Source organism: Meriones unguiculatus, chromosome 1 (genome assembly GCF_030254825.1).
Source record: "Meriones unguiculatus strain TT.TT164.6M chromosome 1, Bangor_MerUng_6.1, whole genome shotgun sequence".
Classification (NCBI taxonomy): domain Eukaryota; kingdom Metazoa; phylum Chordata; class Mammalia; order Rodentia; family Muridae; genus Meriones; species Meriones unguiculatus.
The window spans coordinates 177,061,310-177,183,607 of record NC_083349.1 but is presented as its reverse complement, the minus strand read 5'-3'; the positions used below and the strand labels follow the sequence as shown (position 1 = coordinate 177,183,607).

The 122,298-nt window shown below is 42.5% G+C and overlaps 1 long non-coding RNA gene and 1 pseudogene across 1 annotated transcript; both read right to left on the bottom strand.

Annotated features, from left to right (window-relative positions):
• Nucleotides 1–13,720: 13,720 nt before the first annotated feature.
• LOC132652360 (uncharacterized) lies at nt 13,721–82,558 on the bottom strand. The gene is made up of 3 exons (XR_009589871.1): nt 82,452–82,558; nt 70,585–70,719; nt 13,721–13,797 (listed from the first exon to the last, which is right to left on the bottom strand). It is a non-coding gene; the product is annotated as an uncharacterized LOC132652360 (long non-coding RNA).
• Nucleotides 54,276–54,760, bottom strand: LOC110562390 (serine/arginine-rich splicing factor 3-like; annotated as a pseudogene).
• Nucleotides 82,559–122,298: the final 39,740 nt, after the last annotated feature.

Sequence of the window (122,298 nt, the reverse complement as noted above, 5' to 3'; positions counted from 1 at the left end):
GGACCTGCAGACTGTGCTTCATCTCTGGAAATGAGGAGAGAGAAGCTGAGTTCAGCCTCAGGGCAGGACAGTGAACTGCACCCTCAGCCACAGAAACTGGTTCTCTCATTCCTCAATGTGAGGACAGTGTGCTTAGCACAGTGCAGAGAGATACCCAGGCCTGATCCTGCAGGCAAGGATTCAATTCATCATTATGTCAAATAGGGAAGGGAACCAATAGGACCAGCAGGAAGCTCTTTATTTACCAGTAAACAGTTAGTGACGGGGGAAATGAATTTGGAGACCTTGAAGCATGATGACAGTGATTTGGTGTTGATGCTCAGTAACCACACGCTTTGGGATACAGTCTCATTTCACCATCAGACCAGTTGGGAGACCTTGACTGCGAGATTAGAAGAGCCCTATTTTACTGATAAAGAAACTGAGGTCGGAGTGGTTAATGGACCAGCCTGTGATCAAATCGAAATCTCTGAAAGCTTAGAGCCCATTTCACATGTCACACTGCCACCTGGGCTCTTCTAGCAATCCTGGGGAGGGTGGCTGTGGCAAGGAATCAAAATAAAACACTTCCTATTTGCTCAGCAAACCGAATCACAAGCCACAACTCACTCATCTCTATTCAGTTCCACTCACTATCTCTCTGAGGTTGGGAGCAGCACCGTACTGAACCCTGTGGGAGGCTTGAACTTGGTGTAAAATGGTAAAGTTATATTTCTTAGGAACCACAGCTACTTCATGGACACTACAGGAATTAGGTTGCAAATAGCAACAACAACCCACAAAATGAAGCTTACGGTATTAAGATGAGAGTGGTGATGATAATGAAGAAAAACAGTCAGTTAATGATATGGTTGTTGAGAATAGACTCAATCACTATTGCTCAGACCTGTTCTGGGTATGTGGGTTGAGCAAGAGTTAAATGATTCTGCCAATATTTATGTTCCCTTACAAACTCACGTCAAACAAAAAAGAGAGAGGCTTAAAGGCAGGCACTGTAATGCAAGCCTATAATTCTAGAACACAGGTGGTGAAGACAGGAGGATCAGGAGTTCAAGCCCATCCTCAGCGACATAGCAAGCTCAAGACCAGCCAGTGCTACTCTATATGACTCTCTATCCAAAATGGAAGAAAAACCAAAGAACTGTAAGGAATTTGCAAAAGTGTGAACACTGCCTTTCCTGCAAACATGTCTTCAGCGGAAAGGTTTAGCTGTACGCTGCTGTAGAGTTTGCATCCAAGTCTAGAAACTCCACTCCAGATGTAAGTGCCTGTATGCTGCGTCTGTAGGAAATGGTGGGTCAGTGACAGAGAGCTAAGGAGACAAATGAGGAAGAAGAATGGGGTCTTGTTTACTCAGAGCTGTTTGGAACATCCATTTCTGCTTTAAACTCCACCAGGCAAAGTGGGATGGACCAAGCATTCAGAAACCAGTGTCTCCAGGAGTTTTGAAAGCAACTCTACTTAGACAAGGACCCAACAATATCATTAATATTTTCAAATATCCAAGGGGCTCTCAAATGGAAAGGGGATGATATTTGCTCTGACAAGCTTTAGGGGATAGAATGAGGCCAGCTGGAAGAAAGTCCAAACAGAAAGCCTTTTGGCCTACTCAAAGAACTATGTTCTAAGAGGCATGGTGCATGTTTTATAATCTCTGCAACTTGGAAGGTAGAGAAATCAGGATTGCAAGAGATCTCATAACAAAAACCAGAACAAAACATAGGGAATACAAAAAATAAAAATTAAAAAATCCTTCTAGTTCAGTAGAAAGCAGAAATCACTTCTTGTCTAAAAAAGCTAGGACAGCTCTGTCTTTAGTCAAAGAGAACATCAATCATTGAGACCAGCCAGAATGAAGTGATACCTGAGAATCCTTCTAACTAAGAATCTTTGAGTTTATATGTAACTGAGGTCCACAGGAGAAGCTAAAACAACAACCATGCAACCTACCTACCCAGTATTCCCTCTTCTGCTATGGGATCTCATGGTCTAATCTGACAGCCGCCTAACTCCAAAGTGTGCTTCATTTCTTTTCCTGTCTTTCTCCAAAACACAGCAATTTACCTTCTCCTGTAATTCCACAAGACTCTAAGACCTCGTAAATGAAGCAATTGCCCTTTTGCATGCTGGAAGGTATCAAGAAAAGGGTCTACTTCTGCTTTCCTGAATAAACCACAAAAGGAACATCTTAGGCGTTAAAGCGATGCAAAGAAACCACTCTAATGGCAAGCTACCACCTCCACCACCACCACCCATGCCCGGAGTCCTGGACTCCTTCCAGGACTTCCTCAGCTGAGAGAGGCGGATCCTCTTGAAGTCCACCTCAGAGATCCATTTTGTGATCACATGCTACTGGATCTAAAGAATCATCACATGAAGGTAATACATGTCAGCAAGACATGGAAACAAGGAGGAGAAAATGGCACCCACAGAATGGTTCCACACTGGCATTTTTTTAAAAAAGATCAAGGTTGAATGATCCCACTGGTAACATTGTAAGTTGCCCCTGCTCTGCCCCCTTTTGCACTATTGATAAGCTTTCTAATGCAGGAAGGAAGGTAGAGAAATAGAAGCAACATAATAAATAAGAAAGGGGGAAGATCACTAGGCATGAGGAAGGCAGGAATTTTAGGAAGCATTAGAGCCCTTGTGGAATGTATGTAGAGATTTGGAGAAGTTCAAAGTTCATGAAGTGGGCAGACAAGCGAAAGAACGTTAAAGGGTTATCAACCTCCGATCAGAGAAAGGAGGGAGAAACTGGGATTGGAAGATGGAGGAAAAGAAAGTAGCTGTGGGGAGAAAGGCAAATTTAGAGAGATATTAACAGGAAATGAAGTCCTTTGAAAGATACCAGATAGGTAAGACTTTTCCAAGGTCATGTGAGGGTATCAAGGGATGATGGGTGGGTATTCGGATTCACATTGCAGGCAAAGGAGGAAGAGCAAGAAAAACCTGAGCAGAAAGATGGAAGTTAGACCCATCGTGTGACTCAGTTTCTCCCATCTCTGACTAGTTCATTTCTCAGAGAAACACACATAAGCGCATCCTCCTGTTGGGAAGAACTGTTAATACATCACAACAACGGGAATCCATCAGGTGTAGATAGAACACACCCTATGTGTTCAGATATACAGCAGTAATAGAGTAAAAATATTAGTAAAATGACCCACTAAGTGGGTCACACGATACTCAGAGGGGCACAGTAAGCTGCTGCTCACAGTACTAAGAGCTAAGGTCTTTGTACAAACGAGGGACCCAATGGGACCCATCAGGCCTATCCTCCCAGTAGTCACAGAAGACCAGGAAAAAAAGAGGAGGAAATAATAACCAAGTGTCATACTGGGATGCTTGTGACAGACCTGGGCATCACCATCTGTCAGTCCATAGACGTTGGCTTTTAGCCTGAGACTGGCTGAGAGGACCCCTAAGCTCAGGTGTCCAGAGAAAGGGGAATTATGCAGCCAGTGGATAGACACACTAGACGAGAAAATGGCTTAGTCCTCAGGGAAGCAGGAGCGAGCTACCCAAGATTGTCCTTTTGATAGATCTCCCTGCCTGGCCTGGCCCGGCCAGATCTACTGATGTGCCAAATGAGAAAACAGTCCATGTGCACCCTCTCTGCTCCCCGCTTTCCTGTCCACTTTGCTTGTCTGTTTGCCTACTTTGCAGAAGAGTCCGTTCTTCTCTTCTACTTTAAATGCCTCTGTTTCAGGGAAGTGCTTGCATTTTCCTTGGCCTAGGTACAGCTTGAAGAATTCCTTTAGGCTAGGCCAATTACAACAAGCTCGAAAATTGCTGAGCCAAGTGGTTTCTTCAGAGATCTGCTTACATTCCCCCAGTCCCTGCACAGATCACCCCACCCCCTTCGTGCTGGAGCTGCACACAGAAAATGCACATCTTACTTTTAAGGTGGAACTGGACTAAGATGCATTTCCCCTATTCCCCCAGGAGGGAATAAGGCACAACCAGTTTTCACATTGTTTGGTTGGGTTTCACTCTATATAGGGAGGTGGACAAGATGGCTCCAAAGTGGCTTGCTTGAAGACTGCCTTGTGAAAGGGCTAGAGAGGTTTTCAGATTAAGCCCCAAGGGATCTTGAGTTGGCAGGAAAATTTATATGTGTCAATTCCCTCTCTTGCGCCTAAACTTCCACTAGGTTTAGAGTTCACTTTTGCAATGATATTCTTGCAAATTCTGGCTTTGGAAAGAGGATGGAGTAGGTATATAGAGGATTTTGTATTTTTTGTTTTCATAGTCACAGAGAGATGTTTGAGCAGTAATGATGCAATTTCAAGCAGGATTACTCCAAAGTCATTCTTTCTGATTTATGAATTGCTACACCATGACGGCTCAGTAAATTTGCCTCTGCCTACTCCTTTCCAGGCTAACATTGGCATGCAAACTGTGCCTAACTTAAGGGAAGGTGCTGAGGGACAACCACACGGGAGCACGTCAAATGATAGCATAGCCAGATTAGAATTAAAGATTATCTATGGATGATTCACAGAGCATGTAATCCACCTGGGGATCACTGGGAACTGGCCACCCCTGTGAAGCATCTGCAAAAGAGGCCAAACTATGTTTTTCTAACAACAGAACAAGTAGTATAGACATTCACGGCTCATGCATTCACGGCCAACTAAGGCAACAACAGCATTGCAGGTCCACACTCCAAAGTCTGAAAGCATGCAATGTGGACACAGGATATTTTAGACAGAAAACTCTGAACTCAATCTCAAAGGCACGATGACCTACATGTGTCCAGGGACTCTAAGGGCAGTCAATTGGAGCCGAGCTTTCTTTCTCAGACCGAAACGACAGAGTTACCAGGTTCAGACAGCCGTGGTCAACTAAGAAGACAAAGAAATAAGGACACATCTCATTTCCAAGTGAGTAAATATCTCCTAGGGAGCCTATGTTGATCTCAACATGCTTGTCAGAAAGCTTACCATTGTGGATAAGAAGTGTATAGTGATAGTTCCCCTAGGAGTGGGTTCTGCCAATGACCCCCAGAAACACAGGGTTGTTTCATCCCACTGAAAACATGACACTTGGCATTCAGACATTACCATATATCTATGGGTTCTGAGGGAAATTTACAACTTAGTGTGAATACAAGGATGCTTCATTCTTGATGAACAATAGGTATTTGCATTTTCATACCAAGAAAGGAACAGGCACCACAGTCTAACAGTAGCCCTCAGCGTGGGAAAGTAATAGGGTTATGAAAAGAGTCTAATTTCGTCTTTGATACAAAAGATACAATTAGACTTTCAAGAGCTGCTCATCTTTAGAGGACTTCAAGGGTCCTTGGCCAGGGACCAGCCTGGGCCATAGAGATATAATATCCTCTGGGATTGGGTAGGTCTCTAAAGAAGAAACTTTAGTTACCTTGCTGTCATTTATCAAAGTAATGCTCTTTTTTCTTTCTCTCTTTCTTTTTTTATTCTGGAGTCAGCATAAAAGAACATTCCATTAGGTAATCTGAGAGATTCATTGGGAGGTGCCAGTGAGTTAAGCTCACGACTTCATAAACCTTTCATCTTGGAGCCAATGAGATGCAACATCCGTCAGAGTCCTAAAGCCCACTCTTGTTGGATGGCATGGCAGAAGACTAGTAGACAGACATTTTTTATCTCGTTGTGAAAGCTGAGGAAATTTGGTACCAAAGTCTTAGATTTATGAGTATAGAAATGCTGGTAAAAGAAAGAGGGTAGGGCTCAAAGTTAATCACAGAAAGTCACAGGGGGACTGAACGTTAGACATGATAGCACTGTGGCATTTAGATTTTCCTTCTCCTGATTCTTTGCAGAATTCTCCTTATGTCTGTGTAGAGAACCCCACTAACTAAAAGTAATCTTGGCACTTCACAGCACCAGCATGAAAAGAGGCATACAGTAGGACTGTGAAAATGGCATCTATGAAGGGGAATCATTCTTTGGGTCAATGTAAACCTCTATCTTCCACCCTATCTCTGACTTTGATTCATTTTACATTGGGGTTATGTGACTCCCATCATGGCAGGTTTAGAGGTAAGTGTGCACAGCTAACAGGTCTCAGCTATTTGTTTCTTGGCTATTTCCTGGAATCAAAGAGCAGAGAGTTCAGTTGCTTGCATTTGCCAGTGCACAGATGCCCAATTGCTCTCTTGGGAAATCTGACAGTGACTGTGTCATTGAATTCCTCCCTTACCCATCCCTTCATCACTGCTGTTTAGTTGCTCTGTCCATTCTTTCCTTCCACTGAGTTTCCTGACATGGCCCATTTCTTCTATTCCTGATGTAGTTACTCTTGGTGAAGCTTCTCACTCTCTCTCTCTCTCTCCCTCTCTCTCTCACTCTCTCTCTCTCCCTCTCTCCCTCCCTCCCTCCCTCTTCTCTTGCTCCCTCCTCCTTCCCTCCCTCCCACACACTGCTTTACTGTTAAACCACCTAGCTTGGCTTTCTGAGACTACTCACTATAATCCAGTTCACATATGACTTCTGGTTGGTCATTCTAATAGCTGCCTTTGATTGTATCTCTCTTTGAAAATCTGTTGCCTACTCATCGCCATCTTGACAGGTGATTCTGCAGTGCCTGCCAACTAAGGCTAAGAAATAAATTGACAGCTCTACTGACAAAGAATGAATTCTCCAATGACTCACATGTTGCCCTATGAATAAACTATTTAAATGCAGGAAGTTACTCAAACTTCGTGTAACTCATGCTTCAGAAGTAAATCTCACTCATCCAAATGGATTTCTTTCCTAAATATTCTCATTGACACACACACACACACACACACACACACAAAGCAAACAAAAACAAAAATACTTTTCTAGTATCTAGTGACTTTTCCCTTAATCTCTTGTTCTTGTTTGTTTTAATAGTGAAGTCTACTCTCCTTGAAATGTGACCTTATTGAAAGTTAGTCTAATAGATATTTCTAGTTCTGATTTGCCAAATATCCTTCACTCTCAGAACCTTAATAATATACAAACAACTTATCACAGCCTTCTTGATATTTCTCTGTTGTGCTTATGTTTCAGTGATACAAAACGTAAGTATTTATCATATATCATGACAGTCATACTGCAATCCTAATTCATAGTGATGATAATATAATCAAAAATATACTTAGGTAAAGACCTTTAGGGATCAGAGAGAAATATGAAGTAACAGGAAGCCCATTGGAAAATGATACATAGAATGATCCTTTTATCAGTCATGTCAACACTGCTATTTTTGGCGCTGTGTGCATTACTAGCTAGGGGTGCAATCTGGTTCTTCACATTTCAGGGCAGAGCACATTAAACCATATGCAACTGGGGATTTAGTTCTACTGAGTTTCTTTTGTTGTTGTTGATGATGTTGTGTATTAAAGGTTGATGTCAGTGGCTGCCCATGACTGAAAATGCACCGTGGTGGTAGAAAAGTTGCTTAGCATACAGAATACCACCAGCTCCATCTTAATTTTTAAAACTTGAATGCCCCTCTGATAAACAATGCCATTCCTCTTTTTCCAGAGAGTATAGCTATATAGCCAATAGTCAAAGAGGTAAGAAAGACAATTTTTGTATTATATAAAAAAAACACAAAAGTCAGGCATGGAGACTTGTACCAATTGTACAAATTACTTCGATGGGAAGATCCTGAGCACAGGATATCAAGACCAGCATCAGGAACATAAAAGGACTCTATGTCAAAGAAAAGAAAAGAGCAAGGAAGAGATAGGAAGGGAAAAGTGGGGAGTGGCGCAGAAAGGAAAAGAACTCAAGATGGCAGACAATACCTTACCAAAGCACACAGCTAGGAACTTCTGTTTTCACTATCATTTCTGATGCTGTTTTGGTTCCCCACGAGCTTTTCGAGCTTTTCGTGATCTCTTTGCAAAGAGATGCAGGCCTTCCCAGCTGGCCTTTTGGCTCAGCTGTAGTCAACTGTTTTGTCCTTCAAAGGGAAGTGCTTGGAGCTTTGTACCACTCCAGGATTGAGCCTGTCACATACAAGAGAAGACAGGCAGGGGAAAGTCTACATCAGCACCGACCACTACCTTTATCTACTAAAAGAAATGAGCAAAAGTAAGACCCCTGTCTGGACAAGAACACCTCAGATCCAGATGCCTGGAAGGAACCGTCACTGCCTACATGGCAGGAAAGGACACCAAACTGTGTAGGCAGTGACAGGGCTATGACCTCCAACATCAAGAATGAGGAAAGAGCCCTGTGCCATTTGGTGCCATTTGTGTATTTAAGCTGCCTGGTTTCTTGGATGTGGAAATAAGATTCTTCAGACAAGGTCTGAAGATAAAGTTGTCCATAACAACTTGTCTTTTACATCTGTAGCTCCTATCATCATGTACAGTAACATGTTATTCTCAAAACACGACAAAGCGTAAGGGGCAGCAGTTTAAGCACAATGGTACCCAAGCGAGCACAAGCCTGTCAGCATTTCTCACACTCAGCCTCTGCTTTTCCCAGCACCCAGGAGCACAGGGATCTCTCAGATAGCTGGGCCTACAGGTGGCCTACCGATCTCAGTGTCTGCGGAGAGATACCTTGAAACCTGTAAAAAGAGGGAGAAGCACATATCCAACTAATTTTGTTTTTATGTTCCTGCTCAGAATTCCCTGGATGTACTGTCTCTACACTTTGGCTTCTCCACCCACAGAGTGGAAACTGTAAAATGATGTATCTCGGAGCATGACTGAGAAAGTTGGATGGAATGGTACTGAGCTGTCAACACAGGGCCTGGTTTTTAAGGAATGGCCAAGAGCCCCTCTTGTTAATACTACCATGGCCATGTGTGGGGAGCCAGAAAGTGGAAAAGGAGGAGAGAGTAGAGAAGCATGAAGAGGAGAGAAAGGGGGACAGAGAGAGAGAGAGAGAGAGAGAAGATGAATTATCTGCTATCCCCCCAGCAGCCTGTCTATGATATCCCTTTTCAGGAGCGCAGAATATGTCTCCTGGTCAGGCTTGCTCTCAGAGTGAAAGCAAGGAACGGCACCAGAAAGGCCTGCCTTCACAAGATGGGCACCATGCCGGGCTGCGCCTGGTCCTGAGGAGACATCGCTAAAGCATTTCAACAGGACTCTTCTGAGCCAGCTCCTGGGGCACACACAAAGACCCATTCAGGGTGTCCGCAGCTCTGAAAGCCAGCAGATGCTCTGAGGGGCCTGGGAAGGGATGGAGAAGCCACACAGAGCCTGGCACCAACCCCCTGGGCCCCACCCTGGGCGAGTGGCCCTGGAGGGCTTGGGTCTGCAGCCACTCCACAACCTTTGTTTCTCCGTGGATTTCTTTTCCTGACCACAGTCCAGAGCAACAAGGACACCAGCTGCCATCGTATAGACTGAATAACCTCCTCTGGGGAGGCTGGAAGCACCACCCTTCTAAGGCAAATCCAATTGGCAGGGTATTCAATTGAAACAGGCCATTACTAACTGGCCTACTATTTCCAAGGGCCTCTTTAAAATTCTGTGTGTGTGTGTGTGTGTGTGTGTGTGTGTGTGTGTGTGTGTGTGTGTTCATGTGTATGTATGGGTACATGTGTATGTGAGAATGCAGGTGTATACAAAGATGAAAGCCATCCTTGAGAATGACCTCATAAGTCATCCCAAGGATGTAGATTTAGTAGATTCAGTCTACTCCCTTTGAGACAGGATCTCTCACAAGGCTAAACTGACCAGTGAACTTTGGGGATCCTCCTGTCTCTGCCTCCTGGGAGTTGGGATTGTAAGCATCTATCACCATGCCCAACATTGTTACATGGATCCTGGGGATCAAACTCAGATTCTTAAGCTGGCAAGACAAGCATTTTACCAACTGGGCCACTACTACCATCCTACCCAATCCCCGAGGTGCCTCTTTCCGGGAAATGTACCTCACAGGTTCCTAACCTGATCAGATACAGTCTAGAACATGGAAGCGAGTTATTCTTCAAGACTTCGAGGTGGCCCCATGACCTTTGGCCTTAGCTTTCCTAACTGTCAAATTATCCATTGAGGCTTAGAGTAGCTACCATATATTTCATTTGAGCCAGCAGTCTGACCTTTGCCCTCTCCTTCCTCTCCATGTCATGATGGCTTATACAGAGAATTCCTGGCCTAGGTCTCCAGCTATTTGAAATCTGGAGCATGAAGGCTATTTCACAGACCACACCCCCCCAAATACAGAGAAAAGGAGGATTCTCTTCCCTTCTAACACACACACACACACACACACATACACATAATGTGTCAAGGTCACAAGCCAACCAAGAAGCAGAAAAATGAGCCTCTTAAAGTCATCAAGGTTGACATTGTCTATGAGTCAACGTCCCATTCTTAAAAAGAACTGAAAGGACATCTCAAGATCTGAAGGTGTTTGAAGGTCAACCAGCCACTGAGATACCCTGGATGTGTGAACTCATCTGAACCTCACCCTCCTTAGCTGGACAGCACCCACAGCATGCCCTCTCTCAGCCATTAAAAATTACATTGAAATTGTCCATTTTTCTGTTTCTGAATTCCCACTGATCAAAGGCTAGACTTACCACCAGCACCTCCCAGGGCTAACACAGAGCATGGATTTAGTAGGTGCTTACTGAGCAAAACGAATGTGCTTCTTCTCTCTAGAGTTGTTGCCATAGACCCTCGCTTCTCTTTCTCGAGAGTATCGGGTAGCCTTTGCTTTCGGGAAGTTCTAACTTGTGTCTATCTCAGTTCTCTACCGTATGCATATATTTCTCAGTTGCTTCTAAGTTCATGTGCCTCACTCTTACAGAGTAACAGCAGAAGTCACCCTTTCTCCGAAGTCACCTCTGTTGAAGAAATTATTAAGTCAGCAAAAGCATTCAAGATCTCAATGCCAGCTTCCCCGTTTGATAGACAAGTAGGGAAGAATTTTTGAGATGGATTTTGTGACAGACACACTGTTGCACATCTGTAATCCAGCACTCTTCAGGCTGAGGTGGGAGGACCGTGAGTGGGAGGTCAGCCTGAGCTACATAGTGAGACTTGCCTTGAGAAAAGGACGCATAAAGGATTTTGATCAACTAGAGTCTCTGTGTTAGCATAAGGTTTTGAGAGAAGACTCCTATACAGGCTGCACATGTGTAAAAACATGTGTGAAAGACAAATGTGCAAGAAAGAACCTGCTGTCAAAAGCTTGTCGGTCTAGAACAGGGAACTATGGGAAGGCAACAAAAGCAGCCCTTCTCTCTCTGTGGTCCCATGGTTAAAATCACTAACTCATTGGTGAGCCAGCAGAAAAGTCCCAAGTGTTAAAACAAAACAACAAACCAAAAACCAAGCTTGGGAGAACTCAAGTGAGGCTCAATTGGGACAAGTTGAAGACAGGATGAAAGTCCATTAAAGGACAAATGCCATATGCCTGTTGCCATTTCAAAAGAAATATGTGTGCGTTTTCACTGCTAAAGAGATGACAGTTTCCACTGACCAAACATTCAGAGAGCTAGCAAGAACTGCCCTTCAGCAGCCCTCAAACTGGCAGACTCCTTCCTTCTGGCCAGTGAGCTCAGGGTCTGCGTGACTGTAGGCAAGTCATTTGGGGACACTGGAATTCTGAGCTAGGAGCCAGGCAAGGCAACACAGATAAGGTCTGGACAGAAACCTGGCAGCCCGAGCAACATCTGCTGGGACTCAGGGTTTGGCTATGGCTGCTGCTGCAAGCCTAGGGCTGGAAACAGGGAAGCCGGCCTGTTAGTGCTCCTTACAGCAGGTGGCGCAGGAGTGCAGTAAGCAACCCGCAGAGGACCCAAGAGGAAGCAGGAAGCACTGCCTGTTCTTCCGGCCTCTGCAAGTAAGCACCATTGTCAAGGGAGGCCAAGGAGACCATGCTGTCCTCTTAGCTCTCCACACATTTCCCCGGGTGGAGTACAGAGTCAGATATGGGTTTTTCTCAAGGAAAGAAAAAACAAGATGGATCCAGAGATAAAACTTTTAGGAAATCCACCAAGAAAATCAAAGGATCAACACAGAACATCGATTTTAGAAGCAGGATAGAAGCTGCCGGAGCTTAGAGGTGCAAACCAGCCTTTGTGACAGGGCATGGACAAAGTTCAGTTTCCCAAGTTCCATCCCCAGCTACAAACAGAACCAGAACAGTAAGAAGAAAAACACCCACCTAATATGACTGGCGATAGTCTAGAAGCCAGTGGTTTTGAACAGCAACAAAGAAAACACTGGTACATCTTAAAGTGACTAGGAGAAGCCACGCGGTGCCTCTCTCTTCTCCTAAGCTTGTCTCCAACTGCACCTTTAAAAAAGGCAGCGTACAGGCTCCCTTCCCACATAAATACCCAACTTCCTCATTTTCTGTGATCCACAGGGAAGAGAGAATCTTCCTTCATACTTGTTTACACAGCACCATAAATTTAAGAACCTTAAGCAGTGGAGGATTCTAAACGCTGGCGGCAGGGGCAACCCTGACATATGGGGCATAAAAGAGCCCCATTTCTCAAACACATAACACCCCAAACCACAAAGCAGTAGGGGGCTGAGCTGTGTTTCAGCTGTGTGGGTTGGTTTGGGGAAAAACTGTGGGGAAACGAAAAGAATTTTTCTTATTTTTCCATTTGGTTTCCTTTTGTGTTGGGATTTCTCTAACAGGCAAGCACCGCTGTTACATAAACCAGTGTTCAAAGTTTATATAAGCATGGAGAGTAAAACGCGCCTTGGCTCAGAAAAATTGTTGAAACATTTAATGATTTGCTTCCCATTGTCTGCAAAAAAGCATCTGGATTCTTTGCTCAACTAGTTATGTGTCCTTGGTCTATCCCATGACCTCTCTGCCACCTTGGTGGAGCCCCACACCACAGGTGTTTCAATGGCAAAAAGTGTGAGTCAACAAAAAGCAATGACGGTATGAAGAAAATAGAGGTCAGATCCTTGTGGGTGGATAAGAAAAGGTTCTGTGGAGGGTATATGGAAGTTATTTCATGCCCTGTGCTTGTTGTCTATGTTTGAAATGCCTTTCTGCTTGCATAATTTTCCCTCTGTGAATAATTTCTGCTCTTCCAGAATTGGTCCACACTGTAGCCCTCCCTAATCAGCACCCTGCCCCTTAGGAATCCCAAGTAAGTCTCCCACAGGAATGATACTCATATCTTTATCTCTCTGTTACACTATTCGCTCACCACCTGGGAGACTGTTTGGGTTGTTTCTCCTAACGATTTTCTGGAACCCTTTCCTACAACCCTCCCTTAAGCAGAGTTGTTAGATTAAAAACAGAATGAGCAAAGTTGCATTTCCAGTAGACAACATTTTTTTTTTTTAGAGTATCACCAATATTGCATGGTTTGCATTTTCTTTGGTTTTAATTGCAGCAGTCTTACTCCTGAGATCACAAAGGTCCTGCCTCAAGCCTCTCCATGCCCTGTGGTGGCCATCCAAAGCTCCAGGTTCATCTCTACACTGGATCTCCCGGTCCTAGCCAAAGGAAGGAAGTACTCCTTCCATCCATTCACAGCTCTCTGAAAGAGTAAGCCTAGGTCAGTTTGAAACCCATTCCATGTGGTTGTTTTCCCTCCTACACTGAATATTTTTATTCACTAGAAATGAGGTATGAGTGTTTCAATTTGACATGATAGCACTTGTTCGCTTAATTTCAAAATAAATAAGGTTATTGATTGCTTTTTATTTAAATGCAGTTTAATGAATTGCATGACTATGACACTTAGCACTCCATTAAATCCATGTTTGATTTCAAAGGTCAGTAATGCAGGATGTGGTGGCATTTACCTTTTGAAGATCTGCTGGCTTCTTCTACCCCGACTCTTCCGGAGGAAGCTGGGACATCCAGGGTGCAAGAAAGGACTCTGTAAGGCATTTGCAGTATCATCAGAATGTGCCCACTATTACACCCGCCTTTCCCTTTATTTTCCTAGGTAGCAAATGGAGACTTAATACATGGACCACAAATGGGCATGCAAAAATCAGTGGGCTGTGGAAGCCCTGCTGCAATGGATGTATCTGCAGCATACATTGCTCCTGCATCTACGGTTCAGGGAATGTCAAGGAAGATGAGGATGTAGATTGTAAGAGCCAGAATACTAGGAAGTCTGCTCTGAGATTGCATCTCTTAGAAGTGGCTACACAAACAAGACCAGAACAAAGACAGTATCAACAGACATGCTAACACTGAAGCGGAACATCTCCTGAGGGTCCCACCCCTGGACAAGGGACTGTAGGCAAACAATGACTGCTGGGAGAGGGAGAGTTAGCTCTCCCAGAAACGAGCCCCTGGTTACCCAGTATAAAAATGTTCAGCCGTGAAACGGTATACAAACAGCAAAAATAGACTCAGCAGGTCGTATTTATGTTTGTGCATGTATATATAATAAGAGTAATCCAAGGAAAAGAGATTGTCAACTTGAGGAGGGACATGAGAAGGCTTGGAGGGAGGGGACATGGGAGGATCTGGAGGAAGGAGAGGGAATGGGGAGGGATGTAATGATATTTCAAATGAAAATTAAAAACATTAAAAGTAACCATGTGAGAAAGCAATTTAATGTTTTAGGTAACTGTTAAGTCCCAGGCATTGGTTTTTGGTTCGGATGCAGCTGGCTTTGCTGTATAGATTAATGTGTGGTGATTTAAATGAGAAACGTCCCCCAAAGGCTCAGTATTAGAACCCTCGGCTCTCTGTGGGTGGTCCTGCTTGGGTGGCACTTATGGAATCTGTAAGAGGCAGAGCCTTGCTGGAGGAATTATGCTACTTGAAGCAGGCTTGGAAGTGCTATAGCCCATTTCATTTCCTGTTCTCCCTTTCCTTCTGCTTCCTGTGTGGGGATAATGTGTGATCAGCCTCTGTCTGCTCCTGCTCCTGTGCTTTCTCTGCCATGCTTTCTCTACCTCTGTCTGCTCCCACTGCCTCCTTTTCTCTGCTTGTCATCATGACTTCCCCTCTATGAAGGACTCGTTGCTGAAGTTACAAGCCAAAATAAACCCCTTTCTCCTCTAAAAATAATGAGAATAGTAGTGGCTTGGATTTCATTAAGCTATTTCCACTAAAATGAATACTCTTTCCACTGGTATCTATCTCCAGGGTTGAAGCTGCAAGAATAATCACAGCACTGTTTCTCCATTGCTTCACTTCAGGAGACAAGGGAAATTGTGATGATTTCATGATTGGAACAAACTGGCAAGGATTGGAAGGTTTTTAATTTGTTTATTTATTTATTATGTATATGTATGAATAAATGTGTGGATTTATATGTAATACATGGGTACAGTGCCCAAAAACGTCAAAGGCCATCAGAACCCCTAATACTAGAGTTACAAGTGACTGTGAGCTGACTGGTGTCTGTGTCGGAAACTGAGCCCAGGTCCTATGCAAGAGCAGTAGGTAGGTTTATCTGCTGGGCTGTCTCTCTCTAGTGTCCAAGGATTGGAGGCATTTTATATGAGGCTTCCAAACAATATTAATTACAATTAGTACAAAATATTTTGAATGAAAATGTTCTAAAAGATAGTAAATATGGCGTCTATATAAAGTCTCCCTAATAATTATTTCCTATTTAGCAATACCCACTACCTGACTACAGATAGTACAGAAAAGGTATATAAAATGTTAGGTAGTAGAAAATGAAAAATACAAGAACAAATAAAAAGCTTAAAAACAAATACTTTATACTACAAGTAAAGAGCTTCATTGTTGTTAAAGAAATCATGACTAAAACTAATTTAAGAAATTCTGAGATGTTGGAACAGGAAACATGACACAGTTCAGCTGTCCTAGAACAGACACAAACATTCGTCACAGGCACAGTCATACAATGAGCTGAAAATTTCTAAGTACTTCCCAAACTTATGTCATTTACCACTGCAAGAAACTTTCAGTCACCAAAGATCTCAACTCATAAGATCTGGAAACTGCTCCAGATATCCCAGGATTCCCCTGACACACACCCAACCACACTGGTACCTCTACCTTGTAGCAAGACATCCCAATATGCTTTCATCCTGGTTTGGGCCCTATGAGCACTTCAGAGATGAGTGGATAACAAAGAAGAGAAATACTTTACCATGGTAACATCCTCAACTGTGAAGAATATTAAGGTAAAACACTGAAGGAAAATGCTGGGTCCTTGTCACTGGCTACCTGGCCATGTACACAGAGCCAGGCAGTTATTGCATTATATCGTACGTACTGAGTTATGATGGCACTGGGAAAGCCCTGGAGAGAGAAGAGGTTCAAACCCTTGGTGATCTCTCGGAGAAGCCCACAGTTCACAGTGAGTTTGATGGAAAATTTTACCTATATCAAGCCCATCACAAAGTTCAACAATTCTTCATTCAGACAGGGTCTCAATTTGTAGCCCAGGATGGTCAGAATGAACTATGCAGCCCAGGCTCTATATGAACTCAGGCACTTCTCCTTGAGTCTCCCAAATGCCAGGGCTCCAGGCATAAGCCACCAGGCTCAGCAAGCTCAATGACTGTTCAGATCTAATAATTCTTCACCCGTCGCCATCTTACACTCCCGCCAGGCACACATCAATTAGTAGAACATCTTGTTGCCATTCTCCTAAGTATCTCCCTTTCCCGGAGAACCTCCTTTACACCTGACTTCAAAAGGTGTTTTTCTCCATAAGAAAGTAGGCTACTTATCTCCTCCTCACTTTCAGCTAGCCCAGATGGTTTCAAAGCTTGAAGGGAAGCGGGACACCACCACCAGTCCCCGTTCTCTGGCTACAGTTTATTCCCATCATACCTGGAGCACAGACCCAGGCAGCTGAAGGGAAGGGATGAAAATGAGCCCAACAGTCCACTTACTCTGCTTTTAGGTCTCAGAAGGGTTTTGTGATCAGGTATCCTTGAAATTGTCCTCTAGAATTATGCCTCTCATAATCCTGTCAGGAAGGATCACAATTACTTAGCCATATGTTTCTTGGCCATCGTGAATGGCACATCCATCAGGGGGTCCCATCTGAGTGCCCAGCAAACCAGCCTTGCTAATGCACATAAATTAGCACATCTAATCTGGAGGGATGCCCGAGCTCTCCATTCTTTCAAATTCTTGACCATCGCCCAGGTTTCCATCAGCCTGTTTCCAACAAGGACCCCTGAGCTTGTTTTGTATATAGTTGCAGATTACCAAATAAGCTTTATACCTGACCTCTGACATTTGGGAGTCAGACAGTCTAGAGGTTTTATTGCCATTTAGGTTGAGGAAGGAAGATAAGGTTCAGAGCTCAATGGGGAGCCCAAGCTGCACAGCTCAACCTTGAAGGGAAGATATCTTCTGATGCTGAGTTCAGGATCCTTTGCATTGAACCACTCACATTTGGCCAGGGCTGAGAGAACAGTTGGAGAAGATAGAAAAAAAAATTGAAAGGTCTGCCATATTCTTCCCTTATCTTTTTAAGCTACAACTCACAGTTCACTTGAAATGTCTGACAAATGTCCCTTAAGTGCCACCTTTGGTGTGTGATGATAATGAGAAAAGCTAAACCTTAATATAACAGTGGTGTACACACAATTATCTATGTACAAAATCTATTGTCCCACTATTGGGAACTCTTTACCATGTCCCATGGTGCTCTTTTTCGGGGGAATAGCGGATAGCTATATTAGTTCATCCATTCAACAGCGTCTGTTGGTTGAGTGAATAAGGGAATGGTATTCTTGCCCAAGTCTAACTCTTCCTCTGCACCCTGGAATTGCTCTTCTGTTTCAGTCCCACCTCACAGCTGACTTGAGCAGTCTCGCTAATGGAATGGGGTGACACACACAACTGAGTAGCTTAGACACAAAAAATAAATAAATCTGCAGGCTCTCATGCATGTCATAATGGAACAAAACTTGTAAGGTCCAACTTCAGAGTCACCTGAGCTCAGCAGATGTTTCCATCCTTTGGGACAGAGATCTTTTGAAACAGAGATGCAAACCCCATTTTATAGATGGAGGGACATGAAATGGCTGGTCAAACATCACGGGGCAGGCAGGCAATGAAGGCAGAGCTTGAGTCTATTACTCACTGCTCCACTTATTGCTATACACCTGGGTCTGCCATGATCACCGCCTCTCTGGTGATCCTTGAGCCTGTGCAGAACATTCTAGAAGGTTCCACTTTGTGCGCCTACATGCTCTTACTCGGCTGTACCCCAGGCATCTGCTAAATGATGCTTTCACTTACTACTCAAGGGCTCTTTGTTCTGAAGCCTGTCAGAAGCCCACCCTTTCCCCACCCCCTTAATTCCAGAGGCCTCCTATCTTACTTTGTACCTTTTCCATAGGACATGTCACTGTATGTAGTAGTCTATAAAATTAAATTATTTATTTTTGGAAATTATTGCCCAGATGCTTTTTTATGGCCTGCTTTTTATTGACTTTTGTTTTATGCAGGTGCTCATTGAGTATTTGCTGAATTGAGGGAATGACTCAGTGCCTATCAGGAAAAGAAAATGGAGCCAAGACTTAAGCATCCTCTGAATAGATTCCATTCATTAAGCACCTCCTATATGCAAGACACACTGCCATCAATGAGATGTCATTTGCTCAGCTTCCCAATGAGGCAGAGACTCATCCCATTAGCATAGGCAAAGAAACACAGGCTTGGAGAAATTAAATTAAACTAATCTAGATTCAGAACTCGAACTTAGTTCCCTCTTCACCCAAAGCTCAGGGTCTGCCTACCCTGTAACAGAACTTCTTAACCCAGGAAGGCACTGTCCCCTAAGGGAAACTTTGCCCCATGTGAGACGTGAGTTCTAGCCCTTTGTGGTGGATTCTCCTTGGATGGCAGGAAACTTGAGAGCTTCACAATCCCTGAGATGATGTCCTGGCCTCTTCATGATTCTGAACCAGGCAGCGGGGCCTGTTGCTGAGGCGCCTGACATTTTGCAATTCTAATCATTCCAAAGTATAATTGGTATCATGGCCTCCATCAGGTGTGTTGCAAATAAAGCTGATGTCAGAGCTTCCTTAATTAGCTGGAAGGAAAGAAAGGTTCTTTAAATTCTGAATCTGCCTCCACTGGTATAAAGGTGAAGGCCCTCAGGGCTCTTAGGAGAAGCAGAGAAACCAACTTAAAATCTGGAATCTGTGATTATTTTACATTACCTAGGACAGATTTATGAAATTAAAATATCACTGAAATAAGACTATGAAATTAACAAGTGGCAGCTTCCACCATGTTCCATAACTTTACCGAGCTGTAATTTACCTGGCATCACATGTGCCCAGTGTGGGAGTGCTAGTCAACTATTAGTAAGTTTATAGAGCTGAATGAATCACAAACTAGTTCTAGACCATGGCCTTCAACCCCCCAGGATTCCCCAAGCCTATTCGCTGTCACTTCCATCTTCTGCCCTACTTTTACCCACTTCCAAGCCCTAACAGCCACTGATTTGCTTCCCATGTCTCTAAATTTGTCTTTAGGAAATTTTTATTTAAATCTAACAGTATTGTGTGTGCCCATCTGCACCTGGCTTCTTTCGTTTAACATGCTTTTTTTCTAAGATTTACTGTGGTTTTAAGTATGCATATGTATGAGAGGGAGCATAGGTACAGACATGAACATGTGTAAGTGTTTGCATGGAGAGATTCCATTTTTTCTCAGGAGATGGATATTTGAGAGTCCCTGCTTTGGGGGCCATGATGAATCAAGCCACTGTGGACATTGGTCAACATACCTTTGTGAACTTCTGTTTTCATTTGTATTTAGTAGATACTTAGGAATGAAAGTAATAATGCTTATTCTATGTCTCCATTTAACTTTTTAAAAGAAGCTGCCAATCTTTTATCCCAAAGTGGCTCTTCCATTTCACGTTCATACGAGCAATCTACAGGGCAACCGTTAATTTGGAAACTGCTTTAGATAGTAGTGTTTTTCTATTCAGAAAGGAAACATGAGTGTGAAGTACCCAGATTATACTCAATGCCGTTAGCAGAAGTGATGGGAAATTAATTTAAATAAATGAGGTTTAGCTCAGAGAAGGAATTTGTAGCAAACAAGTGATCTTGAGATGGCACATTCAGTGTCCATTTGCTAGGAAATCAAATCAACCAATTAAGGAAGAGCACACTCAGTAAAGATCAGTTTGCTCATTTATCCATGTTCCGTCTGAGGCCAGAACAGCAACGACACTGGTTTGATTTCTTCCGTTCTCCCTTTTGTTATCTTAGCATCTTGGCATCAGGGAAGGGACAGATTTCATGGGCTTCCTCTCGTTTTAACATAGTTTAGTAAAGCTTGGTAGAACCTGCTCACATGTGGGAAGCTACAATTGATTCAGTGTGTCTGCTGTATTCATGTTCATTTTCTTTGTGTTTTCTCTCTGTGTGTGTGAGAGATGTGTATACTGTGTGTGTGTGGTATATGTGTCATATATGCATTTGTGTGGTATGTGTGTACTGTATGTATATGTGCTATGTATGCACTGTGTTTATGGATGAGTGTGGTGTGTGTGTGTGTGTGTGTGTGTGTGTGTGTGCCTTTGGAGGCCAGAAAAGGGCATCAGATCCACTACATCTAAAGTTAAAGGTGTTTGTCAGTCAGTCACCTGATGTGGGTTCTGGGAATTCAACTGAGATCCTCCAGAAGAGCAGTGAGTGTTAATAACCACTAAGCAAGCTCTCTAGCCCCTGTCTATGACCATCAGACAAAACTCCTGACAGATCTGCAGTATGAAAAGAATGGTGTTGCTTCCAGGTCTGAGGGTGAAAATCTATAGATGCATTTTAGCTCTCCATTACTTACAATGGGTACATTTCGTGCACTCAGTGGAGCATGATTATGTTCTTTGAGGACTAAGAGCAGAAATACATGGGCTGTGCCTTCAAGAGAGAAGAGGACTGCAGACAGATGTTGTAAGTTCTACCATCAAGGTAAAGGCACATCAGGGGGCTGGAGAGATATCTCAGTGGTTAAGAACACCAATTGCCTTTGTAAAAGAACTGGGTTCAGTTTCCAGTACCCACATAGCTGCTCACAACCACCTATGACTCCAATGCTAAGGGATCTGATGCCTTCTCCTGACTTGAACAGGCTCCTTCACGTGGATCAAGCTGACATACCATCAGGCATATACACATACAATAAAATAAATAAATTTTTAAGCAAATGCAGATCAGTCTGGAAAGAGTGGACACAACAAAGGAACTAGGTTAGGAAAGTCATTGCGGGTGAGGGAATTCTGAACCTGCAGTGTAAAGGGCTGGTAGATATTTGCCAGGGAACAAGAAGTGGTATAAAGATGAGGCAGACACTAGTGAGAGCTGTAGCAGGAGCCAAAGCTTAGGTCTCTGATAGAGCACTCCAAGACCGCAGTGGGATTCCACAAGGCCTTAGCATTCAAGGGACAGTCAGGTGACTGGAGTAGGACAGAGTAGGAGCAGGACAAGGCTTGGCGGGCCTTGTTGGTCTTAGTGAATAATCTAAGTTATCCTAACCTTCCCAAACACAAGCTTCAGCAGACATTTCATATCCAAGCCACTGAAATAGGCCAACAGGCCTGACCTGGGCCTGGAATTGTCACTTCAACAGCTATCTCAGGAGACTCTGGAGCATCTGGAAAAATGCAAAGACTCACAGCTCAGAAGAGCCCGCTGATTTCAGGGTGCCCAGGGGAACCAGCAAAGCAAGGGAGGCCTGGGGCTACGTAGACTGCCACACACCGAGTGAGCTCCACCACTGGACAAGACTAAACCGGCCCCTTAACTGCTACCCCAGCTACCCCTGAGAAGAGCGATGGTGCATCGAAGGAAAATAAAATCGATTAACACAGGCAATTAAATCCATGTGAAGTCTCTGCTCATGTATGAGGTTCCAAAGTTCCTATCTTTCAGTCATATGAAGTGAGTCAACATATCAGCACACAGGTCAGTAATTTCATTGTGCTGTGAACCAGCTTGGTACAAAAATGTTATGGCAGGGCCAGCAAGATGTCTCAGTGGGTAAAGACACTTGCCACCAGGACTGGTGACCTGAGTCTGATTCCCCCAGACACACATAGTGGAAGGAGAGAACCACAAATTGTCCTCCAAACTCCATACATATGCTGTAGTCATCTCTCTCTCTCTCTCTCTCTCTCTCTCTCTCTCTCTCTCTCTCACACACACACACACACACACACACACACACACACCACACAAATGTAAAAATAATTAAATGTTATGCTGTTTTCAAAATATGTTTCCCTATCTACCCGTGAGATTCCAATATTGTCCTTCTTAATGCTACAAAGTCCAGAAAGATAAGAACTATGCTTGTCAAAATTTGTTTTTCTCATAGTTAATAAGTGCAAAATAGATGATATATGGTAGTGACTCTGCAAATGTTGATGTTTTATTTGCATATCGCTTTCTATGCTGGATATATAATTTGCATTATGTCAATTTAAGAGAGTGGGGGTTGTGTTGTTTTGTTTTGCATAATGATTTTAAATGTAAAAATACCAGAGTAATAAATTATGCATTTTAATTAAGTGTCCTGGCACATATTAGCATATTTCACTTTTGCACTGTGTCATGGCTCAGATAACTGTGCATCAAATAATGTCCTTATTAAATATATACATTTATCACAAGACTGATAGAACACAGCTAGTTGTACATAATGGATTTTTTATAACATCCTGTATTAATCAGAGTTCTCTAGAGAAACAGAATTTAAAGAATGACTAGATTAGGTTAGGTAGACACGCAGACAGACAGATAGGGGATTTATTAGAATGGCTTATATTTTGTGGTATATCTAGTCCAACGATGGCTGGCTACCAATGGAAGGTCCAAGAATCCAGTAGCTGTTCAGTCCACAGTCTGGATGTCTCAGCTGGTCTTCGGTATATGACAGAATCTTGAAAGAGTAGGCTAATGCTGCTGAAGGGATGGATTTGCTATCAAGAGTGAGAGCAAGCAGGCAGAGAGTGAGCGAGCGCAAGCTTCCTTCTTTCACGTCCTTTTTATAGGCTGCAGGAAGAAGGTGTGATCCAGATCGAAGGTGGATCTTTCCCCTTCAAAGATCTAGATTAGACGCGTGTATAAGAAAGAGCCCCTCACAAGTGTCCCCAGCCATTCGGGTTTTAGTTAATTCCAGATGTCGTCAAGTTGACAACCAAAAATAGCCATCACGCATACCCTAGCCAGAATTTATAAACACTGACTAATTAAACGCCTGCATTTGCTGTGTAATTACTTCACACCTGGTACAATGTGCTTTACTTGGAAGATTCATCGGCTGTTCTGAGAGACCTTAAGCCACTGGTGTTATCATTGTTCCCACGCTACAGGTGAGAAAGTCAAGGCTTGGAGCAGCTGAGTAGACACAGCCAAAGCCATGTGAGAGGGCGTTCAAAACAGAGATTTTAACTTAAGCCAAGCTGGGTGGGTTCTTAAAAGGATCCTACATTGTCTCTCAAGTTCTACTCTACATAAGCAAAGTAGGAGAGGAAGAAGAGAATCTAGAGTCTGGAAAATTCTGTTTCACGGTGGTTATATGTACAGCCTGCCAGCTGGGAACTTTTCCCATCTTTCTTTCCGTGGTGCAATAGTCAATGTGCCCAAAGAAGAAGGGAGGAAAAAACTGATAGGTAGGCTAGGCATGTACAGGCTTCCCTGGTGACCATTCCCAGATTAGCTGCCATTTCTAAAGGTGCAGTTAGTAAAAAGTGACATCCACAGGTTTGCTGCTCAGAGCTGGCCCCAGGATACAAGTATAAACCCGTCCCTACCTCAAAGTTCAAGTTTCTCATAGTTTCTGGACAAGCCCCAGAGAGCCTTGACCTAAGAGAAGGTACCCTCTGTGGGGCAGGAAAGTGTCTATATGAAAAGCATGGTACGAACCCATCTACAACAGAGTGGTGCAGTGTGTGTATGTGTGTGTGTGTGTGTGTGTGTGTGTGTGTGTGACCAAGCTATTTTTAATTAAAAAGTGATGACAGCTGAATATATTCCCTGAGTCTGCAGCTAATAACTTCCTGACCTAGACCTCACTTGTGAGACCCACTCCTGAAGCCAGACTGTGTTACCCCCGTGGGGCTTCTATTATTGGCTAGCCAGCTGAACAGATGCAGGTCTACCCAAATCCATGTCTAATATAAGCATGCAAGTGGAAAGATGAAAGGGAAATTTTTATGTGCTAAATCACCGTCCAGAGACTGAGAAGTGAGCACAGGCAGCCGTCTGAAGAGAACACCAAAGGTCATTGTCACAGAGGTCCTAAAAGGGACCAGCACTAACTCTGTCCAGCCATCGTCTACAGCTGTATCTTTTTTCTACTCATTATTCATATTAAAAATATTTGACTGGCTGCCCTGCCTTGCAGGTTTCTCTCTCTCTCTCTCTCTCTCTCTCTCACTGTCTCTTGCTCTTTTTTGTTTTCTCTCTCTCCCCTCCTCTTGCTCTCTCTACCTCTCTTTCTCTGTCTTGTTCTCTCCCTCTCTCTCCTCTGTCTCTGTGTGTGTGCATTTGTGTGTGCATGAGTGTGTACATGTATCTCTGTGTGTGTGTTCATTAAGGAGTGGCGTTGTTTTTGTTGTTGTTCAGTTTTTTGAGACAGTCTCACTGAACCATGACTTTCAGCATTAGACTCATTTTTTCACCTTCCAATATCATTTAACAATGTGATTACCTATTTTACAGCTAAAGAAACTGAGTCAAAGAGATATAATCAGTAGTTCTGAATTGGAAGAAAGACACGGCTGATTCTGAGATTTTTACAATTTATTATGTAGGAAGTGACTCTTCCTAGTTAGCAGCTCTCCCCCCCCCTTCATTTCAACAGTCACACTCACACACTCACGCTTTGTAAATAGTTTCTCAGTGTTGCTAGCTGTCCCCTTCTTCCTGGTCCATTTCATGAACCTATCTAAGCTCTATGCACTCTTAAAGGGATAATCAAGTTTACACTCTGCAGCAATGTTTTGTTATTGTTGCTCCCAACCAAGGTAAATGTCCACCCACCTATTACGCCTCTCTTGAGTTTTCCTTGTTTCTTTTCCTTTTCTGTTTTCTTTATTTTTTTTCCTCCTCCTCCTCCTCCTCCTTCATTTTTGAGACAAAGTCTCATGTATCCCAAATTGGCTTTCCTTGATGGTCCTGAACTTCTGGTCTCCCGGCCTCTGTCTCCTACCATTATAGGTACAAACCACCAGGCCTCCTTTGTGTGGGGCTGGGAATGGATCCAAGGACTTCCTTCATGCTAGAAAAGCTCTCTCCAAACCTTGCAGCATCCTGGCCTCACAACTGTCCTTTACTTTTGCCTTGCTTTAGTTGCCCCCCCCCACGCTTTATAATTTTCTTGCCTTCTTTTCTTACCTAAAATACAAAGTATCATGTCTAGCTTTTGAAGATGTTCAGAATGTTTTCAATGAATTGCTATATCCATATGTCTAGCAAATGAATGAAGCTGGGAGAATTCTAGAATTGGAAGATTTAACAAGATTGTCACTTGACTGTCTCGGTTTCTTTCTTTCCTCCCTCCCTCCTCCCTTCATTCCTTTTTTTAAATAGGTTTCATGTGTGTAGACCAGGCTTACCTGGAACTCCTGATCCTGTAGTCTAAGTTCCCAAAGTGCTGGGCTTGCACCACAGGATTCAACTTTCATTTTTTTAAATGTACGCACACTAAGCCCTCAGCTGAGCATCTTACACGTGTAATGTTACATAAAGCCACATGGTATGCGACTTCCATTGTTCAGACATTCTCCAAAGGCCAAGGAAAACTAAGATTTTGTTAGCGCCATCTCACTAGATGGCTTAAATCTAGATCAGCGTGACTCCAGAATCCATATGATGCTGTCACAGTGTGCGCAAGCTCGTTGTCTATATCTTCACTGTGATGTTGGGTTTGAATTCAGGGCTTCATGCATGCTAGACAAGCTCTCCGTGACGGAGCTGCACACAGCCCTGCAGCATGTGCACTGCACTGCACCAACAGGAGCATGGTTTGTCAAGACCTTAGTGGGTAAATATCAGAGTTACTCCAAAAGGAAACCCCAAATGACCACCTGTAAAGGAATATAGGTTCTCTTTAACCCTGATTTTCAAAAAAAGCTAGCCTTCGTGTCTAGATGTCTTCCTTTCTGTTCCCATTCCACGCTGCTCCACTCTGCTTTGTAGTCAGGAAGATGGAAAACAGCTGGTACCGTTTCCTAGCAGATAATCCTTCTTGGACTGGAAAAAATGCCTATGACATCGTCTCAACTTCCTTCCCTCTGGCAGAAGACATGGCAGCTCGCCTCCTAGAGTGAAGGTTGTCCTTTCTGATAGGCTCTTCCACCCAGACAGAATCCCAGCTGTCAGCAGGGAGCACTGGCGAGAGCGCCAGCAGGACTGGATAATCCATGGGCAGATGCTCCTGGACCGAGGATGCACACAGAAACCAGGCATCAGGGCCGAGACACTAAGAGTACGGAGGAGCAAACAATGCTGGAAATAATGCGCCCTCCAGTCATCTGCCATCCCCACTGTCCTCCCGATAGCTCCTGAGACCTGGAGAGGGGTTGGTGGATTAAAATGCGGCAAGAAGGTCATGGCAGCTGCTAGTTGGGGGGAAAACCGGGAATTGGCAAGCAGCCTCCTTCTCCTGGCATCTGGGGAACAAGGGAGCTGCTGGGGGAAACATAAAAACACAGAGGCAGGGAGCCTTTCAAATGAGAATGTCAAAGGCTTGGAGCCTGGTAGCTGAGGAAGACCTTGCCAAATGTGGCAGAGAAAACAGGAAAGCTTTTGAGGCTCTGCATTCGGGGGTCACGGAACAATGAAAAAGGAAGTTTCTGAGGAAAATAACAAGCGCTCTGAAGCCTGCTCCAGTCCTACAAAAATCCTTCTGCCATTCTCACAGAAAGCAGAGGTAAACACACACACACACACACACACACACACACACACAACCTCCAGCCCGTGGGCTCAGCCCCACATCACAGCCCCTTCCCTGTGGCATGCTGGGCAGGAAGGGCAATGATGTGGCCTGCTCCCTGCAGACCAGAACAGTACATTTCCAGAACAAAGCCTGTGCAGTTACCTGCAGATCAAAGTTCATTCTTAATAAGGGGACTGTTGGGAGGGGGCTGAGAGAGTAATCAATGTTGCCCTGCATTCCATTAAAAAAGGATTATGAGCTGTCTGACCAGGTAGGCAGTGTGCTGTGCGAACTGAAATTTGTCCTTTGGAGGGGTGGGGGGGTGGCAAAAAAAAAAAAAAAGCCTGAGGAGACACAATCAGCCACTGTTCACAGCAGCAGGGCGGTGGCATGCTGTCTGTGCTTGTGCGTCTGTGCAGGGCGTGTGCAGCTATCTTCTGCTGTTGCTAAGATGGTTTCCCCCTTCACCGGCCTCTCGCCCAATCGGAAGGTAGCTGCTCCTTATTGGTTGTCTGGCTTTATCGAATGACCATGACGAGCTGGAGCCAAGCCCACCTCATTGGTTTATTCCGATGGCCCATTGTCAGGGGACAGCAAATCAGACACCTAATCAATATTTTGTGAAGTGGCACTAGACTCCTGATGAAATTTGCATTAAATTTCTCCCTGTCTTTGCTCTCAGATAAGCATCATATTAACTTCAGGGATAGAGAGAGACACAACCGATCAAGCCCCGTCATCCTTCAGCCATTTTGGATTTATTCCTGAGTCTAGGCAGGCATTGTGGAATGCTGAATATGAAACAGAGGAATCAGTTACAATCCAGATGCAAATCTCCTGAGCAGAAACATATTTAACCAGTCTAGAATGGTGATGACCTTTCTAGATAAAAAAAAAAAAAACATTTAGTCTCTTCTTTCTTCCTTTCTTCCCTCCATCCTTCTGTCCCTCCTTTCCTTCATTCCTTTCTGTCAAAAGTGAGCCAGGTTTTATAGTGACTCTAGATAGAACTCACTGTGCCAGGTGAGAAGAGAAAAATCTCCTTTCTGGGTGGTTCCATAGCAAAGTGGTGCCCCTGTGGGCCAGGGTTCTACACATTCTAAGTTACCTATCTCTGAACAAGCCCCTCAAATGAGACATAACTTCAGCTCCCCAACTGTGTGTCTTCCTATGAGAGAACCAGATTCTGAGGCAAGCTTTGGTCTAGTAATCAGTGTTCTCCAGAATGCTATATAAATTACAGTTAATACTGAGCAGGTAGAGCAGGTAGAAGTCTTGAGAAAGAACTAAGAAGAGAGTACGTGCAAATAGGAAAGAATCCCCATCCACCGACCACTGAGAAGGTAAAATATCTGCATCTCTGACCTCAACTCTCTGTCTCCTTCTGTTGCACCAGCATAGGCTATATACTCCTCAAACTTCTTCTTGTGGTATGTGGTCCCTCCTTCCCCATTTTCTCACTCTTGGAATATATATATTACTCTATGGCATGATTAAATTTTCAACTCCTGTTTTCTAATCATTTTCAACATTATTAAAATGCACCACAAATTTACCACAACACACACACACACACACACACACACACACACACACATCACAAAGTTTAAAAAAAAAAACAGACTGGTACCATTATGTTGATTATTAAAGCAGAAAGCATTCTGGATGTGTTACTCTGAGTTCCTTGCTCCGGTTTTCTCAACCTAGCTTTTCCCCTGGAATCACCTAGGTAGCCCCTAGTCAAGCAACACAAAGTTCAGTGTAGGATCACCATAATGCTTGACCAGGCTTATAACCTGCATGTCTCCTGTATCCCATCATTATTCTAATATCCATTTATGGGTTCCACATCATTTCTGAGCTTCTCTGCTCTCCAATGTTTCTCCCACCACAGAGAGTAAAAGTCTGGAAGAAGCTGTGCTCTGGAGTTATTTCAGGTGAAATGATAATTGAATGCCTTGGCCAAAGCAACATAAGGGAGGAAAGAGTTTTATTTCATCTTACATTTCCAAGTTTCAGCCCATAATTTTAGAGGAAATCATGGTAGAAACTCAAGCAACTAGTTATATTCATCCATAGTCAAGTGTGAAGAGAAAAGAAAGTACCCAAGGTAAATAGATTTCTTCCTTCCTCTCTACAACTCAGGGCTCCTTGCCTATGGAATGGTGTTGACCACAGTGAGCTAGATCAGTTCGCAATCAAGACAGTTCCCCCACAGACGTACCTACATGCCAAGTTGATCTAGATAACTCTTCAGTCGAGATTTGTCTGCTCCTGGGGGGTGGTTCTAGTCTTAAATTTAAAGCCAACAGCACAAGTTGTCTGCTCTTACCATCTCCATTCCTCATCTGATGCTCTTCTGAACTCATCCCAGTCTACTCAGCACCACAGCTTCTGTCAAAGCTGTCATCATTGGACCTCTGCTCTGGCCCAGGACAAGGCCCACCTTGTTTTCTTTGGTAGATTAGCAGCATTTGACAAACTTGGCAATTTCTTACTGTTTCGTCTCTGTAGCACCACTCTCCCACTCTGTCTGTCTGTCTGTCTTCTGTTTTCCTTTGCTGGCTCCAACCTGTCATCCTGACCTCTCCCACTGAAGAGGCTCCATCTCAAGACCTTGCCTTTTTTGTCTTCCTTTGTGTGCTCTACATCCCTTGACTTTAAATTCTAAGTATGTGGAAATTGCCAAATTTCTCTTCACTACTCTAATATTGCCCTTGAAATCTTGACTTCCATGCCCATCACACAGCTAACACACATCCAAAACTTAACTTTGCATGAATGTGAAGCTTTTTACCCCAGTCTTCCTCACCTCAACAGGTACCAACTTCAGTGTGTTTGTGGCTGAGATCCAAATATTCGGCATCAGCCTTGACGCCATTCTCTCCCTCACATCACACTGCAACACCAGCAAATGCATCCAAAATCTGAGCGTTTACTACTACCATCCACCACAGCCCAAAACACGCTTGCATTTCTCCATTGTTAGTATTGTAACAATCAGCCAAAGATCTCCCTACCTTTTTCCTGTCCCCTTACCCTTCACTTCTTCACATGGAAGCCGCATAGCCTTCAAATATTGTCACTTCATGACATTCTACCCATATGTTCAAACAGCTTCCATATCATCAAGAAGAAAACCAAATCTGTCTTCGGTGTTTACACAGTGATGCCACATGCTTTGCTTTTGTTCATTTTAGCTTCATAGTTGTAAAATAAAATATTACTGTCCACTGTTCCCAGTATAAAGTTGTCCCTCAGTATACACTGAGGCTCTTTCCAGAAACCCTGAAGACACCAAAACTCATCGAGTCTCAAGTACTTATGTGAACTGGTAGAGTAAATGTCTGATAACAGATGAACCTGGAACCTAACTATAAGCTCATTTCATTCGTGTGTGGTTGTTGCTCATCCTTCTCTGCACACTATGGATCCCGTATGATTCCTGATGTGATGTGCATACTATGCACACAGTTGTCACGCTGCATTATTTAGGAAACTGTGACCAACAGAAATCCATGCCACTTCACTTGTGATGCTTTTAGACCCCAAACCTTCAATCTATACTTGGTTGAATTCTCAGGTCTGCATCTGGAAGGTCATCTGTATTTGTAAGGTTGGATCCCTTGGAACTAGAGTTACAGACAGTTGTTAACTGCCATATGGGTCTTGGGAATTCCCTGCAAGAACAGCAAGTGCTCTTAAGCACTGAGCCATCTCTCCAGCTGGAGTTGTAGATCCAAAAAGTAGTCTGCATGGTCTCCATGCTAAGCTTCTGTCACAGAATATGATTGTGAACCATCATATATCTGAGACACTGGAAAAGTGTGAAGCTTTCATTGTTATCACAGAAACAAACACCAACAATCATTGAGAAGCAAGAGGATGGTACTTCTGTGGGTGGGCATGAAAACCCCAGATACCCGAGGCCAAGTCCTGGCTTCTTCTCCCCAACCACCTCATGAGACCTTACCTGTACTTTTCATAGCTAGATAGACAGGGCCTATTTACACTTTGACTCCAAAAAAGGCTTTTTAGAATCCATAGCCTCAGGTTTATATTCTAAGTTTGCAAAGCACTTTTTTTTCTTCTACTGTACTTCAAACTGTCAATTCCTTCATTTCCCAGAAGATATAAACGTATGCCACTTTTTGTAGATAATTTCAAGCCAATGGGGGACTGAATCCAATCTGATTATCTTTTAGCATATCAGTTGATATGTGTGTATGGTCAGAAGAAAAATTCAGCCGTCATTCCTTGCCTTCCATCCTGACTGGGGCATGGTCTCTTTGTTTTTGTTTTTGTTTTTGTTTTCTACTGCATGCCAGGGTAGCTAGCTAAATACCCAATGAGGGATTAGAGGTGCTTCTGCTATACATTCAGCTTTTTACATAGGTTCTTGGGATCTGAACTTAGTTTTCACCCTTGTGCAGTAAATACTTTTACACGCTAAGCTATTTCTCCAGCCCATCAATATTACTAATAGTGTATGTTAAGCTTCAATATTAGATTTACTTGTGACATAAAATACCTAACTGCCAGGCACTGGTGGTACATACCTTTAATCCTATAACTCAGGAGGCAGAGGCTAACCTGGTCTACAGAATGAGTTCTGGGACAGCCAAGGCTACACAGAAAAACCCTGTCTCAAAAAACAGTAAAAATAAAATACCTAATCAAGTTCAAACTGTGACTATGTATTTGATATTCTAATATACTTCAAAAATGAATAATAATTGGTATAGAAAAGTCCTCTATATTTCATGGTATCTTTGAGAAGCATACTCATATTCACTAATGAAGTTCATGTTTATTTTCAAAGAATGCACCTTTTATTGGTAGCCCCCAAGTTTTATAATTTTTCTATGGTAAGAAGTAAGTTCTGGACAGGAAAGAAATCAATAGGGTGATGAGAGTGGCCTCCTCCAAAAATTATAAAATTGATAGACCTCCTATGCCAGGTAATAATGCATCACTAAATTGCCAAATGAATCAAGACAAAAGCTATTAAGAAAATGCATAGTTTCATCTCAATTGTCTAAAGAAAAACCCAGTAATTCATGAGCTCTGAAATGAAGTCATCAAATGAATGAACAGATGCTACATCAGTTAGTCATTCAACAAGTATGCATGCCATTTCAATTCACTGATGTCGGTATGGCAAAGGCATATCCTTTGTGAAGCTCACCATTGCTTATGAAGGCATATGTGAATAGCCATTCAGTTGGACTTTGCTCTTAGGCATTTTAGCCCTTGCAAACCTGTTCATCCTGAAGACAGTCCTCCATAGGGCCATTGGAGGTGGGAGGGAACAGAACAGTGGTTTCTGTTAGGATGATTAAGCAGTGACTGTTCCACTAACAAAGTCCCCATAAAGAATTCCACTAAGTAGAAATACACAGTGATGACTAACAAAGCCAGGTGAGCTTACTTTCAATGAATTGCTAAGGTTGCAGGCTACTCAGAAATGTAGATAAGCCCCATAATTGCATAAGTTAAGTATCCCCAGGTCATAGGCAGGAAATCACACAAATGCGCCTTTTTTTAGGAAAATATATTAGGATTTGTTTAAATTACTAAAATTAATCCTGAGGTTGATTTTTAAGAAATCATTTTAATTTTTATTTTTCTGGAAAGTTATGTTTTCATGTGTGTGACTGAGTGTGGGTTTATACAGGGAGTGTAGTGACCACAGAGGCCTGAAGAGGGCATTTGATCCCATAAAGGTGAAGTTGCTTGTGAGCTACCCCACATGGATTCTGGGAGTCAAACTTGGGTCCTTTGTAACAGCAGTATGTGCTCTAGAACCATCTCTCTAACCCCAAGAAAGAATTGTAAGATGACGTAAAGACTAGAGACATGATAGCTGGATGCTACCAGGTTTTCATAATTTACAAACTTCCTTCTGTTTTTTGTTTTATATGTGCAAGCTGCAATCATATGGTTCCCAGAGATAATTTTGGGGTTACTTTTTTTGGTGGGCTCTTATCATTGAGCATTCTGAGACTCGATGAGAAAGCATAAAACTAGTAGGAATACTTGTCATTTCATGAAGGTGCGTGTCACTAAAGAAAACTATTTGAAGACAAGTGACACAGCTCATCTTTCCATTTCACAGGTTGAACCTGAGACCAAAAAAGACAACATAGCTTATCCAGAATCCATACAAGAATGTGTCACCAAGCTGGATCCAGTTTCTTGATTTCCAAGAGAGTGCTTTCCCTCCTGCCAGACTTCTCTCAGCAACAAAACCCTAAAGCAAACGTCCCCATCTATTTCAGGCACCAAAGCAGGCCAAACTGGGTCTGAGCCACCCAGGGCCATTTGTCAGTGCTACCCTCCCACCATGCAGTGCCAAGCTGGCATCTGGTCCTGGGCACTAGCACTTTTGCTCTTGTAATTAAAGAGTTGACATATCTAAACAACCATAACTTAAATGCTTCATGGTCAGGGAGTAGAGGCCAAATGTGGAAGAGAGCGTTGACTCATAAGGTTAGAAGTAGCCAGTTTATAAATTTCCAGCCTTGTTTATCTCTGGTGACAGGTACATAAATACTTAAATTGCTACAGATGGTTTCTTGTAAAACTGAGCTCCAAATAGTCTTCAACCTTAGTCAAGGTGAACAAAACCTACTCTATTCAACTCTGGCTAGATGGTACTGTTTGCAGGCCGGTGCGGTGGAATCATTTTCAGACTTGAGTATGGGCTTGCTTATTCAGTGGGATATGCCAGCTCCAGCATGGTGAGCAAAACCCTTTATGGCTCTTCATGAAACACCATAAAAACCTTACTGGTGTTACACAGTGTATAGATGGCTCTCTGAGCTCCCTTCTCAAAACAGCCACCCATCCCCAAAGGCCAGAATATGCAAGCAAAAACTGTAAGGTTTCCTACAGCTTCAGCTAAGACTCATTGGTGTTCTCCAGGACACAGTCTAAGTGTGGTAATTATTTTTTTATTTTTTTTTACTAACAAGTATTATTTCTCCCTGAAAAACAATGTAGTCTTGCTATTTAAAGTGTGGCCAAGTACGTTAACAACCCTGGGGATTTTTTTTCTTTTTTGACATACAGAACCCACACTTCATACACTGAGACTCACTTCACAAGAACATGCATTTTAACCAGATCCTCAGATAATTCAGAATGTAATTTAAACATGGAAAGCACTGATATAAACATTTAGATTGCTGTGTTGTAGCTTTATCTACAGCTCCATCTATATACATTGCCTAAGTCTGAGGTACATACACAAAGAAAGAATTCAGTGCAATCCAGAGCTCCCCTTAAGTAAATTCTAGTTTTACCCTTGCAGTTTTATTTCCTGTATTATTCCCTCTAGTATCATTCACAGCAGAATTTGCTTTCAATCATTAGTGGAGACTTTAAGAGAGGGAGTAAACAGACTATGATAATTTCTAGCCACTGTGTTGGCTATTAAGAAATTCCTCCTTTACTTGTACATGCAACTGGCCACCAAGTCCTTCTGGATTTACTTCCTGGATTTTCTAATCCTAGTTCATATTCTTGTCATCTATGGTATGAACATTGAAATGTTCTTTCATTTTTATTAATAGATATTCTGTGTGGCATGTTGCTCTTATCCAGTACATTGTCCAAACTGTCTTGAGGAAGAACGTTCTGAAAAGCAAATCAGATCTTTATGTATTCTTTCTTAAGTCATTATCATCCTACAAAGCCAGTACCTTTAAGTATATCCTGAAAGCTTTTTAATGGTGGTGTATTTACCTACCTGTTTACACTAATTTCCTCCACATCCCTAATTTCACATCAGCCCTTAACATAGCCCTTAACACATTTTATGCCTCTCCTTTGGGCCAGGCTACCTCTATAATGAGTGATCATTTTTAGCCTTTCCTCTCTTAGATAACGTTTTTCTTCCAAGATTATTCAACTCAGCCTATCACTTTTGTGAACCTTTTCTTGGTCACCATTCTCCACCATTGAGTGTAAACATTACTAGTGCCTAACAGCACCTCATCTTTGCTCTATTTATGGTGCTTTTCACATACCTGAACAGAGTGTTTTCAACATACCTATGTGCTCTATAGGACCCCTGTTATCTTGTAGCTTGAAAATCTACAACTACTATTGCTAATGTGCAAAAGATATTGATTGCAAAAAATATCATTAAATATATTGATTGCAAAAAATATTATTAAATATAGTCACTATGCAAAATAACTATCACATTCCCTCTGGAAACTGAAAAACATAAACAGCAACCTGAGATGTAGGAATTGATTTCAAAAGGTTAATCTCTGAGCTTTGAGCCAGGTGTAGTGGTTGGCATATACCTGTCATCTAGTACTTCAGAGGCTAAGGCAGATGAGCTCCCATGAGATTGAAGTCACCTTAAAGATAAATAATGAGCTTTCAAGCTGAGCAACAATGTAAGATCCTGTCTCAAAACAAAACTCCTAATTTCTTGACTGATAGCTATTCAGGAGTTAAAACATTTAGGGTGTGTGTGTGTGTGTGTGTGTGTCTGTGTGTGATACATGCGTGTTTAAAGTTAAAGTACATGTGTAGAAACGTTATGTAGAGATCAGAGATTGATTTCAGATATGTTTCTTAATCACTCCCCATTTTGTGGGGGAGTAGTTGGGTTTCCTACTGAAGCTAGAGCTCACTGATTGGCTACATTGGATAGCCAGAAAGTCCCAAGGATCCTCCTGTCTGTCTCTGCTTTGCTGGTGTGGGATCTTAGGTACATATGTTCACTTTCCGTTTCTTATGTATATGATAGAAATCTAAAGAAATCTACAACAAGCATTTTACCTACCAGAGAAATTCTGTGAGACCTGGGATATTTTAAAGGGAAGTGAAACATTTTATACTGCAGGGGTGCTCCTTAAGCTTAGGAAGAAAAACAACTCAATGGCTCTAGGAGGTTCCTGAAACTGACCAGATTCTTTAGGTCCCTCCCTGCCCGAGAATATACACGCAGTGAAGACCCCACAGAATCACGCTCAGGATACCTATACTGTTTGGAAGGGGCTTAGACCAACTGAGTGCTTTCCAACCAGTTGAGCTGCCTTCAGGTTGTGCAGTGTGCTCCAAGTTTCCAGTTTTCATGAGTTGTCACCAAGTTGGAGAGGGTTTTATGGATTAGGCTGTCTTTGAGCCACTCCTGCTCCATAAGAAACCCACCTAAATTATTGAAAATTGCCTTTATAAACTCATTGCTTCATTAACTTACTTTGGTAGTCTCTATATTTTAGTCTGTCATTGGTTCCCTATCTGGAGTATTCATATTTACACAGGAATAGTATATACGATACAGGCCAGTGTTCTACTTCAGAAGTCAAGTTACATTCATATTCTATATCTTATTTCCATCCATCATTTGTAAGGTCTAAAACCCACCTTACACTCACATTTTGATTGAAAACTATAATTGTAGTATTATTTTACATAAATAAAACCTTATCACATATCAGGTGACATTCTGGAAACTTTACATGTGCTTACAAGTTCAGACTTTACTACTATTCTCCTAGGTACCAGACACAGTTTGTAGATGAGGAAAAAAAAATAGCACAGAAAAGGTTTGCATGTTGTCTTGCTTGCTGTCATTGCAACTACTAACTCTAGAATCCATACATGGACTGTATTGGTTGCCTTGTCCTGTAGATGTTGTACCCTTATCTTTTCCAGCTAGGTCTGAACCCCTGTCCCAGAGTTTTCCTGTTCCTTGTCTAGTGCTGCCTACTTGCCTAGCTGCCTACTTATCTGGACACCTCTCCATTCATCCAGCCTTTTGCAGATTTGCCTCCTCATTGCAACCCTATTCTGAATAGGAGAGAGAAAAATAACCATAAGATCATGTACTCTGTTCTCATTAAGTATGGATATTTAATTAATATGGATATGAAGAATTACACTACAGGATTGTAAAAGGCCTTGTGGTAACAACCACTTAAATCATGTAAGTGTGAATTAAAGTCTGAATATCAGGAGTGATTTTAAAGGATTGGTTACAGACTTCTCCTCCATATCCAGGCTCCATAAATGATCTGTGCAATACAGGTTGCCCATTAACAAACAGAAGCTGCACAGAGCAAGCACCGTCACTGCTGCATCACCCAGAGGAGGGAATTCCTGGAAACACCAGGTTTAGAATTTTCTTTTCTCCTAGAGGCCCTTTCCCACAAATAGCTTACGCTCTTGAATTCACCAGGTTCAGATACTAACCCTCGAAACGGCAATCTTGGTTCTGAGATCACTGTCTAGAGAAGGATTTGTGGAGGCTGGAAAGATGACTCAGCAGTTAAGAGCATTTCTTGTTCTGAAGAAGACTGGAGTTCATTTCCCAAAACCCACACCAGACAGCTCACAACTGCCTTTTAACTCCAGATCCTGGAGATTCCACTGCCTCTTCCTGCCTCCTTAGACACCTACATTAATAGAACCCCCTCAACACACACATGGGGTGGGGGTAATAAATGTACTAAAAATAATTCTCTTTTTAAAGGAAGAAGAAGCTGTTTAACATAAACTGCATTCTCTTGTTAGTTCTGTTACCAGGCAAGATAGACAACTTTAAGAACTGGCAAGGAAGCCATCCAGTTCTACCACAGACTGTGTAACCACATAACGAAGGTTCTGAGATGGGAGTGAATAGCACTGTCCTCTGGGAAACTCAAGAATTGCAGACTAGGTGCCAGTGCCCTCAAGTCTAACTCAGGAATCCACAAATCCAGAACCCCTAAAATGACTAAGCTGAATCTGATTAAGAAATGCTACTAAATCTGACATAGAAAATGGGGGGTAAAACGGAGAGTTCTAGTTAGGGAGCAGGGAGGCAAAAGAAAAGGATGTCTGAAATATACACATATATGTATAATTATATATATATAATTTATATAATTTTTATCATCTGGGATGACAATGATTTTTCCAATAGCTAAAAACCACCTAGCAAAACCCACAACACCAGGCATGAGAAACCCTCTTTTGAGCCGTTGGTCAGGCTTGTCCAAGAGACTCTTTTTATTTATTTATTTTACTTATTACAATTTGTTCACTTCGTATCCCAGCTGTAGCCCCCTCCCTGGTTCTCTCCCAATCCCACCTTCCCTCCCTCTTCTCCTCCCATGCTCCTTCCCCAGTTCATTGATAGGAGAGGTTCTCCTCCCCTTCCATCTGACCCTAGTCTATCAGGTCCCACGAGACTCATAAACATTATAGGCTTTTGTTGTTGCCCTTGGTTGTCCTTAGTGGTATAAGGTAAAGTCCCTATTGTTGAAAACACCATAAAATTTAGACATAAGGCCCAGAAGACCCTGGACTAGGACTGACATGAGTGCCTTCTCCTGAGGACTAACTTTTCACAGCACCAAGAAAACACCATGTAAGCTTTCAATGGAGAGAAGCAATCAGCAGTCTTACCCAACTGTAAGGCCTAAAATGACCAACATGGTATGATAACTCTAGGAGTACACTAGTGGCATGCATGCCTTGGTGGTAGCCAACAGCTTTCTAACTGGACATAAGATCCACTCAACAAGAGAAAATCCTGCCTGGTACTGGAAACCAAGCCAATCCCTCAGAGCTAGCGAAACTGAATTTTAGAAGAAAGCCTATAAGCACCACTTTATTAAACCAGCCTAATCTCTAAATACCTTATAAATATTTGTCCTTATATTCACAAATAAGTCTAGTCCTCACCCCTCTTCAAGGAAACTTCTTTTTTACAACAGAGACCATTAAAGAAAATCAAAACTAACAAAAAATGCAGAGTTGTGGAGCCTAGTCCCAATGGATATATCTATAAAACAACTTCTGATCCTATGGCTCAGGGAACATTGCAGAAGAGGGTGCAGTGAAGGCATAAGATTATTGGATAATTCAAATACTGATTTCTGTATCCCCCCATCTTTTTGCAGACCTTGCTCTGAGAATCTCTTGTCTTAATGTTGTACATTCTCTGCTCCCTAATGCCCACGTCCCCATATGTCAATAAAGCAGCTTACAGCCAATCACTGAGCAGTGGAGGAAGTGGGCCTACACATCCTGCCAGCCAGGGGAGGAGGAGTTGGAAGAGAAAACAGAGGATTCATCCTGGGAATTCAGCCATGGGGAGACACCAGGTGAGGGGGCTCAGCAGAAAAGCTACCAAGTACAAGTATACTGGGATGTATGTTGTAAGGAGACCATATCAGCCTAGAGTGTTAAGAATAGAGTAATAACTGCTCAGTTCTTGAGTTGTGAAGCTTATTATAAACAAATATAGTCTCAATTATTTATATGACAGCCGGGTTAAGAGTGAAACTAAGAGAAACCAAAACAATAATAACAAAAATAACTGTCACAGGGCAGGAAGACTGTAAGATCCAGAGGATCAGAGAGTTTTCTGTGAGGTGTGTCTCCTAGTAACACCAGGAGCTATATCCATGAAGTCTGTTTAACATGACTGCCTAAACATGAGCTGAACAAGGACAATAGCAGATAAGCCAAAGTAGAGAGACGAAAGCCCACAAGGCCTCATCTAAGCACCTGATGATTGCTGAAAAGAGAGGAATGTGGCTAGGAAGAGCACCCCAGTTGGTTTTCTGACACCAAATGGTCAACCCTGAAAATACATATACAGGTAATATTATACAGGTTGTGATTAAGAATATATACGTTTATATAAATACATATATGCATATAACAACAATTAATGAAAACAGAGGCTATGAAGTTTGAAAGACAGCAAGGAGAGTTATATGGGAGGGTTTGGAGGGAGGAAAAGGGAAGGGGTAAATGATGTAATCAAATTATAATCTCAAAACTTAAAAATTAAAAATGCTGCTATAGTTATTATCTCTGAAGAGCAAGAATTCTGTATATTCTGTCCCCTATATTCTGTTCCAATAATGGTAGGAAATATAAATAATACTGAGAATTAAAGCCAAAAAATAAAATCTAAGCATGGGGGTTGCAGACTTATAATCCCAGCTACACAGAAGGCTGAAGCATGAGATCACAAATTCTAGGCCTTTCTGGGCTCCAGAGTGCATTCAGGGCTAGCCTGAGTAACTCAGTGAGATGCCTTCTCAAAATTTAAAGAAAGTGGAAAAGGGAGTGGATGTGTAGCTTAGTGTAGCCCAGTTACCTGTAGCTCAGTGTAGCACAGTTACTTGTAGCTCAATGGTAGTACAGTTGCCTGGGCCTGGATCCAATTACTAGTGATACCACAGAAGAAGGAGGAAGAGGAAGAAGAAGGAGGAGGAGGAGGAGAAGGAAAAATGTTGACCTTTAGATGGTTCAAAATACACCTAGGTTAATTTTTATTGAGCTACTTTTTTTCTTCCCTTTGCCTGTCAAATTCTGCTTCATTGTCAGGGACTGTGTGCGCCTGACTCTAGAGCCCCATCTCAGAGAGAGCTCTGGTCTCACAGAAGCAGGGCCCACCCAGAGAGGCAGGTGCTTAGGGTCTTTTTAACCAAGACAGGTCATTAAGAGAAATGAAAAGATGTCTTCTTGAGGCTTAATTAAGGAAGTTAATTTGAGGCCCCATCACAGGCCCATTAACCTTTCTCTGTTCCTAAAATATCTTCTACAGTATGAGAAAGAAGCAAGGATGGGAGAAGGAGCCCTGTAATTAAACCCACTTAACCTTAAATGGCAAAGTGTCATGGGACAGGAGCATTGGCGTGAGGCTTCTAGCCTATATTTATTACCCTAGAACCCCAAACCTACCAGCCTCACTTTGTTCTGTTCCACTCAGCTGAGCTGTTTTCTGGTGTTGGACAATTTGGCTAAATGCCTTTGCATGTACAACATGGACCATGTGGAGTTGGTTTTCGATACTCTGGAAAGGCAACCATGGGATTCCATATGGGTGCATGTGGAGAAGTCGTTTGTGTGCCAGAACACACACACACACACACACACACACACGGGGAGGAGGGGGCGATCTTGGAGGTCAGTCCTCACCATCCACCTCGTTTGGAGCAGGGCCTCTTACTGCCCAATGCTCAATATGCCAGGCTAGCTGTTCTTTGAACTCTAGGAATTCTCCTGTCTCTACCTCCTCGTTGTAATCGGGCTGGGGTTGCAGACACACTACCACAACCTTTGTGTGTGTGTTCTGGGAATCCCAATTCAGGTCCTCACACTTTGCCCACTGAGCCATCTCCCAGCCTGATTCCTTTGGTTTTACTTGGAAACTGGAAGTCCTATCTACTGTCTAAGTGGTAAAAATCACCATAAAACATACATAACCTGAAAACAAACTTACTTCATTCTTCTATGTATGAGGAACCAAAATCCAGGACTTCATATTCTCTCTCTCTCTCTCTCTCTCTCTCTCTCTCTCTCTCTCTCTTTTATGGAAGCAACTGCTTGTCAGTCTCACAAGTAGTTGGTGACACCACTGGGACAAGAACAGCCAGGTTCGTACCGCACCTTCACTGTCCATGTTGTTTCTCTAGTAAATGTGCAGTATTTTGTGGACCAAGGGGATGACTCAGTGGGCAAAGGCAGGTGCCATCAAGGCTGATGATGATTTGAGTATTTTCCCCAGGACCCACATGGTAAAAGGAGAGACCCAACTACTGCAAGTATTCCTCTAACTACTACATATGCCACAGCACGCACACATGCCCAACTCAAACACACACGCACACACACGCACACACACGCACACACACATACGCTAATAAATAAATAAAGGTGATGAATGTCTTTAAATATGAAATATTTCTTATGTTCTTGTGCTTTTAGACTTTCTAAATATCTTCTCAAAAATCTACTATTTCTTAAGCACTACTCTATGTGAACCCCTATAACAAATGCTGTACATAAATAAGAAGAAATCTCTGTCCTGACATTTTTCTATAGCATCGATAACCTCACCTTAGTTGTCTTTACACATGCTAAGTAAAAGAATAAATTATTCTTTTGCATACTGGAAAAGGGCTAAACAGCTTTTTTTCAAGCCCAAATATAAAGATTGTGTTGTTTTTTTTATATTAATTACGGTTTATTTACTTTGTATCCTTGATGTATCCCCCTCCCTCATTCCCTCCCAATCCCACCCTCCTTCCCTCATCTCCTCCCTGCCCCTCTCTAAGTCCACTGATGGGGGAGGTCCTCCTCCCCTTCCATCTGATCCTAGCTTATCAGGTCTCATCAGGACTGGCTGCAATGTCCTCCCCTGTGGCCTAGAAAGGCTACTCCTCCCTCGGTAGGGTGGGGGGAGGTCCTCCTCCCCTTCCATCTGACCCTAGCTTATCAGGTCTCATCAGGACTGGCTGCAATGTCCTCCCCTGTGGCCTAGAAAGGCTACTCCTCCCTCGGTTGGGGGGGAGGTCAAAGAGAGATTTGTTGGTTTTTAAAGTACATATAAGTCCTAGTGATAGCTCAGGGATAAAGGTGCTTTTCACTAAGCCTAATGACCTGAGTTCAGTTCCTGGGACACACATAGTGAAGGCAAGAATTGACTCCCACAAGTTGTCTTCTGATCTACGTATCACTTACCCACTCCCCCCACAAACAACTACAAACATACTTACACATATACACACTGTGGCATGCACGCACACATACATGAAATTTTAAAGCATATCCACTGGAAAGTGTTTAGATCCCTCCCTCTGTCAGTGTTTATAACCCATGCTTCTACCTCACACAAAGAACCACAAATCAGCACAGCTGTCGGCAACATGAAAGCCAGTTATGAAAGACTGTTCAGCCTCTCAGACCGTCCGAGTTCATCTCCACCAGGCCTCACACCTGCAGTTACCATCAATGCTCCCATTGCTGTTAACCAATGCACTTAAAATGGCTAAGATCTGACAGAGTTAAAGCTTGGGCTTTTCCATTGGATTCCTGCTGTAGACATAGGATTTATTTTTTCGTGAAATGAAGCTTCCTTGTGTTTTCTTTTTGAAGTAATTCCTCAATATAACATCCAACCTCACTCTGAAGACAAAACACCAGAATAGAGATATCTCCCAAAGCTATGAGGATTACAGAGTACCCAAGAGCCAATATTTGGAGAGTTTACTCCTTGAGTTTACCTCATTTTTAAAAATTATTTTTGGCTGTCTGTACTTTATTCCACCTGATACTTCTCCTTTCTTCTCCAGATATCCTCCCCTTCTTGCTGACCTCATGTCAAGATGATAGGCCTGAGGAAGTCCTATGACTGTGATTGGCTGGCTTTAATTCATGCAGAGAACCATGACCATTGTCAGTGTTAAGTTCCTGGGCTGAAGCCAGGGCTCATGAATGACAGTTCGCAAAATGGTGTAGAAAGAAAAAAAAAAGAACTTAGAAACCAGGATACTTGGGTTCTAGTTTTCATTCCCAACAAATTCGGTTATTCAGCCTGGGAAATTAATTAAATTTCTCTGACCACAAATTGACTCAACTTAAAATGGTGGACACTGCAGTCAGTGAAGGGTAAGGTCATGTCTCTCCTATAATCCATGATTCTGAGATGCTACTCTTGAATTCAAGAATATCCAACTTTTAACATTGGTGAGTCACTTGTTCGACTGAATAGCAGTTATGAAAATTTGTTAGGATGATGCCCAAGATCTTAAGGCTAAACAAAATCCACCACCAACAAAATAATGCATTCATTTTATTTCAAACCACTAGAATGGAAAAACAGTAACATTTTTCCAGACGTAATGATGAGAAAATCTGGTTCTCTGTCTGCTACACATGAGAGTCTCCTGCGATGTTCAGAGAGAAAACGTTTTGTAGAATAAATGCCAAGGGAAAGGTGATAGACCTAAGGAAGTCAGGACAGTCACAGCCTATTGTGGTCACAGGATCTGCCCATTTCGTGCAGACAGAGTCCACAGAGCCTAGAACCCACAACAGCTATGTGGCTCAACCAGGGATGGAAGCTAAGCATCTTTTCTCTTGACTTCTCTGATTCACAGCATCAAGTGGAACTCCAGCAGTTCCCTCTCCTGATCTGACGTGATTAGACATCAAATCGTCACATGTAGAATGGTGCCCCCTCCCGCATCCTTCAACAGCAATGAATAAGTTCCATCCGAAATGGCTGACAGAAAAGCCCTGTAGTGGCTTCAGTCTAAATTGTTGAAGCATCAGAATTATATGGTGCCTTTGTTATCTTGTGGAATGCATGTCCCTGGGGTACTCCTTTGAGTTCAACTAAAATGACAGTTTAATTCTCAGTAAATGAGTGCTAATTAAAATGCTGGGGGAAAGACTGTCATAATTGAATAATGAGAATAATGCAGCATGCATTTGTTTAAAAGTTCCTGTAAGCTGAATTTAGGGATCAAAAAAATGGTCTCTAGGAGCTCACAGGCAAAACCCAGCTCTCTGAAAAAGCCTTTAATACCCAGCATGCGTACGCACTGAGCTAAGCCTGCATCTTGAGTAGGAATTGTTCTAAAGCTGCCCTGAGAGTCTAATTCTCACCTCCCCATTGATTTCCTGCATGATGCTTGCGAACACATCCTTCATTCCTAGATTTTTGTGATATGCGGTCGGAATGGAGCATGTGGTAGTGAAATCCATTTCTGACTTACTCTTGAACAGGGTAGCTGCAATGGCCTCTGCGGATTCATGTTTCTAGAGAGCAGTAGCTCTTCCAATGATAATGTGTTTAGAAAACAGAAACAGACAATGCCAAGATTAGAAGTCTCTGAGGGAAGCCATGGAGTGAGTGGAAAGCTTGCTAGTAATTCTAAGACCCGGTGTAAATAATTCATCCCATATCCTCATCACTTTGTTAGATTTGTTTGGAGGATAAAATGTGACAACGCACTGCACTTTAAAAGGAAAAGAAAGTTAGACAAATGAAACAAAATGTAGCCCAGAATAACTGGCTGACATTGTACGAGTGACACAAAACTCAGGTTTATTTCCTGATGCCAACAGTGGTGTCCACACATTTTAAACTGGGTAGCTCTGTAGTGGGCAAGCTCTTTACAGGTGTTCACTAGGAAATCTATATTGTCCTCAACTACAAAAATGTAACCATCATCCCACAAGGCTCAGTTTATGCAAGGGGCCCCATCTCAGCTGCTGGGATAATTGGATTGACTTTCATGCTTCTCACTTTCTGCATTTCCTTTATCTCCTCTATCCCATTAATAGTTCATTTCAAAGACTTCACAACTGTATTGAATTCAAGCCATTCAGCGAGTTTCTGTCCTGTCCTTAAAGATCTATGGGAAAAGTAAATTCTATAACCTCCTTCTATGCCTAACAACTTTTACAGTGAGTAAATTCTGTACAATCTGAATTTGTTGATTGTGAAAAAAAAATGTCCCCCAGGGCCACCCATTGGGAGGCCTCCCATACACTTCCTAATCCAACCCAGTTGAGAGCCCTGACAGCTCCAACAGAGATGCTTAGACACCCCCTTATGAATATGCAAAGACAATCTTTCACTTACAAAAGAAACTGATATAGCCATTATGGCCTGTGGTTAATCAAACCTCCATTCACTTCCCTCTGCTTTGAGAACCTTCATCAAGAAAACGTGTTGCTAAGCAAACTTAGCACTAAGGACCTGGTTCCTTTACAAAATGATTGCCTAGGGGCCAGCTCGCTTAGAAGTAGAGATCCAAGCTGAGTTGGTTTTTCTTTTCTTTCTTTCTTTTTGTTTTTTTTTTCTTTTTCTTTTCTTTTATTATTGTCATTATGGGTTTTTTTTTTTTTTTAGCCTCTTATTTCGTTTCCTATAAAATTTAAGGGCACCATTAAATTGAAGGAAGATTGGAAGGTTGTTCACATGTTACTCATTTAAACAAGTTGAAGTTTACACTCTATACACACACACACACACACACACACACACACACACCCTCATACCAAATCCTTCTACTTACTTTTGCAACTGCTTCTTGGAAAATATCCAAACTTGGGCCAAGGAAATGCATTACAGAATGGATGACTTTCTGAGCATCTGGTGAATTCACAACCTTCATTGAGCCTTACATAATGTGTCATCAATATTCATTCTTTATAGACATCTATCTTAGTCATTCCCACCTCCCCCAGGAAACGCAACCAAGGATCAAGAAAAAACATGAAGCACATTATATTGCAAATTCTTATTGAGACACACAGGACTAGAAAAGCCCCTCCTAGCTTTGCAACTCATTTTCAATGTGACCTTAAGTTGACATGTGCTATGGTTTCCATGATTCCCAAATAGGAAAAAAAAAAAAAAAAACACTTTCTGTGGCACCGAGGCGAGGTCTTAAGCCTATCCACACAAATGTCAGATTATATCTAGCTTAGTCAAACTCTTGCCTGGCAGGTTTTAGGTACTCTCCAGGGAGTGGTAGGTCAACGGCTTCCATCTCCCATTCCTAGCAACAACTTAACTTTTCTGCTTAGAAAGGTCTTAAGAAGATGTGAAGTACCCAGTCATTTGGAAACCAGACTTTGGTATAAATAATTAAATCCATTAACCTCTGAGCTGCCAGATTTATTTTCCACCACAGAGAAAAGATGTATATCATAGAGGCTATATCATATACTGTTTCTGTTTAATTAGTTTTGCCAAGAAATGTTGCTTTTACCCTCTTTGACTGTTTTCATGTAATCAACTTGGTCGGCGGAAGGTTTCTCTGCATTTTTAAATGTATTATTTTTTATTTATCTATTGGTTACAGGGACATTTATCTTTATTGTGTTTCATTATTCTCATCCGACTTTGTATTTGTGCATTTGAGGGTCTTCAGCACTCAGGTGATAGTAGCCCTCCCAGGCCTAGCTGGTTCCTAAAGCACTCAACAACTTAGCTGACCGCATGCCTGTCACAGGCACGTCAACCAGCTTCTCATCTAACCCATGCTGTCCTGTACGCAGTCATCCCAGAGCCAAGAGCCAGGGATCTCACAACCCATCTCCCTAGCCCAAAGGACCCTCGAATTATACAGACAAACCAATCCGAAACTGTTCATGCACCCCGTATTGCCTTTTCTATATCCTGGTCTAAGTCCTCCCTTACCCCTGTATGCCTCTTCACCAGCGTGGGATGTTCCCCCATGTGGTCCTATGTGGCACATAGGTGCACCTACGTGAAACGTAGGTGCTTCAAACCATCTTTCCATAACACTGATCTCTCCCTGCCATCCCCCGATCATCTCCAAGACATCTCACTGGTATCTGCCCTGCATCCATGTTGAATAGTGTTGATATCATCTGAAATAGGACAAGAAATGGCAACAATCAATCTGCTTCCAAGGCTCTCAAGTCCCACTCACCTCTAAACTTCATAAGGATAAGGATTAGGCAGAATTTGCTTCTATATTCTTAGTGTAGCCTTGAGCATGGGAGGCTCTAGCAATCCCTTTTGACTGGGATTGAGGGGAAGAATAAATGAATATCCCTAAGACAGTGTTTTTGTTCATGTGACGGTAGCTACCAAATGGTTAGGGATCTTTGGAATATGGTACAGAATCATCTGAGGACTTGCCCAGGGGCAAGAGTCTCTGATGGAATTCCATTCAATTCCAGATGAGCAGGATGGCTCTGAGCTGTTTAGGAAATCGTGTTTTTATATCCATACCGAATAAGAGCCTACAGCTTGTGTTTCCCCCAAAGCTATCAGTAATGCTGGAGTATGGCTGACTTGTCGGTGCTTAGTCCTTCTCTCTATCAGAGGGCTGAGGTCAGTTTCTCCTCTAGTTGTTTTGCCACTGCCATGTGAGATGGTCTATTTGAACTGTTCACTCGACACAGCCCGGAACCACTCTGGAAGAGGATGTCAAAGGAGGATTCCCTGGATCAGGTGGGCCTGAAGTCATGTCTGTGGGGAATTTCCTTGATTTGCTTAACGGAGGTGGAAAGACACAGCCTGCAAGTGTGTGGCCCTATCCCTAGTTTAGGATTCCTGGACTGCGTGAGTATGAAAAGCTAGCTGGGCTCTAAGATTGCATGCACTTATTTCTCTGTGTTCCTGAATGTGGCTGTAATACTACTGCTTCAAGCTCCTGCACTTCTAACATTCCCACAATGACAGACTGTGGCCTAGAGTTGTGAGCAAAAATAAAGCCCTTCCTTCTTGCATTTTGCTTTTTATCAGCGTGTCCTATCACAAAGACATAAATAAAACTGGAACAATAGGAATATTTTCCAACAGGGAGACTAGTGAAATCTCTTAATCAAGTAGAATGTGTGTGCATTTGTGTACTCCCATGCGCACCCGTGTTTAAATGCCCTTCTCGCTGCAACCCACTCATTAGCTTGCAGCCAGTCCAGTGTGACCTCTTAGTGTGGGTTATCCACACTCCTCCAATCAACTCTTGTCTTCTTATGCCCTTATCTTCTTCTCAGAACACTTGTATATGACCTTCACCTGCTCTTGATACATATTACAGAAAGAGTTGACTGCAAGCACTTGTGGATTTTTACATTCACCCAGGAAAATATTCTCTGATGAATATTCATGTCTAGAATTCTGAAAGGCATGCTCCTTGGGGCACCATGGAATAGCTTTGTGAATGAGCCCTTCTCTAATAACAGTTGATATGAGCCAAGGTCTTGTCTAAGCTTTCAGTGGAGTTTTCTATCTAATCCTTTCTTTTTTTTTTTCTCCTTAGAGTTGACATTTCTGACACTTCTGTCAACATTGTCCCTACAGTATCTTTGACAGGACTGAAAACCCTCAAGGGAAATGAGTGATGGCATGTTTTTTCTTTCCCTTTCATCTCACCTGCTGTTTTTCGTATAAGCATCAGAAAAAATTCCAAGATAGATACTTGTATGCAGGTGGCAAGACAGTCCGTGAATAAGTAATTAAGCTTACCTTTATTTCTCCGGACCCCCAAATCCAGAGAGTTAACGGAGAATGCCTGACAAATTTTGTGCAGTTCCAGCTACTTTGGGACTATCTCTGGGTTTCTGGGAAATCTGGGGCCCTTGAAGGCCTGGTAGACCCTCTGATCATGCCAATACCTCTCTTCTGCCTTATTGCTCACAGTCGGCCTAACTTGGGATTCATTGGTCTCATAAGACAATCAGAATTGCCAAGGACCTGATCGTTTCTGTGAGGCCCCTGATGTGACCAACACGTTCACCTGATAAAAGGCTTGTTCCCCACCTGGGGAAATATTAAGAGGTGATCCAATCATGAAGACACTAACTCCATCAAAGAACTAGTCCATCAATGAGTTCACAGCTGAATAGACTATCAGGCCATTGGAAGCTTGGCCTTACAAGGTGTGCCTTGTGCTGGCCCCTTCTATGAACTCTCAGCTTCCTGGCTGCTGGTAGGTAAGTAGGTTTCCTCAGTTATGCCTTCTGTGCTCTTGTTTCACCTCACCGGTGCCCAGAAACAACAGAGCCAGCCAACCACAGACCAAAGCCTCTGAAATTGTGAGCCCAAATGCATCTTCCCATCTGTAAATCAATTGTCTCAAGCGTATTGTCACAGCTCTAAAGGCTGATTATTACACACCTGTTGTTTCAAAATTCCAAGGGGACAGGACACCAGAGCTAGTATAAAGATCTTCCTATCTAGAATTAGAATGATTTTATGGAATGCAAGCAACTTCACTATTGTTTTGAGGTTGGGCCCTGATGTGAAAAGTATTTCATTTCATATTTTTTCAGTTAACAGTTGTGGAATCATATACCCCAAAGAAAAATGCAAGTAAAAACTCTCACTAGTGGATCGAACCCTGGGTCAAGCAACAAGGTGACTGAGACAGCATCCAACCCTAGGCAGTCGGATATCTGCAGGAATGCAGGGACAGCCACTCTTCCAGGGCAAAGACTGGTGATCAAGTCTACGATTCTAGTTCATTTATTGCTGCTCTTTGCCTGATACCCCAAGGAAATGAGAGTCCAGCAGGCTGTCAGTAAGTCCAAGCGCAACTGCATATTTGACCTTCACTAGGTTAGATTTAACCTGATTTTCCCCTAGAAATGAGTTCTCTCCAGCTCTCCATAAAAACCACCAATTAAATGAGAGAAATCAAATTAGACCTTACTCTGCAATTCAGCTACCCCTAGGGTAGCAGAGATTGCCAGCAGGTGGTTCGGAACAACACTCTGTGATACTCACATCATGTTACTTAAAGATGTGAACAGCCCAAGTCTAGCAGCATCCAGTGTTCGACAAACCAGATTGCTGTTGGATCATATTTGAACAGACAGCTTCATCCGAGTGTTGCAGGGGAAACCTTCTCAAGCAATCAGGTGAGGTCAGAAAAATTCCCCAGACTAGCTAAAAGCTGGTATATACTCACACCTGAAAAAGAGTCCTAGTGGCGAGCTCTGCGTGTTTGTTCATTCACCCTTCATTCATCTGACAGACATTCAGCAATTATTTATAAAGCCCTAATCTGTGCTGCTGTCTGTGCTAGGAGCTGGGCATGCACTGTCCTGCCTGCCTACCACACAGCCTCTGGGCTGGCAGTCAAGAGTGACCATGAGTGAAAGATCTTAACCATTAGTTGGAACCCTTCCTGGAATGCCATTCTTATTAAAAATTCAGGACTTCCAGCAAGAACTTCTTAGTTAAGGTTAACCCAAAGCACAAAAATCCAGAGTGAATGAAATCTTAGTGTCTGCCAAAGCAAAGAGGAATGTTAAAGTTGTCCAATAGCTAAACCATTTTTCTCACCCAGCATTACTTCCTACCATTTTAGGGAAAAGTCTGTCAAAAGCATGCAGCACTATAGCACTTGGGTGATAACCCACTAAAGTGGCTAAGAAATATCTCCAAAGAACAAAATGTTCATCATCCCTCGAAATGATGGAAATGCAAATCAAAACGACTTTGAGATTTTATCTTAGCCAAGTCAGAGTGGCAAAGATCAACCAAACAATAAATGATGGAGAGGATGTAATGGAAAGGGAACCCTCATTCAGTACTGGTAGGATTGCAAACTCTTCCTGTCGCTGGGTGGAGTGGATTCTCAGTGTGGAGGATTCTTCAAATTGAATCTATCCTATGAACCAGGTATAGCACTCCTCAGCACTCAGCATACCCGCAAAGGCCATCCCACTCCGCAGACGCTTGCTCTCAATGTTCACTGCGACTCTATTCACAAGAGCTAGAAAATCAAACAACCCAAGTGTCCTTCAACCAACTAAAGGATAATGGAAAGGTGAAACACACACACACACACACACACACACACACACACACACACACACACTATGGAATACTATCCATGAAGTGAAAATTTCAGGTAAGTGCACATTTTTTAAAAAGGGTATTATTGAATGAGGTAACCCAGACCCAAAAGACAAATCATAATTTCTCTCTCATCTGAGGCTCCTGGTTTCAAATCCGCAGATATTACTAGTATATAAAGTGGAGTTAGGGGCACGGTGGAGATGAGGGAGGGAGGGAGGGACTGGGAGGGAATGAGGGAGCGGGACACGGCTGGGATACAGAGTTAATAAAATGTAACTGATAAAAAAAAGAAAAATAAATAAAAAAATAAAGACCAAAAAATAAATAAATAAATAAAGTGGAGTGATTTGAGATAGCAGGGTATGAGTTAGCAGGAGATGAGAAGATGGAGGCATTTTAATTAGAAGAGGTGGAAGATAAATACAGAAAAGGGGAGGAAAATAGAATGAAAATAAGGATTCTGAAAAAGCCATACTAAATCATATCTATTTACCTAAAATTACATATAGTACTGATAAGTATATACAGTTTAAATGATATTTTTCCATCTGGTCTGACAATTCCCCCTCAAGAGCCATCAAATATCCAATAAAAATTTCAACACTAGGCATGAGAAGCCCTTCTCCCTTTGAGTTGTTGGTCAGGGTTTTCTAAGAGATTCAGAAAACATCATAAGCTATGGCTGGCATTATTGGTTACCTCACAAGGGTTGCAGGTAACTCCCTATAGCTGAAGACACCACGAACTTCGGACATAGTGCCCAAAGGATCCAAACTGGAGCCAACCTAAAAGTCTCCTCCCTGTAGACTAGTTTTTAAGGGACCAGAAGGAACCGGCTATGTGAAGCCTGTCCACCTGAACTTGCTGGCACCAGTTAATGGGGTGACCCTCTTTCTTGCCTCTCAGTAAATTCCAAGAAGGCCTCATCTGTAACTTGCAACCTTCACCAAAGTAACACTGTTGCTTTAAAGCTTTTGTATTTATTGTTGACAGCTGAAAGGCTTCCTGTCTTTGTCTCTGCTTTCATTTTATCATAGAAGACAGCCAAGGTTGGAGCCTTCTTCCCACAAGGCAATGAAACTTTCAGTTCTCTATGATGAGCTGACCCTCTCTCACCTTTCACTATCCCCAACTCTGATGTCAGACTGTGGCAAAAGAATGTCCCTTGAAGGACATCCAACACATCTTCCCAACTAATGTTTATGTCTTTCTCTGCAGTAGGAATTAAGGTATTGGAAAACAATCAACTTTGATCCTTTTATTGGTTCCTTGTTTGTTTGACAGTTTAATTTCTTTTTAAGCAGAAAGCAGGGAATCAAAATGTAGAGGAAGCATTCTGTATCTCAGTCCCAATCACCCCCCATAAAATAATAAAGAAACCAGAATAGAGTTGATCTAATAAGAGCAAAAAAGGCAAATTCAAAAGACAACTAGAAAATTAGTGCTACTTCTGAAAGAAAGAAAAAGAGAAATACCTATAGAGAGGGGATTGAAAGAGAAATACATATAGAGAGGGGATTGATTGTTCAGGTGAATCAAAAGACGCTTAGAGAATCTGTGGGGAAAAGACCACACCAGGCTCATGTGAAGGGTTTATCTGACACTAAATGCTAGTCCTTGACCCAAAAGAAAATTAAATGCCACAAAAGATCAAAAATAGAGTTAAACACGATGCATGACCAATGACATAGCTGTAATTAGGCAGCATTTAATTTTAAAGGAATCTTAATAGGTGATTTTCTCTTCTTTTACACTTTTAGTATTGGCTGAACTCCTGAAAACATAGTCTAAAAAGTGAAGGGGACATGAAAAGTTAGTGGGCAAAAAGAGAAAACAAGGATGGATGAATCAAGCTTCTAAACAGAGCCAGGATCCTGGAAACCCCAACTGCCCCATCTCTCCCATGTGGTGCCAAAATTCATCAAGTCCAAGATTTTGGTGAACCCATCCCTTGGTGTATGAGAGCCAAAAAGAATCCAGCTTTCATGAGGCTTCTAGGAGATAAGTCTGCAACATTGGGCAAACTTCTGTCCATCATGACAAATTCTCTCTGCCTTTTCCCTCTTCCCTAACCACTAGCTGCCATAGTGAAAGCCGGTTACCCTAGATTTCTACTCTGATCTCAGGTGATTCGCATTGTGGGTGGAGTCACTGGGCTGCCAGATAAGGCTTTGACCTCAACACGCCTGGAGCCAGTAGCCCAGCAAGTACTCTAATTGCTTGACAACCTTAATATAATCTCCTCCTAGATGATCCTCTGAGGACACCAACAAAGCATTGGATGAAGTCTGCCTTGCCTTCTTAATGCCAAGATTTGACTGTATTCCCAAGCTGAGGGTATTGTCCTTCCCACCCTAGCCTGTCCTCTGTGGGCCATCTGATCACTTCGATTCTAGCAAGCTTCCAACTGTTAGGTTGGTCTCAAGAGACCCAAGATGCCTTATAATCAAATTATGAGTGTTGTGAAGTTTTGGAGACTGCAGTGAAGAACTCACTTTTTATCCTCTGAGCAGAAGAGTGGAATGATTTAACGATCCTCGAGAAGTGCAGCTTTGGCCATGACGTGGCAAGTGAAGATGTCAGTGAGGACTGGAGAGTGAAGATAGGCCAGTTAGCAAGTCAGGAGGCTACTGAGTACAGAAGTCCACCCTAGTACCCACAAAGTGAAAATTAGGTAAACGTTAGAGATGATATAAACTGAGGAGGGGTATCAATTAAGCTAGACAGAATGGAAGGATTGCAGATACACTTCAATGGCACAGTTGGTTAACATACATGTAAGCAGCCATGGACACCCTTGTCTATTTCAGGAATATGACAATTTAAAGTACAATGCACAAAGAGGATTTTAGTAAGTCATAAATAGAAACTTTAGTAATAACCATGTATATACTGGATATTTTCAAAGGGGGGGAATTTAGAGCATAAGTAATAACCAGTTGTCTAGAGTAATTTAAAGGAAGTTAATTTTAACAATAATTTCTTGCTGCAACATAGTAATTCTTTGCAATTAATTTACATTTACATTCTTTACATTGAGTCATCAGTACAACAACCGAAAGTTAATACACTCCCTCGATGCTGTGACATTTTGGGGTGGGGCAGGATCTAGGCTTATTTCAGTCAATGAAAAGCTAAAGTTCAAAGCAAATTCAGTCTTGCTTAGGGGTGCATTGTAAAGAAATAAATCTTGATATTCCATGCCTCATATGAGCCACTTGAAACTATAGAAAATTACATCATTATGTGTGTCAGTGTTCCAAAACAAGTGTGACAAAACAAAACAAAACAAAAAAAAAAGAGAACAGAAAAAAAATCTTTAAAATGCACCAAGTTTATGAAGTCTCAGACAAAACTTGAATTTTCAGTACATACTCCTGTCAAATGAAGTTATTTCCTGTACACCACTGCTTTTGCAAACTGTTCTTGCTTTCATTTGACCTAGATTGGCTATGAGACCTAGAGAAGGATCGAGACAGCTTGTGATTTCTCTCATGAGGCAGAGACCTCTGTCTTCTCTAGAAAAATGACCTTCTCCTGCTCCAAAGGAGGCCTCTCCTTGAAGATTGTGCCAAGGTGGAGGACTCCTCCGATGGCAATCAGCTCAAGGAAGATGACCCCAAATGTGAGGTGGGCCATGATTTCGACTTCTACTCTTACACATCAGTCACACAGTGTTCTTCCATCTAGCTAGCCAACTGCATCAGCAGCATCCCGGGGGATCTTCAGATTCAAGGGAAGCAAAGCCAGGAGGGTTTTGAGCAACTCGCATGCTTTGGCGTGGTCCGCAACAGCCAAGAGCCCATTCTAATCCAGTCTTGTTCTGATTGTCTTACAGATCACCTACATGAACCTGACAGTCCAACAGACAGAATTATGATGCATTTTGGGATCCTGGGTTCAAGAAGACGAAACTCAAATACTAATGCTCCCACAGGCCTACCAGCTCGCCTCTGGCTCTGCTTCGAGACATGCTCTCTCTTCCTCAAAATGGCTATGACTTTTTGGTCTTCTGTTTGTTTTTCTTTTTTTTGCCAATGAGAAATGGTTTTGTTTATTCTGAAGCATAAAAATCCACACCTCAGGATTTGATGAACTCTTGGAAAGCATTTTTTTTTTGTTGTTTTTTGCATCCTGCTGGTTGTGAAAGTATTGTCCCTACAACATGTTGTCAAAATGCTTGAAGAAGTGGTTGGTTGGTGAGAAAACTGTGCATGAGACCAAACTTCACTACTCAATTGGGGCCACCATGGACTTTTTAGCTCCCAAATCTCTTTGCAATCTTTTTTTTTTCTTTGCTTTTAAATGGACTAATTTTGGTATCTAACAATTGCATATGTGTATATAATGTATTCTGAGTTCTCTCCCCCAGACCCCTTTATATCTCCCTCCCATCCCTGTTAAGCTCCACTCCACTCCCTACCAGTCCTTTCCCCAGGTTTATGACTTAGGGTTTAAGTTTGTACGGTGTCTGTGTGACCAGCGGATTGAGGGTGTCACTGGAGCTTGGAAGGAGCATCAGAGGGTGCCCGGCTTAGAGCATTGACTTCCCTCCTCCCTGGATCTATTCGTAGCAAATAGCTCAGCCTCATCAGATTTTAGCAGGATTCTGACATAAAATTAAACCACATCTCAAAATGTTTTGACCGACTACTCAGTTGGGTCTGAGAATCCCTTGAATGCCTCTTATGAATTTATTTTACTTATTGATTTGGTTTGTTCATATATTGCATGTGTGTACAAATGAGCGTTTGCATGCACACGCTTATGGAGGCCAGAGAGCAACTCTGGGGTGTCATTCATCAGGTGCCACCCACATTCTTTCAAGACAGGCTCTGTCACTGGCCTGGAACTCACCAAGTAGCTTGGGCTAGATGGCCACAAGTCTAGAGAAGTTGTCTGTCTTTGCCTTTCTAGATATTTTTTCAAGTCATTCAAATTATGTCTCTTATGATTTTTCTACCCCCTCCAAGAAAAACAAATAACGTTTGGCAGATAAGCTGAGTATCTCAATTATGTTTTGCTTACTGGGAGTATTTTCCAATGCCATAACCCTCATACATTGACACACACAGCATCAGCTAGTGCTCTCATTTGAATGTTCTGAACAGCATGATAAGACACAGCCACGGTAGACACCACCTTCTGATACAACAACGCAATTTCTCCTCCATCATTCATGCACAGAAAAATCATCCCTACTCCCTGTAACTTCTGCCCAACCCGCACTTCTCTCAGAGACCCCACTTTTCATTTTAAGCCATAAGCTCACCCCATTGGCTTTAACATGTGTTACACAAATCTATAAACTTTAAAAGATGAGTCAGGAAAGTCTCCTGCTTGCAAGCATGACAGCATACCACCAAATAGGTGTACTTTATGTGTTCTCTAAACACAGCCCAATAAGGTCCACGGGCGCTTCCTGGTGACCTGGAGCCCTAGGATTGGATCAACAGATGCATCATTGACCCTAATATAAAGCTGACCCACATCATCAAACGAGATTACCAAAGAAGGCTGTAAAGGGAACAGATTACGTAGTTGCAGTGTGCATGGTATTTCTGGAACCCTAGAGCGAGGGTTCTGGATCCATTTGGACAGAGATTCTGTATGCATTATCTTCACTAGCAGGAAGCCACCATATTCTCAGTGCTCTCCATCCTGTGTGGTTCTTTCCAGTTCTAACACTCTGTTGTTCTGTCACCTTGGGCATGTTTTGAAGAGATATGTAAGAAAGCCAGCATTAGCCTCACAACAAAATGGAACAGTGATTCTCACATTTCAGTTTGAGGCGGACGGAGCACACATAACACAAGCAGAAAAGTTCTCACTAGACTATGGATTTCATTGTCAATTTTTTTCTCTGAACAGCAGATGACAGTTTTTGGAGTTATACTAAAGTGACTTCAATAATCTTTCTAGTGTTAAGGATTACCAAGCATCCTGAGCTCAGATAAAGCAAATACAGTGACAGGTGCACTTTTCACACATTTTCATACCTCAGAGATCGTCGAGAGCTAAGCTCGCCTGAGCTTTTGATCTTTTACTGTATCTGCTTCAAGACGAAGTAAAAGTGCATTGTCGCCTGAATTCCAAAAGTGAGACTGAAGAGTTTCCAAAGTAACTCCAAATGTGGACTTGAAGTAGTCCTCTCTCATGAGTAAGAACCATAGCAACCAGGTTTGCTCCTTCAAAGGGTCTTTCAAGTCAGTGGGAAGACAAGGCTTTTGCTAGAAGGACTCAGCAGAGCAAAGCAATCTCTGCTAGAAGCTCCTGTATCATGGCCTCATTGGTCAAAATAACCAAAAGCTCCACAATAAGCCACACATATCTTCTAGATCATGTCTTGTCTATGGTTTACCTAGGGGCAGCAAATACCAAGTCCCTTTAGCCCCGTCTACTTGCTACAATAGACTTTTGATATTTTTGAGACATGTACCTAATATGTTGGCTTCTATTTCACATTCCTCTTGCAATTGTCCTTTTGCAGACAGTGATGGCCTTGCGGTGCCTTTTTGCATTCTTTCTTTACTGAATTTTCACATGATGATGATTTGACACATTTGAAACATGTTCCAAACAAACCGGGCAGGGATGGCGTAGAGGACTTTGTGTCCTGGGGAGTGAGCATGCCTGTTCACTTGTGAAGAAGAGGAACTACTGAACTCACAGTGGTAACCCCATCCATTGACTGCATCACACTGAGTATTTTTTTCTCCATGACTCAGTTGACTCATCTGCAAAATGGGTATAACCAACACCTCCACAGGCCACTGCACCACATTAGTTGAGTTTATAAAGTATAATAAGTTTTTGCTGCAAATCTAAACTTCAGTTTATACAAATACACAACTGGTCAGCTACAAATCTGAATATTGTAAGGTCTGGGGAGGCCTCAGAGGATAAGAATGATTTTTATGAAAGTGTGAGGACCAGAATTTTAATGCCCAGCACCCACATTTAATGTCATACATGACCTTGTAACCCCACTGCTGTGGAGAGGGAGACAGGAAGATCTTCAGGGCTTGCTGGCTGCCAGCCTAGCTCTAGGTTTGTGGTTGACCCTGTCCTAAGGTAATGAAGTAGAGCATAATAGAACATCATACCTCCCTGTAGGCACTGAGCATACACACAAGTGCGTACACACACACACACACACACACACACAGTAAAATTTGAGTATCATAGGACTAGGTGAAACTCTCTTGCATGATTGTGAAAATAAAATGTATTTATTATCTTTCAGAGTCGTGAAAATAAAAACACATTTCCAAAGAGGTGTGTTTGGTAACAGAGCAAACCACAGCTGTGCTTGCTAGCTGCTGGCTCTGACTTAACTTTAGAGTCATCGCACGGGGTTGTCCCAGGAGCTTTGTGAAGGAGCCACTTTCACCTTGGTTGCTGGCCCACTGCATAGCTAAGTTAGCGCTCAACTCTGCTCTCACCTGATTATAAAAACCACGGCCTGGCTTCATTCCTCCTCCAAAGCAGCTAGTTCTTCATGGAGCTCCTCTGCCCTTGCCATCTGGCCTCAATTCAATGTCCACTTCCAGGGATTTAACATTTGCTCTCCAACACTCTCCTCAGCTTCACTGTGTTCTCTGAAGCCTGCATGGCCCACCGGAAGTCTTGCCTTTGGCACGTGCCCTTCCAGAAACATTCTCCATTATACTAGTCACCATCCATTGCTGCATTGATTCCGTAACCGTTTCTTACACATAAACTCTTGCTTGTCTCTCCTATGAGGGCAAAAATCATGTAATCTCTCCCTCCCTCCCTCCCTCCCTCTCTGTCTCTCTCTCTCTCTCTCTCTTTCTCTCTCTCTCTCTCTCATTAAGACAACCTTAACAAGGATTTTACTTGCCCCACTCCAGTGCAGGCTGACTTCCCCATTTCTGATACTGTCCCAGTGTGAAGGTCCCACACAAACCATGTTTTCTCTCTGCTAGTTAGCAGTAAGAGGCCCTGAAACCAGGTTTCTCCTGAAACCTGCTCAGATTTTCAGGGTAGACAGACAAATAGTCCTTTGTGTCAGGCTAAGAGAAACCCAGGACCTCCAGAGGTACAATGCAGTGGCAGCTACCAGAGTCTGTGGGACCTCAGGAAGGTGTTTTAGCAAGTTTCTCTAGGCTGCTGACTTCAGGGTTGTCTAATGACAGAAAAAGAGTTGATGAAATCACTAAGTGTGTCCATTCCCTAGGCGCCTGAGGTGTGTCACCACAGGTAGCCTACTCCACGCCAAGCAGATGCTGCCATTCCTCCAGTCTACTCATTGAAACATTGCGGCCAGAGTGAAATTATTTGCTCACTGTAACTAAGGAAGTGAAGGAAATGAGATTAAAACCCGGGAGGACCAGCTTCAAGAGACCATAGTTTTAACTGGTATACCATCTTTCCTCTGGGTTAAGTTGCCCACTTGATGGAGTTGGTGTCGGGGAGGAGAGAGGTTCAGAGAGAAGACCTGGTTTTCAGGAAGGTCACAAGAAGCGTCCAAGTGAGGAATCAGGCTCTAAGGTTTCTAGGTGAGTCTAGCTGCTCCATGTGAATATTTAGCTATTTCCCTACTAGATAGCAGGGGCGCAACTGTGGACTGCCCTGTAGGGAGGCTGGGGTGCTGCTGAGGAGGCCCTTGCTATGTAAGGTTCCCAGAGACTATGATTTACTGGTACTAGAGATCAATAGAGTTTGGTCTTCAAGTATCTTCCCAGTGGGATTTAGGTCTTGGGAGACCTTCTCTTCCTAGAAGAGAACAGGACAAAATAGTCCATTCCTTTGCTTTCAAAACATTTCCCTATACTGTTGAATCCCTAAATGATCCCATTGAGCGCCCTTAGTCCTTTATGTCAGGGTCAAGAGACTCTTGAGACAATCAGTAAGGTCTAACGCAAATTCCTCACGCTTAAACTTAGCTCACATCTTGGCTCTGTTTACATGGCTAGTAGAAAAGAAAGTCACCTAGTCACCTTTGCCATTAGACCTCTTAAGTATCTGAGACACCCCAGAGCCTGGGGTCAGAACAGAGAGCCTGGCCTGTCACCTGTGAGTTCTACAACAAGACACTGACTCCTCAGCACTTGAATCATTGCAGTTCTCCTACGTAAAGTAGCAAACAGGCTTACCCATGAAGCTGCTTGGTGTTTAAACACAAACAAGAGGCTGGCTAATAGAGCACTTATTAAATTTTAGCTTAAGAAAGAAAAGAAAAGGTCTAGCCTGGTTTGTATCTTGGATAGTCTGCGTGATTTAGGAACTAATGAATAAATCTACTCAACTGTTTTTTTCTGGGGGATAAAAAAAAATCAAATGCCTAAAACTAAGTAATTAAACTTCAAATATTTTTTTTTCTTTCTCCCTACCCTCTCCCCAAAAGAAAACCTGCGTAGAAGAATAGACCATTCATTTTTAATAGAAAGTTACATATCAGCTAGAAAAGTGTTAAATAAATCTGGGAAGGCCAAGCAAAAAGGCAGAGGAAACAGCCATCTCTGTTGTTGCTATGACAACAAGGCATGCTACCTGGACAAAGATTTTGCTAATCTCTTAGAAGAGTAACCAGAGATCTTTCCATCTGTTTCTCCAGTAAAGACACATACTTGTCTGTAGACTGTCCTGCAGTGGACATAGGCAACACCTGAGAGAAACAAGGTGGCCTATAGGGTACAGATGGTCCTGACCGGGAGCTTTGAAGGAAGGGCAAATACCAAAGGAAAAGACACTGCTCAGTGTCTTTATTGCCACATCTACAGGAACCAAAGATCACTGATTCAAAAGCCTCCTCGTGCGTGAAGACCCCCAGTTGCTACAGATTAAGCTTATAAGAAACAAATCCTAAACTAACAACGCTTCCATTTTTTATTACACTCATGAGACTAAGCACCTGTCTTGAAAATGCAGCAGGAAGACATTCCCTCGATGCCACTTTCCTAAATAAAGGCATGAAGGGCTTAGGATTCAGAAAACGTATCCTTTGCTCCATCTCTGGGGGCTTTGCACTGAGGGGGTGTTGGGGGGGTCCCTCTTCTGATCTGTACTTTATATTTCCCATAATAATCTTGCACACCTCTAATTACTCTGTTAATTGATAGTATTTTTAAAGCAACAAATTGAGACTATTTGCAATAGTGTTCCCTCTAATTGAACACTTTTCAAACATGAAACCATTAGAGCAGCTGGCCATGAAAGCGGTCACTGAGCTCTGCTCTGCACTCCCCTTCACTCTAAAAAGGCCTCCCTCCTCCTGCTCAATAATGTGCCTCAGCCTGAGAATAAGCACTGGAAGACAAAGGAGAGAGAGAGAGAAATGTGAGAGAGAGAGAGAGAGAGAGAGAGAGAGAGAGAGAGAGAGAGGAAATCTATTTTTCAGATCAAAGTAATCCGTCATCCATTGCCATGGCTCCAGACGTCTTTTTCTGTTCTTTTTATTGACCAGACAAGATGTTTCTCAGCTCCCTGCTTCTTTTTCCCCCCTTGAATTTGTTTTCTCATTGGGAAAAGTGGTCATTAAAGTATTAGTTTAGGTTGGTTGGCTCTTCAGCAATAGGAGAGCCTCTGAGGGTTTATTATGTTTGACATGGTCTCAAAAACTGTGGCTGGATTGTTATACAATGTGCAAATCATACCTTAAGGGGTGGGCATCTTCCTGGGGACCTACACAGCCTTTGGGGTAGATGACTTGACACCAGCCTATCAGGATTCTCCCTGGTGCTTTCAGATCTGGCGGCCTGGCTTTGTCCTTAGACATTGCATGGACCTCATCCCCCTGCCCTGTCCACGGAGCCATCCCCCTCCCATGGACCTACATTCCTTCCAAGTGGCTGCGGCTGCCCAGAATTCTCTTCCATTTATATCAAACCAGTGGTTAATTCAGGGGGAAGAGGGGGAAGGGAAAGGAGGGTGCTTTGATGTTTCTGAGGGCCAGAAATCACTTGGATGTTCTTCCAGGGCTATTCGGTAGCAGGTAGAAGGTGTGACAGCTGGTGGGGAGGTTGGCAGCTGGGATGTGACTGCTCAACCATAGCCGGGAACTGCTCTGCCCTTGTGAACTGAAAAGTTGGCTCCTGCAGCCCAGTGGGGAGGATAAGAACAAGGAAGAAAGATCAGAAGGCTGGGCACATACCATCTGGGACAAAGAACACAAAAAATTTCAAACACCTTGCCACAAGACTTCATTATGTTGAAAGTCCATTTGACTCTTTTTGTCTAATCCAATAAGAACATATGAATTCCAGTACCCAGGAGATGTTGCAAAGGACAGAGAGCTGCATGCATGCAGATGTTTCGTCTCTCTTCACCCGTCTATTAGAATATAGTTAGCAATAGGCTTGCTTTAAGGAGTCATAATACCACGGAGACGGTGTTTGCTGCCTACACACCCTGTGTCAGGCACTGTGCATAGTATTTATATGCATTATCTTACTTCGGGCTTACAGCCATCCTTTCCAATAGGTGCTGTTGCAATGCTCTTCTTTCCTACACAGGGAAAATGTGTCAAGAGTTGGAATGAGTTATGTAAACTAAGACCCAGTCAGCTGGTATGTGCAGCCAGAATTCACACGCAGTCAGCTCAACAGTGCCATCCCTATTACCCAGTACTTAGGAATGAAATGAAATAACGTACAAATGTATCGACTCTGGGAGGAGACATTCAGCAAAATGTCCCACCGTTAATTTTGCAGTGTTAACACTATCGTGACACTCGTTCTATTGCTTCGGCCAAATGAATCAGAGTATATGATGGTGCCTCGATAGGGAAAGAACTTCATGAGAGCAAACACATTAAATGTAGAGAGTGGCCAGAAATGCTGCACAAAAAAAAATTAATATTTTTTTTCTATATGCTCCATGACCATAAGCACACTGAACAAGATTTGCTGGAGGAAATAGTGAAGGGAAAAGGAATGAGGAATCAAGGGCCCAGAATAGGACGCACATTTGTAGAGGTTGGCTACCCTTGCCTAGGCAAGGGGAAGGTCTGAGTGGAGGTAGAGGTATGGATGGATGTCTTATGGTTAGACAAAGAGAGGGGGAAGGTATAGCTAACTAAGGCGTCCTAGTTAAGAAGTAAAGCACAGGAGTCAGGAAATGGTATAGCAGTTAACTGTGCTTGCAGGGGTTTGAGCTTGGTTCTTAGAACACACACTGGGTGATGCACAGCCTCCTACAATTCCAATTTCACGACATCTGACATCCCGGTCTGGACTGCTCGGGATCTGCACTTACATGTGCACAAATGTACACACATATATGACTCAAAGAAATAAAAATAAATTGTTTCAATTCTTTCTTTTCTTGTGTCTGTATCTGTGTGTGTGTGTGTGTGTGTGTGCGTGCGTGCTCACATGTTTTTTGTGTACCTCATGCATGCAGATGCAGTTCTTCTGTAGCTGGAGTTAACAGTTTTAAGTCACCATATGGCTGCTGGAAACTAAACCCAGGCCTTCTTCAAAGAACAGTAAAAACTCCTGAACAACGAGTCATCTCTTCAGCCCCATATACATAATGTTAAAATAAAATAGAACAAACCTTTAAAATAGAACAAAGAACACCTTCTCAGATATCCACATCTATCCAAACTAGAAGATGCATGCATGGGGCACTAAACTTCCTGTTACCCAGAATCCCTGGCTGTCCAGAGCTACCACCAAATGCAGATTCTTCAGGAGCCCCGCCCCCATCATTCCAAAGCCTCATTGCCTTACTTATTGGGTCAATATTTACTGAAGGCTTTCTCTGTGTCTGGTACTTGGAGATGCGCAACTACAAGAAGAGTTGATTAGGTTCCCTCCCTGAAGAAGGAATGAGCAGTCTGCCCTAAATTCACTGTATGCCCTAATTTGGGGGAGTTTTGTACTCTAGAAGAGATGGCCAAGCCAGGGAGGACCAGCGCCAACAGAGGAATAGGATAGTGGTTAACTCAAAGGTGTTTGTTTCTCTCTATTTGAAACCATGTCTGGCTTTTTTTTTTTTCTAATGGAAACTATCAGTAGAAAATTTAAAAACTAAAGATGCAAGATTTCCCCGGTCACTTTTGTTGCCAACTTGCCACAGTTGGGAAGAAGAGACCTCACCTGAAGAATCATCTCTAACAAACTGTTCTGTGGACACATCTGTGGAGCACATTTTTTTTAATTGCTAATTGATAAAGGAGGGCCCAGTGCATTGTGGGCGGTGCTTTCCCTGGGCAGGTGGGACTGGGTTGTGTAACAAAGGTAGCTGACCCTCAACCTGAAAGCAAGCCACTAAATGGTATTCCTTTGTAGCCTCTAGTTCAGTACCTGCCTCTGGGTTCCTGTTTGGGATCTTGCCTTGGCTTCCCTAGGTGATAAACTGTAACCTTAAGCTGGAATAACCCTTTCTTCCCCAGGTTGCTTTTACTTGTGGTTGTTTATCACATCACCAGGAAGCAAACTAGAAGAAGGGTATTTTCTGAAAGTAAAGGGGAGGCAGAGAGCATGTCCAGTTCTGCTGCAGTGGAAACTGACTGGGCAAAAAGGAGACTTTATCAGACTGAAGGGGGAAGGGGAGACAAGTAAAAACAAAGCTGTTCACATGTTCACATGGTGGAGGTTGCATTAGTGTTGGATGACCCTAACCTACTCAGCCGGGGGGGGGGAGGTGTGCTCATTTGTAGAGCATTTTAGAAAGAGAAGAGATGTTCTATGAGGAAACTATGAGCTGATACCATAGAAAATGTTATTTTTTTCTTTCTGTCTGTCTGGAAACCCTTGGCTAAGCTTCAAAACCTAAAATCAAACACTGCTCATATAGCTGCCTAAGACCCTAGGCATAACTGAGAGCCTGGCCCCTGCAATTGCTCATATCACTGCTACCTTTGTAAACATCTTATATTGGGATTACTGAGTCTCTCTCTCTTGTACAAAATCATGTTCAGTAAGTGTGTGCTGATTGAGTAAATAACATTTTCCATAAGCTGTACCTAAAGGAATTGCAACTTAAATCCAGAAAAGTGAGGGAACAAACATTTTGAATGGACATTCTAAACGTCTAGGTCCATTTCAGATCAAAGCAGTCTGCTCTGGGGCAATTACCTTGACCTCTTTGCAGCTAATAAATCCGGCTCTGAAAACCAGGAACCACAATTCACAGAGCCATGAGCTTCATTAGGGAATGTCAGCAAAGGGCCTTTTAAGTGGCAAAGCAGATAATTATGGAAAATATCTCTGACAAAGACTCATCTCAGGGACTTTGAAAGGCCTCCCTTCCAGAAGTTAAACTATGTTTTTCTCTAAGGCAAGTTGCTACAAAAGACCCAGGGACCTCTCAAATAAAATAAAATAAAATAAAAATAAAAGCCTGTCTGTCCCCAATAGTCATGTCCCAAGATGACGTGTGTGCCAAGTTCACGAAACATTGAGAAACTGTCAATAGTCAATAGTAAGAAGGCAGAAGAGTCTTGCTCTTCAGCACCTCCCTGCTCAAGGTCACGTCGCCATACCCCCTACTGAACTTTCAGCTTTCCTATTGTTTGACTTGCCTTGCCTCCTGCTTTCCACCTTTCCAGATCATCAACAGAACACTCAAATGTACTTGACCTTTAGAAAGACACTTGTGCTCCCAGGAAGTACATGATCATTTATCACTGCCATTTACCAAGTGTTAGCTACATAAATAGATACCTGGGTAAGCTGGGAAGCAGCTGCTTGCACTGAAGTGATACAGTTTAGTCCAGATGAGACACAAAGACATTAAGACACTGAACAATAAAACAGTAAATGCTCAGGAGTCAACAAATGCATGACGGGTGTAATCCATGCTTGCCTGCACAGCCCTCAAAACAAAAGGCATCTTCTATTCTGCATTGCTCAACTAATGTTGAATATTGGTATAGAGAAATTAAAAGATGATAAGTCTAGAACATTTTTTGTTTAATTTGTATCTAATCTCTGTCCTCTCTCGCACACATGCGCACATTAGCGCGCGCGCGCGTACACACACACACACACACACACACACACACACACACCTGCCTCTCAAACTGGATTTGGTAAGGATAAACCCATTATTAGTTTGCTTTCTGATGTGCGTACCCCAAGTTCAGCGGTAGGTATGAGAATAATGAGTAAAGCTTGCCTGAATTGTTTTAATTGTCATAGTTAATCAAAAGGTCATCACTGGAAAGCATAAGAGGAAGAAATAAAATTAAAACGAATAAAAAAAAAGAACATAAAATTTAAAAGACAAACAATCAACAAATAGGTATGTGCTTTATCCAGCTTGTCAATCATTTCCACGCCGGTTATCAGCGCTCACTCCAACATGGCGTTTCAGGCTTGACACTCTACCTACAGAGTATCAAAGTCTCTGAATATTACAGTCTCTGAAACTGCAGGCTGCTTTCTTATCACCAGAGCAGCTCACAGCCTGTCATTACTCATCAACATTAAATGTGGAAAATTGGCTGCCGCTATAATTAAAACTCTGGTTAGTATCCGCATTAGCTAGTTGATCTTCACATCAGCCACTCAAAGCTTTTTTTAAAAAACTTATAATTACTTGAGACATAGATAAAATGGAGAGATTTTCTTATTATTGCTGTAACTGAAGAGACCCCACAGAGCCTGAGTATTATACAGAAAGGTCCTTCGGCTGCTGAGAAGCGGAGCTCGCTTACTTTCTAAGGTTACTCAGAACTGTAAATTATGATTCCATACTTCTTTGGGAAAACAGAAAAATTACTCCATAATGTGATTTCACTAGAAAGTCCCATTCCTGGTGGAGAAACTACAGGTTCACAGCATGGATGGAATTGCTGAAGTGATGCTGAATTTTCTTCTCCCTCTTTAGACTCTTCCCATCTTGTCTGGGCCCGAGAACCTGACTCTGTCCATCAGGGACAGGCACTTGCTGCCAAACCTGAAGATCCAAGTTCAGGCCCCAAGGACCACACAGTGAGAAGAGGGAACTGACTCCCGCAAGCTGTCCTCTGACTTCCATATGAGCACCGTAGCTCAAGTGTGTGTGCACACACATTTGCAGGCACACGTTCGTACACACATAAATATTTTAAAATAAATAATAAAAGAAAAAAGCAATTTTTATTTGACCAATAAATCATCACTCTAACAGACATAAGTTGGGAAGGCTGAGAAAACATTTTCTGTTTAGTGACTTGGCATTTCAAATCTATCACTTTTATCCCTTGTGATACAGGGAGTCAAACCCAGGGCCTTGCACACTCCAGGCAATTGCTCAGCCATTTTATCTTTAGCCTAATGGGTCAATTTTTTTAAAAATCCTGTGGAGACTCAGGTGTGGCTGAAAGAAGATAAATTGAGGAAGATCAGGAGCTGAGGTAGAAGGCGAGTGCTCCAGTTATTTGGATAATTGCCTCAGTTTCTTCTGCTTGTTTATTCTGTTTTAAGATTCATGCTTTGGTAGGTTATTCTTTTGTGGAACCTGCCTTGCAAAGCAAACTCCTAGTGTTTGAGGGACATTCTCCTTGTGTTCACCTTGCTCCTCTGGCTGAGTAGCAGCCCGTGGCCACTAAAAAAACTCTTGCAATCTAACTTCTGTTTCTCCTCAGAGCAGGTTAATTGGATGCTTTGTGTAAGTGTCCTTGGAGAAATTCTTCACTTGTTATCACGATGCTATCTATATAACTATTAATAATTGTTATCAATACAAATATTGATGATCACCATAAGCACAAAAAGCAATTACTAAGTAATAAGTTAGTAATTGATATAAATGTAGAGAGCAAAGCTGTACTTTCTGATCTGTGTCGAAGCCCTTATAGCTTTACCGAGCACATTGACAGATACTGTTGTTTACAGATAAGCACGTTAAATTATCATAAATCTATCCCATCACCCTACCCAACAATAAAAGCCACATCCTAGGTCTTAGCGCCTTTTTGTGAATCGGTAGTTAGTCATTCCTAATACAAGTGTAGAGACTGCCACATGCTCTGGCAGCACCACTATCAACATTGAAGAGGGCCAGTGTTCAAGCACTGGACCAGAGAAAGACCCAGAAGGTGGGCACTCCGACCCTCTCAGTCCTTGTTGTGATCTCAGCGGTACTCCATGACCCCCTTGAATAAAGCTTTCAAAGTGTTTAGGGCTTCCTCTCTTCCTGACACTTCCTTCTACATTAGCATTCCTGGTAGGGCTCAATTGACAGGTGAATTGTCCACCTGAGGTGGGTCACATTGACAGGAGATTAAGATGAACTGATAATGCTGGGGGAAAAAAAATCTTCATCAAGGTCACTAACTCATGACGAGTGGACAGTGAGAGGAGAGCGTGGGCTTATTGCTCTGGAACCGGAAAGAACACCCATCTTATCTGATCATTCCTCTCTGGTCTGTCTCCTCTAGACACCTGCCCCTACAAACATGCAAACAAGCTTGATACTTTAAAATGACCATGTAACAGTTCTCCATATCAGTCTTGAGTGCAGTTGCCTTTAAATGTGCTGTCTGATGCGATCCCAGCCCAGCCAAGCACAGAGGCCATTGCCCCTCATTGTTCTCAGCTTAGCTGTGGACTATGGCTCACACACATTTAGATAGTTTTCATGCCCTCTCCCACAATGAATCCTTCATGATGTGAGAGTGCCATATTTGTGTTTCTATGTCCTTGGCCAACAGATACCATCACATTGTTAAGACCCCTTCTTCTGCTACAGCATTGACAGTTGGAAACCGTTACCAGCCAGTGATTACATTTTCAGCTCCATTTACTCTAGACGTGGCTGCAAAAGGTTGTGTCAATCTACAGGCTAGCAAGTTCCCGAGATAATCAACTGATAAAGAGAAAATTTGTGTTTAGCTCATGTTTTAGAAGGTCTAGCAGGGCTATTCGTGTTGGGCAACAGGAAATGAGTAGAGGTGACATTCCACTATGCAGCTTTTACAATGCCTCATGTCCTTGCTTTTGCACTGCCTGATACAGTTTAGATCGTAAGCATCCTGAAAACACCCATATGTTAAAGGTTTGGGTCCTCAGAGTGGGGCTGTTTGGAGGCAATGGAACCTTTAAGAATTGAGGCTGGGTAGGGTGTCACTAGGAGACATGACATTGGAAGGGCTAGCAGGACCCTAAATTTTTCCTTTCCCTCTTTTTGCTTCCAGGCCACGAGAGGAGCAGCTTTCTTTCTCTGTGTAGTCCTCATTATTTCTGCCCCATGCCCCCACCAGAAGCCTAAAGCAGTAAGTTTGCCCTGACCATAGGCCAATTGGATACTCATTTAAAATTAAGTATCCAATTAAACCTCTTCCTTTTATCCACTGCTTGTTAGAATCTAACTGACAGGACCTCTTTGTCTAGATACATGGGTATCTAGGCTCATGGGCAGTAAAGACTTGGTTGAGCCCTGTGATGAAAGGAACCAGGGTCTCCCAAATCAGCACACTGAAGAAAGCTACTTCATAGCAGAGAAATGCATGGGACAGCCCTGAGAGACCATTACAAAAGATTATAGTTACTTCCATTTTTCTAAATCTTCAGATACCATGGGATCTTTTGGCACTGGAGTATGTATTAATGCATGAACTTGGAAAAGTGGCAGAAAATAGACATTTGAAGAATAAGGAGTCCACAAACAGGATGTTCACCTACTTGCCTATAGAGAAGAGTTTGAATATCTTATGCTTTGCCAGAAAGGATTACATACAGAAGGCAGCGCGTGAAATTATATGCAGCAATATTGATTATGGCTATCTTCCCAGAATGCTCTGTGAAGCATACTGATGTGGGTATGGCATTTGAATCTTATAGTTGTTCCCTTGAAATTCATGGACATACATTTGAATTTTGATACTGTTAGAGGATGTTGAGGTTGTCATAGAAACAAGTTAATGCAACTCAGTACATGCAATGTGCTGGACCACTTAGCATTAGCAGGATTTACATTAAAACAAAATTCCACATAGGGAAAACTACTTGGGGTCATGATGTGGTAGTCAAACATTTGTCTTTCTCCTTGTAGGATCCATTATTTAATACATTGGTAAATTAAGAATTTTTATAGTATTGCCGGTAGTGGGAGAAATAAATTTCAGAGTTTAGATGAGATTATTATAGAAAGTCATTGCCCTAACCATAATAATCTTGCTTCCATAGAAGAGAAATACAGTCATATTGCATCTTCAGAATTAAGATGGTGGCTGGGGAGATGGCTCTCTGTGTGTAGACTGCTTTTTGTGCACACATGAAGAGCAGAGTTCAGATTCCCAGCACCGATATAAGAATCTTGGCAAGGCAGTGTATGCATGTAGTTCCATCACTTGAGGGGCAGAGACAGGAAGACTTCCTGTGCTCATTAGCCTGTTATTCTGTGTACCAATCAGTGAGTGCCAGCTCAGGAAGAGATCCTGTCTTAAAAAGCTAAGAGGAAAGCAATAGATAATGGCACTGAAATTGACTTCCAGCCCCTATGTGTGTACTCATGGGAACACACACCAAAAATAAATAAAATAAATAAAATGTGAGGGAGTCATGAACGTAAGAGACAACATATTTTAAATGAGTAGTCAAACCCCTTCTGAGACATTTGAGAGCACATTTCTCACCCCGCCTCTGGTCTGATGTGAAATGCAGATGACTTTACCAGGCCCTTCTCCCTGGACCAGACACCTAATTATCTATAGCATAGCTGTTCTTCATTCAACTAATCATGTTCTTTTGTGAAACATTAGATATTCCAAGCATGAGTCTCCTACCTTACCTTTGTCAGGGACATTCTTCTCTCTGTAGCCTTAGGTCTTTGAAGCTTCTATCATGGTCAGCTTTTGTCTGGAGATGACACAATGGCAGGTAGCTGGAATGATCTGGTGGCATCCAGAAAGAGAGTTGTAGCCATCTGGAAGATGAGAGTGGTTTGAGAAGGTTAAGTTTTAAAGCTCTTCTTTCACTTAGTAATATAAAGGGGTAAAGAAAAAGCCTTCAAGCCAGGAAGTGGTGCCCCACACCTTTAATTCCAGCACTTAGGTGACAGAGGCAGGCAGATTTCTGAGTTGGAGGCCAGCTTGTTCTATAGAGTGAGTTCCAGGACAGCCAGCATTACACAGAGAAACCCTGTTTCATAAAACCCAAGAAAGAGAGAAAGAAAAAGAAAGTAAAGAAAAGAGAGAAAAATAAAGAAAAATAAATAAAGATAAGGCCTACATAAACATAAAGTAATCATGGGAAAATCTCAGTTCTACAGAAAAATGAAAAGTAAATTTTGAGAACCTTCACCACCCTCTTTCCTTAGCCTAGTGTCCTTTCTTCTTTTTCAGTTCAGTCACTTGTTTCAATTTATATGCACAAATTAAACAATTTCCTCTTTAACTCCTCTTTGCTTCATTCAGAAACTGCATTGATTGACTTTCCAGGAAAAGAAGCTGTGAACGTGTTTACATCACTGAGATGGTAGAAACCTTGAAAGACACAAAAGAATGATCCGGGGTGATGTTGTGACTGTGTGGAGAAATATCTGCATGAGATGGAGACTTGAGACCACACCTGCATGATGGCCTCAGTCATTTGAAAGCAGAACAAAGAGGCATCTGCAGGCATCAAGAGATACCGAATCAGTCACAGAGCCAGACAGTCTCAGGCGGCCCTTTGACAGCTCCAGTGAAACCAGGTCAAAGGCATCCGACTGGCTCTGTAGACAGAGGAAATCAATAATGCTAAAGAGCAGTGTCTGGAGCACAAAACAGTCATAGCAAACAGATGAAATGGCTCTGTGCTCAGGGTTCCTGATAGAAACCCTAACATCTGCCATCTTGACATTATTACTGTGATGCCTATCCATGAGAGGGGAAAACAAGCAAGAGGTGTGGGGACAGAAGTGGCAGGTGCCAAGGATGATCATGCAGAAGTCCCAAACAGGTCCTTATCCATCAGGCCAATCCAAGAAGAAAACACTGTCAGACATGGGGGGTGGTTTGGAGGATAAAGCTTTTACTGTGGAAGTGAGAAAAACTGAGTTCAGACACCCAGAACCCTTGCAAAGCTGGGCACAGAAGCATGTGCCTATAATCCTGGTGCAGCTATAGGGAAATGAGAGGCAGAGACAGATCTGCTCAAAGCTCACGGGACTGCTATCCTGGTATACATGATGGCAAACAACAAGAGATCCTGTCTCAAACAAAGAAGGCAAGGACCTACTCCTGAGGTTGTCCTTTGACCTCCACAAGTGTGCTGTGGCATGTAAATACCCATACACACACTAACATGTTCACAAATCTCACATGCACACAAGGGGGGTTTAGGAATAAAAAGATGATAAAGGAGGTAGAGAAAGAAGAGTAAGAAGGAGACAGGGGTGAAAGAGAACATTGAAGGACATCAAAATCACTGGAGATAAACTATAGCTTAACCTCAAAGGAGATTTTTAAATGTAGCTAAAAGAAATTAACACTAGAAGAAACAGAAAGCTAATTCAATTCCAAACATAGTTATTATATATTTGTGACATGAGCCAGATGTACTTTACTTATAAGGAAACTGAGGCTTAGAAAAGTTCAGTCACTTTCTTGGTATCATAAGATCTCCTAAATAATAACACCAAGACTAAAGATCTGCATCCAGTCCAAAGCTGTATATTGTTGCCCCTCCCAGGCTCATTCATGCAGGCCTGCAGCCTTTCTCTGGAGATCACTGATGGGCCTCTGCCTGTCTAGATCCATGGAGATAGGAGCACATGTCTTCAAAGGCAACTGAACTTCCTTCGAATTGTGTGGAGGCATTAAAAATGGGCGGTAGAGAAAGGCAATGGTGGACCTAAACGTGATCATATGATCTACCTTGCATGCCTAAACCTGCTTAGAGAAGGGAGGTTGTCAAATAAGCCAGTGGATTTTAGTAGGAATCACCCACTGCCCCTTCCTCCCTCCGCCTTCTCCACCCCTCACTCTCTAGAAATGTAAATAAGATAGAAGGCATGGAGTTGCTTGCCAATGCGTATATTAACATGAGGATCCTGCTTGCAGGGCCCTTCCACCTTTCAAAAAGGTAAAATGGCACGAGCCTACACAATCCTCTCCACCCATTTCACAAATAGCTCCCCGGTGGTAACAACAGAAAAAATATATAGGTGGCCAATATTTATCTTGTTTTATTCATGTTTGAAAGTTAATCGTGCACCTTAGGGTTGAAGCTGAGGTGTGCAGTACAAGCATGCAACTGAGTTGCTGCTTGCTTTCTTGTAGCTGGTGGAGCATAGTTGAACGTAATCCATTTTCCAAGAACGCCAATCTCGTTATGTATGGGTTCAAGGCCATGCTCATGGGACTCTCAAACTCAACTGTATTCTGCACTCTGCTATTGGTTGTCTTTAATGACTCATGCCCTTACATCACCTCTGCATTGACATTGTATTGACATAGCTCAATTCAGTATACGGTCTCAAAATTAAACTGAAAGACTATGCTGAAATAAAAGTATATTCTAGGAGTTAACCTTTTGCTCACACTTTTTTTTTTAATAATAAACGTATTCATTTAATCAACTTACATCTTGATCATGGCCCCCTCCCTCCTCTTCTCCTGTTTGCACCCTCCCTCAGCCTTCCCCCTTTCTCCCCTCCCTTTTCCTCAGAAAAGGGAGGAAGCCCACCCCTTAGAAGCCCACCCCAGCCTACCAGGTAATATCAGAACTTAGTATATTCTGTCCTATCGAGGCCAGACAAGGCAGTCCAACCAGGAGAAAGTGCCAAAAGCAGGCAACCAAGTCCATGTCACATATGACCCCCACTCCCCTTGTTGCTAGGGGACCCACATGAAGACCAAGCTGCCCATCAGTTACATATGTATCATTTTTCCCATGCTCTTAAGCTAATTGGTTTGGCTTTCTTCTCTGCCTTTCAACTACAGTTAGAAAAGGAGGAAATGCCTTTCTGAGTACATGAAAGTTTGAGTAGGTGAATCCAGATTTCTAGAGAAGGAGATTTAAGATTTAAGATTTGTGATTTAAGATTTCCAGAATTAATGAAAGAATTTCATGCCAAAGGGTGATGGATAACTAGAAAGGGCTCTAAGGTGAGACATTATGCATTGACCGATTGGTCCATTTTGGGGAAAAATAGGTAAAGAAGACAAAGAACAGACCTACAAGTCTTCCAAAAAGCAATAGAATCCTATTGGTTACTGAGCTACTATGGGCTACATCCTAGCAGAGGTTCTAGGTTATATCCATACATGGTCCTTGGTGGAGTGTCAGTCTCAGAAAAGACTCCTGTGCCCAGATATATTTGGTCCTTGTGGAGCTCCTGTCCATTCCACGTCATACTAACTCCCCCTTCTTTCATATGATTCCCTGCACTATGCCAAAGGTTTGGTTATGAGTCTTAGTATCTGCTTTGATACACTGCTAGGTAGAGTCTTTCAGAGGCCCTCTGCAGTAGGCTCCTGTCCTGTTACTTATTTTCTCCTACATCCAATGCACATCCCATTTGTCTTTCTAAGTGAGGATTGATCATCTTACCCTGTGTCCTCTTTCTTGTTTATCTTCTTATGATTTCACATAGTAAGGTGAACAGGGACTATTTCTGACAGGGACTCAATGGCAGGCTCTTTGACCTCCCCTCCCCCAAGGGAGGAGCAGTCCTGCTAGGCCACAGAGGAACTTTGCATCCAGTCCCAAAGATACCTGATAAAACAGGGTCAGATGAAAGGGGAGGAGCTCCTCCCCAATCAGTGGACTTGAGAAGGGGCAAGGAGGAGATGAGGGAGGGAGAGTGGGATTGGGAGGGAATGAGGGAGCAGGATATAGCTGGGATACAGAGTTAATAAAATGTAACTAATAATAAAAATAAAAATATATAAAAAGAAATAAAAAAGGAAATAGAATCCTGGATCTGCCTCTATGGAATATTAAGGAAGTCATTTTACTGCACAAAACCCCTTTCCTTTCCTTCTTTCCTCCCTTCCTGTCCCTTCTCATCCTTTTCTTTTCCTTTTCTTCCCTTCCCTTTCTTCTTTCACCATACCCCCTCTCTCCACACTGCCTCTCTTTTTCTTTTTGTAATGTTAGTTATCATTAGGTTTCACATATGCTAGTGTCTACCACTGAACTATACCCCTGGCCCTTTGTAGCTTTAAAATAAAGCTGATGCTACCAACATCAAAATGCCATGAGGACCATGTGAGATGGTATTCACTGTACCAGCCTCACTCCTGGCACATCTACATTCTCACTGAGGCTTGCTTTCTTTCTCAGGCCCTCTGATGGAACTCTATAGATGCTGTACTCATGCTTGAATGGGATGGAAAAAGAACGTGCCCAGTGACAGTAACCAAGAGGAGAGTCTGTCAAGAAAGGAAAGGAACATCAATTTTTTTTTAAAAAAAGTCTTATTTTCTGCACCTTTAATTATCTGAAATAGGTGATTTATAGCTTGACTGTTTATAATTGTGGATACTCTCGCATCCATAGCTGGGGTAGTGACATTTCCAACAAAGAGCGCCCGAGAACTGTAAGGCCGGATGATGATTTCTTTATTACTGTGTATGATGTTGTGTACCAGATCTCCATATTGTGTTCAGCAGAGCTGCTCACAACTGCTCAGGCCCCACAGATGCTCTCCACTTTCATACTGCCCTACTTTCCCAGAATTTCTGCATCTCCAGGGCCATTACAGCCTCCTGGCTCTCTCACACTTATCCTATTATGCTATTATCTTGTACCCAGCACTGGCTGTTTATATTTTCTCCTTTATACCACAATATTACAGGCCCAGAGCTCAAGCTCTTTGTTGGTTTCTGTCTGCTCATTGTTTGTGTAGTTTAGTGGGGAAAGGGAGATGTGGGGATCTGTGAATGTACATAGTGTCAGAGGAGACACAGTGCAGAGCCTTTCAACAAGAACCAAGCCTCCTCATTAGAAACTGCAGGCAGAAAAGGCAAAGCAGTTCTGTTGAGACAGTAAAAACCCAGCCTTTCCCGTCTCCTCAGAGCCTGAGTCAGATACAGTCCAGACTGAGATGGGAAATACTCCAGCAGTGAGCAGAGATATTAATACCAGGTTCTTTCACCTTCAAAATTAATTTTAAAAAAACCCTTACTTTGGGAAAGATGGCTTGGTCTGTAAAATACCTGCTATGCAAGTACAAGGGCCCAAGTTCTCTTAGCACTCACCCAATACACACACATGCACACACGCAAACATAAACATACACATACACACAAACACATATCTACACACGTACACACACATATACATACACATACATAAACACACACATACATACACATGCACACAAACACATATCTACACATACAAACAGACACATACATACACACATACACACAAACACATACATATACACATATAAACATACATACACATGCATACACACACATACATACATACACACACATGCACATGTATCTTTGTGATATGAAGTATTAAAAGCCACAGCCTCTGCCTATGTATCTATTTGTACACAGACAGAAGTCAATGGTGAGACACACACACACACACACACACACAGTATCTTGGTAGTATGAAGAATTAAAAGCCACAGCCTCTGCCAATGTGTCTGTTTGTACAGACTGGATAGGAGAGAGGTCAAGGATGGTTTAGATTTCGATCCCAGCTTTCAGGGCATTTTGATTTGCAAGCCCTAGCTGAGTCTACAGCACAGTAGCTGTTCCAGCAGATCAAGCCTTCAAGCCCCCCTCCTTCACCCATGAAAGTAACTAATCCTCCTGTTTTACACCGGTTTAGGGAAGAGAAACAAAGTGCGCACAAGCTTAGAACATCATAGCTGGTCCATATCCAGGGCAACCAGTATTACATGTCCTGCTTCTTTCTTCAGGACTTAGCTTGGACATCAACCTATCAACCACACAGATTTATTTAATTACATGGTGAAGTCAGTGGCCTGTCTTTACAAGTAAATTGAAGCTTCCACAGAGCTGGAGTTCACGCTGTCTCAGCTCAGGAACTTGAACTCAGTAAATGTTAGTAGATTTAAGGGAAAGTGGAATGTGAAACCTGCTCCACACTTAGTGAGTTCAAAGTAGGATCACTGCTGCTTTAATTAAAAAGCCTAAGCTGCACTCGTACCAATTACCATTAATAATGATCTGTGTCTGAGTACAAAACAATGGGGGTAGGGCGTGAAGAGAAAGAGAAAGGACAACCAGAAAAAGAGACAAACTCCAATATCCCGTGCCAAACAGCAATGTCCTGCCACCTATCTTAGCTGAAATGTTCACAGAAAAACAAATAGACTTAACTGCTAACTGTGAAGATAACAAAGGAAAAACATGTGCTCTGGGGGAAAGACAGAAGGACCATCCGCTTGCACAGCTAAGCTGGAGTGATTCTTCGTCCTCTGACCCGTTCAGATGGTCAGTGCCGCTCGCTTGAATGAGGAAACAGATGGAAGACTGGTGTGTGTTCTTCTGGATTGGTGAGCTGGTCCTAATGAGTATCTTTGTTTCCAGGGCACCTATTACCTGTGCAGAGCCCAGAAGCAGCCTAGGAACTAATTCAGATCAGCTTAGCTGCAGTTCGATCAAGTCTGAGCCACGCATGATAAAGTTTGAATCAGATGCCTGTTTTGAAAGATGCAACAAGCAGGCGGCTTTAAAAGGAAGGAAAGGGGCATTGGCCTCTATTCTGGGAGGGATAGTGTCTTGACCTCTCCTCAAAGGAAGTCTTATGTGCAGACCCAGGTGCTGTTGAGGGGGGGCCAGGGGGGTAAAGGGAGATAAAAGGCTTTCTGGAGACCCTCTGACCCCAGCCCTCCCACGGGAAATGAGCGAGGAGGCTGCTGGCTGGCAGACAAGCAGGTGTACCCTTAAGAAGCCATGGAGATTAGCTGGGGCTTATCCAAACCTCTGCAGGAGGCAAATCTCTCCTGGCTCCCCCAGGAGACTTGAGCACTCACTCTTCTGGCATCAAATAAGCCAGATGCAGAATGGACGTCAACTTGGCCTTTTGTGAATCCAGAGACCCCTGAGCAGGCATCTGGACACCATCACACTCACCAGGGCCCCAAGGAGAGTGAACATTTGGAGAGATGTCAAGGGAAAGGAAAAGAGGGAGAAAGAAAAAGCTGAAAGGCAGGAGGATCACAGACTGATGAAGCCTCATTCACATGTGTTAGGATCTTGGTCTCAGAGCAATCCTTTGCTTGCCAGGTCAGACCAGATGCAGTGCTCTCAAAAACATGGCTTCTAAGGAGAGTTAAGTGCTACCTGCCCTCTAGCAAGGATAAAACTCAGCGCTCAAAGGATGAGGATTCCTCTTTGAGTGTGTGGGAGGGGGGTCCTAAAAGAAGGAAGCAAATGAGCAATTCCAACAGATTGAAGAGAGGAAAACAGGTCCCCACCCACAGAAAACATGTCAACCTGGCATAATGTTCAAGGCCACTAATGTGGAGGAAAGAGTGTTGGCCCTAGATCACCAGTTCTTCTGCCTGTAATATCAGCTGTGTAACCTTGAGTGAGTCATGTGACCTCTCTAAGAATCAAGCATCTCATTCCAACAATGACCCTCCATAGAACTTTCTGAGCATTGATAATTTATACAAGTGTTCACTTAGGAAGAAAGAAAAGGTTCTTCCCCATTTTGCTCTCTCCTAAGAAGGAGAGAAAATACAGTGTAAAAAAATGTTCTACATGTTACATAACAACACATGTAAAACAATATATTAAATCTCATCTCATCCTTTTCCTGATAACTTACTTGCTATGTGATTGGCACCATAAAAAAATGGCCTTGTTGTCACCTCAGAAGGCCCCAGTGATTGTCATGGTAGAAGGAATCCAGGACACAGATAGCAGAGCTATGCTGGAGATGATAACTCTAGTTGCCTTTCAGATATGATTGAAAATCACCAAGGAAACACATGGGTTTTGTAGGGCTTGAGCATGAGCTAGTACCCATAATCTTAGCTAACACTGTAACTGTGTCAGTCAAGCTTCCATCACTGTGACAAAATATTTGACACGATCGACCTTTAAAGGTAAGGATGTCTTTTGGCTAGTGATCTCATACGTGTCTGTTCTGGTTATTTGAACTGTTGCTTCAAAGCACATCATGGCAAAAGCCTGTGGCAGAACATACAGTCACATCATCCTGGCCAAAAGGCAAAATGAAGAGCATAGTCTCAACGTCTCCTGCAAGGACATGTCCCCAATGGCCTAACTTCCTTCCGCTAGACCCTACCTCCTAAAGGCTCCACCTCCTCCCAATTGGACCACAAGCTGCCAAGCCAGCCATCAGCACATGGGCCTTTGGAGGAAACTATAACAGGAGTGAGTTTTCTTGTTTTCAACTGTCTGTGCCACCCACATATCCATTTATAAGACAATTTGCTCTGGAGTGGCTGAAAGTTCAATGTCCTTGATTTCATAGTAACAGCAAGTATAATAGTGATTGTGTTCTGCTTTCAGCCTCCACCAGCTCTTGTGGGAAAGGTGAGGCCATAAGCCAGAATGCCAAGTCATAGACTTCTCTCCATGTAGCTCTCCATCTTTCCTGGGATAGAAAGGTTCTTTTGTGAAGCCAAATCATGTTGAGTTTTAGCTTTGAGTCTTCCCATAGGTGGCTGAATTTTGACTCTTCTTAAACCTGATCTATCAGCAGCACCTAAGTTTCTGCGGTTTTTGGAACTGGAAGGAAGCCCATACTCAAATCTTCCCTTCTTGCTTTATACTGAAAATGGAGAGAGGTTCAAAGAAGTGAATAACTTCCCCAAGGCCATGAGACTGATGTGGCCAATACCCCACTTAGTGATTCCCTTCCCTAGTGGTGCAGGCAGAGTTTTAGGCACCTGTGGAGATGAAAGGAACAGTCTTGCTGCACAGGCGTTGTCATCACCACAGAACTGAGTGTGTGGACCCTATGATGAAGGGACTCCCAGCCAGGTGCAACAATGTCCAAACAGCCCATTAAGAGATTCCTATAACATACAAAAACTATCCTTTTAATTCAGAGATTTCTTTGGGATCCTCAAATGTGGTCACCTTTCATGAAGATACTGTAATCATTATGAAGATGGGAAATTATCATTTGACTTATCCTCATAATAGCTTCTAAAGGAGTTCTATCCTGCTGTAATTTGCTGAGGGCATGTTTCAGTGCCAGATTCATGCTCAGGGCTAGGACTACAATGTTCATCTGCAGCTTCTAAGCTCAGCAAGTTCATTGCCTGGACCTGGGTTGGGATGTGAAAACAGGGTGTCAAAGGATAGACAGAAGAGCTAAAACTATCAAACTCTTAGAAAAAGGGGGACTTCCTGGCAATGCATTTGTAATGGTATCTTATATATAACCCCCAAAGCACAGACAACCAAGGACACATTAAATAAACGAGACTCCATGAAAACTTAAAACTTTTCTGTGTGTATCAGGGTAAGAGTCAAATGGGAAAGACAACTTGCTGGATAGAATATATTTCCAAATCATGAATCTCATAAAAGGCCTGAAATACAAAATGGATTGACATGTTCATCTACAAATAAACAAGCCAAATTCCAAAATAGATATGGGACTTGACCAGACAATTCTCTGAAGAAAATAGAAGATTGACTCACCTGAAGTGATGGTGACATTAATAAAATGGATATTGTCCAGATCTGATGGTAAAAGCCTGCAGTCCCTGCTACTTGGGAAGACCGAGGCAGGAGGATCACAGGTTTAAGGCCGACATGGGCTATTTAGTGAGACTGTCTCAAAAGAAAAGGCAGGAAAAAAAAAGGGCTGGGGCTATATAGCTCAGTAGGAGAGTGGTGGCAGGACAAGAGGGAGGAAGGGAAAAAAGGAGGGAGGGAAAGAAGCAAAGAGAAGAGCAAGGGAAAAAAACAGTAGAAGGAAGGAGATCAAATATACAATGTGACCCCACTCTATGCCATCAGGATATCCACATTAAAAACAAAAGAAAACAACAAACAGGAAGTAATGATAAGAATATCAAAAAATTAGAATATTTAGTGAGTGTGAAACAGCACAGCTGCGATGGAAAACAGGGGTGGAACTTCCACAAATTAAAACTGCAAGAAATGCTTGATCCTTCATTACCATTTCTGAGTATTTATCCAAAAGAGCTGAAACTGGGAAGTCAAGAGGATATCTGTGCACCCACATTCACAGCAGAATTATTCTAACCCAAGGAAAGAAGTGAAAAAAAAAAAAAAAAACATGTCTAGGGGCAGATGAATGAAAATTTGAAACATGCTAAAATAAAATAGTGTTCAGCCTTTAGAAAAAAATTTAAAAACTGTGGCATGTGTCATGGCATGGATGGACCTTAACGACATTATTCTTATTGACAATAACAATCAACAGATAAGTGATCCATTTAGATGAGGCATATAAAGAAGTTCAGACACATAGGGACAGAGAGTAGGAGGGAGGGTGCTGAGGTCTGGGAAAAGAGAGAGGAAAGGAATTGTTGTTTAATAACTACAAGTCGGCTTTGCAGATGAGAAAGGCTCACGGGTGGCTAGAGATGACAGTAACTCAATGACATGGCTGCATTTAGCACGACTGTACTTTCACTTCAAGCCGGACAAGAGGGTAAATTTTATTTTAACAAACACACACATTGGAATTGTCATCCAACATAGGTCTCCAGTGAACAGCTAGTTCTGTGAGGATTCACCCAAGACACGCAGGAAAAACCCTGTCAATAAAGAAATCTCAAGAGTCGGTGTGGGTCTAGAGAGACAACTCAGAGGGCAAAGCGCTCAGTCATAACCGTGAGTACCTGGCAGAGGGCATTAGGGGGATACACGTGGTATGAACCTCTGGCCTCCATGCATACGCAAACATGTAACACCCACACAAGAGACAAGTACCTATAATCCCAGCAGTGCTGGGGCAGGCAGAACTAGGTAGACCACTCCCGGCCTGTGATTACTGAGTACCCAGGCAGCCGAATTAATGAGCTCCAGGCCCAATTAGACACATTGTGTCAAAGACCAAGGCAGAGAGTAAAAGGAGAATGTTGCCAGTGTGAAACTCTGGCCTCCATGCTTACACAAACACATGAACATGCATACCACCCAAACATACATAAACACACACACACACACACACACACACACACACACGCACACACACTCTTGTGAAATTATGCCTCACTACTTACTACACACGAAAATAAAGAAAGCCATGCGGAAGAGTGCTGACGGAGCGCCTGTAAGTCTCTGAAGACCAAGGTTTTGTGTAGAGCAATGGTTCTCGAGCTGTGGTTTGTGACCAAACCTCTCTCCAAAAATATTTACATTATAATTCATAACAGTATCAAAATTACAGCTATGAAGTAGCACCACAAATAATTTTTATGGCTGGGGCTCACCACAACATGGGGAACTGTATTAAAGGGTTACAGCATTAGGAAGTTTGAGAACCACCAGTCTAGAGCTTAAGAAGCCAACAGTGTTAAAACTCCCTCTTCTTAAATGCCTTTTCATATAGACTAGATACATTAGGACAGACAAGCATGCTATCCAGCATTGACTTCTGCTTCTGTCTGCTGAGAGGGCATGCCTCCTGTCTCCTGGAAGAGCCATGAGGAATAAAGTCAACTCAAGCTGTTTGGTTTTGAAAACAAATGTTAGCCCGTTGGGGGGGGGAAACACTTACCAATCTCTTCGAACTTAAGAGCTCCTGTAGTTCTCAGTTGTTTGCCAGTAGGTCTCCTGGAACATCACAGTCCCGGAAAGCCGAGGTCACTCCATTGCAGGATTCACTAAGAATAAATACAAGAAACCTGAGTTACCTGCAGTAAGGGTACAATGACTTCACGAAGGTCCTGACATTCATGTATGTCCTCTCGCATAGTCAGTGGCCTTAAACAAGCTAATGTATTTTTTGTCCCCAGTATGTAAACAAACTCCTTTGAATATCTTCCTTATGCTGAGTGCTGGGCTGGGCTTCAGGAAGCCAGACAGCCCCTACATTACTGAACTCTACATCCTGAAGTGTGAGAAACCTAACAAAAAACTGTCAAGGCCACAACACAGGCTACATTTTAGGTGGATGTACCTGCACGAATGGAAGCACACAGTTTTTTTTTTCCCTGTTCACTATGATCAAATGAGACAGTGAAGACCAGCAGAAATAAGAAGTAAATCAATTATCCCACCCATGACTGTATGCACTTCACTTGCTGTTTTCAACCCATGCTCCCTGATGCCTGGTGTCTGGGCTTGGGTGTAGCCCAGAGCTGAGGCTGAGATCATACAGGCTCCCGTTCCTGTTCATGCTGTGAGCCTCCCAGCGGAGAATTCCCCATGCCCTGGCTTCAGAGGACACAACCCTTCCTTTGATCAGGAAGGCAAGCAAGCAGCCAGGCAGTGTAAACAGCAAAGGCGATCACTACCAGTATCCGGACGGCAAGGTTAGCTGTATTGTCTTCACGAATTAAAAATGATATATCGCAATGATTACACGGCTCCTCGTGGCCTGACATGCTGGTTCAGTCTAAATCACAGACTGATTCAGACACCCAAACAAATTAACACATGTTTCCTGGCGGTACAAAATTGTGTCTGTGTGTATGTGTGTGTTCAAACCACTATACAACCGCATCATCAATTAAATATTTATCAGACTTCCACTGACCTATGAAAGTCATCATCCTCCAGCCCTCAGAGTATCATGGCTGGCTGGTTTCAAAAGCTAGCTTGCAGCCTTGGTCAGCGGAACACATTAAACCTTCTCTGTGAAAAGCTCTTGCTATCTTTTGAACTGGATCCATACCCTGGGCTGAATGGAGCTTTTAGAACCAGTGAGAACCAGATGGCCCTCCGAGATCATTTTTGAATGTTTGGATCTGAGTCATTTGTATGCAGAAGGCTTCACAAAATAGCAATCTGGGTGGCAGGCTCCAGGCTGGGTCCAGCTTTCCAGACAGCCCATCTTTGCCTACAATTGAGAAGACAATATTGTAAGGTTTCACAAAAATATTGCAGCGTTTATCTATATGTGTAGCATCAAATACATAAAGTACTCTTGTCAGGTTGTCATTTCTGTGGGTGTTCTCACAGCTCCCCGTTCTCTCCCCTCCTACCCACCCCACTCCTTTTCCACCTATAATTTTTCTTTTATCACAAGCATGGAGCCAGCTTTGTGAACCAGCCAGCGGAGGGTACTACGTATGTTACTGGTGCAATAATCCAAACCACAACAAATACTGAGCTGAGAAGATTTAGATTAATTAAAATGGGCTCCGCTCATATTGTGTTCTGGGAGCTCCTCTTTCGCAAAGGAAAAGCTGTAGGATAGAAGAGAGGGAAAATGAGCAGGTCCACGGGGCCTGCTCATCAAAGAGGAAAGGCAAGAGTCTTAGTCTGATAGCAGGAGGCCAAGAGGTGGAGCAGATTCAAAAGTGGGAAGTGATCCAAATTAAGCAGTAAGCTTAAAAGCCTCTAGGTGTTTACTGTAGAGAAAACAACTTATAATCACACAAATATCAGCACATGGATATTATCAGAATCTTATTTACAGTCACTCCTAACTGGGAGTAATCCAAATGTCCTGTAATCCACGAATGGAAGACCGGGTGCAATGTCATTACACAATGCCATACTATTGAGCTATAAACGGGAATAAATTCTAGCTGGATGTGGTGGCTCATGCCTGTAACCCCAACACTCAAAATGCTGAGGCAGGGGATCAGCATGAGTTCAAAGACCAATGTGGGAGATGTAGTAAATATCTTTCTAAACAATAATGAAAGAACTTATTGACACATACAGCAACTTGGATAAGTCTAAATGACATTGGATTGAGTGGAAGAAGCCATCCACCCTCACCCCCAAGAATGTTCCATTTTTAGGATTCCGTTAATAAGGTATTCTCAGCAAATCTGAGGCTGTGAGAACAGGACACGGCAGAGGTATGTGACTACAAAGCAAGAGGTGTGGGAAAACATTTGGGAATGACGAGCGTTCGGCATCCTGCTCTGAGTGACAAGTCTAAACCATAGAACCATATACCAAAGAATATAAACTTCATTATGTGCCAATTTTAGAAGTAAATTTTTTAAAGAAAAAGTAACGTGTATCTAAAATAACTGCTGCATATATATAATATCAGATGGTTATGTTACAATTCATAACAGTAGCAAAATTATAGTTATGAAGTAGCAATGCAATAATCTTATGGTTGGAGGTCACCACAACACAAGAAGTTATGTTAAAGGGTCACAGCGTCAGGAAGGTTGAGGACCACTGTTCTCATCTGTCCTAAGAGGATAAGACTGTATTTCACATCTATAAAGAGTGGCACAGATGATTTCCTCCCCTCCAAAGCACCCCATTGGCATCCATATTAAATTCACCATGTCCCTCAGCTTATAGTCCTTGTTGGTATTGGTCTTGGGTAGATCGCTTATCAATTCCTGCATTAGTTTTCCCATCAGCCATCCCTTAGTCAATGATTAGAAGGTTCACTGAAAAACTCAGTCCAGGAATTTTTGCCTGTTAGATTTCTTCCATTGGGTAGCGCCGAGGAAAAGAGACTGTGTTATACCGTATGTATGTGGTTTTCTCAGATCCCACAGTATGTGATAACAGTACTGGCTGAGAAGCTGAGTTCTGGGTATGGGTCCAGGTTTGCTTCTAACTAGATGTGAGACTTTTGGACACTTCCTTTTCTTTCCTTCATTTCCTCTACAAAGTGAGCTGGCTATGTCAGAAGACCTTCAAAGGGACTTTCCAAACTGACATTTTTACACTTCTGTGTTTAAGCCTAAGTGTAAATGAAAACTATATGCACAAAAGAATCAATAATTTCAGATTAGTTCAAGATTTCTGAGAGTCTACTCTTTTCAGGATACATAATAGCCAGAAGAAAACTAAAATAATCAAGAAAAAAAAAGAACTACCTTAAGATTCACAAATGGCCCTAAGATAACAAAAACAGTGAATGCATAAAAACATCCACATGAAACAGTGCCACATTCAATGAATAACCACAGTGAAAACTTTAAAATCAAATTAAAATGGAAGATGGGGGGTGGGCTCACGCCTTTAATTCCAGTACTCAGGAGGCAGAGGCAGGTGAATCTTTATGAGTTTGAGGCCAGCCTGGTCTGCAGACTGAGTTCCAGGACAGCCAAGGCTACACAGAGAAACCAGTCTTTAAAAAAAAAAAAGAAGAAGAAGAAGAAGGAGGAGGAGGAGGACCCTACCTTTAAGGACACATAACCTAACCAATCAGAATAAGATTCTGGGTAAAATAAAAATAAGTGTTAAATTCTAGTATACTGACTGAAGCCCCTTGAGGCTTTTATTTGACCTCTCAGAAACCATTTCTTCTTCTACAAATTGGGGGTGATAATGGCTCTGGCTGTAAGTGAAGTACAAACGGCAAGGTACTTAGTTTTACTATTCAGGCACTTATATCATTATTCTGACCTATTGACATGTTCATACCTTTTTGTCATTCATTCCCATCTTAACTCCCTTCACATTCCCAGTTGGCTAATGCTGTTAGATGCAAATCTAGTTCCCCCTTTCCAGGAACACTTGTTCCCAGCAGCACAGCTCTGCATTGACTGTGGCTTTCTGTTGGCATTGCTGAACACCCATTTCCGTTTCTACAGCTGCACAACTGACTTGGATATCTATGCCTTGAGGTGCTTCGAAACGCCAACATTTTATACTACAGTCTACCTACCTTCCAAGAGCACAAATCCTACACCTATCAAGTAGAACCCGGAATTTTACTCAGACACCTGAATCTCTTCTTGGATTCATGTTGGTCACTTTAACTGGACGTTTAAGTATTTATAATGTTTCCTTTCCACTGCACCGTCCTCCAACCCATCCTGTTCTTTTTATTCCTTGTCCATCTCTCAGGCCCGTCTTTCCTTACCTCCATCATCACACCTAACTTAAGGATTATTGATGATGTTATTCAGGAACTGTCAATGATAATTTGTCAATTGGCACCTGTTTGATGAAAACTTTTTCTTAGTACAGGCATGGAAGAGGCAATGTTGAAAATGTGAGAAAAAAAGATGCAATATATGTACATCTTGTATATAAATATATGCTATATAATCCACTATATAGAATATTATTTATTATATAAAGTGCATGACCTATTATATATTAATTTATTATAATATATAACTTATATATCAAACAAATATATATTATATTTACAATGCATGGAAAATAAAATATGAAATATATGTATACTATATACTATGTTATAATATATATATATACATAAAATAAAATAAAAAGTGCTCACGGAACCTGTCATCTGTAAAAAGATGATGTTGAATTAAGTCCCATTTTCACAGTAGCAGCCCATAGACACTTCACAGGGCTAGGAAGGGTATCTGGAGGGGACAATATAATTTGAATCTTATATTCACTGACATTATGCTCGTGCTTGGGACTCAAAGGAGTAAAAGACAGTGTCTATATTTGAAAATATCATGGTCTAGTTTAGGAGGCATGCAGGAGGTTAAACATACCACTTATGGGGTAGAATAGGCAATAGCCATAATAGAGACATGGAAACTTATCCAATAGTCTGAAAGATAAACCTTTATTCCTTTGAGAGAGTCCAGCAAATGGAGCTAAGCCATTTGGTACTGGTGGTAAAGGGAAGGAGAACCCGGTGAATAGAGTGGTGCTTAGATGGTAAGGCTTCAAGGAGCCTCACTGGATATAAGCATTGAAGGTCAAATAGACTTTCCCCAGGCAAGGACAGAGGGAGATGAAAACAGGAAGGAATTCCATCTCTCAGTGGCTATTTGCCTGTGCTGCTGGCCATCTGCTGTACATCCTGGGACTTCAGCAGGTGCAGTCAAGTTACTAGATATGGTGGATCAATCACTGTTGCGGTTTCTCAGATTACGGATCTGGATCAGCATTTTTTTTTAAAGCTACAATCACCAGATACAATGACCAAATTGACATGTGTCAGAGTAACTTTGTCTAGTAATTTTTCAAAAGTATTAAGAGGCTGTAGAATAAAATTTAGGAAAACTCAAGGTGCTGCTTACTCATGTAAAAAGTACACAGAGGGATGGACCAGTGTCGCATGCATTCATAGTTACATTCTTCTAGAAAACATAGCATCGCTTTATCCGTCGTGCAAATACTTATCTTCACCTAAGTAAGCCTCTTCTTCCCTTTCTATCTTTCCCTGACCACCCTCCACCTGTCAACCCACAAGCCTAGTTCCCCCAAGGCTGAGAACATGCTTCTTCTCAAGCCTCCTCTCCTGGGTAAGCCACTTGTCTTGCCTCACACTAGCTCAAGCCATGACCATCTGCAAGGAGAAGCCTAGTTCAGTTAGGAGACTTCTCAGTTGCCAGATTTATGCAAATAAACTCAGTCTCACATGAATACTCAAATAGAAGTTATCAATATATTCTGTGGTTTACTTCGAGCAGTAATAACACCTGCGATGTTTTGAAAAGCGCTCTTTTTACACACATGCTTCCATACGGGGCATTCCCCATTATCTAGCCATTCCTGACTGCTGGGTACATTTAGCTGATGTCACCATCCAAACATCCAGTTAGGTGCTGAGCAGCCAAGAAAGTAAGTTTTCTAGATGTTGGGGAATCACATTAGCTTGAGTTTTAAACAAAGAGAATGTGTTCAACAGTGACCCAGTCATAAACTGGGAAGAGAGGCGGAAGGTCTGGCTGCCATCATAATACATGATAATAGAGACATGAAGAAACTTGAAAGCCTTTCCAAGATCATCTACTTTGAAAATAGTTGGAGTCAGAAAGTAAAGATGCTTATACTTCTTATTTAAGGTAAAAGTCATGGGACCTGAATGAATTTCACCTCACGTTTGTGGTTTTATGTAATGGTGCCAAGAGTATTGGTTGTGCTATAATTCTGTACTCAAGCCATTTTTTTTCTCTTGTTAGTGACTTTTACTTGTATGATTAGTTATAGTACAGTATTTTAAAGCTCTCAAAAGAATGGAATGAAATTTAAAAATTAAGATAATAGTCTGTATTGGCTTTGTTGTTGTTGGCGAGGGGGTCATTTGCTTGTTTTTACTGAGATTGCTTTTAGCCCAATCTGGCCTTGTATGCACTCACAGCAATCCTCCTGCCTCATTCTCCTATGTGCTGATATTACAAGGGTAAGGTACCATGTCCTGCTCATAATATTATTATAAAAGCTGATGCTAGGTGGGGAAAAAAGGTTGGCACATTTTTGAGTGATTGCAGTTGTTGATCTTTGTAACAAAAAGTCACTGGCACCAAAGCAAAAAAAAAAAAAAAAATACAAAATTACTTGTCAGGAAAGGAAAGGATCTATACCAAGATAGCAGGACCGAGAAGTCTCACTCCTGTGTCCCTCTCCCTGATGTCCCTCTGTCCTACTTTCTCAGTTTTACATGAGAGAAAAAGAAATCTTGAGGACTCTTTAATGTGTGTGAGGTACACAAAGCTCGGCTCTGTGCCAGGAAACTAGCACGGCATAGCAAATATTTGTCAAATTTTAACTTATGTATTTTACTTAATTGATGCACAAAATTGTTTATTTTCATAAGGTCTCCTGTGATACGTTAATATATAATATATTGTGAATGTATGAATACGGGTATGAATATCTCCTTAAATATTTGTCTTTCTGTTTCAGTGACAGCTTTCAATTTTTTTTTCTAGTTGTTTTGGGAACTTGAACACATTCTGTTGCCTGTAGTTTCCCTACTGTGCCGAATAATGCTAGAACATATTTCTCCTTTCTAGCAGAACCTCATTTGAGTATGAGTTTTTTAAGAGCAGTTTGGGTCTTTGATCACACTAACTAGCCTGCAGCAGCCACTGGACTTTGAGAACTAATGCACTCTGGGCCAAGAAGCCGCTGGCAGGAATGGGCTCAGTCTCAGTTCATGACTCAGCACACAACACATTTCATTAATACATGTTCCTGTGTGAGAATGTTACAGGAGCACATGTGCACATGTCTGTCTGTGTGTGGAGGCTTCGGGACGGCATTAGGGATCTTCCTCAACCACTCTGAGGCATGCAAGGACACAGAACATCTTAGCAACATGCTTCCTATGATGATGTATTTGACAATCTAGGTCCCTCACCTGTAGGTACTGTGACTACACACCCCTCTTCTAACAACTTACTTCACAGCCTAGAGCTGCCCACCTGCAGTGACAGACACCCTCCTGAAACAATGGAATAAGTTTCTATTTCCCTTAACAGCCATCAAGTATGGGCATTTCAATTCAAGCATTCCCAGTTGTATCTCAGATTAGAAGCAATGAGGCCAATATGGTTTGAACTAATTTCGGGTAGAGGTCTAACGAGGCAAATTCTACCCTCTGAGTGAGCTGAACTTTTTGAGAGAATTCCCATTTGTCACCTTATACCTATGCACAATTGAGCATGCATACGATTAAAAGACAGGTGCGTTGTGCGAAGGGACATACCCAATAAGCAGAATCTTACATCATCCAAGCCAGTCAATCAAATCAGATAACCACGCATGCCATGCCCCTCAACAACAAACTCCCCTGTCTTTTGAACTCTTCATAAAAGGAAGCTGCAACAACAGAGGTCCTTGGTCACTCTCCCCATCAGGTAGACCATAATGACTGTCTCTCTCAGGTGGACTACAGTCACTGTTTCCCTCAGGTAGACCATGGTCAGGCTCAGCAGAATACTCTGACCCATACTATCACTTTGCCTTTGAATAAAGTTTTCTTGCTACTTTGCAATCTGTGTGTACCTTTATTACAGTTCTTAGTTCTTTGAATAAGAGACCAAGAACCTTGTACCACAAGTTCCAGACAGTGGCCACTGCTAACAATGCTCCTTCTTTCTTTTCTTCCTTCCTTCCTTCCTTCCTTCCTTCCTTCCTTCCTTCCTTCCTTCTTTCTTTTCTTTTCTTCTCTTCTCTTCTTCTTCTTCTTCTTCTTCTTCTTCTTCTTCTTCTTCTTCTTCTTCTTCTTCTTCTTCTTCTTCTGCACAGCCTCTCACTGAACACTCATATTGGCTAGAGTACCTGGGCAAAAATCCCATTGTGTTGTGCCTCTTACCTTCCAGTTCTGGGATTATATGTGTGTGCCACTGTGTCCAGAATTTTACATAGGTTTCCATCTCCCAAGCCCACCACCACGTGTGACTTGACTGTGGGTAAGCCAAAACTCCACTGAACCCCCAGTTTCCCTTCATGTATACCGGGGGAAAAAGGCTGTGAAGATGAATTACATTATCATTGCTACATGACTTTGCAATGATAATAATAATAGATTTCCTTTAATAGACCATAATAGAACAAACATCTTAATTTTTTAGCTTACGTGTGTAAACAGCCTGGCTTCCCTGGCCAGTGATGCTGGTGTTTTTGTTGGGTACCATTTCAGCCCTTTCTCATCAAAGGCTGAGATAAGTGCCATGAGAGGCTCCCAAATGGCACAGGCTGATAAAATAAAGTGCAGAGGGAAGAGATGCTATAATGTGGTTCATACAAAGGCTGGTGAGATGGCTCAGTAGGCAAGAACGCCTGCCACCAAGTTTGATCCTGGCACTCTTCATGGTGGAGGGAGAAAACCAACCCCTGTAAGTCATACTCCAAGCTCCACACTTGTGCTGCAGCATGAGCCTTCTCCACCCCCAAGTAAATTAATGAAATGTTTCCTATAAATACTGCATAGTGAATAAATGCATATACATTATATAGGTGCGTGCATTCCAGTATCATCGCATTTTGTCTTTTATCACATGCTAGAGAACATTATAATCCACTTAACAAAACAACTGTCAAGATTGTATAATTATTTTCAAAGACGTCCCAAAGGTCTACGGGTTGCCCAGGTAATCTGTATACAGGGATTCGTGTGTATGTACCCCTAGACGCCAGCCTGAAACAGCAGGGAGCGAAAAACAAACTTTTACCAAAGCAACATCTCTAGATAGCATCCTCACTTCTCACATTTGCTTATTTATTTTTTTAAACTCAACTCCTTGGCCACCGAACATCACCTCCAAGTGCCACCACTTTGCTGAGCCAACAACTCGCTGGAGGTTTTCTGTTTATGTCCCCACAAGCCACAGAGACATTGTGCCACTTCAGCCAGTTGGCACTGATAACAATTACTTTTTGAGCAAATGAATCGTACTTCTCTGGCAACTAAGATCTCTACACCACAAGTGAAATTATGTGAGCTTGGATCTGCAGGGGCTCCCGATCCTTTGATAGTGGAGAGCATGCTATTCGTTCCAAAGGACAGGCCACCTGTGTCTCCCCTACTGGAGGAAGAAAAAAAAAGTTTGGATTCGACTTGACCATGCCAGGTGAAACTGGCAGAGATGGGGGGATTCCCCAAGAAAGATGTCTAGTGACACTGGTCATGACTGTCCTCTCTAGGTTTCACTGAGAGACCTGCCTCAGTGAATGATGTGAAGAGCAGTGGAGGATGAATCCTGATGTCAACCTGCATGCACATGCAAACGCACTCACATACTACATCCTCCTGCACACAAGCATAGGCATGTACAGTAAACATGCAGAGAGAAATGAAAGAGAACTGTCCAAGTCAGGAACCTACATGTTTTAAAAGCTTGGAGTTAGCCAGACGTGGTAGCATGCTCTTATAATCCCAGTATTTGAGAGGCTGAGGCAGGGAGGATTGTCATGATTAAGAAGGCAGCTTGGGCTACAGGATGAGATCCTGTCTCGGTAAATAAAACCAAAACCAGTTTTATAATCTACTGAAACAACTACAGAGATAGTGTAGCATACATTGATCAACACTTAACCTTGAATCTATACGTTTAACACATCTGGGGATCAGTCTCGACCCTAAACTCAGTTACTTCTTTCTAGTTATCCCAGAAGTTAAACATCTCTAGAGGGTACAGGCCAGGATGGGTTTTCTCCCCGTAGGCATAAAAACATCTTCCAGCTCCATGGGGAACTGAACTACTTGACAATGAGCTAACAGAACTTTCCACAGCTTCACTCCTACGGACCCAGGGAAGTGAACCCACCTCTGTGGCTTTTCCAGCAATATTTACGTGGAAAGACAGCCCAGCTTCACATTTCACCCGTCTCAGATTTTTATCAAAGTAGAACTGAAGAGTGGTACACACGCTCTATTTCTCTCTAGCTAAAGTGCTTTGAAGAAGCTAGAGAGACCAACTTCCGACCTCCCATAAAAACTCATTTGTTTAATTTTGACTTTTGAACCAGAACCAAACGACCATTCAATAATTCAACCAAATAGATATAGGATGCGCAAGATGTAGCTCAATGGTTGTACCCTAGCATGTTCAAGGCCTTGGCTTTTATATAGAGCAATATTTTGTTTTAGAGCCAACTAAACATTTTTTTAAATATCTGTAACTACTATATCACAGGTAAATTGTCCTTGCTCACAATGCCTAGTCTAAAGCTGCTGCTGCAAGGATCACACAGGCTACAGACACACACTGGAAATTCAACAGTGGCCTGTCAGGGTGGCCACAATTAAATTCAGCCTTGCATTCACACTACAGCCTGCCCTGCATTTCTTCCAGAAGTTTGGTTTTGTATGGCCATTTCAACCTGTCTCTCCACAAAAGGACAACAAGGTAGCTGAGTCTTCAATACTGGCACAGAGAAGGGAAAGAGAAAAGATGCACATGCCATTCACCAAACTTTGTTCACATGCACAAAGTCTCACACTTGAGACCTAGGTGGTTTCCTAAGGAACCCAAGAGATTTCTCCAGACTCACACTAACAAATGGACTGTTATCATTACTTGGAAAAGAAAGACATGAGTTTGTATTAACCAGCAACCATCCACCCACATGATGTGGTATTAACTGAATGGCTTCTAGAAATAAAGCATGGTCTCTGCATGTAGATACAGCTACCTTTGACTTAAAATACATTTTAGAAATGAAATGCTGGAGATTTAGCAAATTCTTAAATCAGACTCCAGCCAGATTGAGGGGAGAAAATAGCCCAAAAGTGAAAATAATTAGATTATTATTATTATTGTTATTATTATTATTAATTTTTATTTTTTTTTTACTTAGATAGAACTTTGGAAGTAAATGATAGTTATCCACTTGGAGCCAAGTGATTTTTCTAAGCTAAAACTTAAGTTTGTGAAATGCATGAACGTACTTGGTAGCTAAATTATTTGCATACAGAGTTGATATATAATCCAACCTCTGAATTAATGTATATGGGTCATCGTGAGTTGATTTTATTCATTTGAAGAGATAAAAACTGTATAAAGTAGCAGATTGAAAACCCTAACACTCACTCTCTGTCAAAGACAAATCTACATTAAGTTCCTGGGAATTTCACTTGGGGGGTGTGACTCAGGAACCCTTGAAAACTTTGCGAGTTATCAGGAGTTGACCTGTTCACAGAAGATAGTCACTCATGCATGAATGTCATCTAAAACAGCAGCTAAGTTTAAGGTACAAAACAATAGAAAATCAAGACAGGCACCTACACAGTCTCATGTTTTGTTGTTGTCACTGTTTTGTTTTTGTTTTTGGTTTTGGGTTTTATTTTTGTTTTGTTTTTTTTTTTTTTTGGTGACTTCATTCATTAAGTTATCACAGAAATTTCATGCAAACTTAGATGACACAATAAGACAACCACAAATTCAGACTGAACTGATTTCAGAGCAGAACACACACAGCAGTTCTGTCCTTCCCTAAAATTTCCATATAGGTGTGCACAGAACCAATAAATAAGTAAACAGAAAGCTTGACAGATGAGGAAGCCCCTTCCCACTATTTTAAAGATTAAAAAGAAACAACGCACGACAGGGATCGTGACAGAAGAAACTGCCTTGGGCAGGGAGGCTGAGACGGGTCTCCACTGCATCCCCCGGCCATCTCCACCAGAATCTCCAGGCTTACTCCATTTCCTAATTCTGTGGACTGCACTGCTGAGCTGTTTATTAAAACAGTGTACAATGAAAACATTCCATTCCTCTATTCTATGAACCCCTGTAATTTTCTCCCTCCTCCTGGACAGAGGCCACGAGGACAGGAAAGCCTCAGGAAAAAAAAATTAAAAAACCAAGCAGTGAAAGCAAAGAAAACAATAGACAACCCTGGCTTTGACAATGCCTTCCCTCAGTCCCCTCTCTATGCCTGCTGTGACACTGGCATTCAAGAACAAGGGTGGCTGCCATCTGATGCATGGACAATGAATTGAGAAATACAAGGCAGAGAGGGGAAAGGGAAACAGGATGAATTCTGAGCTAAGACGCTGGGCTCTCACCTTGTCCCGGTTATTATTATTATTATTATTTTGCGAATAGTCTGGATGGAGGCGTCCCGCAGAGAAGAAAAAAAAAGTGTCTTGAATTGCTGGATGATTCTGAAGCTTTCTGCATTTGTGGATGCATTTTAGAACTATTTGCAGGGTTATTCTCTCTCTCTCTTTCTCTCTCTCTCTCTCTCTCTCTCTGTCTCTCTCATCACAACCCTCATCACACTTCTATTGGTATGAAGACCGTCTGTCTGCCTGTGTAAATGAGGCTGTGTGTTCCTTAATATTTGCATCAACACACACACCCGCATGCGTTTCTGACCTAAGGAACCTATCACAGGGACTACAAATATCAATTAGTCAGCAACAACTGAGGCTTTCAACGCCTCCAAAGGAACAAAGGTGGAAAGACACACATACATTCCAGCAGCTGGATCACACAACTCACAGGCTGCACACAGCAGCGCCTCTCTCTGTTTTCCCTCCTACTTACCCCTCAAATCTATGTCCTACTCTGGTTATTAACAGACCAGCTGGGTAATTAGCTGTGGCGCATCCACGAACGCGTGTGTTTCTTGGGCATCGTTGGAAATAAGACATGTTAAACTGAACTAAAAGCAAATGCCTCAAATACAAACTCGAGTTTTCAATGGTGTATTTGTTCCTTTCTCCATTTTAACCAGCTGTCACAAGGAACTAAAAGTAACTCTGTGCCTAACGTTCTTTGTCTCAGAGGCTCCTGTGAAAGAAGCTAAGGAAATTTAGCAGAGAAGAAAAGCGAAAGAAAACGTTCAGCTTCAAGAAAAGCATCCCGGGAGGCTCATTCTCCACAGAGAAAAACACTTCAAGATTTACAGTCAGCCTAGATTTTGGCTAAGGTTGCGTGTGTGTTTGTTTTGGAGAAGGGTGTGACTTTTGGGGTGCTTAGTTGCTCGTGGAGAGTAACAGCTTATGTTGGACACGCCTGTGTTAGCTTCTGCTGGATCGATTCTGAGCTCACTCACCAGTATGAAATAAAAGAATTCTTCTTATCTCATTTCACAAAAAAAACCTCCACATAACCTTTGGGGCAACAAAGCATTGTCTTCAGTGACCAAAGGCACAGGAATACTGCTAACCTGAAAACAGGAGGAGAGAGAGAGAGAGAGAGGCTAGGTAATAATGACTCTCCCTCACTTCCAGATTTCCAAAGGAACAGCATGCTCTGGAGCTGTGTGTGTGTGCTTTGTGTCTCTCCTTTCTCATATGTGGGAAATAGGATTGCTTCCACTAGTACTGCCTGTTAGCATGAAAATCATTTCAGACTACACACAAAAATATCTTGATGTTCTCTCACTCTGTACAGCAGACAGTCTCACCTGGAGACATTTTTTTCCAGCCAGGATGGAGTAGGGGTACAGGCAGACACACAGCATCCTCTGTGGTCCCTCTACTCTGATCGATCTCTTTCCTTGAAATCACCACTCTGAAGAGCCATGTCTGTTTTCTGTCCTCTTGAGCACAATAGCTTAACAATAATGTCTCCCCTTTTAACATGTGAGGTAGCCTCAGACGCTAAGAAATTTGGCGCTGACATTCAGAGAGACTGCAAAACAACAAATCATTAAAAAACTGTTTACAGAGACAGGGAATGAGAGTCTAACAAGCTTTCCTAGTGAGAAGAAGTGTTACAAATCCGGGAGAGAGCATAGAGCAAGGGTAGAGAGGGGCTAAGGAACCCCCTCAAGCCCTGAGCACTTTGAAAAAAAAATCAAAAAAACGAAAAACTTTAACAAGATTGAGGAGGAGAAAGGAAATGTGCAAAATAGCCAGCGAGGTGACCCACCGTCCTGTGTGCGCCTTGTCTCTTGCCGAGGGGAGTAACAGCCACAGCAGTGACATCGGAGTTCTAGCGGGTTAGGTGCCACCTCTGCCCGGCGCTCTCTCCCTCCCCGGCAGGAGAGAAAACCATGCCCGAGACAGAGAAGGAGCAAGCAGGCGCCACCTCCAAGTCACAGACCCCATCAGCACCGGCTGGTCTCTGAAAGCCTTGGATCAAGGGTCCCATTCAAAGGCAACGAGGAAGCAGACAGGGGCAAATCAGACCCTGGCGGGCCTTCTGGAATAATTTAACTCCTCGCTTCAGCATCTAGATGGGGATAGCGAGAAACACAGGCGAGAGAGAGCTCCTTCACACCGAGGCGAGAGCATATGCCTGCATCTCGGTGGATGTATTTTTAGACACGCTGTCATGGGCAAGGCAGCCTGCGACAGCTTTTGCTTCCCAATGTGGGTGCCGCCTTCTCCGCAGCCTGAAAGCAGCTGAGGGAGCTCGGGGTACCAATGCACATCTCTCAGCAAGCCAAAGGTCAGGCGGGAGGAGCGCCCCTCCCCAACCGCAAGCCATTGTCCCTGTGCTCAGAAAGCATTCAAAACATTTTCAAGATGTGTTCGAGAAGGAGGTCATGCTCTGTGGCCCTGCGTGCACTTCCTTTCTTCGCAGGCTGAAAGATTCAGGCACACCTTGAGGAAGAAAATTCTAGCACACGCCCACCCCGCAGGGTGAAAATATCAGGCTGGACATGTGTTATTAATAACATGTACTAAACTTTTAAATTCATCCAAACTGCATTATTCTAGAAGTGCAAGAGATGAGTGACGCTTTGTGGCAGATTTAAATGTGCTTTGAAAATCTGGGTATCTGGCCTGAAATATTTAAATAATAAACACCCATCTCATTAAAATTTAATAAACTACGCAAACACCTGAGCATTGCTTTGTGAACTAAATCAACAAAGTTGGGTGTGTTCTTATCTGATCTGAAGGTTTCTCCCCATCAAAATATTTTAGAAGACCCCCCTTAAATTGTTTACATTAACATACTTATGAAATATGCATATAAACACACCTGGCATATATAAAATTCTCAAGTTAATTTGAATTTATGGAAGGAATCTATGGAAGAATAGGTTAAGCCATCAAAATAGCAAGATAACCATAAACAAAATCTACATGCCAGTCTCTCTTGGGTTTCATATATTCCTAGAATGAGAGCAGAAACCAGTGAGAACAGCCCTGTAACGTGCACTATTGCAAATAAAATTGCCTAAGATATGAACAAAATGTCTGCCTTCCTCATTTGGGAGTTCGATTTTAGGTCTGTTTCTTTTTTTCTTCACTGTCGTATGTAGGTAATTTATAAAAGAGAGTTGTCTGGGATGGTTTACTCCCAACTCCACAGATAAGCACTCTGAGTTCTGATCTCCCTTTAAGGGCACAGGCAGTGTACAATTGTGTAAATCTCACGGGGCCTGAATAAAGCCCTCACAAGAACTGACAAAGAAAGAATAATTTACGTCAGACCAAAAGGCTCCTTTCAGACAGATCTGGGCTCAAATGCACATAGAATCCAGAGTTCAACTCCCCATCACACTTTCTGGGTCTTTCAATTAATGACACTGCAATCAGATCGATAGAATGTAATAAGGAAAGAGCTTTGCATTTCTGCCGCTATTAATTCGCTGAGTAACTCCAGCAGTAGAACGTGACTGGAAAGGAAAAACACTCAGAAAGATGAATTCTCTTAGCACACCAGGCAAACACTCCCTGGCCTGAAAGCGAGCCCTGCAGCTTTGCCCTCCCAGCCTGTGTTGCTAGGATCGAGCAAGGAGATTGTCCTACTAAGACTGAGCCTATCCTTTCTCCACAAGACACAGCGATACACGGACACCACAGATCTGATCAAATGGGTCTTTGCCCTGATGTGCTTGCTGGTTGCAGCATGGGTGGATAGGGAGGGGTAGCCATTGTTCACTGCCTAGGAAGGCAGCCCTGAGCCACCACATCCCTGATCTTGGTTTTTAGTGACAGTCTGCATAGAGGAAAAGCAAAGACAGTGAGAATGCTCACCGAGCTCTACCATAATCCAGATTATCATAAACAGTTAGGGACAAACAGGGGAGCCCTGTGCCTGACTGATCCATATTTGTCCCCAGAGACAGGGATGAGAGCAAAGCAGGTGTTCTCTTTGGCAGGGCACACAAACACCGGTCTAAGTGCCCCCTGAGCTGGCATTCTGAACATTTAATATCGCTAGAGCTTTAAAACTTTCAAAATATCCTAAAATTCATGAAAAACGCAAGAATGAGCACATTGAAAGACAATCCAATCCCAGGTAGTCAGTCCTAAAGACATACACATACAGCAAAAACAAATGGACTCAGTAGGGTGTTTGTATTTGTGTATTTATTTCCATGCACGCACACACATGATAATAATCATTAAAGAAAAAGAGGCTATGGGTTTGAGGGGGACTGAGAGAAATATGGCAAGAGTTGAGGAGAGAAAAGGGAAGGAGAAATGATGTAGTTGTATTTAAATTAAGAAATGAGATAACTCTTAAAAAGAGAGATTTAGTCTTACTTTAAAAATTAAATGAAATATCATGCACAGAAGATTCTATAAGCTGTTCAGCCCTATAACTGAAAAAAATAACTTATTATTTTTGACTGGTACACTTTTTAAAAATTGAGCATGATATTCAGTGTAAGACATTTGCATGAAGGGTGCATGCTCAGACCCAGGTCTGGTGGCATATTTCAAAGCCATGAGGCAACATCAGTCATTTCTACTAGAAAGGATATAACTGCTGAATCCATTTTCCAGGGGTCCCAGTCTTAGCAGTGCTGACATCCTCTGAAGGCAAAAAAAAAAACTAAAACTTTAAAGCTCAGAGAAGTGACTGGAAAGAAACGGAACAAGGTGTCAGAAACTGTTACCTGTGTTCCCAAGAGGAATGAACCTAATTACTCACTCAATACATTTTTTCATCTCTCAGTAAATAGTTAACAAAGAGCTGTACAGGTGACTTACCCAGGGTGAATGCCTTTGAGTCTAAAATCTTAGAGTCTAAAGAAGACAAATTCTAAATCTGGAGATGGTAAGAATGACAAACTGTTAAGTGGGAAAATGCAACTAGTTTCCTGCCAATGTTTTACAGTAAACCAGGTTAGAACATCTACAGTAAGAAAAGTATTCTTTCTTCTCTTATGCACATATGTGTGTGTTTCGCATGTGTGGATGCATGTGTGTATATAAGTGCTTGTTGGCATGCGTGAGGATGGAGAAGCGCGGTTGACGTTAGGTATCTTCCTAGATTGCTCTCCATCTTACATATGGGGGACATGGCCTCACACTGAACCCTGAGCTCACCGATCTAGCTGGTCAAGAACCTACCCCAGGGACGCCTTGTCCCTACGTCCTGCATCCCGAGATTACAGGCAGACTTCCAGGTCTGCTGGGCTTTCACATGGGTGTTGGGTATCCAAACAACAGGCACAATCACGTGGCCAGCACTTTACCCACTGAGCCATTTCTGCAAGCCCAGAAGCAGTTAAAAAGCGTGTGCTGTCCTTCCAGAGGGACCCCTGTTCAGTTACCAGCGCCCTCATTAGGCAGTTCATGACTGTCTGTAACTCCAGCGCTGGTAGGACCAGAGGCCTATTGTCCTTGCAGGCGTCTTCACTCACATACACACACCCAATACATACACATACTTTAAAATATAAAATAAATCTCTATTTTTTTTTTAAAAAGACACCACGTTCATGAACTTGAGATGGCTGATAGACTATTTAGAGACTTGTGGAGACCACAAACAAAACCTGTTTCTGTAGGTATGATAAACAAAAGGGCACAGCTGCTGTCTTTAGGGAAGAAAATGCTATAGGTGTAACTTGAAGAGCACTCTGTGCCAGATAATCGAGAGAGTGCAAAGAGTTTCCTTTAAGAAACCATTTAATCCTCACAATGTCCTCAAGCCATGTGTGATAGTGTTACTACCAGTGTTTGACAGACAAAGAACGGAAGCACAGAGAGGCCAAGTGGCTTGCTCCAGGACACCAAGCCAGTTCACAACAGAGCCAAAGTCATACCCAGACAAAGTGCTACCAGAGTCCATGCTCCTTTTAGGTCCTTAGATCTTCATCAGCCTGAACTTCAGAACAAAAATAGATCCACATGCCTAACAAGCAGATTGTGAAAGAAAAAGAGAGCCCACGTGCCAACTGAGTAAAGTTACAGTAAGAAACAAATGAGAACAGTGAGACCTCATTCATATATGGAGGAGCACAGCTCTGCCTCAGAGACTTCATGCATCCACGGAGGGGGCACAACTCTTCCACAGAGTGAGTCCCTACCCCAGGAAATATTGAAGGCCTGACCTCAACACAGAAAGCAGAGATTCTGCTGCAAAAACCAGATTTGAAACCAGTATTTTTTTCCCATTAAAAATAGCTTTTAAGACAGTAGAATGGACAGAACCTGAGTAGCCAGGTAGAGTGGCTCACGCTTGTAATTCTAAAACCCCAAGACAGTCCAGAGGATCACAGCATGACCAAGGCCAGCCTGAACCACATAGTAAATTCCGGAATAGTCTAGACTATATAATAAGACTTGTCTCGATTAATAAAATAGTAAAGCACCTGGAGACAGTTGACAGGACTTGTAGCATGTGTAGCCTCCCAAGAATCACCCTCCAGACCCTGGGGACACATGCTGTGCTTTTCTTTTTCTTTTTTTTAAATTTTTTATTTATTACAGTGTATTCACTTTGTATCCCAGCTGTAGTCTTCTCCTCCCCTCCCCTCCCAATCCCACCCTCCCTCCCTCTTCTCTTCCCATGCTGCTTCCCCAGTCCACTGATAGGGGAGGTCCTCCTCCCCTTCCCTCTGACCCTAGCCTATCAGGTCTCATCAGGACTGGCTGCAATGTCTTCCTCTGTGGCCTGGTAAGGCTGCTCCCCCTCAGAGAGAGGTGATCAAAGAGCCAACCACTGAGTTCATGTCAGAGACAGTCCCTGTTGCCCTTACTAGCGAACCCACTTGAGACTGAGCTGCCATGGGCTACATTTGTGCAGAGGTTCTAGGTTGTTTCCATGAATGTTCCTTGATTGTAGTATCAGTCTCAGAAAGGACCCTGGGCCCAAATATTTTGGTTCTATTGCTCTCCTTGTGGAACTCCTGTCCTCTTCAGGTCTTTCTATCTCCCCCTTCTTTCAAAAATTCCCTATACTCTGCCCAAAGTTTGGCTATGAGTCTCGGCATCTGTTTTGATACCCTGCTGGTTAGAGACTTTCAGAGGCCGTCTGTGGTAGGCTCCTGTACTATTCCTTGTTTTCTCCATCTTCCCAGGTCTATTCCACTTGCCTTTCTGAATGATGATTGAGCTTTTATCCAGGGTCCTCCTTCTTGCTTAGTTTCTTTAGGTATACAGATTTTAGTATGTTTACCTTATATTATTTGTCTAATATCCACTTATAAGTGAGTATATACTATGTGTGTCTTTCTGCTTCTGGGTTACCTCACTCAGGATGATCTTTTCTAGGCCCCACAATTTGCCTGCAAATTTCATGATTTCCTTGTTTTTAATTGCTGAGTAGTATCCCATTGCATAAATGTTACACAATTTCCATATCCATTCCTCAATTTTGGGACATTTGGGTTGTTTCCAGATTCTGGCTATTATGAATAAAGCTGCTACAAACATGGTTGAGCAAATTTACTTGTTGTATAGTTGAGCCTCTTTTGGATATATGCCTAGGAGTGGTATAGCTGGCTCTTGAGGAAGCGCTATTCCTAAGTGTCTAGAAAGCTCCAGATTGATTTCCAAAGTGGTTGTACAAGTTTACATTCCAACCAGCAATGGAAGAGGGTTCCTCTTTCTCCACATCTTCTCCAGCATGTGTTGTCATGCTGTGCTTTTCAACACCAACAGTCCAGACATCACAAGAAGAAGAAAGCACTTCCCTTCTCCTCTCTGCCCCAGTGTTTTAGGGAAACTAAGATAGATAGATAGATAGATAGATAGATAGATAGATAGATAGATAGATAGATAGATAGATAGATAGATAAATGAAATTTTAAAAAGAAATATTCAGTAATAATTTAAGTAATTCAGATGCTACACTTTAGTAATGCCAGTTACCTTTCTGAGTATAATAACACAGGTTTGTTACCAAAAAGTTACAAAAGCCATACAGATGACGATTCAAATCCTCCGTAATAGCTGCAGGTAGGCACATGGGAGCTGATGAATTCCCTCCTCATCTTCTACATAGTTAGATGCTTGTCCACATAACCACGGGCATTGTTACAATGTATGGATCACAACCGCTACAATTTCCCTTCCTGTCATCTCACCTGATACTTAAGTAAAGTTCAAACTCGTGTTAAAGTCTATCGACCATTCTACTTGATGAATATAACTTATTGAGCCATCCTACTATTAGTAGACTGCTTCCAAATTTTAGATTATATATAAGATTATAAAAAGCATTTTATTAATGTAAACTCATAACTGCTTTCATTAATAGAGATCAGAAGTGGATTTATTAAATCAAAATGTGTGTGTGTGTGTGTGTGTGTGTGTGTGTGTGTGTATATGTGTTTACTAAATAGGATGGTCTAAAAGTTTGGTTACTATTGTAGCTATTGAATGGGGATTCCATTTCTCTGCATTGTCACTGGTCTTAAGTTTTGTTTATTTTGATTTCTGCTACTTGTTATCAGTACTAGTGAGTTGCCAGAGCTGACTGACTGGTATTTCAAGAATCCATTGAGTATTTCTTCTGATTTTACAACTTATTGAAGTCTTTTCATCTTTTGTTTTATGTCAGTATTGTTTTCCTTCTTGATATATAAGACACACTCATGTGTGTTTATGTATGCTTTTATCTATAGTCTCTGCCAATCACCACAAACACATTTTCTTTTAAAATATTGTGTGTAGGAGGGGAGTAAATATATGTATAAGTGTGGGAATTTGTATGTGTGGTTCATGTGTATGTGTGTGGATGCCAGATATTAGTATACCGTGTCTTTCTTGATTGTTTTCCACCTTATTTCTTGTGATAGTCTCTCAGTGCACCCAGAGATCATAAACTCATCTTCATCTAGACTAGCTGGCCTGTGAGTTCCAAGATCTCTCTGAATCCATCCCACAGCCCTGATGCTACAGATGTCATCATGACACCCAGCTTTTCTATGTGGGTGCTCCGGCCCTCTAGTGCCACAGAAACCTTATCAACTAAGCCACTTCTGCAGACCCACAAATGCATTTCCCCATCTGACTTAGCTATTGCAAATAGTGTCATGAATATATCCAAATCTATATGAGTCACACATATTTCAACCAGATTCTGTGTTTAAATTCTCTGCAGGAAAAATAAAAAGAAAGAAACCTTGAAAACATTTTCTGTCTTTCAACATCACTAGGACTGAAAGACTCTGTGATTGGAGTTAGAGACAAACATTTCCTGTTTGTAAGATTTGTAGAGTGGTTTTAAGGATTTCAGGTGTGATCAGACTGAGATGGAAAGTTGCTGGATCTGTAAAGGCTTGACCCAGCTGGCAGAGGGACTAAAACTGAATTCAGAGGGGTTGAGCTTAAGACCAAACACTCTTTCTAAAGGGAACCAGAAAAGTCAAAAGTCACAGGGAGTAACCTAATAAGACCTTGCAGGGTAGCCCAACTACTGACAAGAGCACTTAGATACTTGAGTTTGAAAAGATCAAGCCCCACTTGAGCTAATCTCTACAGAAGTAGATGGACAATAGGAGCTGAAGCATACTACGAGGAGGAAGGCTGAAAGTACAGAGAGAGTAGAGTGGAGCTCAGGGACCATCTTCTGGTTGGCAGGTGGACACTGTGTCAACAGACCGGGTCAAGATAAAAGAACAGGAATGCGTTTGGGTATCTCATTTGTGAATGTAGCTTAGTTTCAGTTTGCCTACCCCATGGTACTCTGGCTGTTCTGGACAGAGTTGTCTTGGACAGTTGGAATTCCTTTCTTTTTCACTGGCACAAAAAGTGGAATTTATGCTGAAATAGGCAGAATTCCTGCCCCACCCATTCTCTTCCTTTGCAGTGTCAGGAACCAGTTCAAATAGAAAGAATGAGAAGAGAAAGCACCAATTCACTGTAAGTGCGCCAGCAGGGAAAGTAGGGCACTATAATGCCACCACACTGCTTTGTCGCACTGGACTGATGGGAGCATATAGGGGACACTGGAAAATGACTGCACACTGGAGCAAGCCGGTGGGTGCTTGAGTCTAGCAATGTCCCTGTGCTCTTCAGTACATGTCCTCACCTCTCTGAGCCCCAACGCCATCTGCTATAGTGTGGCCACACACATCCAAATACGTACACACAGAGAGAAAGTCAATTAGAAACCGAAAGCATGAAACAAAGAGGAATTTCTTTCCTGGGATATGTAACTGAAGTTCGCTTTCTGAACTGATCTCTCCCTAATGGAAACCCACACTGCAACAACACAGGTTCCCGTGACAATGCTGGAGGCATTCTCTGTGCAATCACAGACAGGCAGTGCCTCTGACACAGCCAGGATGACAGTTCCAAGGTGTCCTGAGGTCACTCAAAGGGCACAAATGCCTTTCCTCAAGAAGGTGACAGCAGGCGTTCTCTCCCTCCTTCCTCCTCTTCCTCCTCCTGCTCTGGAATTCAGTGTGTGTTTTCAGAAACCACAAGGTGTCCTGATCTCCATGACCATCGTCTCTACCCACTTCTGATTTTACTTTGAAATTCTTTCATCTATGTATCATCTTTTTCTTTTTTTAACTTCTAGGTTAGTTGTCTGAGCCCAGCTAATTAGGTTCTTGACTATCACAGCTCACGTTCAAGAAAGAAAGTCAAGCAGTTATATAACATGCTGATAAATAAATATTTACAAGTTGAGATGTAAATATCACAATTAAAAAAAGAGCAGGATTGACCATGTGTGTCTACAAGAGAAGACTTCCCTGAAGAAGGGAGTTTACAGGGATACACAGACAAGATTCAAGAAGAAACACCAGCTTTGACTATAAACTCTTCATGGACATGCTTGGAAGAAACTGCTGAGATTTCCCACCAAGATGCTCTCTGTGACCATCAGGAGGATCAACACAAGGACCCAAGCATCAAAGCCCATCAGCTCGTCACTATGGAGATAAGAGAGAGGATAAGCATGGGTCTCAACCTGCCCACCACAATGAAGGAAGGCAAAGTGAACAGTTGATGTCCTTTTTTGTGGGCTAATTTCTCCCACAGCACTCACTCTTGTGTCTCTTATAAAGGAGCTGTTTGGAGGATTACAGAACAAAGCCCAATCAAAATGGCCATCTGAAATAGTGGTAGCTGTGAGGGGAAGGGAAAGGATGGAGCTTGTGGGTAAGAAAGTAGGGATATGGTTCCTAGGGAAGGGAAGTGAATGAGTGAATGAGTGAAACCTCCAAATCATTATCTACACATAGTGAAGATACTCATCTACCTACCCACCATTCCCTCAAAGGAAAAAAAAAAAAAAAAACAACTCTTTTTTCTACAAATCTCAACCCAGCACATTCCTCAAGAGCCAACTCAAGCCTGGCCAGGTTCCATGACAAGTCCCTACATCCCAGAGCGTGTCACCTCCCCTGCAGCATCACACTTCCACCGTACCAGGATGCATTGTTCTCGAGTCACTAGTGAATTATTTCCTTGCGTATTCAGTAAGATGATAGACTTCTCAAAGACTGAATCTGTTTCTTTACTTCCTTTGTATTCCCCAGTGCTCAGCTTACATTGTGCTCACTCAAGGCACTTAACATATCAATGCCTTTGGGATAAATGAAGGGTTTAATTAATCTGTATATTGGTAGGGTTTCAGTAGGTCTAAAAGAGATGAAAAAGAAAGGAAGTTTTCTGTATATCACAAAATTGAAACATCCCTGGCTAAGACATCCTTATTTTTAATCCTGTATATTATTTCTTACTTAATCAGAGGGCTTTGGGTCCTACATCTAGAATTATTCATCTGTGTAGAGTAATTGAAGGGCACCTCCAGGTAGTGCTTTGGAATGATCTAGAGGTACCTTTCTTTTTTCATTTTAATTTTTTTTCTTCACAATTTATTCATTATATATCTCAATTGAAGCCCCCTCCCTCAGCCCCCCCCCAGTCCCACCTCCTCTCCCTCTTCCCCCATCCCCTTCTCCTAGTCCACTGAAAGGGGAAGTTCTCTGTTGCCATCTGCCTACTATAGCTTGTTACATCTCATCAGGACTGCCTGGACCCTCTTCCTACGTGGCCTGGTAAAGCTACATCATCAGGGGGGAGTGATCAAGAAACTGTCAACTGAGTTCCTGGTAGAGGTGGCTCCTGATCTACTCCCTCAGAGATCCACATGGAGACTGAGCTGCCAATCAGCCACATCTGAGCAAGGGGTCTAAGTCCTCTCCATGCATGGTCCTCCTTTGGTGCATCAGCCTCTGCAGGACCCCCCAGAATCAGATCTTTTAGCTTTGTTGGTCTCCTTGTGGGGCTCCTATCTCCTCCATATCCCTCTATTCCCACCCCACTCTTCTTCCATAAGACTCCCTGCACTCTGCCCAAAGTTTGGCTGTGAGTCTCAACATCTGCTTTGATCCCCTGTTGGGTAGATCTTTTCAGAGGACCTAGAGGTACCTTTCTAGTTCTGACTGCCTAGATTCTGACTTGTCACTATCTCAACCAAGAGAACTCACGGCAGAGACATTAGTTAGGCTTTAGGAACCCTCCCCAAGCCACCTCCTTGGAAGAATTAGGTTCCCCATATACTAGACCCCTCAACTCTTTTAGAACCCTACTCACCCACCAGATCAAAGTTTATTCTTCGGTGCCAGCAAAGTGCAGCCATTGGTTTGGTTCAGTCCCATGCATGCTATGTGTATGGGGGGGGGAGGAGAGAGGATTGGTACATTTAACAGTTTTTCAGGAAGAGAGAGAGAGAGAAGGAAGGAAGGAAGGAAGGAAGGAAGAAAGAAAGATCGCATCCAGCACTCACTGCTTTATTACTTTTTTCTGTCTTAATGGAGAACAGAATGAGATAATCTTTTCAGAATGTCTTGAAGGGATGAAGTGGATTTGTGTAGCCTTATTGCTATTCTCATTTAGATGCTTCAGCGTCTATTCCCAGCTAGGATTAAAGGGCATCTTTCTATTTACTTCTAACAAGCTTTAATAAAATAAAGTAAAACAAACATACAGAGGCATAAAACTTGACTCTCTGGAGGCACCAATAGTCCATTAAATCTGATGTCATTGCCTCAGAAGGCTCGGAAACAAAAAGCCAGACGCCCGAAGCCCATCGTCTTACCCAACCCAGTAGTGGCCAGGCCAATGCTCAGGAAGGTCTGAGCCCCTGCACAGAAAGCATCCATCATTCCCTGGACTCGTCCCCGACACAAAAGGTTTGGTTTTCTCCAGTCAGGCAGCATGGTATGCCCTCTTACAGACCCCTGTCACATCCCATGACCTCCTCAGTTGGTGTGGCCTTTGTTTCCTTTGCTCATTTCAAAACTGACTCAGCTGGCACCGCATGGAAGCCCAGCGATGTTTCCATTTTCAAAGCAGCCCCTCCATTGAAAGTCTCTGCTGAGCTTTTCATAGGCAAGTGCTGCACTGTAAAGTTATAAGAAAGTGTTGTTTTATGCACAACATCTACCTGTAGCAAGAAAAAAAGCAATGACAACAACTGCATTTCTAAAAAGTGGGTTTCACTAGGAAACCACTTCCGTTTCGTTGGGTTTTGTTGTTTTGTTTGTTTGTTTGTTCATGGACGTCAGCATTTTAGTACTTTTCTCAGTCTTCCAGCCCCTGAAAATCTATGGTCCCAGTTGGAGCATGGGGAAATCAGTTCACAACTGAAGGGAAAAGGTATCTGGAGACCCAGATTTCCTCCAGGCAGCAGTAAACGGCAGCATAAATCACAGGAAGCCGTGGGAAGGGGCAGGGAACACTGCAGTGAGTGTCTCAGTGGGTTTTGCATTCAGCTAACTACCCCATTCAGACTAACAACCCCTGATTAATTTTAGCTTCATTACTCACTAGTAGAGATGCTTTCAGATTCACTGGGAGGATTGCAGAGTGCTTTTTGTTGTTTTCTGTTTTTCCAAACCAGGGAAACTGGCTCCGTCTCTCTCCATTGATCCATTAGCCTCCCCGAGCATTTCTCCCCACGCAACCATCTATCTGGTATACCTTCAGTGTTCTGCCGCCTCACACCAACTCTGTTTTACCTTGCTCTGTGGCCTTACAAGTGATCTTTTGAATTTCCCTGCTTCTGTGTTTATGTCTCATGTTTCAGAGGCAGACAATAGATGTAATATAGGCCATTACTCATGAGTAGCTCCAAGGGTAAAATGTGAGAAATGCTCCAACTCCTGACCCCTCTTAGCATAAGAATTGATGATAAAATTCTGAATCAAAAAAGAAAAGTTCTTCTGAGAAACAGACTACTTTACTCTGGAGAGCCTTTCTGGAGGAAAAAAAAATCTGATGATGGGCTACTCATAAAATAAAATAAAATTATTTCACACAAAGGAGTACACAGACTGTAATTAAGATCACCAATCCACTATCATCGTTGCTGCCTCTGGAAATACTAACATAAATTCAAAATAACAATAACTTGACAAATCTCTGAATTAACAAGCTAGAGGTCTTTCAGCATGTATATCAGTGGATCCTTTGCTCTCCCCTGACTTTATTTGATTCAGCTGCAGGTGAGTGGTGGTTTGGCAGAGGTATGGATAAAGAAGGAGCTCAGGTCACACGGTATCTGTCGAATCACGCCCTAATTACTCCAGAGCTGCCTATAAGAGAGGTATGCTGCCCGATAAGATGCCCAGAAGGGTGAGTCTCAGTGTTTCTTTTGTCAATTACCATTTAGAGTCAAATCCACTGGATTCTGAAGACACGGGTAAAAAACGAATGACTTCTGTGCCCATTCTCTTGGGCCTCCATCACTGTTTCCATAGCTGAAGCTTCACCCCTTGTCTCCTACTAATATTTCTATCTCATGTTCATTTTTCATCCTACATCTGTCTCTGAAGCCCCCAAACAAATACTTCCGAGGACTTCCTGAACCTCTCCTAGTGCCCCCAGGAAACTAAAACATGACTGAATGAGAGAATTCAACAGTGATGCTGACTCTTGCCCTCCACCAACCCTCCCACAATGTTTAGCCTTACTTAACCATCCACAGAATTAGAAATGCAGAAACCTGAGTCACCCTAGCTCCTCCACCTAAATTAGCCCACCTCCAATCACAAGTCTCGCAAACGTGCCTCACCAACCCGCCTTGCTTTTCCTACTCCAGCACTGCAGTCTCGGCACACACCTCTTGTCTATATGGCAGTGACATGTAATCCCCCTTCAATGTTTCAGTACGTTAATAATTCCAATGCACTCTTCAGTACTTCTCCACATAAATAAGATTGTTCTCTTAAAAAAAGAGAAACGTGTCACTTTTGCTGTTTAAAATCATTTGATACTGCTTTGTTACTTTGTTTTCATTATTTGGTTGGTTTTAGTTATTCAACTGAAAAAATTGCCAAGCACCTGGCACACTGCTGATTTCTCTTACACCTCTGACTTAACTCTTGCCTATAAGCAGGCTGAGACAAACACTGCACTAGTCTTATCACTTATTGAGCACCACGGGCCTAACACAATGTGCAGCCCAGGGTAGGTACCTGTAATAGCAGGCAAAGAGAGTCTACTGGGCACAGACAGACACAGAGTTAAAGCTGGTGGTTCATTTTTTTTCCCCAGGAGAAACTTTCCTTTTGGTCTTCCTGTATGACCTTGACACACACATAATACACTGTGTAAGTACTTCTCTTCCAGATAGAACTTTCTAAACCAGAAATGTGTGGCAGCTGAAGCAAGACACCCAACAGCTAACATCAGTTCATCTTGATTATACAGCAGACTCCCCGTTGCACACGCAACGCACCTAGCCTACTAATAGCAAATGCTTTTCACAGATAAAGAATTGCACTCAGACCCAGGTGAGCCGCTGTCTCCTCTCCTCTGGATTATGAAAGATACGATGTGGTTTGTAACAAACCTTTGAGAGCACAAAGACCTGAACCACAGTCCCCACAATTATAGAAAGAATGAAAATTACCAGTTTCACTGATGCTCTGTGATCGAGGGAAAATTGGAAAATACAAATTTTGCCAGATGATGGTCTATCTCATACCCCTGAATTTAAAAAAACTCAACCGAGAACCTTCTACCTATCATGAGAGGCCTAGAAACTCAGAGTGCATCCCCTTTTGCATCTTGCAATGAGGAAAAAGCAATGTCTAGAAAGCTACATAAATAATCTGCAGAACACACTAGCCTCCTGAGTCAATAGCATATTATCGGTTGTTCCATCTTGGAGAAAGACGGCGTAGAATTCAGAGCCTGTGGAGCTCATAAATTTGAGCATTCAAGTCGAAGAGTCCTTGTACATTTCAAAGCTGACCCTTGGGTTGAGGTGGGGCAGACTGATAGGACAGATGGAAGAGATAAAGGTAGGAGGGTCACAAGTTCAAAGCTGACCTGATACTCAAAACATGTTCCTGATGGGCTGGGAAGAAAGCTAAGTGGCAGAACACTCTAACATATTCAAAATCTGGAGCTCAATCCTCAGAGCCATCAGAAGCAGAGGGGGCAGGGTTATTGGGGATAAGATGCTTCTGATATCTCTCCTTACAGATGTTTTGCACCATTACATCTGTCTTTATTAAATGACATTAAAAAAAAAGAAAAGTTTATCCAGGAAATTGAGCTTCATAAGAATCAAGAAGAAGCAAAAGAGATGTCAGAGCCAGAGCGTGGGGGAGCAGTACTGTCTTTGGATATGACACAGACAGTGCATTCATAAACCCACACAATTCTGGTTGCTACCACAAGATCTGTGGAAGAGCAAAACTCCAGCTTGTGTGGGAGCAAAGCTCACAAGGACCCACCCCAAACTGAGGAGCAATTGACACTTGAGAGCTACAGAGGGATAGAGAATAATTCTTTGGGAAAGTGGTTGTGAGTGTAGCAAGCTGCACATGCTCCAGTGGGTAACCCCATATCCATGCATGTCTGGGGAGCACCAGTTTGAGTTAGTAGAAGAGGAACAGTGGGGGAGGAGAAGGAGGAAGAGGAAAAGAGTTAGAAGAAAACCTAGGAGCCGACACATTGAGGGAGATTCAGAGGACATCGGAAGAGTGAAATATGATCAAATATTTATTGCACGCACATGTGAAATTTTTAAAGAATGATTTTTAAAATGATAGTATAGGTTATAATAGAAAAGAATAAATAAAAACAATATAATAAAATAATATTATAATATTAATAATATTATATTATTAAAAATAATATAATTAAAAATAAATAATAATAATAAAACTTCTTGAAGTAAATACACATGAGTAGAAACCCTGATTTTCTCACCTTCTGATGTTTTAGTAACTGAGAAAGTTAGTTTTCTGAGCTTGGGTTTTTCCCACTTTATTGAAATAAACAATATTTCAAATAAAATAAAATGAACAAAGTAACACGGCATCAAAAATATTTGTTCCTGTATCCAATGAGCGCTGGGCTCACTGCTACTCATTAGGCGCAGTTAACATACTAACTTGGGCCAATTTGCCAAACCACACATGATTTTTGCTTCTGTTTTTTACAGAGTGATAATAGTTGTCTGACGTAGCTACACATAAAGATGTAAACACACGAAAACATAAACTATGTTTCTCCCCTTTCATATTAGGTGTCAGTTCTGCCTTTGGGCAGTATGTCGTGCCGACAATACCCTGGTAGATCAGGTGGGTCTTCAGGGAGGCTGAGTTCTCCTAGGTGGCTTTTCTTTCTTCTTTCTTCTTCTTCTTCTTCTTCTTCTTCTTCTTCTTCTTCTTCTTCTTCTTCTTCTTCTTCTTCTTCTTCTAAGTGTGAGAACATGATCACATGTGGAGGAGAAAACTTAGTATCATTAAAGCTACTTCTGATGTCAGATATGACTGATGATTAAGAGTCTTGGCTCTCAGTGAAGAGAAAGGGAGAAACTCTTTGCCAGCCCCAGACAGGAGAACACAAAGGATGGTCAGCGCTCACAGGCTGTGGGGAAAGAGGAGCCCTGACCTGCTGCCGATGGGAGTATAAAGTGATGTGACCACTACAGAAATCAGTACGGAGGTCCTTCAAGACATTAAAACTACCATATAGCTCAGTTCTATCACTCTTAGGCATATACCCAAAGGACTCTATATCTGAACAGAGACACTTGCACATTTGTGTTCATTTCTGCATTAGCCACAAGAGCAAAAGAGTAGACGCAACCTCACTGCCCATCAGTAAAAGAATGGATAGTACACACACAGTCAAATTTTGCTGTTAGAAAGGAAGGACATCAAGAAGTTTAAGAAAGTGGATGGAACTGAGAAGTTATTATGTTAACTGAGTCACCCAGTCTCAGAAAGACAAAAGATGAAGATCTTAACTTCTAATGTTCATGTGTAAGTAAATATGAGGTTAGACTAGGAAACCAGATAGAAAATGGGAATGGGGGGAGATCAAAGGTATTGGGGAAGGGGAGAAGGCAAAGGGTACATGACAGTGAAAGTAGAAAAGAGATTACTGGGAGTGAGAAGGAATGAAGGAAAGATGAAGGTGTTTAGTGAAAATTCTGTAACTTGGGATTCTTTTAAAAACACAGAAATATTATCAGAATATGTTTTCATTTTAATCCCAAGTATGGAAATATGAGGCCGCTTCACAGCAGGTGACCATGATTTGTTCTAGCAGAGACATGATTTTGCCAGCTGCAGATAGTTTCTGCCACTGTGTGACGTTTGGAATTCTGGGAATTTCTCAGAGGATATATAAATGCTAGACCCCTGATAGGTGAGTGGCTGGTTGAAAGCTGGATGATGTTGCTGCAGTTTGTCAAGTGGTTGTGTGCAAAGAAATGAGAAGAAGAAATTAAATATCCTAAGGGTAAAGCTCAAATTTGCCCCAAGGATGTCAACGCCCCTAATCAGCAGGAGGTAGTCACATGATAATGACACCCCTTTCTCCTCTCTATTTCTCTCTCTCTTATCTAGTGTTAGGGTGATAGAGGGAAAGAAGCAAAGGGTGGAGAAGGGTTGGAGAAAAAAGAACCCACAAAGTAGCAAACAGCATTTACATAGATGGTGGAAAGAAACAATAACAACAACAAAAAAGTTTGGAAAATGCCATTATGAAACCTAATTCTATGTAAACTAATGATTTTTTTAATTAAATAAAAAGTATCTAAGCACTGAAATCAGAACAATATGGCATCAAATTTCACTCCAGGATAAACAAGCTGACAGTATTGGGCAAGTCACTTCTCTTTAGATGTGGAATTTTTGTATCTGTAGAATGGACAAACTCATAGAACGCATTTTGAAGACATGTGGTGCAAATTAAATAGACTGATGCTTACAACGCCATTAGCAAAGACCTGACACTTAGTGTTTAATAAATGCAGCCTGTTGCCACCACATTCTTTCAAGCCACTGTTATATGGGAAACAAAAGATCTCAGTGTGGGAAGCATGAATCTGACTCTAAAAGTCCTGGTTTTGTCATTTTGTTCTACTGATTTTTAGGCTACATGGGTTTGTATGATGCTTTGGGTGACAAAAATCCCAACAAGCTCATTTGTTTGCATGCCCTGCACTTTGTGTGAAATATTGTGGGAGAGGAAGGGCGTGGCAGAGTACACAGACCACCAGGAAATAGAATATGGCTAGGACCAAGGGCCAGGATATAATCTTCAAAGACATGCCTTTGGTGACTCATGAACTTCCTGTGGCTAGGCCCTGTTAAAAATCATGAGGCTGCTGGGTAACACAGGAGCAGATTGTGTTCCAAAATACTAACAGGCCCCACCTCCCAAAGGTTCCATCACCTCCCTAAACAAAGCCAGCAGCTGAAGAACAAACACTCAAAACGCAAACCCGTAAGAGACATTTTGGTTTAAACCACATTAGCAAACCCTAGATAGAATGCTCCCTACTGGTTCCTCTCTGTAAAGCTTTATCCACCCCTCTATTTCCAGACATAATTTACATACACAAACACACTACCACCATAACTATTACTAAAACCCAACTACACGTCCAGTTATGCACAGCTTGGGAGTGGGGGAGGGGCGGTATCATAGTGGTTAAAAGCTCAGATGGAGCTGTACTGCCTGGATTACAATACCAGACTTGCCTTTTACTAGACCAAGTATACACAATTGCCATGATGTAGTGTCTTCCTCTGGATAACAGGGATTGAGAGTAGGGCAACCTCTTCACTGGCTTGTAAACACTGAGTGGGTTAATACATGCAAAATGCTTGGAGTACTGCCAGGCACAAATATTACTTTGTAATATTATTGTCAGAGCACAGTGGTTAAGAGAGGGCTGTTGGACATTTCCAAATCTCTGAAATTATTTACAAACCAGTCTGTTTATAAAATGAGTAGAAAAACACCGATTTTTAAGGCTGCATGAGGAAGAAGTAATGTGCTAACATTTTAGCACACAGTAACCAATAAGTTGATTAGCTATTATAATTATTATAATTCAATACTCCCTGTGCTAAACAAGTTAGTATTTATTTAATTAAAATGCCCTAGTCTGTCAGGAACCTCGGGGCCTGTGTGTTCTTCCCTTCATACGGCTACAAAGAATGGTGGGGCTTGAGTCAGGATGAGAGCTCAGTCAGGCCTCATGCTGTTCGCCCCTTTCCTCCTCTTTGTACTCTAGAAACAGCTCTGCACTAGGACCATGAACTTTTCACACCCTGAATCCTGCTCTGAGTCTCTGGGCACATGGCAAATCTTATGGAGTTCTCACTCCACAGCCCTGGTTCCCCTCTCCACATGCCGCCCACTCCAACCCTGCAATTGAGCTCTTGACTCTCGCAGCATCCCTTTGCAGGCTTGCTGTAGCACCTGTGTGTGAACACTGGCGGTGGATAATTTGCATCTGGGCTTAAAACCACATAGGGCTTAGCCTTGAGTGCAGCATTTGGTACCTTCATGCTGCTGGCCAGCAGGAGCCTCTCAACAACATGTCTAAAACTATGAAGAACACAGGGGGGACAGCCATCTGAAAGCAAGGGGAATCTGGGTTTTTGTGACAGATCTGGCCGAAAAGCTTCCCCCAGCCACTGAGCAGAACCATTCGAGGTCAGATGCAGTCATTGACTCATTAGTCTAGCTAAACCCAACAGGTTCAGGCCTATGAGTGAGCATTTCCTCCATCTGACTCCCATCTCTCTCTGTACCACCTGCACAGTAGCCGTGGCACAGGGCCCACAGCCTGAATACAGGCATCACATTATATGTTTCCTCTGTTTCCAGCATCCCTGCCCTTCATTTCCCTTACCAACCTCACTCTCTTTATTCTTTAGTTTGCCTCCTTTCCCCTCTGTTCTTTCTCCCATCTTTTCTACTGACTTGCTTCATGTTTTTTTTTGTTTGTTTGTTTGTTTTTGTTTTTCCTGAAAGGACTCCAATTAAGACAGTTTCCATACATGACAAAAGTCTCACCAAGTACATTATACATTTAAAATTGCTCTTTTGTCTCCTCACTTGATCTTCGTACCATATAGTATAACTGAGTGGACATTTTTTTTTCATCACTGTTGAAAAGGAACCCGGAGGACCATGCTATCTTAGGGGAAAAAGAGTAAATAGGTGACCCCTGTCCAGAAGAGTCCAGGCCAGTCGTTTAATTCTCTACCCATGCATCTATTCCTGTCTGGTTCTGTGCTGCCCGGGTCACTGAGTGCTGTGATGGGCCATGGAATGAGCTCACTGTGAGGTCCTCTGCTCTAGCCCCTGCGTGACAGATGTTCCTGTGTCACCAACATTGGAAAGCTGGTTCGACGAAACTCCCATAACAAATCTTACAGCTATAAAGAGAATCTGAAAAGGGATAGCACACAGATCCCTGCCCTAATCCCTGAACAGGATCAGCCATGGGAAATGCCAAGCGCCCTCAATGTCTCTCTTCAATCCAGAAACAATCTCTTTCTGCCCCATTTTTTTTACATATATCTTATTTCGCTGTGTGCAGCTTCACACACTTAATTGTATGCATGTCTACCTTACACAGCTTCACAGTTGACACCTGAGAACCTTAGGCTTAGCACTCAGCACCTTAGATATACTTCGCAGTTTGTCTCCATGAGCAAAATCTCTGCTTTCTATACAACATTTTCTCTTGGACACACTGGGAACCAGAGCAATGAAAATTTAGTGCAGTGACTAGATCATCTCCCTCATCAGCCTCAGTAACTGCAGAGTAGGGCCCAATGCTTGGCTCTTACTGATTTGGACACAGGTACTCCCTGACTGTCTCTGGGTGCTACAGGTGCCTGGAGTAACAGCTATCAGAGATGACCAGGGAAGTGTGCAAATGTTTTAATACCTTCTTTAGCACTATCTACAAAACAAGCTAGTTTCTCTAAAATAAGAACCTGGCAGAGAGGAAGCAAAAATTGTGCCCAAAGGGTTGGGTCCCCAGATAGGACACCATGGAGAGTACATTGGATGATGAGGACACTAAGGCCATCAGTAGATGAATTCATTGGTGAACTTATACTGAATGGACCATTTGGAGATGGGACCTGATTGGAGGAATGAGGCTGATGGAGGCGTGTCTTTGTAGGATATTGTCCTGTTCCCTTCCTATCTGTCTTCTGTCTGTCTTTGCTTGAGAATCAGCATAAAGAGAGCAGCTTCTTTCTCCTTTTCCTTCTCTCCCTTCTCTTCCTCTTCCTCCTCCTCCTCCTCTTCCTCTGCATATCCCCCATAGCTGTTGTGTTTTGCCTCCCTTCTGGTTCAAAGCAATGGAACCCATGGACTAGGGCTTGAGATCTCTGTAACCATGAGCAAATATAAATTTTCCCCACCCCAAATCAGTTTCTTATGGATTTTGTCCAGAGATAAAAGTGATTGATAGAGAGAGATCCATTCTCATACTGAGACAAAAGTGAGTGAAAGCCCAAAAGACTCAGAAACTCTCTCAGAGCAGAGAACAAAGAGGCTGGTGCTCAATACAGTCACCTCTTACCTGCCTTTTACCTTTGTACCACCTGGACCCAAGGCTATCCAGAGAAAATGTTAATATTCATACACTAGCACAGTATAATTATTCACTTTATTGTTAGCTACAAATACTAACCTGATGCCTACATGCTGTATAAATTCAAACTTATCATGAACGTATGTTTCTCTGTAGGAAAACACAAACCAGATTTGGTGCTATCAGTGGCTTCAGGTATCACAAGGCAATGTTGGAAGGAATCCCTTGTTGGTAGGAGGACTTCTGTACCAACTCTTTGCTACTGAATCCTCTAGCCTTCTGTCATTTCTTACACCTCCCACTTCAAGAGTGTGGATGGAAATGGTGGTAGAGGCACAGAAGATACCTCCCTTGACAAGCCGTGCAGGTTTGTTTCACAATCAAGAGACTGCAGAGTTAGCAAAGGGGTGGGAGTTATGGTTCCTAGGACAAAAGAGCAGCACTTCAACACTGAGCAGATCCTGGAGAATGCAAATAAGGTGGCCACAGGGATGTAAATTACAACATTGTTTGACTTGATACATAAATCTCTCCTGATGAGGCAGCTAAGAGACACTTCCACAAGCTAGGGAAAAGAGTGTGGGAGGGAGCAACTTTTGCCACCTCACGGGAGTACTTGATCTTGCTTAATGTGTGTGTGTGTGTGGGTGTGTGTGTGTGGGTGTGTGCGTGTGTGTGTTTTGAAACAGGTATATTCAGCCCAGGCTGGTCCTAATTCAGAATGATCCCCCTGCCTCAGCACGCTGGCAGTGACAGGTGCACAAGCTGCTTAGAAATTTGTTCTTCATAAATTTTTACTGGCACGGGTTCTTCATCGACCCAAGGCCCCAGAAAAACTGTGCTCAACAGCTTACTGTGGAACTCTGTCCTGGGGATAAGGCAATTGTGGTATCAGAAGGGCTGTCACTACCTACAAGAAATCATCACACAGTGTTGAACCTATCCACATTCCCTTGGAGAGGGGTCATCAGACCCTTGCCTGCGATTTCAGCCACCCTCTGCCTTCCCCAACTTCATTCGGTCTCAGGACATGGAGGAGGTGGAAGGCTTACTGGACAAGGCAGTTTTCAGGAGGACTGTCACTGTCCATGCATAGGTGTGACTTTGGTGTGATTCAGCTGTCCTGAGGTCACGTCACTGGCTTAGCACGTTGGCCTTGGGTAGAATTGTTTCTTTGGTCAGCTGTTCCCGAATCTATCTGTAACGAATAAAGACTCCCTGAGGAAAGCCACAGAACGCCATTCAAAGTGCAGACACCCTTTGCTGTTTGAAATGCTAAAAATCTTAGATCCAAGAAGAACAAGATCACACAACATAATTCCAGAGCTGGAAAGCTCTTTAAGAAATGATGCAGGTCAGGACACAGCATTTTGCAAGAAGAGTCCTCAAGAAATTGGTATTGGTCTGACTGTACCTAGGGACAGAACTAACTCAACAGGATGACCTGTTCTCAGTACGCCTGCGAGCCCGAGGCACAATCCTCAGCACCAGAAAGAGAAAGGAAGAAAGAAAGAAAGAAAGAAAGAAAGAAAGAAAGAAAGAAAGAAAGAAAGAAAGAAAGGCAACCACTTTTTTTTTCTCTCTGAGCTTGGGCTACATATGTGTCTTTCTCAACATAAACACAGCTTCCAGTATCTCAAAGAGGTTGCTCAACTCTATTTAATGGTCTTTATTACAAAGTTAGACCTATGTTAATTATCTTTTCTTGATCTCATTCGGAACGGTGAAAATAACTATCCAAACAGAGGATCTTTGAGACAGAAAGCTTGCTACAGGTCAACCTTCAGTTCCCTGGGGAAACACCAAGGGGATGGTTTTAGGGGCAAAGGGTTTTGTGTAGTCCACACGGAGGTTAAACTCATGATCCTCTTGCCTCCATATCCCTGTGCTGCGATTCCCAGCTTAAGCCACCACACTTGGCTTAGGTGGCCTGCTCTTTAGAGAGGTATGGGCTGTGGGTGAAGAAGCAGAGGAAAGTTACATAAAGCATGTGGGAAACTGACTGCCAAAGCACGGTGTGAACAATCTCCTGAATTTAAGATAATATGAAACAGAGCATCTTCGTGGTGATGTTAAATTCTTCAAAGCGAAATCTCATTCACTTGAGTCACATGAATTCAGAATCTAAGATAATCCAAACCAGACGGTGTAACTTACATTTGTACTGCCAGGAAAGGCGGGAAATGGTTTTAGCACTTCAGGGGCAGTGGCTCCCATACAAATAAATGTCATGTTAGAATTTTGTGAACACTCACAAAGAAAATACGTGAAATGTTTAAATGGCAAGTTACTCATTAATTGTGCGTACAGCGCTGAGGACAGCAGAGAGCTGGACAGAGTGCGTTCTGGCATTGCTTGGACCCTTTACCAGCTGTAAGAGCTCAGGAAATCTACTTGTGTCCCTGAGCAACCATGTTTCGCTATCAAAAGGACACTTTACTCCTGTGCTATCAAGGACCAGTACCCTTTCTGAGACTTTCTGCTTTGGGAGCCTCATAAAAGTTTTGCATAAATAACTGAAATAGGTGCTAAGGAGATAGTTCAGTGATAAAATGCTACTCATGCAAGAATGAAGAAATGAGGAAGTGGAGTCCATGAAAAAGCTGGGCACAGAGGTTTGAATTGCTTCCATGATTCATGTACTAGGTATGTTTGGAAGCAGATCCTGGAGCTCACTGGCCAGCCAGCCTAGCCAAAATGATGCCTTCCAGACTCAATGAGAAACCCTGTCTCAAAAGATACAGTGAGGAATAATTGAGATGCTACACACACACTCACACACGCATACGCACACCCCAAATAAATCTTCAAAAAAAAAAAAAAAAGACCAAAGACTTTTCTGTGCCACACATACCTCTTCCAGGATATAATCTGAAACATATTGACCAAGGAATGCTGACTTTCAACCCGGTTCTGAGCATAACCAGGCTAGCAAGCCAGGAGATGTTTGTGGACAGTGGGGAGCCTCTTTCCTGTTCCTCTCTGTCTGTCTTGGCAGGTGAAGCAGGCTCCAACTTGCCTGGTTCCTACTTATCTGTCTCTGCTATGATATAACCAGCTCATCTTTTGGTAGTAAAGAAGATTGTTAGTGGGTAGGCTTCTCTCTGAGCAGTTCATGTTGAAAATCTCTTTTGACCGTAATATTTTCTAAAGTTTTCTAGTTACTTTTGTTGTTGTTGTTGTTGTAACCAAAAGATCTGAAAAGAAGGAACTTGAAGAGGGAAGGGTTTAATGTGGCTTATAATTTAAGGGACAGTCTATCCTGGGGAAAGTGTGGAGGGCCATGGGGCAGCTGGTGTCACCTTGTCTCTGGTCTTGAACATATACAGAGATGTATTCAGGTGCCCGGCTCCCTTTCTCCTCTCAACCAGTCTGAGATTCAGCCTGAGGGATACACAATGCACATTCAGAATTGCGCCTTCTTCCAGTGATGCCTTCTGAAAACACGCTCACAAACACAGAGAGGTTTCCACAGTGACTCTAAATCCAATCAGGTTGATGTTGAAAATTAGCCTGCAAAACACTGGAGCACATTTCATGTGGAGCACATTTCATAATTTCAAATATTAGCAGTATTTCTGCTAATACTCAGAAATATGGTAGCTGTTGTGATATTGGTCCTGTCCCTCAGAAAGATGAGCCTCTATGTTTAATAAGGGTCAAAAGGTGAAAAAGAAACTGTGAGGCTTAAGTCGCAGCTATGTTTCTGGGAACATAGTTGTTAAATTCCTTTAAATGTTTTTGTTAAATGAAGGGTTTCTTTCAGCCAAAGCTTGATATGTAAGTGTGCTTCACTTTCTCTACCTATGAAATCACAGGACTGTCTCTGATGCAGAGTAAAAATCTCAGGACTTGAATAAAAGAGCAGGTGAGCAGTGCCTTGCACAGAGAAACTATTTACAATCAATACTCAGTTTAATACAGAAACCAAGAAGTACAAAGACTATAAAAATATTCATCTTTTGCTGTGGATAGACAGGTGACAATTCTCAGTTAAGAGTTTTCTTTTAAGCCATCTGCGAAAATCTAGCAGGTGTGTAAGAGACATCCTCCAACATAGAGCCGAAGTCCTCCTCTAGACAAAGTGGCTGTCACAGAGCAGTGCACATCAGTTTGGTATACCGTACACCAAAATGATCACGCGTTTCCCATGGGGGGACAACTGATGAACATGGACAGGGAATATGAGGATAAGGTACACAGAGCCAGGCATGCAGAGCAAGAGAACATGGAACCAGGGAGCACACTCACACACAAACACATACACACACACACACACACTCACAGAGTTTTCTCTTAAAGAAAATGACATTTTCT